This window comes from Chenopodium album, chromosome 24 (genome assembly GCF_948465745.1).
Source record: "Chenopodium album chromosome 24, dcCheAlbu1.1, whole genome shotgun sequence".
NCBI classification, from domain to species: Eukaryota; Viridiplantae; Streptophyta; class Magnoliopsida; order Caryophyllales; family Amaranthaceae; genus Chenopodium; species Chenopodium album.
Genome location: NC_137857.1, coordinates 22,733,228 through 22,858,570, shown reverse-complemented (window position 1 = coordinate 22,858,570; position 125,343 = coordinate 22,733,228). Strand labels below are relative to the sequence as shown.

General features: G+C 37.1%; 2 protein-coding genes across 4 annotated transcripts; both read left to right on the top strand.

Annotated features, from left to right (window-relative positions):
- The first annotated feature begins 8,595 nt into the window (after positions 1-8,595).
- Positions 8,596-34,924, top strand: LOC145611229 (origin of replication complex subunit 3-like). 3 transcript variants are annotated; one of them, XM_081666531.1, is made up of 19 exons: positions 8,596-8,720; positions 8,995-9,063; positions 9,165-9,332; positions 9,780-9,954; positions 10,363-10,532; positions 10,619-10,746; positions 13,051-13,324; positions 13,410-13,487; positions 17,346-17,419; positions 17,511-17,601; positions 18,224-18,414; positions 24,625-24,694; positions 27,210-27,283; positions 31,357-31,434; positions 31,692-31,767; positions 32,988-33,115; positions 33,688-33,846; positions 34,102-34,275; positions 34,488-34,924. In XM_081666531.1, the coding sequence occupies exons 2-18, from the start codon at positions 9,004-9,006 to the stop codon at positions 34,205-34,207; spliced, it is 2,100 nt and encodes a 699-aa protein (XP_081522657.1). In that variant the 5' UTR covers positions 8,596-8,720; positions 8,995-9,003; the 3' UTR covers positions 34,208-34,275; positions 34,488-34,924. The 3 variants fall into 3 exon arrangements, with proteins under 3 accessions (XP_081522657.1, XP_081522656.1, XP_081522655.1); XM_081666530.1 differs by having other exon boundaries at positions 27,210-27,295; positions 34,102-34,271; XM_081666529.1 differs by having other exon boundaries at positions 27,210-27,295.
- A 22,452-nt stretch (positions 34,925-57,376) lies between these two features.
- Positions 57,377-122,446, top strand: LOC145610661 (cationic amino acid transporter 1-like). The gene is made up of 7 exons (XM_081665964.1): positions 57,377-57,589; positions 68,264-68,506; positions 92,274-92,703; positions 92,786-92,952; positions 100,970-100,995; positions 105,425-105,843; positions 121,089-122,446. The coding sequence occupies exons 1-7, from the start codon at positions 57,377-57,379 to the stop codon at positions 122,444-122,446; spliced, it is 2,856 nt and encodes a 951-aa protein (XP_081522090.1).
- The last annotated feature ends 2,897 nt before the right edge of the window (positions 122,447-125,343 follow it).

Below are 125,343 nucleotides of genomic sequence, written 5' to 3'. Positions count from 1 at the left end.
TGTCTTTTAAGACTTGAATATTTCCTTTACTCATCCTATTTCATTAATCATGAATGAGTAATAAATAAATCATTTCACAATCACATACATTTGCCTCTAATCGCACCTTGCATAATTAGAGCATAACCAATAATTACAATAAGGAATAGTGCACATCAAATGAAATTCACAATGTATAACCAAACAATTTAACCCAGTCATCTCTAGACAAGATACTAAGTTCTCGATCCGTCCTTAAACATGCACCTAAAAACAAGGTTTTGTAACTTGTACGTACCTTGAGTAAACAATTCGATTGGCCACTTTAGAAACTAGAAGTCGCTTTCTACAAAGTCCTCTTCTAAACCAAACAATTAGAAATAAATCAATACCAAAGCAATTAAAATTACAGCAATACTAAAGCATTTTAAAACCTCTGCAAACCATTAAAATAAAGCCTTTAAATTGCTCCCATTAGTCAAAATTAGTAGTACAACATCCCAACTACAAGTTTAATTATGCGTTAGAATTATGAAAATATAGTGTTTTATATCAAATTACGGCAACTTTAAAGTGGTTAAATAAATCTGGAAGAATGTTTTAAGCATATAAAATAACCCCATAAGCATAATTATTTGAAATAGTCATTGTATAGCAAGTTAGTGTGTTAAAAAACCAAGAATATATCAATTCAATGCAATTAGAAGCTTCAAAATAAAAGGTATGAAATTTGAAAATTATTTTTAAAGTTAGAATATAAAGTTCAAAGCTTTTTCAATCACAAAATACCCACAATAATTATTTTATAGGTTTAAAAGCATAAAAACATGAAATTAACACTACTGTTCATAAAAATTGAAACTTTAATAAATCTGAAAATTAATATACAACCAAAATAATCATACTTTGACATACTTTGAACATAGAATAATTAAGTAACTTGTTTAGTACGTTATTAAGCCTTAAAACATGAAAAATCAACACTTTAAACCCTAAATTCATACATACCCAAATCTGAAAATTAATATAATAATTTAAACATGTTAAAACCCATAATTTATAATCTTTTGTAAATCATACATACTATTAAAGCCTAATAACAATAATTTTATAATTGAAATCAAATAAAAATTGAATCTTTAAATCAAAATAACAAGAAATAAAGGAAGAGAAATAAGAGGAAGGAGAAGGAGGCGAACGGGGCTGCAAATGGGGTGGTGGCCGACGGCCGGCAGTAGGGCGGCGTGCGTCAGGCTGGCGGCAACAGCTACCAGAATTTTTTTTTTCTTCTGTTGGAAACGTGAAGAGGGAGGAAGAAGAAAGTGAGGGGTTTTTTTTTTCCCCTTTAATCTCACGTGAAAGGGAAGTAAGGGAATAAGGTGGGTTTTTTTTTTAATAAAAATTGGGCCTAAATTCATAACCCAAGTAGAATTAGGAGTAGGAACTTGCAATTTGGGCTTGAACAAGAGGAACTAAGTGTTTGGGCCAGTAAGTTAAGAAGGCTTAGAATTTAAATCACAACTTAGTAGTTTTAGTTTGAAAATAATTAAAATCTTAATACTTTACATCAAATAAAATTCATACTTATAAAATAAAAAAAAAATATAGAAATGTTTGTAAAATAAATACTAAATAAATACATTATTATTAAATTGAAAATATGGGGGATTACACGGAACCGGAATTAGTTGAAACCAGGTCAATAAATCCGAAACCGGAATTGGAATTGGCTTAGCCGGGTCCTAAACTTTAGGACTTGGAATTGGAACCACCGGGTACCCACTTACGTAAATAATTACTAAAATATAATATAAATTATAATACTTATTTAAGTTTATTTTATATTTTAGCGTTTAATACTTGTGTTTAATGTGCATTATATTTATGTTAGGTATTAAAAATATTTTTTTTATTTTACTAACTAGATACATTTAACATAATTTTATATTAAAAAGTTTATCATGTGTTGGGTAACCGAGTACCTAACCGGTTCCGGGTCCCAGAAATCAAGAATTGGAATTGGAACCGGTTGATTCCCTCCATTTTGGGGGTACGTTCAATCATTTATTACCACCCCACATTCTCTAACAACATTGAACACCGGATCTCGGAATCCGAGAAGATCCCACCTAAATTTCCGCACTTTTTACATTCTCCTACGTATACTAACTTGACCGTCGGAGGCGGAGCTCCAACCACCCGGAGTGTCCGTTATTTTTCAGGTACAACTCGTGTCGGACCAGTCTTCGAGACGTAACTCTCCCGAGGGACAAAAACACCCAAAACATTTGGCGCCTTCTGTGGGGAGAGTACCTCAAAGATGGTTCAAGAGTCTGTACCACCTCCCGATCCCAACAACCTTCAACCGGTTATTCATCCGGGTAACTCAAACAATCCTTAGCCGAAAATATCAGCCGGATGTCTTCACTGACCATGAGGATGATGACCAAGTTGAAACGTATGTGGCCAAAGATGGGTCATTCTTTTCTAGATACATCCGTTCCAAGAGAACAACTGGAACGCCATACTACCCAGGTGGGTCCAAGCAGGCCCTGTGGGCAGCCAGAAGGGGAAACCCAGATGGAAAAAGGATCAGCCCCAGTCACCCGGGACGAACTCATGAAATTCATGACTTGTTTTAAGGGTGAAATCAAGGATCTGATCAACAAAAACAAGGCTGGCTCTAGTAAGGGTCAGTCGACAAAGAAGACCTCTTTTGCCGAGAGGAGAAAGCCGATCAAGGACAGGCAGCCGACTCCGCACCCCAAGGAGAAGGTAGCCGCAAAGCTTGACTGGACATCCTATTGCCTCGGAAGGGTCCAGTGAGAAATCAGCCTCTTGCCTCAGATTGGTCTAGTGGACTAAGATCCTCTTGCCTCAGAAGGGTCCAGTGAGAAATCAGTCAGGTGGAAGCAAGAAATCAGCCTCTGACGCTTGACACATCAGTATTTTGACGTATTCTTTTCTCATTCTAAGCATTGAGGACAATGCTTCATTTAAGCTTGGGGGAGAATCGTTTACGCTTTTTGACATATTCTTGTGAGTATAACCTTGAATAAGCTTGGGGGTGTAGTTGTTTTTGTTTAGTGATTTCTTGATCGTGATGTTGAGGATTGATCACCCTTTTGCTTCACTATTTGGAAAACCGCCAAATTTTAAATTTTAGACTACCTTCACCCTTTATGCCTTACGTTACAACCTCTAGGAAAGCCCTTTCGACCTAGAAGTTGAGTCACTATTCGGGGGAGGGAATCATGGGTCATTGCCTAAGGAAAGGGGGTGCATAGTCAACATTGTCGAGTAGCCTAAATAAATCTCTTTTTCCGGTTCCTTCGAGGAATCATTGGGATGCTCACTAAGGGGAGATTTGAGACTAGTGGGGAGAACGCAGTAAGATTGATTGGGATGAACGTGGTGTAATACCCCTCATGATTGCTTTAAAGGAGTTTGGTATACTACTCATATCAACAAGATGCATCTTCCTTTTAGGGAGTCCATATTCTAAGAATACTCCATTGTTAAGCGTGCTTGGCTGGGAGTAGTCTTGGGATGGGTAACCTCCTGGGAAGTTTTCTTAGGGTGCGCATGAGTGAGGACAAAATGCGCCGGAAGGACTTGTGTTGGTCTGTGGGGACAGTTGTTGGCCCTCGATGCGCATTTCGTGACAATAGGCCCCTCCCTAATTTTTTTGGGGTCAGGGTGTTACACGTGGATTGTGATGTCTAGTTCCTATGCTTAGCATACCTTATGTTTCAATCAACCTTGGATATCTTGGAACGTGCATACCTTGATTGCTTGAGAAAGATTTCATTCATTTGCAATGTAGTCTCTTTGTAAGTCCATTTCGCAAAGGTTTTGTTTTCCCTTTTTTTCTTTTCTTTTCTTTTTATGGTTTTGCCTCTCGGATGTTGGGAGAAAGTTATGGGTTAACTCTTAGAATACCCTTACGAGAGCATTACTCGTCCTCTAAGGCGATCTAGGGGTTTAAAATGGCTTGTTGTACCTAAAAACAACCGTGATTCCTACGACATTGAGTCTTAGTGTATATTCTCATCTTGAGTCTTTCTTTTTCTTTTGGAATTAGTCTTTCATCCTTATTCTTTCTTGCTTTGTTTTGCTCGAGGACGAGCAAAAGTTTAGTTTGGGGGAATTTGATGAGTGTCATTTATGGCACTCATTTGGCTTCTTTTAGGATGATTTTCATGCTATTTTATAGCTCTTTTATTAGTTTTGCTCTTTATTTCTTTAGTTTGTGCTTTCCTTAGTTAGTTTTCTTTCTTTATGCATTTATTTGTTTATTTGGTCTTTTTCCCTTTTATTTGCTTGTTTTCGTGTATTTTCAGGTATGATCGTGTTTCGAGGATTCTCGAGACTTCCTCTCATATTTCTCATCATTTTGGATGTCTCTTGCTTGTCATTTGGAGCTCGATTTTGAAGGAATGCAAGGAGCAAGTTCATGAGATCGGTGCATGCATGCGGTGGGGGCATCATCTTTGGCTTGAACCCACCAAAATAGCCATTTCAAGACTGCCTACCTTAGTGTTCATCATCATCACCAAGACGAGCGCACGAGGATGAGCTTGGATGAAGAAGAGGATTGCTCCCCTGCTGCCAGGTGCTCTTCTGGATCATCAAAAGACTTTAATAATGAGATATTAGTTACCCAGAAATTTAACATACAAGTAGCCTTTGTGAGCTTTCAGTCACCTAATATGGTGAGCTTCTACTCACCTAAAATTGTACAAAATATAAACTATCCTGGTGAACTTCTGGCCACCCATTGCATATGCCCATACAAAGTTGTTAGAAACTTATATATATAAATATGTACAATCTCTTGAAATTTATCGTCAAAATAAACTGTTAAATTCACAATTCAAATGAATCTCAATCTCAATGTTATGCCTTGCCATTCAATTCATTTCATATATCTAACTTTGAGAGAGCGTCAGCACATTATTTTTTTCGTATCAAAAGAAACTTCAGGTTCTCATAACAGGTTTTTATTAAACCCGGATGGCCTATTTAATTTTCACATTCAATCACCTTTTATTTAAACTATATATGGTCAGTTTCCAATTCTGTGATCACCTTATCAAATGTATTTTACGCATGGCCATGAATATAATGTGATATAAGAACACTAATATGCATATCTTTCTTCACTTGGCAAGACAATCAACTAATACTTGATCGATAATAATAACTTAATTACGCTCTGATGGAGTATTAAGTATAATTTTGATACATGCTAATCTTGTTGGACATTTCATACTCTTCTGGAGTCTTTTATATAAATATGGTAAATTTTAATTTTACTAAACATGATGCTTCTAGTGATCTAATAAAGATTATCACTTCATCAATCTGTCATTGTCAATAGTTGCTCCTTTCTTTTTTCGAAAATTCATATTATCTATAGGTATCCATTAATCTACCACGCTTCAGGCGTCTCCTTAGTTGATTAGTAACTGACATTGTCCTTCTGAGACATAAATTTTAATGGGAGCATTTACGACTAGTATATAGTCAATGACAGTACAATTGTTCATATATATCTCCAGGATGGTATCATACTAAAGATTTAATTGTCGTGTGGCCACCTCTATCAAATTAATGTTGAAATTTAAGTTAAATGTATGTATCAAACTGACCATCAAAGTATATTATTGTTTTTGTGCAAGGATTATATAAATTAACGGAATGAATAATAACTCCCCCTAATCCTTGCATATGGGGGCATAATATTAATTGTCCAACAACATTTAATTAATCTTATTGCATCTTTTAAGCCAGAAATTATTTTGGCAATGTCATGTATCAAGTCAAGTGTTCCTCTTGCATCCATTTTAAATTGGAGTATCTTATAAGTATGGACATAAACATATTTATCAAGTGAGTTGCTCGCAATGTCATGCATATTCAATCTCTTGCTCATAAAGATAATATGTATTCATGTTTGCAATTCTATCTTAAGAACTTTTCCATGAATTATATACAATCAAAAGAATATAATGCAAGCATGCTTATCTCTATTAAGTATGCAATTTCTCATTCACTTCAGGGAATGAATAAATCTAGTTATTTATCAATATTCAGCTAGAGTTCGGTATCTTGGACATCCAAACAAAAGACAATAATATATCAACTACACAAATTCTTTATATTTTCACATGACATTGTGTATATAAGAACACATTATTTATGTATACGGTGGATTATCCAAGCAACATACATTAGTACTATTAGAAATTTCTAGGTCATTTATAAGTCTTCATATTAAACCTGGGGCTTTCTGACCCTTCATAAATATTTAGGGAACTTCAGGTCCATATGGTTATATAATTATTTAATATTTAAATGACACATCAATCATTCAAAATACATTCGCATATTATCATATGCAATTGAAATAAATCACAGACTTATCAATCATCCATCGACATTAATTAAGGAATATGATATCATACAGTAAACATTGTCATTATTACTACTATTGCTCATAATCCCTAAATCAATTATTTTCACATAAAATAAAAGACGGCCCTCATATACACATTTAAATTCAAAATACGATCAGACTACATACATAACACCTTGTCAACTTATCAAAAGATAACAAAAGAAAAAGGTCGTTTGTATTTAGATGAATTTTAACATCTAGTACATAAGATAATTAATTCTTTCCGGTGACATCAAGAGCGTCAAATTCAAATTTTGCCAACTTCAACATAATTTACTATAAAAGAAAATATTATAAATTCAATTCAATATGATAAATTTGTGATAATTTGAAATCGCATAGCACAACAAAAAAAAATAAAAAAAGTAATGTTATTTATATAAAGCAAATCACGTGCTTCATATACAAATAAAAGAACTAATTGCCGATTGCCGATTGCCGAAGTAGTGGAATATAGTATTACTACCTTGCATATGGCTTAATCACGTATGTAATAGTATATTCATCAAGTTAATATTCTATTCATTTGTTATTGACTCATACTCCTACATATGGCACCGTGTAAAAGTAGAAATGGAATATTCTAGCCATGCAAGTATAAATATCAATTTGTAAAATTCAATTCAAATAACATTCAGTCTGTTAGAATAATATTGATAAGCATTCGGTTATGTATATTAGTTAATAGTATATGTTTGTATATTATCTTCCCTTAATTATAGGAAGATAGGTCCTCCTTTATAGCCTTAGCATACGTTGATCACAGTGTATATATTGCCTATTGATAGGCCTCAGTATAGTCAAGAAATTATCTTCTTTCACAATCATTTAATGTCACAAACACACAAGACTAGATAATAATTATTTGTTGACTATACCTTATGCAGGACCAAATACAAAGTAAACAATAAGAAGCAACCAAAACTAGATAATAATTAGAAATCGAACTAGATAAAATTCAATACTTCGTAACGTCTACTCCCTAACGCATGACAGTGTATCAAACACAATTCAAAAGGATCAATTGATAATATGAAGTAGTTATCAATTAGCAAAATTAAGATAACCAACAAGCCGCAATATCACAACAATATAAATTGTCAAATTATCATGAATTTATGACCAGTCATATAAACTCAATAGAATACAGATACCATGTAAGATGATGTAATTGCTTGAGGATTCTCATGAGCAGTATTACGGTTATATACAAAATACAATAGCAATCCTAGGCTATAATTAAGCTGACAGTAACAATCCTAGGCTATGATTAAGCTAACAAATTAGGAAAGGATAAATACCAAATATACACTTAACTAACTTTGTGATATAAACAAAATCAGAATATATTATGAATGTATTCTAACATATCGGTACAATATCGAAATAATAACACCGATCAATAACATAGAATGAGATTGTAGTGGGGGCAAGATCTATTACTATTCTTGTTTAAAAAATAATCAATCAATAAATTTATAAATTAGGCGTCAAGAATTAATTTATCGAGAAAATATATAGTTGACACCCGGTGAGAAGTGATGGAATTATGACATAAAGCTCCATACAGAAAATTATTCTAGCATAGATTGTGAATATGAGAGAATTTCATACGCAACAAACTTGTCGTTAAGATCTTAGTTAATCGGCCGCACAAAACTATGGTGCTTTAATTGCAATTGAAATTAATTTAGAGTTATGGTGAGAATTGAAGTATGTCGACAATATGTGAATCTGCTCAATTGGCTAGAGTTTGGTGCTGAAAACGTGTTATAAAATTAAAGAGAAAGAGAAGAAAGTAGGGGAGAAAATAGATCGATATTCTTATTCCATAATATGTGGGAGTATACATATATTTATACATGAGATACAACTAGGATTTTGGGGAATAATGGTATCTAGAATATTCCTGAATAATCCTAAGCATATAATGGACATCCACTAATACATATATTATATAACACTTGATATATTTTTTATCTTACATATTATTGTACACATGTCAAAAATTGGTCAAATCAGACTATCAGATCAGATCATCTCATATCAGACCAGACCAGACCAGATAGGTTAACCAAACAAGGGCTAAGTCGTCTGCCGTAGTCCAAGTGTTTGGGAATGTGATAAAAGACCGCCATTTTTGAAAAAGAAAACTTAGGTCTCCTTCTCTCAGTTATAGCGCGCACTCAACGTTCTCCATTGAAGCGCAGTTCACGCTCTCCATTAAAGCGCAGTTCATCGTCTGATACTTGTATCCCCCATTGAAGCAGATTCTGAGGTAATTTGTTTCTTCTTTTTGTAATCAATTTCACAATTTAGGTTTATCTTTCATCTAATCTTATTTAATTTAATTGTCACTGCATTAAGTGTAGGGTTTGAAAATCTCAACTATTGCTTCTAAATTCTAAGATTGTGAAACCATCATAACTAAAATAAAAGAAAATTATGAGCCTAATTTGATTATTGAATCAAATCTCCCTAAATTTATGAATTTTTCGAGATAATTGAATCAAATTTGGTTGCTAATGTATTGCACAACCCTTCAATCTTAGGATTCAACTATGAATTCAGACCTCGTTTTGGACGGGCCTGATTATAATAATCCAGAAAACAATATTCAGGTAATCCCAATTTTTTCTTCGTTGAATCATGTATTTTCAATATTCAAACTGGTTAAATTTAAGCGAGATACTGATTGGTATATTCCTTTCTATACGGATAGCCTTTCTTTGTTCTTCACAGGGGTTGTTCTTCTTCTTCTTTGTGGCGGCCGAAATCCAGGAGGAAATTAAATGAAGAATCTGTGCACGAGTTTGACGATAATTATCTATATAATTTGAGAATTAGTGCTTTTCATTATGTGTGGTCCAACATTGACACAACCATCAAGGTAATTATCACACCCCTTAAAATGAATGTGTATGTATAATTTATAGTTATTGTTTTAGAGAATTTGCTGGACATCTTAAACTTTCCTAAGGTGTTCGTTTGGGTTAAACTAGGATAGGAGACAGACAATGAATGTACTTGAATCTTACTGGAAATAAAATGGGGGAATGAAATGGTGTTAGTAAATAATGTGTCAAAGTTAATTTTGAATAGTTGAAATATCCAAATGTTACGATTAAGAAAGAACAGAGGAAGTATGTCTTTCATTTAAGTTGCACTATAAGAGTAAGCAGGTTGTAATTTTGAAATTTGGATTTCTTTGATTGTAATTTTATGAATAAATATTTTTAAATAATATATGCAACCTCTCTTCATGCAAAATTGGTATTCTTCCTTAACCTTTCTTTTGTTTTTTATGAAATTTTATTTTATTTTTAATTTTTTACAGGGTGTCCTCAAGGAAATTAATTTAAGCATATTTAATGAAGTGAGTTCTTGGGTTCACCAATCATTTAAAGCAGTGAGATCATTTGGGGAACCGGGCTATGCTGAAGCCACTCATCCATATCCTATAGCCATTGATGCCTTGTCGAAACAAATCTACACTGGGCTTGTATATACTAGTAATGATTCTACCCAAGTTTTTGTTTGTGCTAACATGTGTTACAGCTGGACAAGTTTCTGTAGTTCATAGAGGATACTACTGTTCTTAAATTATTAAGTAGCAAGTGGCCTGGAGAATAAGGAGAGAGTAGAGAGAATAAATTGGATGCGTGAGTGTAGGGGATTAATTTAGTATAAAATTAGAGAGGAAAAACCTGCTTATAGTAGATTGTATACTGTAAAATGGGAGGTCGTTATTGTTAGATGTATACTTGAATATTGCATTGTTTTCTCAAGAAGATATTGGTGTGGAGCTTTTGAGATTTCCAAACTCTTTCTATGAATTTTAATAAGATTATCAAATATAGTTATGCCTTTGTAATTATATACTACTATGAGTACAACGAAATTGTATATGTTGTCTGCAGAAAATATGGAGTTTGTTGATGATCAACTTACCTTTGAAGAACTTGGCAATCACTTGAAGTCTGGTGGCTGCCATGTAGCTAATATGTCATCACTGGACTTCTCAGCTAAGTATGGGATTGGTGGTTGTTTGACTCGCTTATTGAGAAAGTTTCTGAAGGTTACACTGGATGTAAGTCCTTTGTATTATATGCATGCTGCTAAGGTTTCTCTAGCCTCAATCTACCTTTAAGAGTTACTTTTGTATTTTTTGAGCAGGATGCTGATATGTCCATTCTGGCATCATGGTACTGTGGACAAAGGGAGTCTACACCAGTAGTCATAATCATTGAGGACATGGAGAGATGCTGTGCTTCTGTCTTGTCCAATTTCATTTTGATGTTAAGGTATCTAAGCTGTTGCCCCTTTGTTGGGAAGATAGAAGAAGATATAATTTCATTCACTTTTAACGAATCCGAGGAAATTTTATTTTTCACAGTTTTAAAAGCCAATCAATGCATAACATTTGCATTATGAAGTAATGTCTGCAGTCTATTATCATATCCTAGCTTTATACCAAAACATGTTTACTTTTAATCCATGATGCCCCCCAAATTTGTTGCTTAATAGTTATTGGCCAGTGGAGAATACCGGTCAAGTCCAGATATTATTTTCTTGTTAATCAAAACAAAGCAATCAAGCTGAAATATTTGTTGCTTCATGTTGGTGAGCTGCAAATGAACTGAGTGAGGCTCAATTTTGTTTGTTGGAGCTAAGGTTCATAAGAATTATTCCTTTGTTTTTTTCCGTAATAGTTTCATTTCTAAATGGTACGACTTTTAAGAAATGTCTTGTAGGTGTTGTAACTTGTAAATTACAAAAGAGCCATGGAACTAACAGAAATAGTTAGAGAGTCCATGTGGGGTTTAATTGAGGAGTTGACAACATGCCACCACTAGTTATTGCTGCCACCCTTGCTCTGACCGCCATGCACACCCACCACCTTTATAAATTCACTACTAAAGCTCACTTGACTCACAAAACAACCGCTGTTACTGCTTGAACTCACTTAAAACCACATCCACCATCCACTTAAACTTAATCACACAAAACAAAACCCACCACTGTCACAAATTGAGCCTACCCAAACTGATCATCATCACAAACCAAAACTCTTAACCCTAACAAATTGAGCTTAACGAATCTACTACTCCCTTCGTAATTTATTACTTGCTCCATTTCTCCATCCTTGGAGTTTTAGGAGGAATAGTGGAAAGTAATAAAATATTGTTAGAGTAAGCTGGAAAGTGTATGTAGAAAAAAAAGCAGGAAGATTGCTTATATTATTTTGATATGTACAAGAGTACTTTATATAGGGGTGAGAGATGCCTTCTACATTATTGTGATGCAATGAAGAGTCACAACTTTTTGGCATTTCAACTACTACTAATAACTTTAGTACATTCAAGTTTATTTACTGATTTGAATGTTAAATGTCTCATTTACTAACATTCCTCCTTGTGACTTTTGGCCATCATACTAAGCTTGAGTATGAGAATCTCAAATCTGCTTTTTGGTAAAGCCTTGGTCAAAATGTCAGCAAGTTGGAACTCAGTAGGACAATGAATCAACTTCACTTCTTTCTCTTGCTCAGCTTCTCGAAGTGCATAATACTTAATCTTCATGTGTTTTGTCTTGTTGAAAGAAACTGGATTTTTTGAAATAGCAATTGCTGATTTGTTGTCTACTAGAACTTCAGTAGCTTCTTCCTGCTTGTGTCTTCTGGAGCCACACAGCTTAATTAACAGTTGCCGATGCTGCAATGTACTCGGCTTCAGTAATGTATTGAGCTACTACTTCTTGCTTCTTCGAAATCCATGAAAACACTCCAGATCCAAGTGAAAAAGCATATCCCAAAGTACTTTTCATGTCGTCATTTGAACCACCCTAGTCACTGTCTGAATATGCAAACAATTTGGAGTTTGCATTGTGTTAAACATAACACCAAAATCTCATATGAACATCACTTGGCTGACTCATGAACCTTGAATGCAAACTTGCTGCGAACATCACATCTGGCCTTGTTGCTGTAAGGTAAAGTAGGCTTCCAACTAAGCTCCTGTACTGCCTAGTGTCAGCTTTCCTTTCCTTTGACCATCAATTCTGGACAGCTTCTCATTCACAACAAGAGGTGTACTAACTGGCTTGCAGTTTTGCATATGAAACTTTGTAAGAATATCATTTGCATATTTCCTTTGAGAGATATGAAACTTTTTTTTTATTCTTAAATACAAAATATGTAAGTATGTAAAAATAATTAATACTTCATGTACTTTGTTCGAGTTTGATTATCCTTTGAATAAGTTATAATTAGACATGAACATAGTCACATACGAACTAAACGAGCTATTCATGAACATTAATGAGTCGAAAAGAAGTTTTTCAAGCTTGACTTATTCACTTAACAAGCATAAGAGTTTTATTTTAAGTTTGTTTATTACCTTAATAATTGAGTTATGATCGAGTTTCGATTGAGATTGTTCACGACTAGTTCGTCAACGACACTCATTTGCCTTTTTTCTTTCTAGGAATTAATTATTTTTAGTCTTATGTAATTGATGAATTGATGCTTTTTCACTTTGGTATACAATTACTTAATTTTTTGCTTCCATTGGACCTAAATTTCTAAGTCTTGCTCATTTTTTTTCCAGCAAATGGGTGGTTAAAATACCAGTCATCCTAGTAATGGGGGTTGCAACGACGCTTCATTCGCCAGAAAATTTGCTATCTTCAAATGCATTATTGTGTCTACGCACTTGTAAATTTGTCTTGGGATCTCCAGCTCATAGAATGGATGCTATTGCTGAAGCTGTTCTCTTAAGGCCTTGTTCAAGGTTCAATGTTGGCCATAAGGTGGCTGTTTTTATGAAAGATTATTTTCTGAAACATGATGGTACCTTGACTTCTTTTATCAGATCTTTAAAGGTACAATACCTAAATCCAATGATGCTTATTAAGTTAAAGTTTTACATTGTGTGTTTAAATGATTGCCCTTTTTTCTCCTTCCCAGTTATCTTGTATGCTACTTTTCTCGTCCGAGCCTTTAAGCTTCTTGCTAGAAGACTTAGATGCTGTAGATGATTTTCAGGTTTGGTTTCTATCCACTCCAATAACCTAATTTTTTTTTCACCTCATATTACTGCATGTATGATGATATTGATGATATTGATAACTGTCTTGTTTATTTTCTTGTTTTGGTCCACATATGATCATATTATTGAAGAAATTCATGCAAGAGATCGTCTTGCAAAGTAACAAAATGTCATGTTTTGTCGTTGCTTTAATCACATAATATACAGTTTTTTCTTTGCCACTATTATTCAACTGGCTTATTTTGTGAAATTATATTTCTTTCATTTGTAATACATTCGATTACCACACTTAATTTAAAAGTGCCACTTAGACACCACCTAGGTGCAAGGTGCGAGAGCTGGAATCTTAGCTCTTCAAGGCGCAAAGATCTACGAAAGGCGGTGCCTACGTGCTTTTGTTTTTCCTTTGTGACTTGTGTTGTCAGTGTCATTTGTTGATGTAGATAATAAAAGAAAAACACCACGCGACTTTGGAATATTCAGATTTACTAAGGAGAGAACCCTTATCCCCCAATTCCATTTGTAAAACTCTAGGTATGTGTAATAGATCAACCTAAGGAGGGGTAGTATAGGTATTCTACTAATATTAGCTCACTTGGTTAATAGTCCTTAGTATAAATAGAGAGGGAAGGGAAGGTAAGGAAATAGGTAGGCATAATTTGGAGTAATTCCTTAGGAGAGTTGTGACCTTAAGTCACTATTAGGAGAGTTGTGACCTCAGGTCACTAATAGGAGGCTTGTAGGCTAAGCTTACTACTGTCATTTCTAAGAAACCCTTAATCTATAATCAAATTTCTGGGCCTTCTCCTTTATTATTAGCGTGAGTATTAACAGTCCATTACAAGTGGTATCAGAGCGGTGGTTTTGTGACTGCCGGCATCTAGAAATTGCCTCGTCAGCAAAAAAAAATGCAGTTTGCTGGAACAGTCTCATGAGGCAATGGATTCAAGAGGGATTCGAACACCTTTCACACATAAGGGAGCTAAGAACTTCAAATCTCAAGGACGAGGAGCTAACTGGAACTTCCATAGTTTAATGAAAGAAATTTGGAAGATTGGGACCTTCAGCTTGAGGATACCTTTCAATTATTCGGAATGAATGAGGAGACGAAGTTGAAGGCTGCCATCATTGGACTTGATGGCAAAGAGTTGCAGTGGTTCGAATGTGAACACCGATGGCAACCATTTCGTGATTGGAAAGAATTAAAGACTTGGCTGCTTCGACATTATGTGGCGGCCAAATGAGGATAGGAAAGAGGAATCTCAAACACTCTCAGAAAAGGTGGAAGAAATCACGAAGGAAATCATCAAAAACCTATAAAAAAAATCTAGGATTTTCTACCATTAATATGGAGAAAGAAGGTAGTCAAGTAGATTCGGAGGTGGTGGAGGAAGAGGTGGTGAAATCGACCCCACCGTTCTTTGACCTGGAGGAAGAGAACGACCAAAATGAACACCATGGATGGGCCGTCGACGGAGGAGATGACCATTCGAAGCAGCGAGAACTCACGGTACCGGTGTTTGTGGGAGATTTCGGAGACGGGTTTAAGAGGGGATGTAAAGGTGGACTTTCTGATGCAAGTGGTTTTGGTAGAGGGGCAAGCACTTCTGAAGGTTGTGCATCTGGTGGTGGGGCTCGTGAATTTAGCGTGTTTTCCGTGTTGTGCGATGGAGAGATGCTGGTGTTTTTGACGGTGGTGGGTCAAGAGGGTGTTTTGAAAAGGATGGCGCCAATGGTAGTGGATCCGGCGGTGGTCCCAGAGATTTGGTCGGAAAAGATGAGCGTGGTGGTGAGACCACCGCTAGCGGTGGCCTAAACAAAGAAGATTTAGTGAAAGGTGGGTCCGGAGCAAAAGAAAGAATCGGTGATGGTTCACCCTCCTTTGCAGGCGAAAAATTTGGTGGCGGTCCATGTGGTTGGTGTGGTGGTGAACATGGGTGGCTCGCCGGAGAAAAATGTGGTGAGGTGGTGTTGGTCGTGGTGGATTCACTCAGCGGAGGCATGGTGATTTCGGTGGAGGGTTTACCGACGGTGGTACAGCAGGCGAAAGGTTTCAAAAGGAGTGGTTACTTGTGGTAATCTGAAGGCAGACAAAGCAGCTTGACTAAAGTCTTTGGCTCGGAGAGGAAGCCAATAGTGGAAGGTACTAGTAAGGGTAGAAATGTAATTATCAGTTTTGATGACGTGGCAAGGGGTGAGGAGGAAATTGCTGAGCCTGCTGGTGTTTGCATAATGAGAGCACGTGATATCTACTCAGCCATTTCAAAATATAATATGTGGCACTGTTCCCTACTACATGTTCTAAAGTTTAACATCTCATGGTTTTCAGATTAGAAATTCCGGTTACCGAGCACAACGAAACCTCCACTTCCTCGTTTCCCGGCTCGTCCTCCTCGCGATGCTTTTGTTTGTTCTCCCTCTCAATTGCCGCCATCCGGTCGTGGTCAATCCGGAAATTGTCGATCTTCTCTTCCAGTGTTCTGGCTAAGGCCTTTTCTTTTCGCCTTCTCTCCGCCTCCAATACTCCGACCACCGCCGCTTGCACTACCCTTTCAATGGTGGCCTCCTGTGTCCCGAACTTCTTAGCAATACTTTTGAGATGAACCTCCTGTAAGACGAATTTCTCTTTGATGGTCTGCAGCCTAGAATCCACCTCTCCAAGTTTCTCATCCACCGCGTCAGCCCGTGTGTTAGCGTCGGCGTCACCATGATCGACCGCTCTGATATCACGTGCAATAGACTCGAGACTCAAAGAATCAAACAAATAGTAACTCACAAGAAACAGAGGAAGCTTGAGGATTTTTGATTGAAGATGATAATAACGACTACAAAGACTACTACTACTGCTACTACAAATAAAGGTGGTGTCTTGAAGTACTCTTCTGCTACTACTACACTAATAGAACATCAAAATTCACATGTATTGTAATAGATCAACCTAAGGAGGGGTAGTATAGGTATTCTACTAATATTAGCTCACTAGGTTAATAGTCCTTAGTATAAATAGAGAGGGAAGGGAAGGAAATAGGTAGGCAGAATTTGGAGTAATTCCTTAGGAGAGTTGTGACCTTAAGTCACTATTAGGAGAGTTGTGACCTCAATTCACTAATAGGAGCTTTGTAGGCTAAACCTACTACTATCATTTGTAAGAAACCCTTAATCTTTAATCAAATTTCTGAGCCTTCTCCTTTATTATTAGCGTGAGTATTAACAATCCATTACAGTATGGATCACATGGCCCTTTCACCTTCTCTCATAATTCTTGTAAATATTATTATATAAATAAAGTAGAGGCATGCCCCTTTGCCTTGTGCCCAGGCTCCAAGGATTTTTGCGGGTGCATCTTGTGCACTTTAAAACTTAGTTCCCTCATTATAAACTTGTAAACGTTGGTTAATGATTTGCCGAAGCTTGTTTTGTAAGCCTACCTTGTTTTTTATTTATTTATTTATTTATTTTGCTGAGATGTTTTGAAAAGAAGGGACTAGGAAGTATATTTCTAAGACCACCTTGTTTTTTATTAATAAACTAGTGATAATAAATAATAGGCATAGTAGAGCATTAGCATGATCGTTGGTATTATTTAACATGCATCATCATCTGGTTGACTTGTTCATCTTGTAAATGCAAAAATTGCATGTATTGCATGATACTCTATCTGTAAATCATGGTTGATCAAGGCTACAAGCATCCTTGACATCTTGTCTTGTCTATTGCAGAGGCCTATTATGTGGATCAAATATTCTAGACTGTGTTTAGGCTTAGTGTTGCCTGGAGTTGCCTTTCATTAATGCTATGTTAGGAATTTCGAAGCCCCTAACGTTGCATTTTCTCTTGAGTTCTCTCACGTGTAGGAAATATGGAAAGAGAAACATGCGTTTATTCGGGACATCATGTTGAAACATTCTTCACAACTTTCTTGCAGAGGGTATGTACTATGTAGGGATGCCATTATTTTAAATTTTTTTCTACATTTTTTATTTGCTCTTGATACTAAGAATTCATCCATCTTATTATAGTGATGATGTTGGTGAACTAACCAGTGAAAACTTGATCCATGCTATTGGCGAGCTAAAGAGACTCCACCAACGCTGGATCACAGTAGTCAAGGTGACCTGTCAAGCTTCTCCTTCTGTTTTCTTTCATTAGTTTTGTATATATTGTTTAAATCGAAAACATAGTCTTGTTTTCAATTGTGGCTGTTGAATAAAATTTTTACGCGAGTATACATTTGCTCTAGATTTTGTGGGCCCTCAATTTGTCATAAATATTAATTAATTATACTTTCTTGTGCCATCTTTTCACAATGATTTTATCCAATTCATTTTGGTATGTTTGATTGTCCTACAAAGCAATTTTAATTTCTGCATTAATATTAGGATTTACTCATATTTACCATCTATTAATCTTCATGCATTTAGATTTTGATGTTACTGATCTGATTGACTAAAATTTTTACGCGAGTATACATTTGCTCTAGATTTTGTAGGCCCTCAATTCGTCGTAAATATTAATTATACTTTCTACTTTCTAGTGCCTTCTTTTCACAATGATTATATCTAATTCATTTTGGTATGATTGATTGTCCTACAAATCAATTTTATTTCTGCATTAATAGTAGGATTTACTCATATTTACCATCTATTAATCTTCACTCATTTAAATTTTGATGTTACTGATCTGATTGGGGATTATGAAACCAACGATTTTGATGTTACTGATCTAATTGCAGTGCTTACATGAAGCTGGAAAGCACCAAAATGTGCAGCTGTTAGATTTGTATTGTGATGCCCTTGATCCGGATGTTCATAAATCTGGGACTTCTTATAAGCAAGGGAGATCTTTAAGGAATGGGTGTTTATCTAGTCAATATGATGGCTCTCCCAAAAGACCTTACATATTTAAAGCAGTGAATAAGGTGAGGTAGGTATCATATTTTTCTGAAAATTAATTTAAGTGGTAACCGATTAGCAAGATTTATGTGCATTATTTAGTCATCAGAAATGAGCCAAGAGAATGTAGAACTCATAGGTGAGTTTATATGAGCTCATGGGGCTATCTTTCATCAATCCTGAATTGTACCTTAGCTTAACAGAAGTGTTGTACTAAGAACCCAACTCATTAATATTTGATCATTTTTTTGTATGGGTACTGTTGCCATTATTTAAATATTGTTAGACATATGTAGGTGAGGCCTGGGGTTGAAAGATTTGGTTTCATAATTTATATCATATGTTTCTATTCTCAAGGTACTCTTTGAAACTATTATTCTACTTCTTTTTCTAGCACAGACTACACTGCAAAACCCACCTAATGCTGGTGTTATTCATTTTTTTCCTAATATCATTCTCTAATATGTATCTATACATATACAATTTGTGTTGAGGGTGGAGTGAGAAGAAGGGAGGGGGGATAAGAAAGTACCAAGTAAATTAAATCCTACGTATGATATAGGAAAGTAATGGTCAGTGTTACATATGTGTTGTTGTGAATGTGGTTTTCAATGGATTAAATCCTTTTTGATGCATTAAATGCTGATTTAGGGCAGGATGCTTATTGTTTTAATTCTAAGTGGCTTAAGTGTTATGCTGACCTGTGTCCTCTCCATCTGATGTGTGGGCTTTTTGTATTGTCCCTTTGTTTTATTTCTTTGTGACTTATTTATTTGATTAGCCTTCCTTTTAATCGTTAGTTGGAAATGAGTAAGGTGGCAAACTGCAATAATCTATACCAAACTCTGTTATTAGTGATATACATGCTGCTGTAGTAGCATTCGTTCTTTTCTGTATTGACTTAGTACATCTTATCCTTCCAAACATTTCATCACTGCTTATGGTGAGATCTATATTGTGTAATCATTGGTGGTAATTAGCCAGCAACTTTGGAACTCAAATAAACTCCTTTGTCTTAATGATTCATGACTCCTGAGCTTGAAAAATTGAATACTTGCCTGAACTTTAGGTGGACTTGGGTTGTATGACTTTATTTTCAAAATCAAGCTGTGGTAAACTGGCAATACTTATTTACTTCAGCATTGGCATTCCCTTAGCTAAGGGTTCAAGCCAGAAAAGTTGTTATACCAAGCAGCCAAAAGCTGATCTTTTCTTGATACGACTGATTTACACTTGGTCAAGAAGATTTCTCTTTCTGCAGATCCTACAAGTTAAGGGACTTGTCAGGATATTATTAATTAACTTCAAATCATATATTTTCATTTATGGTTAATTTGCAAGGTGTCTGAAAAAATAATACTCCCCCCGTCCCTTTATTACATGCCTATTTCTCATTTTGCACGGGAATAAAGAAAGTTAAAGATTCCTTAAACTAAAAATTGGGAGTACAAATATGCATGTGGGGTTAGAGAGAGATAGAGAGAAAGAAAAAGGTAGTTGAGAATTAGGAGAGAGAAAGTATTGGGAATTGATGTAAAGTACAAAAAAGAAAAAGAAAAATGATGACAAATCAACAAAACAAGAATAATATATGCAAAAAGTACAACCTATGAATAGAAACAGGCACTTAATTTTGGTCACCCTAAAAAGGAATACAGACATGTAATAAAGGTAATAAAGGGATGGAGGAAGTCTCCGTCTCTTATTACAAAACATGTATTCCTTATTGGGTAAACCAAAGTTAAAAGCCTATTTTTATTTAAAGGTTGTACTTTTTGACAATATTACCCTCTTTTTGATGAGTCGTCATTTTTTTGTGTACTAACAATGTCTTTTGACATTAATTCCCAACACTTTGTCTCTCCATCTCTTTAATAATTTTCAACTACTTTTTCTTTCTCACTATCTTTCTAACCCCACATGCACATATGTACTCCTAATCAATAGTTTTAAGGAATCAGCATCCTCCTTAATTTCCGTAAAAAAACCCAAATAGGCTTTGTAATATGAGATGGAGGGACTATTGATTTGGTTAATGATCATACTCTCTCCGTTAATTTAAGTATTACACTTGGAATGACACATAGTTTTTCGACAAATTATTTGACTTGAATTTAAAAGATGTAGTGTGGTAATTTGGAAATTAAAATAATTTTAAGAAATGATGGTGGGGTTATATTTTATTGAAAAAGTAAGTTATGTGAGAGGGAAATAAATAATAAAGAAGTAGAAGTGGTTTGTGTGCGGACCGTCAGAGTAGAAAAACTAATTCTCCATCCGTCCCTTAATACAAAGCCTCATTTCCTTTTTGGATAAACCAAAATACAATGCCTCTTTCTATTTAAAGATTGTATTTTTTTGACATTATTACCCTCTTTTTGATGAGTAGTCATATTTTTCTTTTACTTTTTTGTACTTTTAACATCAATTTCCAACACTTTCTCTCTCTATTTCTAAATTATTCTCAACTAGTTTTTCTTTCTCTCTATCTCTCTCTAACCCCACATTTAATATGTACTTTTAATCATTAGTTTTAAGGAATTTACAACTTTCATAATTTCCGCGTAAAAACCAAAAGAGGCTTTGTATTAAGGGACGGAGGAAGTATTTAAATTGTGTAGGTGCAAAAAAAAAAAAAAGAAAAAAGAGAAGGGTAACACTTAAAAAAAACGGCCACAAAAGGAAAGTGCAACACTTAAAGAAAATACGGAGGGAGTATATTGAAGTTGGAGTAAATATTTTGGGCATCTGCCTTTTTATTTTCTTATTATTTTTTTAGGAAAATTTGCCAAGAATAACACGACCTTTCTTTCAAGAATAGAACGACCTTTGGATTATTTCAAAATGGAATGACCTTTGATACACATCTTCCAAAAATGGAACAAAACACCATCACATGTGTGATTGGTTAAAACAATTTAATTTAAATTTAACATTTTTCTTTTTTTAATAATAATTTAAAAACAAATTAAATTAAAAAATCTTTTAAATTTTTTTTAACAAAAGAAAGAACTGAAAATTTTTAATAAACCCTTCCCCCGGTAGCTACCCCATCGTAGGGCCCTCCCTATAACTTGGTTTTAAAAAGCGCCCCTACGCACAAGGTTCACAAAGGCGCAGGTCAGTGAGCTTTAACCATTTCAGGCGTAAGCTCCTACCAAAAGCGCGCGCCTTGGTGCGCCTTAGACTGCCTTTGCCAAGGCGCAAGGCATTGCGCCTAGGTCGCTTAACAGTCAAACGCGAGAAAGAATGAAGATTTGAGTTAAATATACAGAAAAAGTCCAAAATTTTTGCAAATTAAAACTTATCCAGTCTTTATTTTACAATTTCGAACAAAATCCCTCAATTAATTGCATGAATTAACTTAAATTTTACCCCCAAATTAAAAGCCCTAAATATAAGAAACCCTAATTTGCGAATTCCAAAGTAACAAGGGAAATTACTATGATTGCAGTGGATTCCGGCACCGGAATCATCGCACTATTGCCGGCAAGCTCTCCCAGTTAGTCTTTCTCGATCTTTTTTTTTCTCCTTCAATCCCCTTCTGTCTTTCTCTCTCTTTTCACAGTTAAAAGTCTCACACACCCCCTTTCTGATGCTTCTGTCCACCCGTTTCCTTTTTTTTTTGTTTTCCTTTTAAAACTTATCACTCACCTCATTTTGGTTTTTTTAGAGTCCGTTTAAAAAAAATAAATAAAATTGAGCTTTTTATTTAAGCAGTTTAATTTATTTATTTATTTTTTTAACATTAATAATACTAAGAAATATATATGTATATACATATATATATATATATATATGTATACATATATATATATATGTATATATATATGTATATATGTATTAAAAATTCTGCACCTCATATACGAAAGGCGCGCGCCTGCTCCTAGGCTCGAGGGACCTTTTGCGCCTCGTGCCTTTTAAGACTATCGCCGGCAGCGAGCCAACGACACAAGAAATGGGACAAATTGAGAGATTTACAACTCTCTCCCAACCAATGTATAAAAAAGCTCAAGGCACGCTAAGCGAGAAGGGTCATGTAGTGCCTAGGTGTGCCTAAGGTGGGCCTCAATGTACAAGCAGTTAAAAAAAATTGGCAGAAATTTCTCCTAGTGTGCCTCACTTGCGCCCCAGGTGCGCTTTTGGTGCTCCTCATGCGTCTAGGCTGCGCCTTACCAAAAACGCCTCGCCCAAAGCAAGTTAAGCGCTTACCCCATTTCGCCTTGTGCATACGCTTTTTTAAACACTGCTCCCAACAAGCTCCTCCTTCTACCAAAGCTCACAACATGCCGTTATCGGATTTGAAAAGGATCAAATTATTGTGCAATTCTATAACAGCAGGAAACAATTCGTCACAAGAGAAGGCATTTTGGGGATGTTTTGTACAAATCAGGGCAATGTAAGCGTAGATTTGAAGATTGTGAAGATTTAATTATTTATTTATTTTTTTTATGTTGGGGGGTTGTTTGACTTGGATGGTTGAATTTCGAGAGGATCTTCTATGTTTTTTCAATGGCAGAGAAGGTGGAGTTTTGGAGTTTGATGGGATTTTGAACCCTAACGATTGAGGAATTTTAGAGTTTTCGGGTGGTGGTTTAAGGGGGAAGGGGATGGAGATGACCGCCCTGTGGGGCGAAATGGGTTTGCTGGCATAGTGGATGTGGTTTGGTGCCGACCGGTGGGGAGAGGAGGGTTTTCGAGGAGAGGGAGGAGGGTTGTAGGGCAGGAGGAAGGTGGTTCAGGGGAGCTGGGTGGTCGGGGTGTGGGTTTGGGTGTGCCGACGACACTGGTTAGGGGGGGGGGGGGGCTGGCCTTTTTTTTTAAACAAGTTGTTTAGTTTAAAAAAATAGACCAATGACATTGCGCCATGTGTCATTAGTAACCTATTAAATAGGTTACCAATTGCTTACATTTCATTTTTGGTAAATGTGTGTCAAAGATCGTTCCATTTTGAAATAATTTGAAGGTCATTCAATTTATGGAAGACTGGTGAAAGGTGGTGTTATTCTTGTAAAATTTTCGTTTTTTTTTATTACAAGCTTGTTAAGGTTGTTGGTAGCATGTAACATGACTACTATACAATAATTTCAATAAGGTTGGATAACTTCAATGTGCTAGAATTTTGTTGTTAATCTCTTCTTACAATAGGTGATACCATACCTTTAAGATAATTTGCTTTTTATTTGGATCTCATCATAGGTAGAAGCTACTACTTATGCATGTCAAAATAATGTTCTCAAAGGATTTTTGGGTAATTGCAAACAACTTGTATACAAAATAATGTTCCTAGAGGATTTTTGGGTAATTGCAAAAAACTTGTATACAAATGGTTGTTCTTGAATGTCCAAGTCACCCAATCTCATTAAAGTCACCCTTTCCCTTAAAGCTCACTATATAAAGGTAACCCTAATGTTAAAGTACACAATACATTCTCATGTAGGAATTTCTATTCAAATAATTATTTATCCAGTTGTGCCCATACTACTGTGTTGTGTATAATGTGGCCCAAATCCATAAGCCCAATTATCCATGTCTCAAGATTTCTAGAAATTCTAGTATATTGGCAGAAAATTGTGGAAGATACTAACATTGGTGAATTTTAATGAAACTTCTAGATTTATGTGGAAATATAAGGAGCATGCATGTGTAGATGTTTCTTCCCCTACAGACTTCTTCCACCACCATACGTCAATTAAAAATATGGTATGCTAGGCATCATTTGGGAGCATGCAATCCACCTACATCCTCTGATGTCCCTCTGGGGCTCCAATCCTCTATGAGTTTTCCCCAATATTTTGACTTGTAGAGATTATATATAGTCAATTGGCTCTCTAAGAGTTGTAAAGACCGGAGATACTCGTATACACACTGTCTCCTTATCTACTATCCCCTTCAGTCTGTGAGTCATAGTGAGAGTTATTATTATTATTGTATTAATCATCGTTTGGGTTTTTTTGGCCTTTTTGGAGGATTTTTGTACATGTTAAATATTGTTTCCCTCTTTATTTATTCATCTTGCCTTTACTATCTTCCTATTATCGCTTTACAATTTGTACATCTTTGCTTCCGCTACACACTCACAACCATAACATACTTTACTGGTTCTGAACTTTTTTTCTTTTCTTTTTGAGTAGCTACTTTTATTAATATATAATAATCTTTTGTTCTAATTATGCTATAGAGATACTTTTAAACTTCGATTTGGTTTTCTTACTGGATAAATAAACATGGGTTTGAACAGGGATCTTTCACCAGCAGCGTTATCTGAATTGCTTGATAACTGGGAGAGACATGCTGATGGCGTATGCGAGGTATAATTATGACTTATTATTGGCTATTGCTGATTGAGTATATAATGGGATACTGTGTGATGCACAAATGTGTTGGTTTACTTAGACTGCATATACTGTTTGTCATCTTTTGACCTTGTTGTATGCCCAGTTTTCGGATGTTTCCCTCCACACCTCTCAGAAAAGAAAGGGTGGGGTTTCTCTGATGATTGTCATCACGCTAATTTAATAAATAAACCAATGAGAAACGTATTAAGGTACAGAGTTTGCTAAAAATTAGTGTAATGTCATGTATTATAGTCATAATTTTACGATATAAACAACATTAGTAGCAATTTAAAATTTTCCGTTATGTTGCTTTTGGTCGCTCTTAAAATTTGTCCAAAGCTTCTGTTACTACATATTATTCTTAAGTTGGAAAAGTTATGGAAATGCGCATGTTAAGGTGGATGTGTGGGAACACTCTAAGAGATAGAATTAGAAATGAGGTTATTCGCAAGAAAGTAGGTGTGGCAGGCATAGCAGATAAACTAAGGGAAAATCGCTTGCGTTGGAATGGGCATGTAAGACGGAGACCCGAGGGTGCACCGGTTCAAAGAGTGGCAGAGTGGGACTATGGAGGGGTAAAACGAGGGAGAGGGAGACCGAAAATGACTTGGTTGGAAGGAGTTAGGAAGGATATGAAGTATATGGATTTGCATTAGGATGAAGCATTGGATTGTAAGGGATTGAGGAGGAAGATTTATGTCGATGACTACACGGAATAATCAAATTTGGTCATGTTAGCCAACCCCACTTATGGGATTAAGGCTTTGATTGATTGATTGAATTTTGCTTGAGACATCTTGATTATTATTTAAGCAGTTTAGCTTTAAGATATCAAATATGCGAAACTCTTATCTTTTGCTTGGAAGTTTGTTAAAGAGATTGGAGCTTAGGCAGAGAAAGTGTCATTTAGGTCTCATAAATTTCCATTCTCGTCTTTTTAATTCTCCTTTTGGCTTTAGGTATCCATTTAATATGTTGGAGTGACAATGTGATAAGATTATGTACATGAGTAAAATCTTTCTCCCTTTTGTCTTGCTGTGGTGTTGTTCCATTCTACATATATTCTTATTTTGGGTTTGTAAAGTTTAGAATGGATGATCTATGTGATCTTAAATAATTATTTGATGAAAATATTCCGAGGTTAGTTTATCAAAGGAATAAAATTCATGAACAAAAACTTGTTTAAAAACAGGAGAAAGACAAAGCCTCTGTATCCATGTTGATAGAATAAGTGTAAGATAATGTAACGAACTGCTACTAATTTCACTCAATAATTCACAACTAAATGGAAGAACAAATAAAAAAAGAAAGAACAATAAGAAAAGTGAGGGAAAATGGGCTGCTTTTTGATTGATAAAGATGGAAACTTTCTTACAAACGGTGGCTTGAGGTCACCGCTCTCCAAGGTGACTTCAGGTCACAACTGTCCAGGATTCAATTACCACAAAAAAATAGCTGACTACTTCCCCTTTTTATATATGTACACAGCTAATTACAATCAGCAAAAAGGCCAGCTAGGCTAGCACAAAAAGCCAAGGTCTGGCACAGGTACACTTAACCCCTGTAGCAGTCATTTGTTGCCAAGTGACTGCCCACTGAAATTGATGTGCTGCTGCTGCTCTACTCCTCTTGCCCCAACGGTCTGCCTTCCCTTATTTTTGCCTCCTTTCATAAGTGATGATACCTTGAGGCTGCACCTCATAGTTCGTTGCAGATAATGTCACAAAGTTGTGAATCAAAGTTGAATCATGTCTTTTTTTCTAGAGCTATTCACACTCATCAAAGCATCCAGTTTGCTAAAAAAATTGATTCTCTGGGCTTTAATTGACTGCAATTGTTGGTTCACTTTTTATACTTGTTAGGTTAACCAACTGTCTTTGTGCAGATTTAGCAATTGTCAGTTTGTGTATTTTCCTTCCTTCTCCTTACTAGATGTGTCTAATATTGACTTTGTAAATTACTCTTCACTTGGGACGGTCCAACTTTAGGCACTTTGCTGTGTGAAGATAGACTGAACTTACAAGGAAGAAAGGTTTCTCATTTTCCATAAAAGTATCAATCTTTTCTTGTAAAGAAGTATACCTTCAAACATCCATTCTAATCAAGCTGCCTGACAAGCATGACATGTTTTTCTTGCACTGCTTTAGTCAATTTCTTAAATATAATTTAGTAGGTGCAAAAGTCAAATAAAGTATAGGTGTTGTACGTAGCATACCATATTGTCATTTTTTCTGATATTAAGGCTTGAGATATGCTCAGATTCCAGTTATATATTGGATAGCCTTATATTGGATATGCTCAGATTTCAGCCTCTGTTTTTTAAATGTCTTTCTGTATAATGTTTTGACATGTGTATGACAATTCTTTGATGGTTGCTTTATATATGCTTTCTTACTTATAAAATATACTAAATGTTCACTTGCTATAATTTCGAGCTATAAAATTGAAGCTGATTCAGCCATCTCCATGAATCATTTTATTATCATAGATTGGCGATAAAGTCAAGGAGCTGCAAGTTATGATGAAGTCTGCAGATAGCAAGAGCTCAGGAAGCGATTTGATGTATGGTTCCTTGTAAGATTATGTCTTTAGTCTATACTGTTGTTAACTGAGCTTCTCCGCTCCTATTTTGCTGATAATGATCTACAGCTTTATTAGGTGGCTCAAACCTCTGATAGGTAGACTTTGCCAGTTGCTCAGCTGTACTGTTGTCAACATGGCCTGACCAGTTGTGGAAACCGAATATGGGACCTATTAGGGAGAAAATAATTCATCCAAGAGATAATTAGCAAACTGAATTGAAAAAAATATTCAACACTACAAGTCTACTAGATCTAGAGTTTCCATTCAAAAACCTTAGATCTCAAAAGCAAGGCAATGGCGTGGATGAAACTTTAAAGGGTATTACTTCCCCGAAGGGGGAAACCTTCCTTGTAATTCCATTGTTGTTTGTGCGTGGATGTTCATTGATTGCGAGAGAGAGAAAGAGGTCATTTGTTGATAAGTAGGAGGTTTGATGTGGTAGGACAGTATGCTTTAAACTTTTTAGGTGGGACCTTCCTTTTTTTTTTCCTTCTCCTTTTATTAAGTACCTTTCAAATTACCAACTGTGCGAGAACACAATTTTTTTATTTTATTTTTTATTTTTTATATTTACTGCCTCTTAAATACCACGCTTTGGCTTTTACTACCATGTAAATTGTTTTTGTTTTTCAACCACCTTAAGTTTATCAAGTCATTTGATTTCACTTCCTTAACTCGAATTTCTTCCAAATGTAGGACCTACTAACTGATTGTTTTTTTTTTTTACTAACTCTTTTTGAGTTGTTACATTCTCCCTCTTTATTTATCATTTTCATCCTCTTTAGTTGTCATTATCCTATTTTTGGTCGTCCTTAGATGGTTTGATGAGGCAATTCAACATATTAAGGCATCAATTTAGCCTACATTAGTTCAATATGAGGTAAGTGAACTTAATTTTGAAAATAACTCTTTTTCAAAATATTCTAATTTGCATATGAACCTTAAGTTTACATATTGAATATGATGAAAAATTAGTCATTTTAACCTAACAATATACATTGTGAAAATAAGTGCATATGAAGTTATTTACTAAAATATGGACTTAATTTTTATAAAAATTAAATTAAATTGAGAAATCCCCAATTTTTGTAAGAATCCTAACTAAATAAGTGTGATTTAGAAGCTTGTTTTTCTTCAGATGAACTAAATAACTAAATAAGTTTAATTAAAGCCACCCGTCAAACCTGTCAAAAATAACTTTTCCGAAGAGGCGAAGACATCACCATAAATTGTTTAAAATCCTAATTAAGATTCTGAATTAAGGAGTTGATAAACTTAAGGTTTTTTAAAAAAAATGAAGTAAAATATATTAATAACCAAAATTTGTTTTTTTTTTTAAAAAAATCTCATTCCTTTTGTGTGGTTTTTTATTACTAATTCACTATAGATGCGTAGATTAAGAAAGGTTTTTAAAAAGTTAGTGGTGTAAGATACCGGTGGATAAAGTAAGAGAGATGGAATACAAAGGTGGGTGAGTTGAATAAAAAAGATAGATAAAGTAAGAGAGGGTGGAAATGTGTAATTATTGTCGGGTAGGATCTATAAGATGAAGGGGCTTTGCCAAAATGGAATATAGTGGAACTGATTTGAAAAAAGTTTTTGATTGAAAAGTGACTAAAACAAAAATTAAAGGAATAGGTAGTAAGTACTCCATCCGTTTCCATAAGTGTTCCCTTTTCTTTTTTGTTTGTTTGGCCCTGGACAAAATGAAATGGATTCAATTTGGAAATAGGACCTAATTGTTAAGCGAGTTGAACAAAAATAAATAAGAGATATTATATACTCCATTCATCGCATAATAGTGTCCCCTTTTCTGTTTATATTTGTTTGGTTACGTGGGGAAAGACTAGGTCGTTGACTAATCCTCCCTAAGCCAAACAAAATTTATAATCACTTAACAAACCTAAATACAAGTATAGAGGTAAGTCAAGGGTCGAACCACTAGGAAAGGTTATGTTCAAGTGCTCTCAATCAATGCCTAAGCTAGGTCGAAGTCTAAGGATAAAAGGTAAACACTAACCAACTACCCAAACGAAGAACCAAACAAATAAATCACTAGGGAATGAGGATCAACGAGTAATCATGACAATTGTAGCAACTCGGTAACAACATGCAAATCAATGGTTGCAAAGACTAATGGTAAGAGCAATCAAAAGAGCTCAACAAGCTATCTCGTAGAGGTCTAGCTAGCGCCAACTACGAGAGACTATAACTAGGAACATCACTAACCAAGCTCAGTCGACAATTGCAATTTCTAAATCAATGGTCCGTATCATTAGAAACTACAATGCAATCTAGCATAATTCTCAAGGCTTAATCGAATTACACACATACAAACTTACATTAATCAATTTAATCTCAACAATAAATCAACGCAATCCCCAAATTAAGCACCATCAATCAATCATACAAGTTTCACCATATCTACTAGGCTTAATGTACCTATTTCATTATCATTGATGTGATAGAGTTTGTGGTAGTCACAAATCTACCACAATCCTCTATATGAGCTTGGAACCGGCAATGCTTAGAGCAAGATTAGCCTGTCTCGTCTTAAAATTTTTTCCCCATGCCACATCATATTTTAATAATATTTAATATTTTGTAATTATATTAAGACTCTTTAAGATTCAACTGTCCAAAGCAAGAGAGCCCCCGCCCGTTTGAAGTCGTTGCGAGCCGGAAAGCGTATTTATATCTTCATTTCTCAGACTCATTTAAGATTTCTTAAATATACGTACTTATTTTATTTTGTTTTTATATACTCCATTTAATGTTTTAATAGTATAATTTGTAATAGTGTCGTAAGTTACATATCTTATATAGCTGAAAAATAATATCAAACCACTAGATATAGAATTATAAATAATAATGAAATTACACACACACACAATACCATAGCCGTAAAATTTACATTTTTTTAAGTTAAATTTGTTGATGAAAATTATAGCAAATAATAGAATACTTTGGATTGAAATATAATAAAAAATACGAGTAGCAAATAAAGGAATATTTTTTTATATTAAAATACAACAAACAATTTTATAAAGAAAAATAAATAAAACCATCAATTGCATTTAAATTTACACTTTACATTTCAATAAAATTAAATTAAACTATTGTTTCAGGAAATTAAAAAGTTATGCTTTGATATACGTATATAGGCAAAATACAATGTATAAAGTATTAAATGAGTCTTAAGTTGGGTCTTGAGTTTTCAAGACTCCATTTAAGACTTTGTTAAGACTTTGCTTCATAAATGCAAAAATTTTGTGGAGTCTTGTCTTAAGACAATTTAAAAGTAATTTGCTGATGTCATGTATAGTCTTAAGACCTAGGGCTAATCTTGCTCTTATATTGAAATTGATTCCTGGGATGAGGGATAGATGTATAATCGTATATATTTAGGGAAAGTTGGATTTACGAATATCGATGATAAGATGAAGGAGAACCAATTACTTTGGTTTGGGCTTGTGACACGTCAACATAATTGATGGAAGGATGGGATGATAAGTATTTCAAAAGAAGTCAAAGGAGACCAAAGATTTGAAGAAAATGGATATGCAAGAGAATTAGTCTGGTTTAGGCTTGTGACATGCTGACATGAGGATGCACTGGCAATCTGTGGGTCGGAGGTTGGGCTAATATAGATTTCAAAAGAAGCCAAGGGAGACCAAAGATGATTAATGAAGGAAGTTAAAAATGCTTTGAAGAAGATGGATATGCAAGAGTATATAACAATAGATAGAAGTAATGAAGAGTATTTGTGGATGACTACATGAGATATATTCTTGGTTCATGCAGCCGATCCCATCTTTTTGTGAATAAGGCTTTGGTCGTTATATTTTAACTGTTCTTACTTTTTTGAGCAGTTGCTCATAGTTTATTACATTGTTTGTTTAGGTGGTTGTTTGCATCTAATCATTTTCATTTAAGATAATGGAGGCATTAGGCACTAGCATATTAAAGTATATTTATCTGGAACAGTAAAGCTGTTCCATTATCCTTTCCATTGTCACGAGCCATAATTTTCTGTATAATATATTTTTCAGGCCCCAAAAATCAGATGCAACTAAAGATCCAAAACTATGGAACAGTAAAGCTGTTGCATTGATTGAATGGATGCTTCGGTAATGATCATCATCCCTTTGTTAGATAACTTTTACTATTTTCTAGGGTTTATTTCCTTATCTTATATGTTTGCTTCTATATTAGTTGGTGAAGTTTAATCTGAAAAACTTAGCTTTTTAAAAGTGCTATTTGTTTAATAATCTTTCATTTACTCTTCTTCTCGCTGTCTTAATTGGTAATTGATTAACAGATATATCTTTGATAGGTTTTTGTGTAACTAAACTAACATTCCTAGAAAAAATGTTTGTTTGCACAGAGATCAAATGAAGCCCATTGAGAGTTTTCCGTTTCATGAAATCTTGTGCTTTAAGATAGTTGACAAGCTTCAAACAGTAAGTTTTTTTTTTAATTTTTAATTTTTATTTTTATATATGTATATACATATATGTATATATATATATGTATATACATATATGTATATATATATATATATATATGTATATACATATATATATACATACATATATGTATTTACATATATATATGTATATATATATACACATGTATATACACACACACACACATATATATACACATATATATATGTGCATATATGTATATACATATATATACATACATACATATATGTATTTACATATATATATGTATATATATATAGACATATATATATACACATGTATATATACACACACACACATATATATACACATATATATATGTGCATATATATATATATATATATATATATATATATATATATATATATATATATATATATATATATATATATCAGGTTCCCTGTAGGGAAATGTTGATTTTGTAAATGTATGATGCAAATATAGAAGTTGGGGCTATTCCCGGTTAATGAAGTCTTGTCATCCTAAGGACTCCTAAGTCTTATCTATTCCATCAAAGCTCATAACTTCACATCCTTAATACCCTTGGACATTTGTGCTTAACTATGCTTTTAATTTTTTAGCTCATATATTTGATGGAGAATAATCTCATGGAGGAAGTCATCAGGCACATGTTATGTTTTATTGTCTTCTTTTAACCTTTGATATATGTCACTCCGTCTCTCTTTCCATAACTTTCTCATGCCCATCTCTTCCATGAATTCTCTTTCATTGTGCAGAAGGTGACCCTTGGGTTCTTTTGTGGAGAAATATGATTGTTCAATTGAGGGTTTTTTGCTGTTAAGTAATGCTGTGATCAATGCCTGGTAGTTGTTCTGTGGGCAGGTCTGGGAAATTAGGAATATGAGAGCAACAGATATTCTAGAAAATATTATAAAAAAAAAGAAATAATTTCTAAATTAGACTTTTTTATACGATGACATTATTGTTGCTGTGATTAAAGAAGCAATACCCAACACGCCCTTCAAGTCAAGGGATTGGATAATGGATCTAGCTTGGGCATCTTTTCGTTCATAGTGGGATATAGCCTGTCCCCTTGAGTGGACAGGACTTCATTTGATCTTTTTCTAGACTGATAAAGAGATCAATGGCTGTTGACAATCGATAGGTGATTCTTTGTGTACAAATATTTGTTATGGTAGTTGCCTAAGCATTACAACTTTCATCTGTGTTAGGCCTTGCTGGGAGATCCTAGAAGAAGAATTCAAGCTGATCTGCTGGAGTTCCAAAAATATTTGCACTGCAACTGTTGCAGCACTAGGGGAAGCAGATTGCTGCCATCAGTTCATGACACTTCAATATTGTAAGTAGTTCTCACTTATATTCAGTACTGACATTAAGTTATTGTTTCTGTCTCGTTTTAATACTGGCGTGATAAATGAAATATTTTCTCTTATTTCCTTCCTCTCTGATTTCTGCTAGTAATCCAATTATTAGTGCTGCTATTGATCTTACTGCTTTTAGCGAGTATTTTCCTTGTCTATGCTATTTTCTTTTTTGCTTCTGTTCTTTTTTCTTTTTATTTATTTATTTATTTATTTAATGGGAAACAACCTTCTGTATGTCTGAGCCTCTGAGGTGAGGCATTGGCGAACCGCGAATCTGTTCAGATCCGCGGACCTGTATAAAGCTTTGCTAAGCTAGTTAAATTAGGTGAAGTTACAGTCTCTTGTGTTACCTCTTCGCGTCTCAAATTCTCAATAGAAGAACTCCTAATAGAGCTCTGCCTCCTCTCTCTCTTTTTTATGTACATCATTTTAGAGTGTGAACTTGGTCTTGATGACAATAACGATTGTTCTTGTCATTTCCAAGAGTGTGAAAGTTTCTTTATTTACTAATAACATTAAATGAAATATGTTATTTTCTCTTGTGAAGATATGTTCTGGCTCAAGAGCATGGTGATATCATTAATGTTCACGATTGGTTCCAATCTTTCAAGGCAATTCTTGTAAATCCACCAACAAAAGCTAGGAGTAAGTCTTCAACTCCAAAGAAAAAGAAGGATATATATAACCTCAGTGAAGCAGCAATTCAGTATCCTTTGATTTCTTTATTTGTAATTTAATTATCTTTATTATTACTTATGTTGATGGTGCTTTAAGATGGAATACTCAAGTCTTTTGTGCTTTGGGTGCTTTGGTGAACTATAATGTGATATTGCTTATGATGTAGTTTCAAACTTCAATTCCTTCAAGTCGTATTTCTTCTTCTAGCCTGGTATTGGATTCCATTTCATTTTAATTAATCTCAATGTCGTGTGCTTGATATCCTTAACCTTGTTTTCAAAAGAGCGCGTTTCTGCAAGGCTGTTTCAGAGCTCCAGGTCACTGGACTACTACGAATGCCTACAAAGAGGCGTCCAGATTTTGTGCAGAGAGTTGCCTTTGGACTGTAACAAGAATCATGAAGGCTTTACTATATGTGCATCATCTTGCATCTTTGGCATGAATTCCAAACTTGTAGGTATTTTACTCAATGTCTCTATTTTCTCCATAGTGACAAATTGTGGTACCCTATAAACTGGCAACTTCCTTTATATCGTATGGTTTATAACGATTCATGTTAGCTGATCTCAAATCATTTTGGGACTAAGGCTTTGCTGCTGTTGTACCTATTTTCTCCATGCTTTGTTTATCCTCTCCTTTTCGTAATGTTTCATCAATCAAAATCTGCAGGCACACTGATGCTTTTGTTTGTACTTCACTTATAATTAAGAGAAAGAGATGTGCGAAGAAGACCTTCCTGCCATAGCTAAACTATCAAGTGAAGCTCGTCTTAGTTAGAGGGTGAACCTTGTTTGTTCATCTATTATTGCTTGTAAGAAAGTTAACTCTTCACAATGCTATGATATGTATGTATTTTTATTTACTAATGGACAAATTAACATCTTTTTGAAACCACTAGAGCGTTATGCTTAGTTCTCTTCAATTTTCATTTTTTATTTTTATTTTTTATATATTGTTTTTATTACTTATTACTTAACAACAATGACTAGCAAAATGAAACACTTTTTTAAGAGAACAATGAAGCTTTGGGGCTCGCCTGCATTCAGGGTAGCTAATAGAGGGTAGATTTTATCAGAGAAAACATTTACAGGAGCCTAATTCATGAAGGGCAGTATATTAGGACTATTTTTTCATTTATTTGGCATGACAGTAACAGATTTCCCTCTACTCCCGTTGCTCAAAAATATTGAAGAAATTGTTCGCCTTTTCAATTTGGAACTAGTTTTTGGCTCGGACGATGTCCCGGATCGGATTATTACATGGAACTGATTATTAATATACGGTGTAATTTATGATACAATTTTCTTAATATAAAATTTGTTGTTCATATTGTCATTTGCTACATATTAATATTTCGTATTAAAAAAATTGTATAAAAAATCACATATCTTGATGGTAAGACACTTAATTCTAGAATAAGAAGTTGTGAGTTTTAATCTTGTGCAGAGCTTCTTTTGTTTTTTTTTTTTTACAAAAAAAAAAAAAAAATATTATTTTTTATATTATCTACTACCCTTGAAAAGCCAGAAGATCAAATTGCTTAGGAAGCGTGAACAGTGATTCTTGAAAGGAATAGTGCACTGACCATAATTTTCCTGCCTATTGTTGCTATTTGCAAAATTGCCATTGCCTTTATGTATTTTTTTGGTTTAAAATTCTGGTTAATATACATTAAGAATCATTAGGTGTTTTTGCATGAGAAATTATCTTTGTTTTCCTTGTTTTAAGGCATGTGTTTTTTGCGTGGTTTAGATATATTTGTAGCTTCACTGTGATCTCAAATATATACATTCTTTGTTTGTTCGAGTGGAGAAGGTATTCTGTTTTTCGAAGTTGTTCATCCAAGTTTACTTTTCTTTGAGCTCGAAGGTAATTTGCAATTACTTATCTATTTGTAAACTAATTTCCAAAAATTTATTTATCATAATTTTCGAGTTAGTTTTGTAATGGTTGATATTGATTTCGAATTTTGTATTTGGTTAAGTTTTTGTTGACTGTTTGTTTTTATATTTTGGAATTATTATAAGGGTGGTTGGGAATTTCCATGTTTATTACATGCACTTTGTGATATTTAGGGAGTTCAATTTTTTATTTTTTTATTTTTTTTTATTTTTTTTTGTTTTTGTTTTTTGCATGTATTCTGAGACAATTAAGGAGTTCAAGGATGAAAGTGAATTTTGTATTTTCGTTCAGTGTGACTTGATTGTTTTATATGCATGAAAGTTTTTGCATTAATTTTTTTTTTGTGATAGTGTCTTGAATTTTCATTCTGATGTTAAAAATTTGATATGCATGGATATTTAAAGTAGTTGATTGCATTGTTTAGTACATTCATATGTGAACTTGATTAGTGTTAATTATTTATTTAAGATTTTGTTATTATGGTTTGAGAGTTGGCATGCATGTATGTGTTTTAATTTTTTTTTAATTTTTTTTTGACAACAGCAAAATCAAACTTTTACAAACTACATAAAACACTTAAATGAGCTAAACTAGCTCTTACACACCAACATAAGCAATAACAAAAACATAAAAACTTCTTGTTTGAAGGGTCTCGGTTGCTTGAAACCAAATTCACTTGTCTTGGAACATACATCTGAAGAGTCGTCACAAGAACTAATAAAGTAGTTGAGAGTAGAACGAAGTAATTTTTGTTGTTGAGGAGCAAACCACAAAGGACTAGGAACATCACACACGAGTCATGTACATTGAGTCATGTCGTGTCATATCACATCGAGTTGAGTATAACACATGTGTCAAAACACATTAAGTCACACGAGTCATGAGTCACACATATCAACACATTGAGTCAACCTGAAGATAGTCAATCACCTTAGGTCAACCCTTAGAAACACATCAAGCCTTAGGTCAACCCTAGGAAAAACATCGGCAAAGTCTTTTGGCAATTCTTTTGATTTTTACAGGATATAACCATTCAGCAAAGCTCCTGTTCGCAGCCAATCGAACGATCTCAACAAACATTCAAGGATCCATTCAAAGGTCTTTTGCTCGGAGATGCGTGGGCATCCTATCAAAGCTCTTTTGTTCAGAGACGCATGGACATATCATCAAAGCTCTTTTGTTCAGAGACGTGTGGACATATCATCAAAGCTCTTTTGTTTAGAGATGCGTGGACACATTATCAAGCTCTTTTGTTCAGAGACACGTGGACATATTATCAAGCTCCTTTGTTTAGAGACGCGTGGACATATTATCAAGATCTTTTGTTCAGAAACGCGTGGACATCTCATTATCAAGATCTTTGTTCAGAGACGAGTGAACATTCCTCAAAAAAGCTTCATTGTTCAGAGACGAGTGAGCATTCCTCAAAAAAGGCTCCATTGTTCAGAGCCGAGTGAACATTCCTAAAAAAGAAGCTCCATTGTTCAGAGACTAGTGAACATCAACAACAACAGCAGCGAAAAATGAAGAAGAAAGGGAGGGTATTTAAAAAACTCGACCCTGTCGCCAAACGACAAGTTTGTCGTGTGGCGACAAAGCCTGTTGCTTGGCGACAAGTAGAAATAGCGGCGACAAGCAGTTCCGGCTAGCGCTGGAGCGGCGACAGAGTATAGGACTCCATATTATGATTATGTGAACCTCGTGCAGCGGTTTGGGTTCCTTGGTACGCCAGTTAGCCCCTCTAAGCAATTTGACATGATTTAATGATCAGCTCGATTACGATTAAATCAAGTGATCGACCTAGTAAAAAGATCGTCTCACTTCGCTTAAAGCGCCTAAACATTGGCTCATTACAAAGGCACCAACGTAGTGGTTCATAAACAGCAAAAGCACCGACATAATGGTTCACAAGCAGCAAAACCATCGACGTACTGGCATAGTGGAAGCAAAGTTCAAGCGAACTTTAAAAGATCGACAAGCGTTGGTCTTCGATAATTTTATTCGGAATATTATCACGACAACTGAAGGTGATTTCAAGCGGGGTTATCTTCGATCGTGTTCCCTAAGATGTGGAAGATGGTCACAAAGTGGAAGAGGGTCGTTTCAAGCGAAGCAATCTTCGATAGTGTTCCTTGGCTTGCGGAAGATTATCACAGCAAAAATTGGAGGCAGTTTACAAGCGTAGCTGTCTTCAGGCGGGATGGCATTCTCTAGCTTGTGGAAGGTCGTCAAAACAAAATGTAACAAATCGGTTACCTCAGAGACGTGTGCTCGACGGTGCAAGATACGCATTTCTTAACTCTTCTATCTGTTTTAACTAACGCTAGTTTGCAGGTATCGGCGTTACAAGAATGATTTAGGATCGCGGAACGTTCTGAATCATTCTCTGTCCCTATCGATACTTTGACTTTTGTTTTCGAAACATAAGTTTCTCCAAACTCAGTCAAAGTGGGGGCTTCTGCAGACACCCATTTGTGTCTCCCCAAAACCAAACCCAGTGATGAATACCTTTCGCGTCAAACCATAATCGAATGAAGTGAAAGTGTGGAAAGTCTAGTGTTGTGGTTGGTTTTATTAAAATTCTTTCTTTCTGTTTTCGAAAACCCACTCTATTTTATTAAAATATCCAATCAAGTTTAGTTTGGTTCATGATAAGGGTCCAATAATGGTGTAGTTGGATAGGGCTCGAAAAGACCTTTCCAACGATATATTATAAGCCCAATTCTGATGAATAATGAGGAAGTTATGACCAAAATACTAAATTGGGCCCAAACCGGATTTTACCTACGACCCAATGATCATGTGGAGGGTCCAAAGGTTTTATCCTATTCCTAAACTAATTAGGATTGATTAGAATCTTCTATAAGATTCTAAAAGATCTTAATTATCCTTTTTTGAAAATATAAGATTAAGGAATTTGATTTAAATATAAACTTTCCTTTTATAAAAACTTTCCTTTTTTAAGTCCTACTTCTATTCGAATTTAATGATGTTCAAAGATAGTCAGATATTGTTTTTGTGCCTCATATTTTTTATCCAAATTTTATATGGTTGGACAGATCTTGAAATTATCTTTCCATTGATATATTATAATATTAATTCCGAGCTATAACGAAAAATATATGAAAGAAATACAAAATTCTATCCAAAACTGACACCCTTCCACTATTTCGGTCATATATTTTTATATACAAATGATTTAAATCTGATTCTAATTGGGTTGGAAAGTAGACTTCAAGAGCTTTCCAGCGACATATTATATGACTTATTTGGACTTTTGTATTAAAAGATATGATAAAAACAAAATACGTAAAAACTGCTATCTACGAGTCTTATTTCGATTCGAATTCGGATTCTTTTCTTAATTCTTCGATCCTCTTTTTTTCTATAAATAGAGGTCATATCCCCCCTTTATCAATCATCAACTCTCATCAAGGATTCCTTGATTCTCTCTCTCTTTCTAGCTAGCTTTTACAAAACACAATTCCGCACTCATTAGATCTAGAAACACCTAGCCAAGTTCGAAGTTGCCTTCGCCTAGACGTGAAAGGCTTATACTTTTCTCAGGGTTTGGTCCCAAATCCAGTCTAAACTTTTTAACTCTTACTTTCAATTATTTAATTTAATTCTTTAATTTTATCATTTCATTGAAGTTTACTAACGCGTGTAGTTTATTATTAGAAAGAGGTACGAGCCTTTAAAGTAAGTAATTAGCTAACTCCCTATTTTATTTCAATGTAGAAAGCATGTTTAGATTTGTTTAATTCCTAGTATCATGTTAGGATGATTTTATTGCTTTCTAGAGTCATGCTTAGGGTGCCTTTTACTCTTTATTAATATCATAATAGCGTGTTAGTATCATGTTAGGTTTAAAGCTTTGATCTTTGATGCTTAGTGACATGCTAGGATTTGTTATAAATCTTGTTTATCATGCCTAGGATCTTGCTATTATATTTAAGCTTTATTTTTAACATGGTTATTATGACGGTTATTATTATGTTGCTTGATTTATATATTTATTGTTATTGCTTGATCACGCCTTTTATGCATGTTTAAATGGAATTTGTACTTGAAATCACGCTTAATAAGATAATTAATGATTTGGTTTAGGCTAATATTATTTTAATTCAAGTGATCGCCAATAATAGTTTTATTTGTGCATTAATATTCAACCAACATAGATAAACAGGTTTAGGGTTAATATAATGTTTGCATGTTAGTCAGAAAGCGCACATGAATACGAGTAGAATAAAGTAGAGGCCTAATTTATAGGGCGGGTCCTTTCTTTTGTAGATTGGTTTCTTATTCTCATCCCCGAACCTTATTTGGTTCAAGACCTTATGGAGTTGACGATCTCATGGATCGTTTAGGGGTGTAACCTTCACCTCATGAACGGTTTACAAGTTCCTAAAACTTGTTGGCGACTCTTTTGCTCTCTTTTCTTTCCCTTTGGACACCACCATACTTTAGTGTATGATCACAGTGGGGTTCAAGCTTGGGGTTATGATGCTTGAAATATTCCCTATAGCGCCCTTCCTTCTATTGAGCGACAACGGAAACTACATTCCCTAATGGGGGAGGTAGTAAAAAAGGAGATTACCAAGCTTTTAGATTTGGGAATTATATTCCCCATCTGAAGTTCTAGGTAGGTCTCTCCCGTTCATGTCGCTCCAAAGAAGGAGAACATGACCGTTGTCAAGAATGAGAAAGGCGAGCTCATTCCGACAAGGACGGTCACGGGTTGACGAATGTGTATAGACTATAAACGTCTAAACACATCCACCAAGAAAGATAAATTTCCCCTTCCTTTCATTGATCAAATGCTTGAGAGACTAACGAGGCACAAGTTCTACTGTTTTCTCGATGGTTATTCGGGGTTTTTCCAAATCCTTGTCCACCTCGATGATCAAGAGAAGACTACTTTCACTTGTCCCTATGGAACATTTGCTTATAGGAGGATGTCGTTTGGACTTTGCAATGCTCCGGTAACATTTCAACGGTGTAAGATGAGTATATTTGGGGATATGTTGGAGGAGGAGATGGAAGTGTTTATGGACGACTTCTTCGTAGGTGGAGTTTCATTTGAGGCTTGCCTTGAAAATCTTGAAAAGTGTTTGGCTAGGTGTGAGAAGGTGAACTTGGTGTTGAATTGGGAGAAGTGCCATTTTATGGTTGAAGAGGGCATAGTTCTTGGGCTCAAGATTTCTCACAAAGGTATAGAGGTTGACAAGGCAAAGATTGAGGTTTTTGAGAAGTTGCCACCTTCAGTTAATGTGAAAGGTGTGAGATCATTCTTGGGACATGTCGGGTTCTATAGAAGGTTTATCAAGGATTTTTACCTCATAGCTAAGCCCCTCAACGATCTTCTTCAAAAGGATGTTGAGTTTGTGTTTGATGATAAGTGTTTGGAAGCATTCAATAAATTGAAGAAAGCTTTGATCTCCACTCCCATTGTCCAAGCCCTAAGGTGGGATTTTCCTTTTGAATTGATGTGTGATACTAGTGACACGTCCATTGGGGGTTTATTGGGTCAAAGAGTTGACAAGAAGCTTCATGTCATCTATTACATGTCAAAGACTCTTAATGGTGCTCAAGGAAATTACACAACAGCGGAAAAAAGTTCTTGGCAATTGTTCATTCCTTTGAAAAATTTCGTTGCTATTTGTTAGGGTCCAAGACAATTGTTTTTACCAATAATGCGACCCTTAAGTATCTCTTTGGGAAGAAGGTATCAAAGCAAAGGCTATTTCGTTGGGTGCTTGAGTTTCAAACTTTTGATCTTGAAATTAGAGACAAGAAAGGAGCGAAAAATGTGGTTGCTGATCATTTGTCTCAAGATTTTCAAGTTCAATATGATGGGTTTCTCATTCAAGATAGAATGTTATATGATTCATTGTATGCTATCGATGTGAAGGAGCTCCCATGGTTTGCCGAATTGGTCAATTATCTTGCTTGTGGGGAGTTCCCTCCTTCATTTACTAAGAATCGAAGGAAGAAGCTTAAAAGGGAGGCTAGGCATTATGTGTGCGATGATCCAATCTTGTACAAAAGGGGGGTTGATGGTTTGTTACGTCGATGTGTTCCAAATGAGGAAGTTCCTAGTGTGTTGAAAATGTGCCACTCGGATAATAGTGGTGATCACATGGGTGTTCCTAACGGCTTCCAAAGTGCTTCAATGTGGATTGTGGTGGCCGAATCTCATCAAGAATACTTGGGAATTTGTCAAGAGTTGTGACCGGTGCCAAAGAACCGGGAAAATTTCAAAAAGGAATGAGATGTCCCAACAACCCATCCTAGAGTTGGAAGTTTTTGATGTATGGGGAATTGACTTCATGGGTCCTTTTCCTTCCTCATATGGGAATCAATATATTCTTGTTTTCGTTGATTATGTGTCGAAATGGGTTGAAGCCATTACCTCCCCAAAAAATGATCATAAGGCGGCAATGAAGATGTTTAAGAAGATTATTTTCCCAAGATTTGGCATTCCCAAGGCGGTTATACACTACCACAAAATTGGGAATACATAACGCATAATAGAGAGCTGTTAAGTTAGATAGGCGATCTCTAGCATTCTATAGAATGCTTATGTAAGATTGGTGCTTTGTATGTTAAAATTTATAGAGTGCCTCACCTAGTTAACCGTTCCATATGATTTATATAAACATATGACTAAAGATGTAGATCGCCTTTCTTAGTTAGGCGATCTATACGATTTTAGCATAATAAAAAAAATAATAAAAAAATAGATTTCTTACCTTTATCAAATAAAAATCTACTCCTCCTCTCCTTAATCTGCACGCCACCCTCTCCTTTCTCTCTCCTGATCTCTTTCAAACCCCTTGTTTTTCAGTTTCAAAATCAAGAACTTCTTGTTTTTATCACTTCCCTCAAATTTGCCAAATATAAATTCGGTTGCATTTAATCTAGAGGTGCGTTGAAATGTAGTGTTGCTGCTACGGTAATACTATGCAGCAACGTCACCATCAATAGATCCAAATTAGCCGCCGTCGTTGGATCTGGGTGCGTTGAAATGCAGTGTTGCTGCTATGAAACGAATTGTAAAGTCTAAAGATGCAAAGATGTATATGAAGGGTAATCTCATTTACTTTCGAGTTTCTATGTTTAGATATGTTTTTTTTTTAAAGTGGTTGATATGATCATTTTTGGTTTTTTTTTTCGATCTATAATTCACGATTTAATCCTTAGAGCAACTCCAATGGTTGTAGCTAGGGACTTGCTTGCAATTTATAAAATTTTCTAGCTATTAGCTTAACCATTGGAGCTAAAAAATTAAATTAGCTTGGTCAAGCAAATTAGCTTAGCTAAGCTAATTTGCTTAAGAAATAAACTTGCCAAAAAGATAGGTTGATGCATTAATAAAATAAAATGTAAAAAGCTAATTAACAAATTGAGGCACTATTAAATCACAAGCTACTAGCTAACCATTAGAGCACAAATTAGCTACAAAAGAGATTAGCTTATAATCTTATGTGGCATAACAAGCTAATTTGTTAATTAGCTTACCATTGGAGTTGCTCTTATTCAAAAGTTAGACTTTCGGTATGCTTCTCTATTTTTTGTAAATTTTTGGGTGTTTGGTTTTAATGTCATAAGTTTTTATTTTCATCTTCTATCAATTGATTTTCAAGTTTTACAATTAATGACTTTCATTATTTTTATCAATTGATTTTCATGTCATAATTCTGATTTTGCATCTCTTATAAATAGATTTTCATGCAATAATTTCTGGTTTTACCTTTTATCAATTGATTTATAGGTTACAATTTGGATTAATTACTGATTTTTCATCTTTTGATTTGCGGGTTTTTGGTGTAGGTTATCTACATACTTTTGTGCTCTATTAATTAAAGGCGGTTGATGCTGGTGAAGGCGCTGCTGGTGGTGTGGTTAGTGGAAACGCTACGATTGGATGCTTGTGGACTTTGCGCTGGTTTCAACTTTTTTTTTTTGAAATAAAATTGATTCATAAATAAGTCATACGACATCTACAAAGAGATTTAGATCTAACAAATACATAATAATTGAATCAAATAAAAACATTTCGTAAGCAAAGCTGCGATCGTTGTCGCAAATCGTACATTCTTCATACCCTCTTTCATATTGCTGTGATTTACAGCCTTCTTCGGCGAAGGGGTCTATCGATATGTTGTAGCCGTGCAGAAAATTTCCGTCTGACTCGTTCGATTGTTGTCGAAATATTAATCTCTTCTTCAATCCCGCACAAAATTTTACCCATGAAACAACTCTATAGTAATCCATGAAATAAAAAAAAAAACAAATCCTCCCTTAAAAGAGAGAAGAAAAACCCGGTCTTTTGAAGGATCCAAATCCTCCTAAAGAGGAAGAAAAACCCTGTCTTTCGAGGGAGAAATATTCCTCCTAGAAGAGAAAGAATTATAATAAACCTAAAGCAAGAGAAAAAGCACAAAAGAAACAACGATTGGGGCTTTCCACCGGTAAATCCGATAGAAGCCCCTTCAAAATCAACAATGGAGGCTAGGGTTTTAGAGAGAGAAGAGAGGAAAGAGAGGCTTGCGGTGGTTTCAACTTGTAATGTACTACGTTGTAATGTACTGCGTACTACGTATTTTTATTTTGTTTTGTTAGAAATTTAGTCATCAACATTGAATTCTTGTATTTTTATTTTTTTATAAATAAAATGTTATTGTTAAGATGTTTTATTTATAACGTTAGATTATTATTATTGTTATGGTTATAATAATAATAATAATAATAATAATAATAATAATAATAATAATAATAATAATAATAATAATAATAATAATAATAATAATAATAATAATAATAATAAAAATAAAATTTTTTCTACTGAGTAATAAAAAAGCAGGGAAAAGAGATCGCCTTTATGTGATAGGCGCTCTTTTTTTTATAGTTATAGAGCACCTATCCTAAGATGGCTGCTCTCTTTTCCTTGTTTTTTATTTACTTTGTACCTTGAATACAAAGTGGCTATCTCAGATAGGCGATCTGTATTATGTTAGATATAGAACGCCTTGAAGAGGCGTTCTGTAGACTTTATAAAGCACCCCACCAGAAGAACGCATGTGAGGCGTTCTATATTGCTTGTTTTAGGCGTTCTGTATTCCCATTTTTGTAGTAGTGATAAGTGATAATGGATCTCATTTTGTGCATAGTGCCTTCCGCAAGATGTTGAGGGAACATGGATTTAATCAACGTTTTAGACACCCTTATCACCCTCAAACTAGTGGACAAGTTGAGGTGTATAATCGTCAAATTAAGTTGATCTTGAGAAGACGGTTGCAAGATAAAGGAAAGATTGGTCGGATAAGCTTGATGATGCCTTATGGGCATATAGAACGGCCTTTAAAACTCCTATTGGCACCATTCCTTACCGCTTGGTTTATGGGAAGACTTGTCACCTTCCAGTTGAGCTTGAACAACGTACTCATTGGGCTATTAAGAAGATCAATTTTGATTTGTCAAGTGCGGGTGAGCAACATTGGCTTGATCTCCATGAGTTAGAAGAACTTCGTTTGGATGCATATGATTAAACTAGTATGTACATATCTAGTTCCAAAGAGGTGCATGACAAGCTTTTTGAGAAGAAGGAGTTCAATGTTGGTGATAAAGTGCTTCTTTACAACTTAAGGATGAAGTTATTTCCCGGAAAATTAATGTCTCGTTGGAGTGGTCCTTTTGTAGTTCAAGAGGTTTTCTCCAATGGTGCTATTGAAATTTCTGCTTTGGACTCCTCAAAATCTTTCAAAGTCAATGGCCATAAATTAACTCAAGCGTTATTATGATGGTTTTTTTTGTCTGCGTCATTCATGTCATGACCCTCTATGATCCACCTTGAAGGGTGGAGAAAGTCAAGCTAATGATGTTAAACAAGCGCTTTTCGGGAGGCAGCCCGAATTTCTAACTTTCTTTTCTTTGTTCTTTGATTTTATTTTTCTTCTTTAATGCTTATAATCTAATTGATTTCTTTCTTGTTTGTGATTTAGGGCAACTTTGATTGGATGGAAGTAAAGTTATCAACAATTTTGGTACCAATTTTGAGGATGGAATGTTCAAATTGAATATTTGGAAGCATGAGTAAGAATTGAAGCTTGGTGGGTTCAATATGTTGGGTTCATGAAAAAGTGATGTCGAACCCACCTTCAAGGGGTTTAGAATTTGCCTAGTCTTATGTTCATCATGGGCATGTGGTTAGTGCCCGCCGTTGAGCGCACATGAAGATTTTTAGAGGAGTTAAGACCCGGGGGGGGGGGGGGGGGCGCGGGTGCGCGCGTGTCTGGCACGGGCGTACATCACCCTGGCGCGAGCGGGCAAGGTGGTTGCGCGGGTGGGCACCCCCGACCTGCTGCACCCCTCTTTAAGCGCACGAGCTTCTTTTCTCTCTCTTCCTCCACATCTTAATTTCATTCCTATTGTTGTGTTCTAGCATCATCATCATCTTTGCTGCTATTTTATCATTATATTATCGTCATTTTTCACATCATTTAGTTGATTTTTACTCTAAAATTTGAAATTTTACACTTTCTTTGTGATTTTCTCTCTCTAAAAGTTGGGATTTTTGGGTATTATTTGTTTTGGGTTTTGAACTTGCATACTTGGATTGATAGCTTGTGATTGTGCTCTTAGTTCTATTTCTTTTAAATTTCTCACTAGTTCAAGGTATGATTTCTATGTTTCTTTTGATTTTCATGATAAATTTCCTACCTTGGTTCTTCATGAGAAATTTTAATTGTTTTGGTACTTGCTTTAATGGTGTCTCCATGTTGCTTACTTCATGACCACAATTTTTGTGTTGATGATGATTATTGATGTTTATTTAAACTTATGATGCATTGATTTTGCATGAACATCTACTATTTTGGTACCACCACGGCTGGTCATGTTGTTTAGTCATGCTGTTTTAGTAACTATGATGTTCACATTGATTTGTCATAGATGATTGTTTGGAATGATGTTCATATTGATTTGTCATATTGTGGTTCAAGAATTCCAGCTAGGATTGTTGATTTAGTGCTTTCGTACACTTGTGGTGTGATAACTTGCCTATTCCATGTCATTGTTGGCCTTGAATTTATTTACTCTTACTTTGCACCATCTTTGAACATCATCCCTTTCATGATTTTGAACCTAGTTCTTGTTTGCTTGATGGCACCATTTCGCCGGGCCAGGAGGGCACGGAGCTCTTCTTCTAGGGAGGTAGTGCCACCTCCCTCCAATGTCAACGAGACTTATGGTATCGAGTTTACCAAACTAGAGCATTGGGATAATTTCATTCGTCTTTCATCTAGGAAACTCCTTTCGACAAGGTTTTATGATGCCACAACGACGACATTACTAGGGATCGATGAAGATGTACGGAATTTAGCTTGAAATTTGGGTTTGGAGGACTTCATAGGACTTAATGCACCGACCTATGCCCGCATCACTTTTAAATTTTTTTCATCTCTTGAAGTTCACGAGGAGATCCTGGATGGTGTTTTTACCCAAATCCTAACTTTTCAAGTGTTTAACAATGACCATTCGGTTCCTCTCTCCTACTTTAATGAAGTTTTCAAGTTTCCTTTACCAATGGAAGATGTTCTCTACATCTACCTGGCTTTGAGGTTTTGCAACGGGATCATAAATATAGATAGGGTAGTTGGTGGAGGCACATATCGATTGAAGATAGCTATCGTCCTCAATATTCCAAGGTGGCTTCCATCATCCACCCGGCCTTGAGGTACTTTAATCGACTCCTCACCCATGCGTTCTTCTCTAAAGAATCTCTTGGAGCCATTTCTAAGGAGGAGTTAAGTTGGCTTTGGTTGGCGGATCATCCTCATGGAGATGTCGAGGTCATTAATTTTGGGGCACATTTACTTGATCGCTTTATTGATATTTGTGAGGGTGTTTTCCTCTTCGGGAGCATTCAATTGGGAGGTTTGATCACTATTTTGGTTCTTTATCTCAACAAGAAGTATGGGAAGATGGTTGAGTCCCTTGCGCCTATTCGTGATCGACGAGAGAGGACTCCATCCCAACTACTCAATGTCTATGCTTTAATCAATAAAATGTTTTTGGAGCGTACTTCTCAAGAGGATATGTTCATTTGGAAAGTGTCAAGGACTACCGATAGGTGTCCCATTCATCATCCGGAAGCCATCGCTCGGTGTTTGGACACCGATCTTCCTTGGCGCCTCAACAAGTGGCCAATTGACCTATCTCTCAAGAAGCCTCCTTTGCAAAATCTTCGCCCTAATCTGCATGCCCCCGATCATACTCTTGCTCTCTCTACCCCCGAGGTCTCGAGGAGGTACTCTTATTCCCTTGTCCTCTTCTTCTTCTTCTTCTACTTCTTCACAAGATTTGTCTAGTTTACATGCTAAACTTGATTCTATTACTCATGCTTTGTCTACTTCTTCCTTTGGACATGACTTTGTAATGGGTTATGATTATCATGCTAGGAAAATCTATGACCTTCATGTGAGTGGGGGGAGATAGAACCTTATTTGAATTACCCCTACCTCCCGGTGCACAAGGGCCCGTACCCCATTGGACCCTTTTCGACCGACACCGTGGACCCTCCTTGTGCTACCCATATTGGGAAAGGCCTCATGTGGCCCCTGGTGCTAGTAGTGGGACCTCCTCAGCCTCCTATGATTACAAGAGGCCCGATGGATGTGACTTCACCTATGACCTGGCCAACCCTAACCCTTTCCCTAACCCCGAGACTAATGGTAGGTGGGGGCTTTTTGGTCCTCCTATTTTAGATGATTGGTCCCATTTCTTTGCCTTAGACAAGGAGAAGAGAAAGAGTATATTGAGGGGTAAGGTGCCCATGGTAGTGGATGATGTTGTTAGTCATGTCTACTTAGAGGTTGGTGAGGGAGTAACCATTCTACCCCTTACCATAGTGTCGAGTGATACCTTTTGGCTACCCCTCTTTATTTGCTTGTTTTACATTTGTCGTGCTTATTATGGCTTGTTGCTAGGTTTTTCTTGGGGGGAGAGGGTAACTCATTTCAAGCTTGGGAAAATTTTATTGTATTTGTTTGTGCTTCATTTCCCCTTTGCTTATGAGGATCATTGTGGCTGTGTATTTGGATTTCTATTTTGAGGATGATTTTTGATGATGATGTTTGATATTGATTTTCTGATGTTGTTTCATGATGTTCTACTAATATTATTATGTTGATGATGATGTTCTGATTATGCTGTTTTCATGATGTTTCTTTGATGATGCTTTGCTGATAATGACTTGTTGTTGTTGGCTATTTTTCATGCTGTTGATTGTTTCTGTCTGATGATTGTCTTTTCTACCCTCTGCTCTATAATCATCTATTCCATGATTTTTATTCTTAGTATTTTGTTCTCCTATTGTTTTGTTTTGTTTTGAAGTTACTAACAATTTTGTTTGTATATAGTTTCCTTTTCTATTTTTGTTCTCATCCGGTTCTTCCATTCTTGCTAATGCTTACGGAGCTCCATATGGTGATACTTTTCCCCATTTCTTTTTATTGACTTAGCATGGATTGCCCGGTGAGACCTTTCTAATTTCTTCTTCTTGAAAGGTTCGAGATTGTTTGCATTTAACACCTTAGAGTGTTTGGGATCATTGACGATGTTGTCATTTGATCACTTGTTTGACGATTGGGTATTTTGTGTTATGCTTACATCTTTGTTCTTTTCTCACTTTCCCTATTCTTTCTTTATCTTTGGCTTTCCTCTTTTCTTTTCTTTCTTTTTGTTTTTGGTTTGTACAATGATTTTGAGGCTTTATTTTTACTTTGTTCTTTTACTTATGAATTGGACATAATACCAACCGACTTTTGCTTTTGAATGAACAACTTCCTATGTGGTAATGGTGTGTACAGTTTGAGAATATGCTGGGTTGATTCTAGGATGGCGTATACTAAGGTAGTTGTCTAGAACTATGGGGACCATGAAACCCGATTCTATTTGTTTGTGGCATGTTGGTAGTTGATTCCTATAGTCAATTTGACACCAATAGTGAGTTTTTTGCTACATCCATGTGAGGTCTTCACTTTTTCAAGCTTTCAACATATACTTGCATGAGCGGTATGGATCCTTGACTATTGCGGACCTTATCCAGAATCTTGACTCATAGTTCCCAAGACCGAGACCGAACCATTTAGGGAGGACAAAGGCTTCTTTTCGGGGTGGTAATTTTACTTTTTCTAGGATAGTTTTCATCATCTTTTGTTTTTGGGTTTACATTTGCTTACTTGCTAACCATTTCAGCCTTATATCTTCTTTTCAAGCCACATATTTAGAATTTTGAGCCTTTAATTTCATTTTTGTTCCCATTTTCGGTTTTGTAAAGCAAATGATCATTATTGTTGGAGATTGTGGTGAAGAGTTTGAATTTTGGTTCCTTTTGTAAGCAATCTTGTGTTATGTGTATTTTGTGAATAATGGCAACTGAATAAATGAAAGAGCCGTCCAAAGTTAAAGAAGGCAAAGACATTACAACTGCAAAGTTGAAATAGTCGTCTAAAGTTAGAAGAGGCTAGGACAAGTGTTATGCATTTGAAAAATACAAAAGTGAAAAATGAAAGATGCAAAAAATATTTTGATGTAAGTTACTTCTCCCTATTTAGAGCATTGAGGACAATGCTCCATTTAAGCTTTGGAGGAAGTGTTCTTACGCTTTTTGTACATTTATTTGTGATTTTGGCTTTGAATAAGCTTGGGGGTGTTGGTGTTTTTGTTTGGTGATTACTTGGTTTTGGTGTTAAGATTTGGCCAATCTTTACTTCACAATTTAGGTATACCACCAAATTTTAAATTTAGCCTACCTTCATCCTTTTCGCCCTTACATTATATTACAACCTAAGAAAGTCCTTTTGACGTAGAGGTTGAGTCACATATCGGGGGAGAAAAATATGAGTCATAGCCTATAGAGAGGGGATGCACAGTGAAGACGTCGAGTAGCCTAAAATTATCTTTTTTTTCGGTTCCTTTGAGGAACTATTGAGATGCTCACTAGGGGAAGATTTGAGACTAGTAGGGAGAACACAGTAAGATTGAATGGGATGAAGGTGGATTGTGATTACTAGTTCTCTACGCTTAGCATATTCTATGTTTCAATCAACCTCGGATATCTTGGAACGTGCATACCCTTATTTGCTTAAGAAAGTTGTTTATTCCTCCGTTATTTTTTACTTAACCTACTTTGACTTTTACATTATTTATCACCCCTTCTTTGAACGTATAATGTGTACGGAAAAACATATTCATGTGTGATATTATTAAATTCGTCTCAATAAGTACTATCACAATATATATCTTTTATAATTTTTACTTATGGAGAAATAAAATTATCGATCGTTCAAGTTTTGCATCGGCAAGCGTGATAAAAAAATAGGTCAAGTAAAAAAGAACAGAGGAATATACAAATTTATGAACTTACATGGAGCATTTGATTATTAAAAGAATAAAAAAAAAACTTATAAGGAGAGAGAAAAAATGACTCTAAGAACTATAAGTAGAAGAAATTTCTTTAACCGTAAAAAAATTACACTAGGGGGTCGCCTAGATTGGGGGGAATGGGGAGAAAAAAATTATAAGAGCAAAATTCTAGAAATAAAAATGGGTTTGGAATTGGGGAAATATATAAGGAGGGTAAATAATTTCCCTCAAAGTGGCGCTAAACCTAGCCCCCCCCCTCCACTAGTGTAACGTTTTCCTCCCTAAAAAATTTCCCATCCTAGTTCTCTCACTTGCTTCCTTCCCATCTCCCTCCTTTGATCCTTTCTCTTATTCATCCTTTTCACCTCCAATTTTGCACATAGCTTCTTCTACTCTCTTCTCTGTTTTAATTTCTCCCCTCTACTTCTACTTGTTGCTTATTTTAAATTTCTACTTCCATAATTATTATAGCAGTATTGTTGCCAAACTATGGAAAATAAAATATTATCCCCTTAGTAATCTTTACCCCATTAAATATTATTTTCTTAATCTTTTCATGGAATCAAGGCATACCCTAGGGGGTGGGTAATGTATTAGTGATAAATGTTGTTTATGTCACTAATTTTAAGGAGTTTCTAGTTGTTTTTAATAGTTTTTATATCTTTTTACTTGGTTTAAATAACGCTTAACTACATTTGTCCTGTTTGCGAGTGAAATGTCATTATTGCTCAATTTTAGTTTTTCTTGCATATTTTGGTTGCTTCTTGCATTAGATTAAACTTTATTGGCTTATTCCTATGTTTAGGAACACTTATATAAGTTCATTGCTCAAGATTGAAGAAATATTGAACATAATTGAACAAGTAATGACGAAATGTAAACTTGATTTGCAAAGATCGAACTTCAAACGCCTATATTTTTTGATCCACAAAACATTTCTAAGTGATTCCAATTGGAGATGAAAGCTTATCTCACGAGCTTTTCAAAGGGTAGATCATATACTTAATTTTGATGTAAAATGAGGGAGTTATGTTTTTTTGAAGTTGAGAAGTTTTGTCCAGTGCGATAGGAGTGGGCGCGCAGTCTAAGAGGAGCACGCGCTCCAAACTTTCTAGAACGATTCCGCCTCTCACTGCTGCAGATAAGAGCGCCCGTGCACTGATTTTGGAGTGCCCACTCTTATACGTGCTGCTCGACTTTTTGCGGAGCTTCCTAGGAAATTTAGTAAAGGGTATAAATAGACTTTTTGCTCATTTTAGTGAGAGAAAATCATTTTTTAGTAGTTTTTAGGTTAGTTCTAGAGAGAGAAACTCTCAAATTTTGGAGAGAGAAAGTATGAAACACAATGGTCTTCATGGATTTTTTATAATCAAAGGAGGAATTTGATGATTTGAAGATCTCCATCTTATATCAGTGAGCTTTCTTACTCTCTTTTCTCTTTATGCTTTCTTTAATTGCTTTGTTAATCATGCTTCAGTAGATTTCCTTCTACTAGGTGTTGAGTAAAGCTTTGTAATGGTTAATTGAGTTATTTGAGATAATTTGATGATAATCGTGTGATTAAATTGAGATTATTGACAACAGGTTGTAAAAAACAATTTTTAATTTTTTATTTGGTGGTAAAATAAAACTTTTAAAATACATGGTGGTAAAAAACAATTTCATGAACTTTTTTTGTGGTAAAAGTCAAAGTTTCGTAAAAATTAAGGATTATTTAAAGTAAACTTGTCAAAGTTGAGATTATATCAGTGAATTTTTCCTTAGTGAAAAAGTAGAAATAATAATGAAATTTAGATTTCTATAATGAAGCCTTATTCAACTTTGGATATTAAAATTTAAAAATATATATGTTGTTACTTTTAAAAAAAAAAATTAATGGGATGTTGTGGGTAATTTACTTATACTAGAGTGTACCCGTGCAAAATGCACGGGATATATAAGAAAAAATATATTTAACATACGGAAAGTTGATTTTGATGAGGTAACTTAGAATTGACCTGCAATGGTCGGTTTTAGACTGATCAGCTCTATTGAAGAACCCTGTTTTGCTCTACTCTACTCTGCTATATAGAGTATTAATAATCTGCTGATACTTGTTCTGTCCTGCTGAGACCTACTCTGGTGTGCTGAAATATGATATTCTCTGTAATCCCCCATATTTTCAATTTAATAATAATGTATTTATTTAGTATTTATTTTACAAATATTTCTATATTTTTTTTTTATTTTATAAGTATGAATTTTATTTGAGGCAAAGTATTAAGATTTTAATTATTTTAAATTCTAAGCCTTCTTAACTTACTAGCCCAAACACTTAGTTCCTCTTATTCAAGCCCAAATTGCAAGTTCCTACTCCTAATTCTACTTGGGTTAGGAATTTAGGCTCAACTTTTATAAAAACAAAAAAAAACCCACCTTAATTCCCTTACTCCTCTATTCTTCTTTCACGTAAGATAAAAAAAAAAAACCTTCACTTTCTTCTTCCTCCCTCTTCACGTTTCCAGCAGAGAAAATAAATAAATAAATAAAAAAAAATTTCTCTCGTAGCTGCTGCCGCCCAGCCCTGCTGCCACCGCCGGCCACCACCCCCTTGCAGCCCCGTTCGCCTTTTTCTCCTTCCTCTTATTTCTCTTCCTTTATTTCTTGTTATTTTGATTTAAAGATTCAATTTTTATTTGATTTCAATTGTAAAATTATTGTTATTAGGCTTTACTAGTATGTATAAATTACAAAAGATTATAAATTTATGGGTTTTAACATGCTTAAATTATTATATTAATTTTCAGATTTTGGTATGTATGAATTTAGGGTTTAATTTAAAGTGTTGATTTTTCATGTTTTAAGGCTTAATAACGTACTAAACAAGTTACTTAATTATTCTATGTTCAAAGTATGTCAAAGTATGATTATTTTGGTTGTATATTAATTTTCAGATTTATTAAAGTTTCAATTTTTATGAACAAGTGTTAATTTCATGTTTTTATGCTTCTAAACCTATAAAATAATTATTGTGAGTATTTTGTGATTGAAAAAGCTTTGAACTTTATATTCTAACTTTAAAAATAATTTTCAGATTTCATACCTTTTATTTTGAAGCCTCTAATTGCATTGAATTGATATATTCTTGGGTTTTTAACACACTAACTTGCTATATTGAATATTTCAAGTAATTATGCTTATGGGGTTATTTTATATACTTAAAACAAATTTTCAGATTTATTTACCCACTTCAAAGTTGCTGTAATTTGATATAAAATACTATATTTTCATAAATCTAACACATAAACTTGTAGTTGGGATGTTGTACTACTAATTTTGACTAATGGGAGCAATTTAAAGGCTTTATTTTAATGGTTTGAGAGGTTATAAAATGCTTTAGTATTGCTGTAATTTTAATTGCTTTGGTATTGATTTATTTCTAATTGTTTGGTTTACGAGAGGACTTTGTAGAAAGTGACTTCTAGTTTCTAAAGTGGCCAACCGAATTGTTTAATCAAGGTACGTACAAGTTACAAAACCTTGCTTTTAGGTGCATGTTTAAGGATGGATCGAGAACTTAGTATCATATCTAGGGATGACTGGATTAAATTGTTTGGTTATACATTGTGAATTTCATTTGATGTGCACAATTCCTTATTGTAATTATTGGTTATGCTCTAATTATGCAAGGTGCGCTTAGAGGCAAAGGTATGTGATTATGAAATGATTTATTTATTACTCATTCATGATTAATGAAATAGGATGAGTAAAGGAAAGATTCAAGTCTTTAAAGACAAGGTTAAGAGTTTGGGGTGTCTTATGCACTCAAGGTGTTTATACATCGAGGTAGTAAAGGAATGAATAATAAATGTTGTTTTGTCACTAATAAATCAAGAATTGAAATCTGAAACTTGCCTTGCTTGATTTAATTGTGTTTGGAATGTTTGTATTGTTATGCATATGAGTCATCACCAAGTTTAAACCTGTAAATCACGTAAAGTGCAAGATGGATGAGCAATAAAACTCTGGATTGGTGCACATCTGGAGTAATGACAATCAGGGGTTGGGGTACATGGGGTATTAGTCGTGTACTTTTCTCGAGGCCGTCTGATCTACGAGTCTCTTATTTCAAATATTTTTCTTAAAACTAGGAGTTAGGTGAGATCTCATACTAACTACGGTCACGGAGTCGCGCCCGTGGTCGTTGGATGTTTATTGATGTTTCCGAAAGGAGGCATGAGGTTTTTCTTTTTGATGTTCCAAATGGAACATGGGTTGGACAACCTTGTCTATAGCTAAATCCAATGAATAAATTGAAATGAGTTAGCTACTTTTAACTAGTGAAGTCTTAATAATTTTGATAGTTGAGTCATGTGTGGAGTTTATTATTTAATGATGCATATGTGTGATTATTAGTAGCATATTAGGTATTTTTTAATTATTTCGCAGCTTGTATGTACTCAGCTTTGCAGATTGCGTGCTTTTGTGTGTGTCCTCTTTGGTCATGGCCTTCCCCTTTCAATGACCCTGTGACGATCCAATTTTTACACTTGTAATATTGGGGAGCAGAATAACCGCAAGTTCTTACACATGCAGCATTCATTTCCTTTCCTTTGCAAGTTTGAATTTAATTTAATTCGATTTTATTTGACACTAATTCTTTTGGGTTTGAATTTATTTGAACACTGAATTTAATCACTTACTAATTCTATTGGGTTTTGAATAAGTGCCTTAATGGTTCCAACTTGTAATACTTATTTTGATTTAATTCCTCTGTTTTGAGGTTTATTTATAACTGTTTTGGTTTTCCGCTGCTAATTTCTGAGATAGCCTTAACGTTTGAACACGTGGCGGTAGCACACCAGTAATTCTCTTGAATTTGTTCAGGTTATATACAGGTTTTTAAGAGAGAATTATTGGGGTGTTACAAAGTGGTATCTAGGAGCTTTGGTTTGATTTAATTACCACTAAAGCCAATTAGCTTAGTATGTCTTAGGCGCCTAATTAACATTGAGGATTTAAGTTCAAAGGCTAAAGTGATTTTTCGAAACTTAGTATGTTTGAAACGTTTTATCTAAAATAATTTTGAAGTTCATTTTGTCTACTTGGTGAGCTTTGGGTAGACTTAAGAAGGGAATGCATGCATATTTCATACATATCTTTGCATTTAATTGTTACATGAAGTGTTATTTTTCTTATTTATTTAACATGTTTTAATTAATGTCTTAATTGATGTGTTTTATGATGTGCTTGTGTTATGCTTTTGTATGTTCGTTGCATTGGGATGACGTAGAAAGGAGATGAGTGACTCAGTAAGCACGTCTGAAAGCACGAATAATGGTACTAGGATCGGAACAACCCCGTTGTTGTGTCTGAGGATGAGAATGATGCGCGAAGTGAAGAAACCTTAGAGAGGTTTGAAAAGACTATGACGCCAGCTAATCCTGATGAGGAAGATTACCAGCATATACATGAGTTTAAGACTGCAAAGAACAAAAAGCATAAGATTAAAACCTACAAAAGAATGTTTCATGACTATACTCTTATTGAATTTCCAGATGAAAATAACCTTGAATGGCTACAACCACCACTGGAAAATTCAAATGTTGGAAAGAGAGCTACTAGGAATCCTAATCCGCTTCACAAATATATAACTATTGAAGACTCAGATGATGAGAAGGATCCCAATTTTTATGTTAATAATTATGATGAGAAGAAAGATAAAAACAGCAATGTGATACCTTGAGATTTATTTTTGTTAGGGTAGAGTTAGCATGAATAAGGCAATTTGCCATTAATAATGGTTATTAAAACTTCATTATAGTATGCTTTAGATGATTGATTTAAATAAGTAGCTAGAGCTACAGAGTTATTATTCTTTGGGATTCATACTTTCATTTAAGTTATAATAAAGTTATTATTTTATTTTAGAAGTTTCATTTTACTAATATTTGTGAGCCAAAGAAAGTTAAAGTTTGTGAAATGCAAGATTTTAAGATATTTCCTTTGGTTATGATTAAGTTAGTAAGAGTGACGTGGGATGGGGATTATTTTCTTAACTTTATTTTATTTTGCGTGTGAATTGTGTTTATATTTGTATGATTCTACTTGGAACAAAGGGGTGCAAAGCAAGGTTCCCTTTTGAACCAATATATGTGATATGTATTATGGTGATTCTGTGAATATATGCGAATGGTATTTGAACTATAGTATGATGTCCATATATTTTCAGGTGTAGAACTACCATGGCCAATAACGCCGCCCTTACCGAGGCCATCCGAATGTTGGCCGAAAATCTGAACCAAAACCGAGGAGATCAGCTCGACCCCCAGGCAGAGATGTTCAAGAAGCTAGCACAAGTAAGGCCCCCAGTGTTCAAGGGAGGTGCTGACCCCACCTTCTTAGAGAACTGGATACGCGAGTTTGACAAATTGTTCGTGGCACTGAATGAAGGAATTGTGTCTTCGATAAGTGCAATTACTAGATATATCAAGGATCACTATTATGGAGATAATAAGTTCATTCTATTGGGGCGTCATCCTCTGTTGGTAGACTATGAGAGATGATCTTTGGGCTAGTCAAATAGCCCAAAGCCCTTTAGAATGGATCCTATATTGGTCACACACAAGGGTAATGGGTTAAGCAAGTTAGAGGCCCATTAATGGGCCTCATGAGCAATTAATTAGTCATAAGTATAATTGGGCTAAGTGTAGTTTGAGTGGGATTAGGAATTGGGCTTGGATTTGGACTATTATTTAGAGATATGATCTATAAATAATAGTCAAGCCTAGGGTTGATGATTAAGTCACAATTAACATACAGTGAATTGTGAATCTAATCAACCAACATCCAAAAAGGCCCTCACCCTCTCTCTCTCACACGCACGCCCCTCACTCTCCCCTCTCACCCACGGCCGGCCACCCCTAGTGGCCCACGTGGTTTTGCGCGGTGGTTCTTGGCTAGTTGATCGTTCGTTCATCTCCGTAGAAGGTCGATAGAAGGGTTCTTTCGTGACTAACTAGCATTAGTGGAGGTCTTAATCTGTGCCCGTGGACCAAGTAGAGGAATCACGTTTGAGGTTCTTTATCTCCTCATTGTTCTTGCTCGATCACCGTGGAATCACGCTTCAAAGGTATAATTCTTACTTCTTTATGTGTTATGCATGAAATCCTTGTTTTGGTGCTATGTGAATATGATTCATGTTATTTCCGCATTTAGTACCTATAATCTCCTACAGTGGTATCAGTTAGCCTCTTGCATTTACATATATTGAGTAATAATTCTTTGATAATCCACAATTTTAATTCAATTAGGAGGGAGAATATTTAATTATGGGTCAATTGTTATTTTAAATGTGATTTAACAATATAGAATCATTAAAGGTGTTTAATTTTCTCCATATTAGCCATATTTTGATCCGAATTTTGCCCCAAAATAATCGAAAAATTCGAACCCCTAAACCCTAATTTCGAAAATTTCGAAATTTTAAACCCTAATTTGTGAAATTTTGTGTTTAATTTATTTCGATGGTAATATGTTTAAGGAATTTAATCTATTTGATTACATGTTAAAATTATGAATTTTTCATGATCAAATTATTTAATTTAAGTGTTAAATTAAATTGGGGATTAATTTCATCAAGAACCCTAATTTCAAAATTGAATATGATTTAGTTTTGGAATTAATTGGACCACATAAAGTTTAATTTATTTTTACAAAATCTGTTTTGTTTTAATTAATTAAAATAATAAAAAAAATAAAAGGAAAAAGGTGAAATTACAGCAGCAACCACCGCGGCTGGGTGGCGCTGCCACGGCGGTGCTGCTGCTGGTGGTCCAGGAGGGAGGAGTGGGGCTGGGATCAGGCAGCAAAAGGGGCAGCGCAGCAGTGCACCACCCCGTTGCGTGTGCTGCTGCTGCTGCTGCTGTTCCTGCATCACTGCAGGGGCAGCGCACACCGCAAGGTGTGCGGCCACCGTGGCTGGCTTCGGCTGGCCACACCACGGTGGCTGACGCAACTTTTTCAAAATTTTTTATTTTTATTTTTATTTTATTTTATTTTAAATAAAATCAGATTTCAATTTTTTAAAAAAGGATAAGTTTAAATTTTGAAAAGATAATTAACAAAATTAAAGTTGTTATTTTTGTTAAGTTTGGATAATTATGGAGTAAAAGATTCTATTTGGATAATGATTGATTAAATAATGTTATTATCCCATGATTATTTATGGATAATAATAATTGATTTAAAATATGTGATTGGTTAGTAATTAGGATAGAATTTCCTAAATTAATTAGGATAATCATGGAAAATAAATATGATTTATCTTCCATAATTCAAATAAGATTTGATTCTATCTCATACCTAAATTAAAATATATGATATTTTATGGTTGGTCATGAATAATATATGATATTATCTAATTACAGTAATTAATTAATTAAAATATGAGATATTTATAGCCATGTTTCCTTTATTATGATCATTTGATATTATAGTTTAGGAAAGCATGATGAGTGATTTATTATATGGCACTTTATAATATATGATATTGTTTATTGCTATATATATAGACTAGTATTGCCCATAGATTCTAAATACGATCTGCGCATCGTGAAGTATTTTTGTAATCTAAATACGGTCTGCGTACCGTTAAGTATTTTTGTAATTTATTTTATTTTATTTAAGTAGTAGATAGAGTAGAATAAAATTACAGGTTGCAGTTGATCCAAAAGCCAATGAAGTGAAGGCCCAATGGAGCAAGATGGATGATATCCATGAAGGTTCAAGTGGGAGCATTTTGCTTTATTAGTTTTCTAAGGATTAAGGGGCCATACTATGTCATGTTTTATTGCATTAGTAGATTATGCATGTTTAGGTTTATTTATGTTGCTTGATGATGCGCTAGAGTTCACTATATAATCATAACATAATAAATCTAGATCCCAGTAATATTGATACAGCTTTTCCAATTAAAAACCCGACGAAAACCTTGATCGTTTGTGATGGGTCGGCCTCAACAGAGCGTCATAATATATCTTGGGGAAGTGGGGGTAGATCACGTTCTACACTTTTAATTGGTTATATTCAACAAGGTTACCTAAAGATCAGTTTAGAACCTTGAAGCTAAGGGTAATAATTAAACATGTGATGGTTAATTATTCAACCAAGAATTACAAGAGTTGTAATCATTAAAGAGTTTACTCACCTTGAAAATGTAATGGTTGATGGCAGGGCCTCAGTCCGGTTAATTATTGCACAAATAAAGGATCTTGGAATCATTTTATTCAATAGGGATCATTTAAAATTGAATAAAGTGCTTTAAAGTTACCAATAATTACTAATATTGTTTGTGGTACTTTAAATTTGTTAAACATAATTATTGAATTTTGCCTCGTTTTGTTTTTGTTTGTAGATGAATAACTTATATGACAACACAAATTTACCATTGAAACTCAATTTAAGGCTAAATCTCAGAAACTACAGGCAATGGGAGGGCGAATTGAGAAATGCTCTCACAAGCAACAAGCTTGAAGCTCGTCTGTATGCACCCATTGAGAACAAGTGTGCTCTTGGTCAGGACCCTGAAATGCATGCAAAATTAGTTTTGGATGCACAAAAGGTCAAGTACCTAATACTGGAATCTATTCCAAACTGTTGGTATAATAGGTTCAGACGGTATGAGGTGACCAACTTGTATCAATGTCTTCGTGCAATCTGTAGAGGTGGCATGGGGGCATTGGGTAGTGGAGGTGTCAACGATCCAAATGTAAGAGAGATTGGTAACTCGATCCCTCAGATTTACTATTCCTGGGCTGACAGTTTAAGGTATGAGACTTACAGGATTCATGGTAAGATAATGGCAAAGAAACTCTTACCTGGTCAGTCAGTGAGGAACCATGTCAATGAATTGGTTGATATGATCAATCAAATGGATATCCTTGGGAAACCGATCGATGATGATTCCGCGCGTGACATTATCTTGTTCTCGCTCCATGCTGGTTTTGACATTGTAAGACTTTCTCATAATGATGAGGGGTCATCAGCAAATTTGATCAACATCTTAACCATGCTGAGGAGTACCTGATAAGGAGAGATTGCCAGTGCTTCTTTTGTGGTGGATGGCAAGCCCATACACCAGGGTGTCCCCATTACACACCAGTGAAAACAGAAGTTAAGGAGTTACTTGATGTTTTTGTTGTAGAGATTAATCTTACTTCATCTTCCACTTGGGTATTCGATACCGGTTGTGGTGCTCATATCGTCAATGACGTGCAGGGCTTGAAAGGAAGTAGGAAGCTAGATCCAGGAGAAGTAACACTTCGAGTAGGAAATGGAGCAAAAGTTGTTGCACTTGCTATTGGGAGTTATCATTTAAGACTTCCTTCTGGACTTATTTTAGTACTTAATAGCTGTTATTTCGTACCTAGCATTACTAAAAACATTATTTCAGTTCCAGTTTTAGATACTGAAGGTTTTTCATTTGAAATAAGAGATAAACGTTGTTTTATTTCGAAAGAAAGTATGTTATATGCTAATGCTTAGTTAATTAATGGCTTGTATGTTTTAGAATATGCAACTCATGTCTACAACATAGATCATAAAAAGCAGAAAACAGATGGTTCAAACCCAACTTACCTATGGCATTGTAGGCTTGGACATATTAACCTAAAGCGCGTCCAGAAATTACATAAGGATGGACTCCTTTCTTCTTTTGATTATGAATCATTTGAAAACTGTGAGTCATGCTTGCTTGGGAAAATGACTAAGTCACCCTTTACGGGTATAGGTGAAAGAGCTAGTGACCTTTTGGGACTCATACATACAGATGAGTGTGGACCAATGAGTTCAAAAGCTAGGGGTGGGTTTAGTTACTTCATTACTTTTACTGATGATTTAAGTAGATATGGTTACATTTACTTAATGAAGAAAAAGTCGGAAGCCTTTGAAAAGTTCAAAGAATTCTAGAATGAAGTACAAAACCAGCTTGGGAAAACAATTAAGGCATTACGATCTGATCGTGGTGGCGAATATTTAACCCAAGAATTTGATGAACATCTGATTAATTGTGGAATACTTTCACAATTAACCCCTCCAGGGACACCTCAATTAAATGGAGTGTCAGAAAGGAGAAATAGGACTCTACTAGATATGGTTAGGTCCATGATGAGCTTTACTGATCTTCACATATATTTTTGGGGATATGCATTAGGAGCAGCTGCAAGAATACTAAACAGAAGCCCATCCAAAGCTGTAGAAAAGACTCCATATGAGATGTGGAATGGAAGAGCTCCAAAGTTGTCTTTTCTCAAGATTTGTTGATGTGAAGCCTATGTAAAACGTTTACAAGGCGATAAACTAAGCCCTAAATCAGACAAGTGTTTCTTTGTGGGCTATCCCAAAGAAACAAAAGGGTATTACTTCTACAATCGCCAAGATAACAAAGTGTTTGTTGCTCACGATGGTGTCTTTCTAGAGAAGGAATTTCTATCTAGAAAGCCAAGTGGGAGTAAAGTGGTTCTCGAAGAAATTCGAGACGAGCAACAAATGGATGTGGATAGCACCACGTCAGAGGCGAATGCGCATGAAACAATTAATCATGCGTCGGAGCAAGCTAATTCCACTAGCGAGACTCCTATCGTCCCACTTGAATCTAATTCATGCGAAAATGTTCAAGGAGTTGGAGAGAAAATTTCTACTGTTGCTCCTACCCCAGGTAGGTCTACCAGAATCAGAAACAAACAGTTTGTCGAGGTCTGGTTAACTGAGGATTCTGAAATCTTCTTATTGGAGAATGAGGAACCCACAACCTACAAGCAAGCTTTGGTGAGCCCCAACTCAGATAAATGGCTTGAGGCCATGAAATCCGAAATGGAGTCGATGTCTGAAAATAAAGTGTGGACCCTAGTAGACTTGCCTAATGGGGTAAAACCCATTGGTTGCAAATGGGTCTACAAGATTAAAATAGACAAGGATGGAAATGCCTACATCCATAAAGCAAGACCTGTTGCAAACGGGTACATACAGATTCATGGTATTAACTATGATGAAACTTTTTCCCCAGTAGCAATGCTTAAGTCCATTTGGATTCTTCTAGCGATTGCCGCATTTTTCGATTACGAAATTTGGCAGATGGATGTCAAAACCGCCTTCTTGAATGGGTTCTTGACGGAGGAAGTGTACATGACACAACCTGAGGGTTTTGAAGATCCAGAAAATCCTAGAAAGGTATGCAAGCTTGAGAAATCCATTTATGGATTGAAGCAGGCATCTAGGAGTTGGAATCTTCGTTTTGATGAAGCAATCAAAAGGTTTGATTTTGTCAAGAGCGAAGAGGAACCTTGTGTGTACAAGAAGTCTAGTGGGAGCAGCGTGGTTTTCTTAGTCTTGTATGTGGATGACATACTTCTCATGGGAAATGACATACCAATGCTTGAGTCAGTCAAGGAATGGTTGAAGAGTTGTTTTTCCATGAAAGACTTAGGTGAAACCGAGTACATTTTGGGAATCAAGATCCATAGAGACAGGTCTCGAAGGATGATTGGACTAAGTCAAGAGACTTATATTGATAAGGTTCTTGACAGTTTTGAGATGACAAACTCCAAGAGAGGTTTTCTCCCCATGTCCCATGGCATTACGCTCAGTAAATCTCAATGCCCGGTTATGCCAGATGAGATGAGACGTATGGCTATCATTCCTTATGCTTCTGAAATAGGATCGATTATGTATGCCATGATTTGTACAAGGCCGGATGTTGCATATGCTCTAAGCATGTGCAGCAGGTTTCAAGCAAATCCAGGTGAAGCACACTGGACAGCTGCCAAGAACATCCTTAAGTACTTGAGAAGGACGAAAGGAATGTTTCTAGTATATGGTGGCGAAGATGAGTTGGTTGTCAAAGGTTATACGGATGCGAGTTTCCAAACAGACAGGGATGACTTCAGATCTCAATCTGGATACATTTTCTGTCTGAATGGAGGAGCAGTGAGCTGGAAGAGTTCGAAGCAAAGCACTGTCGCAGACTCTACGACAGAATCAGAGTATTTGGCTGCTGTTGAAGCAGCTAAGGAAGCTGTTTGGATAAAGAAGTTCCTAACTGAGCTGGATATCATACCAAGTGCTCAAAAGGGAATCGAGGTATACTGTGACAATAATGGAGCCATTGCTCAATCGAAGGACGCTAGGTCACACTTCAAATCCAAACATGTTGAGAGGAAGTTTCACCTCATTCGAGAGATCGTTGACAGAGGAGATGTCAAGATGAGCAAAATTCACACGGATGAGAACATCGCTGATCCGCTTACTAAACCCCTTCCAATGCCTAAGCATGAGAAGCATACTAGTGCAACTGGATTGAAGCGAATGGTGTAATTAGAAGTTGTTATTTGTTTTGAGAAAATAAATTACATATGTAATACATTCATTTGCAGAATTATGTTTAATCAGAAATTATCTTTTCTCTTATTTAATTGTGGTTTCAATATTAAATAAAATGTCCAAAATAATTATGAATTGATGGGCTCACTAGGTTAATGACCTTTTGAATGAAACCCCACAGGTGAACAAAATTCATATATTATTAAGTTCCTAGTTCGGAATCATTAAAGTGGATATAAATGATTTCTTAAACTTGACTAGCATGTTAAGATTGATTGGATAGCGCAGTTTCATGGGCTATAGGAGCATAGTGATGCTCGGTCAATCACATGGATATGCATAAATGATGCATGATCGAACTATAGACCAACTTTGAAGTTCAAGTATAGAGCTTCCGGATATATTAGTGGATTCCTTTGACATGAGTGGAACATTGGTCTCATTCAATGGATGATATAACTGTGGTACATTCAAACGTCTTCCCGTAACTGGAGATTATAAAGGGTGTTTCCTAGTTATTTCAGAAGTTGAGTGGGAGCTTTGGTTGCCACAAGATTGGATAGAGTCTTCCTATTTAGGAGTGTGTCATGTTTTGGCCTCTTGAAGAGGGAGAATTCAGAAAATGCATAGCCATGCTCAAATGTGTTACATAGTAATCATTTGTTTTGTAATTCTAACTCTGATTTCAAGAAATGATTTGTAGATTAATATTGATTACATAAGATGCAATCATATTATCAAATCGACACAAAATGACTTAAGGAATTTGGATATTGCGCACTTGTCTCAAACAAGTGGGAGATTGAAGGAATTGTGTCTTCGATAAGTGCAATTACTAGATATATCAAGGATCACTATTATGGAGATAATAAGTTCATTCTATTGGGGCGTCATCCTCTGTTGCTAGACTATGAGAAATGATCTTTGGGTTAGTCAAATAGCCCAAAGTCCTTTAGAATGGATCCTATATTGGTCACACACAAGGGTAATGGGTTAAGCAAGTTAGAGGCCCATTAATGGGCCTCATGAGCAATTAATTAGTCATAAGTGACGTAGGGAAAACTAGGTCGTTGGGCTAATCTTCCCTAAGCCAAACAAAATTTATATACACTCAACAAACCTAAATACAAGTATAGAGGTAAGTCAAGGGTCGAACCCAAAGGAACGGTAATGCCTAAGTGCTTCCAATTTTATGCCTAAGCTAGGTCGAAGACAAGAGATAAAAGGTGACTCTAACAGCTACTAAAACGAAGAAACCAAACAAATATAAGAGCTAGGGATTAGGATTCACTTATAATAGCAATGAACAATGCAAATTGGAATGGAAAGTCGACTAAGTCAAGCAATGTGAGGGAAAATCAATCATGCAACCAAAAGAGCATGTCAAGCTATTCTCCTAGAGGTCTAACTAGCGTCAACTACGATAAACTCTAGCTAGGAAACATCACAAGGCACCTCAATCGTGTAAATGCAAGCCACAAATCAATGGTCCGTATCAATGTGAACTTACAATGCAATCTAGTGCAATAATCAAAGTTAGCTACTCTCTAATTAATCACACACATGCACATGATCAATCAACCAAGTTGAATCACATCATCAACTCCATCAATTATCCCCAATTTACATCAATTCATTACATCAAAGCTTCACCAAATCCCTAACCAAACAACTACTCAAACATTATCATCAATTCTACCAATACAAACATGAATATCCAAAATCAATCATCAAATCATCAAATTCTAATCAAAATCAACAATCCAAACAATGAATATTAAACAAAGCAATAAATGAGATAGAGTTTAGAAATGCTCTTTGATATTAGAGTAGATCTCCAATACAATTGTCACCATTGGATCTTCAATCTCTCAATCACCATTGAAATTCTTCACTTTCTCTCTCTAAAATCTACTCCTAAAACTAACCCCTAAATCTAGAGAGAGAAGTTCTCAACTAAGCTAAGAATATGATCTAATTATCTACTTGTTTCTCTCTCTACCCAAAAATGGGTATTTATAAATACAAGGAGTAAAAGAAAATAAAAGAGAAAAGAAAATAAAAGAAAAGGAAAAGAAAATAAAATAAATAACAAAACAAAAAGAAAGTAAAAGGAAAATAGAAAATAAAATGGGAATAAAATAAAGCAAAAATCCCCAAAAATAGAAGTCAGGGGCTACGAAATGCTGCTCTAAGACTCATGGGAAATCATCCCCTGCTTCGCATCTTCAAACCCACGTACGTGCGACCGCAAAGAAGGTAAGTGCGGTCGCACCTGTTGAGGTGTGGAAGCTTGCTGCTGCGGTGGTTCAAACGGCTGGAGCAAGGGAGAAGGTGGCTGGATTGGAGGCGCAAATGGAGGTAGCAGGTGGCGCAAATGGAGGCCTGACTTGATGTTGCTGCAATTGTTGTTGCGTGAGGTAGAAGGTGGAATTGGTGGCTGTTGGTTGATGTTTGCGTGGTGGAAATGGTGGTGTTAATTGGGGCTGGTTAATTGCTGTTGGTGAAGAAATAAGGAGGAGCTACGGTGGTGGATTGGGGGAAATAAGGATGGCTGGAATTAGTTGCGGGTTGCGGGAATTAATGCTGCTGCAATTGGTGGCTGTTGCTGCTGTTTGTGTTGCGTGGCTGCACTTGGAGTTGTTGCGTGAAGTCGGGGAACAGGGGAAGTAAGGAAAGAGTTCCTGCCTGCTGAGTTCACCATCACCATCATCACCATGATGGTGATGAAGACATAAGTATGCAGTAGCTACTCTTGCGAGCACCTCAACTTGGACTTGGAACAAAACACCTACAAAACACACATAAAACCGAGAAATAAAATAAAGTAAAATAAAACTAAAACCAACAAATAAAATTAAAAGAAATAAAATGAAAATGAAAATAATAAAAGAAAGAAAATATAATAAAACGAAAATAAAATAAAGTAAAGGAAATGAAAATAAAATCAAATAAACTAAAATAAAATAGAACTAAATCTATAAAATCTAAAATAAAGAGAAACAACTAAAATAACGAAAATAAAAGAAATAAAGGAGAAAATACTATAAAACCATAGAAAGGTAGAAAAGAGAGAGAAAGCATAAAATCGAGCATTTATTGAGCAAGAAAGCAATGAAAAGAGGACAAAAAGGACCTAAATGCTCATCAAATGTGTGCCATTTATGACACACATCAATAAGTATAATTGGGCTAAGTGTAGTTTGAGTGGGATTAGGAATTGGGCTTGGATTTGGACTTGGCCTATTATTTAGAGATATGATCTATAAATAATAGTCATGCCTAGGGTTGATGATTAAATCACAATTAACATACAGTGAATTGTGAATCTAAGCAACCAACATAAAAAAAGGCCCTCACCCTATCTCTCTCACACGCACGCCCCTCACTTTCCCCTCTCACCCATGGCCGGCCACCCCTAGTGGCCCACTTGGTTTTGCGCGGTGGTTCTTGGCTAGTTGATCGTTCGTTCATCTCCGTAGAAGGTCGATAGAAGGGTTCTTTCGCGACTAACTAGCATTAGTGGAGGTCTTAATCTGTGCCCGTGGACCAAGTAGAGGAATCACGTTTGAGGTTCTTTATCTCCCCATTGTTCTTGCTCGATCACCGTGGAATCACGCTTCAAAGGTATAATTCTTACTTCTTTATGTGTTATGCATGAGATCCTTGTTTTGGTGCTATGTGAATATGATTCATTTTATTTCCGCATTCAGTACCTATAATCTCCTACACTGAACTGCCCTGATAATCTGAAGGTGTATCAGGCAGCCATGTACCTTAAGGACGAAGTTGACATATGGTGGAGAGATAACTCTGAGCTAGTGAAAGCCAAGCCTAACTTTGGGTGGGAAGTGTTTAAAACCGCTTTGAGAGACAAATTTTACCCTCCTTTCCTAAAGAAACAAAAAGCTCAGAAGTTCATAAACCTGGAAATGGGGCAGATGACAATCTCTGAGTATTACAATAAGTTTATAGCCCTTGCTAGGTTTGCTCCTAAGGTGGTACCAATTGAAGAACTGAAGGCTCTGATGAGCGTCATTTATGACACTCATAGGGTAGTCTTTTAGGGTTATTTCTTTCCCTTTTTTATGCTTTCTTCTCTTATTTTTGGTCCTTTTTCCTTTAGTTTCTCTTTTTCCTCTTTTCTTTATGATTCTCGTGTTTTTCTCGTGTTTTCCTTTTATTTGGCTCTTTTTCCCTTTTATTTCCTTTCTTTGTTTGCTTGTGTAGGTACTTGGAGAATCGCCTTTGCAAAGGAATCAAGTTGGGACCTAAATGATTAAGCAAGGAAGAAGCATTTGGCTAGTGAGGGCTTGGAGAGGCCTCGGAGAGGTCTCCAATGTATCACTAGCAGGCCAAGGGCGCGGGTCAGCAAGCCACGGGCGCGGGCTCAAGATGCACAAAACTGCCAGATTTTGGCAGGAACTACCCGCGGTTGCCCCGCGGGCTCTCCGTGGGCGCGGGAAATCTGGAGAGGCCTCTTCATTTCAGAGAGACCGCGGCCCCCTGATCAAGCTTTGGGAACAGGGGACTTGCCACGGGCGCGGGTTCATCAGGAGCGGGCGCGGGTATTCATTGCTGCGGGCACGAGATTTGCCCAGACAGCCCGCGGAGTGTTCCGTACCCATTTCTCCGCGGGCGCGGGTTTCTCGGGAGAGGGCGCGGGATTGGCCGATTTCTTCTTGCTTATAAATAGAATTGTATTTCCTTTTTGAAACCAACTTTTTGATAATATTTCATTAGCTTAGTTTTAGAGAGAGAATTTAGAGAGAAGTTAGAGAGAAGTTCTTGGTTTTGGATTTGTAACTCAACATTTGCTCAATCAAGTTTGGATTTCTTCATTTTCAATCATCAATATTAGTGAGAATCTCTTCCTTCTTTCATCTTTTACTTACTTGCTATTTGATTTATGCTTGTTGCTTGTTTTTCTTTGGATTTGAGTTTGATATTGTTGAATATTTTGATTTCTCTTAGATTTTGATATAGAATGATGATCAATGCAATTTCTAGTTATTTGTTCTTGAATTTCACCATGATTAGTGAGTATATTAGTTGCTAGGGAAAGGGGGAAGCATGTTTGATTAATGAAATTGCTAGTTGATGCTCTTTTATGTCTTTAGTTGCTAAAATTGACCGTGATTCCTACGAAAGTGAGTTAGTGTATATTCCCATCTTCTCTAGTTTTCTTGTTTCTTTCTTTGCTTGAATAATGTCATCATTTTTCCCTTGGGTTGGATTTTGTTTTGCTCGAGGACGAGCAAAAGTTTAGCTTGGGGGAATTTGATTCGTGCCATTTATGACACCTTTAGACTATGTTTTCTTTATATTTCTATGCTCGTTTTCAGTCGTTTATGTCGTGTTTTTAGAGAACAATGCTCGATTTGCGTGATTTTGTGTTAGTTTAGAGAAATGCATGCTTTTAATGGTTTCTTATCATTTTCTTCATTTCTCAGCTATTTCCCTCGCTTCTCCGTTTCTTTGTGTTGTTTTGAAGGTCCGTTGCGGGCTATATGCATTGAAATTGAAAATAGCACCCACTAGCATCAATATGCACTTTTCGGAATTGAATTTGAGTTTGAAACAAAGGAAAACGAAGGATTGCAAAGTATCAAATAGGATCTTTGTGCATTGTTTCAGCCATATCTCAAGTTCTACAGATCGGATTGATGTGATTCAAGTTGGGTTGGAAACTAGACTTGAAGAGCTTTCCAATGATAGGTCGCAAGCCTTCATACAATTCATAGATTGAGAGTTACAACCTTCCAAAGTTAGCCCTGAAATTCTGCCGCGGGCGCGGGGTTGCTGCAGCTTCAAATCCGCCAAATTTGGGCAGTAAGCACCCGCGGTTGTCCCGAGGTTTCCCCGCGGGCGCGGGCATTGACCTTGCGGGCGCGGGTTTTGGGCGCGGGTGCGGCCTCGGGCTGTTATGTTCTCCTCCGCGGGCGCGGGTTTCTGGGTCTTTTACGATTTTAAACTTCTTTTCTCCTTTTTTTTATATAGTTTTTGGTTTCCTTTATTCTTCATTCATGTAATTCTTTAGTTTTAGAATAGTTTTTTCTCTCTCTAGATTAAGGTAGTTTAGGAGTAGTTTTAGAGAGAGAAAGTGAAGAATTTCAATGGTGATTGAGAGATTGAAGATTCAATGGTGACAATTGTGTTGGAGATCTTCTCTATTATCAATGAGCATTTCTAAAATCTATCTCATTCAATTACTTTGTTTAATTTGATGTTTGTTCGGTTTGATTTTGATATTTGATGTTTGATTAGAGTAATTGTTCTTGATATTTTGTTGATTCTTGTTCTCTATAGTTGATAGTTAATTTGATGATATTGTTTGAGCAGTTGTTGGCTAGGAATTGGGTGAAACTTGTATGATGGATTAATTGTGATTAATTTTAAAATTGTGTTGATTAATTGTTGAGATTAAAGTGATTAATGAAGGTTTGCATGTGTGTAATTCAATTAGGCCTTGAGAATTATGCTAGATTGCATTGTAATTGCTAATGACATGAACAATTGATTTAGGGATTGCATTTGTCGATTGGCTTTGATTGTGATTCTCTTGATTTGTGATTCATAGTGAACCCTAGCTTAACAATTCGAAGATAGCTCTTTGATTCCAATTGATTGCTCTTTTCATTAGTCCTCACAACCTTTAATTGGCATACTCTTCCAAGTTGTTGCAATTGACATTGATTACTTGTTGATCCCTATTCCTAGTGTTTTATTTCCTTAGTTACTTGTTTTGTTAGTTGTTAGTATTCTCTCTTACCTTCGTTTTCGACCTAGCTTAGGCACAATAATTAGAAATACTTGAACATAATCGTTCCTAGTGGTTCAACCCTTGACTTACCTTTATACTTGTATTTAGGTAGTTGAGTGATTATAAATTTGTTTGACCGTAGGGAGGATTAGTTTAACGACCTAGTTTTCCCCATGTCAAAATGGCGTCGTTGCCGGGGAGTGCTATTGTTGCTTAGCTTTTGTTGTTGAGTCTACTTCATTTTAATTGAAAAATACAAAAAGATTTGTTTCTTTAGGCTACACTTGTAGCCGTGCTACTAATATTTTCTTTGAGTTTTGCATGCATAGAGCTCGTGATCGATCCATTGTGCCTTTTGACCCGAAAATCGAAAGGACTCTCTCAAGGAGAAGAATAGCTAATCGATCCTTGAGTTATAGTTTTTCAAGTGAAGAAGGGATTGAAGAAGAGCAAGACATGAGAGAAAATCCGAGAGTGGCCTTGAAAGAGCAAGGAATACCCAGTGCATATAGGTTTGAGAGCGGGATAGCTCCACCTACAACACAAGAAAATGATTTCGAAATTCGGCCGGCCATGATCACCTTAATTGAGAGGAGGCAATATAGAGGAGCTAAGAATGAGAGCCCGTTGAACCATCTTAAAGAATTTGAGAAATATTGCAACACCATCAAAGTCAACGGAGTTTCTCAAGAGTTAATCCGCCTCAAGTTGTTCCCCTTCTCTCTCATAGGAAGATCTTTAGAGTGGCTAGATAAAGAGGTGAAGCCCAACTCCTTGAGAACATGGGATGATGTTACAAAGGCCTTCTTGTCCCGCTTCTACCCTCAAAAGAGGACGGCGGAGGCAAGAGCTTTGATTCAAGGGTTCAAGCAAAGGCCAAATGAAAGCCTTTACGAAGCATGGGAAAGATATAAAGAGTATCAAAGGGAGTGCCCTCACCACGGAATCCCAACATACCCTGTGGTCCAAATCTTCTATGGTGGTTTAAGTCCCCAAGGCAAGTCATGCCTTGATGGGGGGGCCGGGGGTCCTATCATGAACAAGACTAAAGAAGAAGTGGTGGACATTATTGAGGACGTGGTGACGTACTATAGAGATTGGCAAGATGGGGAGAGGGACTCTTCTAGCAAGCAGTCTTCATTGTACTCGGTGGACCATCTAAATGCGATCAACAACCTTTCCTCCTAAATGACAAACTTGGGAAAGGAGGTGACCGCAATCAAAGCCAAGTTGGAGAGCGCTTCTTCTTCTCCTCAAGCTTCGAATCTTCCCTCCCAATTTAAGGGGAGAGGTACTCTTTCTAACTCTCAACCCCCTCCCTCTCTTCACATAATATGCCTATGGGTTATTTGTTTTGTGATGCGTGTGGATCATATGACCATGACTCTAGTAATTGTCCTAATGAATGTGTTGATGAGTTTGATAACAATGAGAGTGAGCATGTGAATTATGTGTCAAATAACAATGTTTAAAGGTTTGATAATCAAAGAGGTCAATGGAATAGGAATTACCAAAGCCAAGGCAATTTTGACAACTATAACCAAGGTGGTGGTTATAGAAACCAAGGGAACCAAGGTTCTCGTGGTAGCTATAATAACCAAGGTTATAGTGGATAAATCAAAACCAAAATTATGGTAATCAAAACCAAGGTTATGGAAATCATAACCAAGGTTATGGAAATCATAACCAAGGTAGTGGTAATCATAATCAAGGTGGTGGTAACCATAATCAAGGTTATGGTCAAAGTCAAAATAGGGGTACTTGCAACAATCAAGGGAGGGGCAATTTTCAAAATATTGCTCAAAGAGGTCCCCCACCCAGATTTGTTCCACAGACTCAAGGTGAAAATTCCTATTCACAACCTTCTTCACCTAGGACCAATTTGGAAGAAATATTTGAGAATCAAACCAAGTTGTTGAACACATACATAGCCGTTAGTGATAAAAAGTTCAATGAAATGATGACCCACAATAAAATGCTTGAAAACCAAATTTCTCAACTTGCTAATGCTTTGAAAGATCATGCAAGCCCTTCTTCTTTACCTTCCCAAGGTCTTGATCCCAAGAAAACCTGTGAATGCTATTGTTATAAGGAGTGGTAAGGTTCTTGAGGAGAGACTGCCTAGGAAGGGGGAAGATAAGGAGATTCCTAAGGAAGCCTTGGTTGAGAATGAGGGGGATAGGGCATCATTGGATGAGGTTGTGGTTGAGACACCTAGAGAGGTGAGAGTAGAGAAAGAATTTGTGAAACCCAAACTCCCTTACCCACAAAAATTCATGAGACACAAATTAAATGAACAATTTGGGAGATTCATTGATATGCTAAAACAACTTCATCTTTCTCTACCTTTTACCGATGTGATCAACCAAATGCCAAATTATGCCAAATTCCTCAAGGACATTTTTAGTGGGAAAAGAACTTGTGAGGTTGTGGAGACTATCAACTTGACCGAAAATTGTAGTGCTATCATCATGAACAAAATGCCACCCAAGTTGAAAGACCTTGGAAACTTCTCCATCCCTTGTGCCATTAACAAGATGCAAATTGATAATGCCTTATGTGACTTGGGAGCTAGTGTGAGACTAATGCCATATTCGGTTTATCAAAGACTTGAACTGGGGGAACTCTTACCTTCTAACATTACCTTGCAATTAGCCGATAGGTCAATCAAGTTTCCGAAAGGTAAGGGAGAAGATGTTCCGTTGAGGGTTGGGAAGTTTGTGTTCCCGGTGGATTTTGTTGTTCTTGAAATGGATGAATATGCTACCATTCCAATCATTTTAGGTAGACCCTTCCTTGCTACCTCGGGTGCTATAATTAATGTGAGGAGTGCAAAGATTTCCCTTAAGGTAGGAGATGAGGTCATTGAATTTGATTTGAATGAAAGCATGAAGTATCCATGTTCTTCTTTAGAAAATTGCATGATGATTGATTCACTTGATCATGTTGTGTCTTCCATGCATGAGCACTTGCTCACCTCTAACGATGCTCTTGAGAATGTTTTGTTGAACAAGGACAAAGTAGGTACACCATGCAAGGAAATGGCATTCTATGAGGAATTGGTTAATGGAAGCATGGAGGAAGTGGATGAGCAAATGTGCTTGAAAATCTCAAGCCAAGAAGCTTTGCAAGCGGCCACATCAAAGGAAGGTAATGGTGTGCCTATGGTAGAGCTCAAACCTCTACCATCACACCTTAGGTATGAGTTCTTGGGCCCTCATTCCACTTACCCCGTGATAGTTAGTGCATCCTTAAGCGTGAGCCAAGCTCAAGCGTTATGTGGTGTTTTGAGAAAGCACCAAGGTGCTTTGGGGTACACAATTGATGATCTTAAAGGTAAAAGCCCCGCCTTGTGCCAACACCACATAACACTTGAGGAAGGCGCCCTTCCTTCTATCGAACGAAAAAGAAAACTACATTCCCAAATGGGAGAGGTAGTAAATAAAGAGATCACCAAGCTATTGGATGCGGGAATCATATTCCCCATCTCTAGCTCAAGGTGGGTCTCCCCCGTGCATGTCATTCCAAAGAAGGGGGGCATGACCGTGGTTGAGAATGAGAAGGGTGAGCTCATTCCAACTAGGACGGTCACGGGTTGGCGGATGTGTATAGACTATAGACGTCTAAACACATCTACCAAGAAGGATCACTTCCCTCTTCCATTTATTGATCAAATGCTTGAAAGACTAACAAGGAACAAGTTTTATTGTTTCCTCGATGGATATTAGGGATTCTTCCAAATGCCCGTCCACCCCGATGATCAAGGGAAGACCACCTTCACATGTCCTTATGGGACCTTTGCCTATCGAAGAATGCCCTTTGAGTTATGCAATGCACCCGCTACATTTCAAAGGTGCATGATGAGTATTTTCGGGGATAAGTTGGACGAGGAAATGGAGGTCTTCATGGATGACTTTTCAGTGGGGGGTGTTTCATTTGAGGAGTGCCTTGTAAACCTTGAGAAGTGTTTGGAAAGATGTGTGAAAGTCAATCTTGTTTTGAATTGGGAGAAATTCCACTTCATGGTGGAGGAAGGTATAGTGCTTGGGCACAAGATTTCAAATAGAGGCATTGAGGTGGATGAGGCAAAGATAGAAGTGATTGAGAAACTTCCACCTCCGGTGAATGTCAAGGGAGTGAGGTCGTTCCTTGGTCATGCAGGTTTCTATAGGAGGTTCATCAAGGATTTTTTACTTATTGTCAAGCCCCTAAATGACCTTTTTCAAAAGGATGTTGAGTTCAATTTTGATGACAAATGCTTTAAGGCATTTGATAGATTGAAGAAGGCCCTAATCTCTACTCCTATTGTTCAAGCCCCAAGGTGGGATCTTCCTTTTGATTTAATGTCTGATGCGAGTGATTGGGCGATTGGAGGTGTTTTGGGACAACGTGTAGACAAGAAGCTTCATGTGATTTAATATATGTCCAAGACACTGAATGGGGCTCAAAAGAAGTATACAACAACGGAAAAGGAATTTTTAGCAATTGTGCATTCTTTTGAGAAATTCCGTCGTTACTTGTTGGGTTCCAAGACCATAGTTTTCACGGATCACACAGCCCTCAAGTATCTCTTTGCCGAGAAAGAGTCCAAGCCTAGGTTGATTCTATGGGTGCTTGAATTGCAAACTTTTGAGATTGAGATTAGGCACAAGAAGGGTGCGGAGAATGTTGTGGCGGACCATCTTTCTCGCCTTGAGGGAGATCAAATTCATGATGATGGTTCACCAATTGAGGATAGAATGCTTGATGACTTCTTATATGCCATAGAGGTGAAGGAACTCCCATGGTATGCCGACTTGGTGAATTTTCTAGCATGTGGGGAGTTTCCACCCTCTTTCTCAAAGAACCAAAGGAAGAAAATCAAAAGGGAGGCAAGACATTACTTGTTGGATGATCCCATCTTATACAAACGAGGGGTTGATGGCTTACTTAGGCGTTGTGTTCCAAATGTAGAGGTGCCTAGTGTTTTAAGGAGGTGCCACTCAGACCCTAGTGGTGGGCATATGGGTGTTTCCAAGACCGCTACCAAGGTTCTTCTAAGCGGTTTATGGTGGCCACATCTCTTCAAGGACTCATGGGGCTTTGTTAAGTCATGTGACCGATGTCAAAGAGTTGGGAACATTTCCAAGCGGAATGAGATGCCTCAACAACCTATTCTTGAATTGGAGGTGTTCAATGTATGGGGAATTGACTTCATGGGACCATTCCACTCTTCATACAGGAATCAATATATCCTTGTGGCGGTGGACTATGTTTCTAAGTGGGTTGAGGCGATATTGCTTCTCCAACAAATGATCACAAGGTTGTATTGAAATTGTTTAAGAAAATCATCTTCCCAAGGTTTGGTGTCCCAAAAGCGGTGATAAGTGATAATGGTTCCCATTTTGTCCATAATGTCTTTCAAAAGATGTTGAGGAAACATGGTGTGCATCAACGATTTGGCCTTCCCTATCATCCTCAAACGAGTGGCCAAGTTGAGGTTTCAAATCGTCAAATCAAGCTTATTCTTGAGAACACGGCTGCTCGCAATAGAAAGGATTGGTCGGACAAATTGGATGATGCTCTTTGGGCTTATAGGACGGCTTTTACGACACCTATTGTTACCACTCCATATCGCCTTGCCTATGGCAAATCTTGCCGTCTCCCGGTAGAGCTTGAATTGAACATCGTGCCTTGTGGGCCATCAAGAAGATAAACTTTGACTTAGCTAGTGCGGGGGAGAAGAGGTGGTTGGATCTTCATGAGCCACCACAACTCTACCACCAGCTTCCACCTCCACTCCAAACACCTCTAATCAAATACCGCAGCTTCCACCAAACACCAGTCAGCCACCTCACGCAGTCCCTGCTGCCCGCAATTAACCACCTCACGCAGCCCCTGCTGCCCCTTTATTTCCGCCATCAAGTCACCCACCATCCACCACACAAAGCACTCTAATTGCTGCACACAATTGCACTCCAATTGCTGCACTCCAATCGCAGCCACCTCCGCAAACAACCACCAACATCCCGCAGCAACCACAGCTCCGCAAACAACCACCAAAATCCCACCAGTTCAGCCCATCAGGGCCGCAACAACCACCCACAACCAAGTAGCAGCGCCATCAACACGAACCTCCCTATTTCTCCACGCAAACATCAATCATTCCCCCAATTCAATTGAAATTCCCCGAGGACGCGGGTGTGAGAGGAGCGGACGCGGGCTCGATGTCACAAATCAGGCAGTAAGTAGCCGCGGTTGTCCCGAGGTCGTCCCGCGGACGCGGTGGCTCTAGAGAGGGCGCGGCTTTCTGGGTTCAATTTGAACCCGTGTCACAAGCTTCTCACGTGATTTTAATGAAATCCAACGGCCTCGATTGATGCTTGATGATAGATGATGAAGATGAGTAGCGTTGATGATGGTCGATGGACGGTGGTGATGTGATGAGCTTCAATGAGGACGAGCAGCCAATTAATCGAGGAAGAAGGGGATAGTTGAGGGGGTCTGATCTTTTGGTTTTGGGTGGGATTTATTTTCATTTTCTTTTCCTTTTATTTATTTATTTTCTTTTCCTTTTCCTTTTTATTTTATTTCTCTGTTTCTTATTTCTTTTCTTAACTTATTTTTCCTTTCTTAATTTCTATTTTCCTTTTCCTAGTTTACTTATTTTATTTTCCTTCTTTTATTATTTTCTTAGCTTAGTTTAAATACCCATTTTTGGGGATAATTAGAAACCAACTATTATTCTATTTTTCTTATTTTAGCTTAGCTTAGTTTTTCTCTCTCTTAGGTTGAGAGCTTCTCTCTCTAGATTAGGCTATTTTAGGAGTAGTTTTAGAGAGAGAAAGTGAGAGATTTCAATGGTGATTGAGATATTGAAGATGCAAGTGTGACAATTGTGTTTGAGATTTTCTCTATTATCAATGAGCATTTCTTAACTCTATCTCATTTAATTGCTTTGTTTAATTTGATGTTTGTTTGGTTTGATTTTGTTATTTGATGTTTGATTAGAGTAATTGTTCTTGGTATTTTGTTCTCTATAGTTGATAGTAGATTTGATCATGTTTCTTGAGTAGTTTACTTGCTAGGGTTTGGGTAAACATGTGTGATTGACGGATTGAGATTGATTTGGGAATTTGAGTAGTTCTTGTATTGTGATTAAATTGATTGATAGAGGTTTGCATGTTGCATAAGTTTGATTGGAGTAGCTAACCATGATTACTAGCATTGATTGCATGATTGAATTGATTGACATGACCACTTGATATCGATTTGATCATAATTAGTTGAGTATTTGATTATGTTTCTTCATATTGTTTAGCACTAGAGAAATCTATGTTAGAGAGTGTGAGGATGATTAGTTGAATGCCCCTAATTGCTCCTACTATTTGTCTTTGCATTGCTTGGATTGCTTGACTCCCTAATTACCTTGGTTATCATGAATGCATGTTGATCCCCATTCCCTAGCGTTTCAAATGTTTGGTTCTTGATTTAGGAAGTATAATAGCGTTAACTTTCACCTTGGACTTTGACCTAGCTTAGGCGTTAATTAGAAATACTTGAACATAACCGTTCCTAGTGGTTCGACCCTTGACTTAACTCTATACTTGTATTTAGGTAGTTGAGTGATTATAAATTTGTTTGACCGTAGGGAGGATTAGTTCAACGACATAGTTTTTCCCACGTCAAAATGGCGCCGTTGCCGGGGAACGGTGTCTATGTTTGAGTGTTTTTGATTGCTTGAGTCTAGGTCTTTGTGTATACTTTTCTTTTATTTCTTTTTGTTTGCATTGGAAAAAAATGGCATGTCTCTCATTTCCTCAATTTGACAATGAGCCTTTTTGTGAATATTTTAATAGACTAGAGGGATTTCTTTATTGTAATTGTTGTAATATTTGGGAGGCTTGTGAGATTTGTTATTTTGGTTTGAATGAGCAAACTAGGGAAGAAGTTGAATGCATGTATAATGGTGAATTTAGAGCATTGTCAATTGATGATGCTTGGGATTTCTATGTTTGGTTTGCTAGGGATGTTTATAATAGGGGTAATCATGATCTTAGTATTGATATGCAATGTGTTGATTCTTCTAATATTAGCATGATTTCCCATGATTTGTCACGTGATCCCATTAGTGAACCTAGAACACATGATTTCAACTCTATTTCCCCTTTTGTTCATAATGATGAAGTACATGCTCAAGTTGATGCTAATGGTGTGTTTCAATATTCTTCATTATTTACCATGCCTTCTTGTGATGTGCTTCGTTCCCTTGATGATGAATCTCATGTGTTTGATTGTGCCCCCACTCCCCAATGTGATGTATATGCTCATGATCTTAATGTTGATTCTTCCAATCTTGGTTGTATTTCTTCTCCTCTTGTTGAACCTCAACCTTCTACATCTTTTGAATCTCTTGTTGATATATTTGAATCTCAAATTAGGCACATTGAGCTTGATAATGAATTTGGGCCTAGTAAGGAGATGATTCTTAAATCTATGAGAGGTCAATTAGAGATAATGAAAAAGAATGAGGAGCGTCTTGAGGAGGGAAAGAGAAGAAAAGAAGAGTTAGAAGGCTAATTGTCATCCTTGATGCTTATTTGTGAAAAATCCCAATTTAGTGTGTGTGTTGAGGATGATGAAGATCATTTTGAACAACCAAGAGTGTGTGAGGATCCTATTGTTGAGCATAGGAGTGAAGGAAAGGGAGTTGAGAGTGATGATGATTATGATGATTTTGTGAATCTAAACTCCTCTTCCTTGGTTGATTATGATGAGCCTCAAGTGTATGAATGTGACTCTGCTATCCATGAGTGTTTGGACTTGTTTGAGGTTATGTCCAATGTGTTTATTGAGAGTCAAATGAAAACCCATAGCCTTCTAAGTGAGTTCATTGATGATGCTTCATGGGAGAGAGATGATTTTGAGTTATATTTGCATCCATTCATGCACGGTTTTGAGGACTTGGGTTTTGAGTTTGTGGAAGGAAAAGTTGTTTATTGTGGTGCAAAGAAGGATGAGGTTGATTCCTTTGGAGTGTTTGAGCTTGAGGGAGATGTCGATTGTGAGAGGACTTCATTTGAGGACTCTATGATTGATTTTCATGCCCTCATTGGCAATGTGAGACCTTGTGTTGAGGGAGTCGCGAACCCTTTGCCTATTTCTCATACCCCTTTTTCTCAAAGGTTTGACCACATCCCCTATTTCCCTATTTTTCTCCCTTCCTTTGTTGATAAGCCTATTGGGGACTCCCTTGTCTATGATGATCTTAATGTCCCTCATTCGTCTATTGTTGAGGAAAAGGGTGATGGTGCTACCCAAAAATATTTTAGTGAGGAGAATTTGCCTTTTTCTTTTTCTTTCCATTCTTTTATTCCCCCTTCTTCTTCTTCTTCTTCTTCTTATTTTCTTGTTTTTCCTTTTGATCCTTCTTCTTCTTTCTTTTGGCACCTCCCTTCTCACTTGCGTGCAACGATCTTGTTGCACGTTCTTATCCCGTCATTTTCCTACCTTCTATCTTATGAAATGTGTAGTAGTGCATTTGACAAGCTCTTGCGTGCGTTGAATTATTATTTTCTAGAGCGGTCAAGCTTGGACCTTAAGCAAACTTTTCTCGGGATGTAACCCGTGGTTTATTGCTTTCATTTTATTTATTATTTTAGAATAGATTTTATCTCATGGAAATGTTTGTGTGCCTTTTGCTAGGTACATGACTTGATATACTTTGGTGCTTCAATATGGATCAAGAATCAAGGAAGGTTGACTCCTTTTTTTGCTAGCATAAGGAAGGCAAATTTGATACTAGAGGTTGTTGGCCTTGAAAGGGGAAAATTGGGTCATTTGCGGGTATTTACACCCACCTAATATCCGGTAATATCCTTCCTTGCTCTTTCTCTAGTGGATGATGACTTGTTCGACATATGTTGGTTTGATTGGATTGATCTCCTTGTTTTCCCCTCCCTTGAATTGTTTGATTTATGTTTGAGTGTAATGTCTCATTCAAGCTTGGGGGAGGGTATTCTATCATGTTTGGTGGGATGTTGATTCATATATGCTACGCAACTTTGTATATGCGTTTCCATGTTTCTTATATTTTGAAAAACTCCAAAAAGATTTTTGTTTTTATCAAGGCAAATTTGCAATGTGTTTTGTTTTGTTCTTGCTTTGGACATAATAACATTTGGACTTGTATAATTGAATGCTTTTCTTCCTAAATGGTAGTGGTGTGCACGGTTTGAGATTACGTTTGGTTGATTCTAGGATAAAGCATGCTAAGGTAGTTGTCTAGAACTAGGGGGATCATGAAGCCGGATTCTACTTGTTTGTGGCATGTTTGGTAGTTGCTCCCTATCTTCGATTTGACAACCTTAGTGAGTTTTTGCTACAACCATGTGAGATTTATATTTGTTCAAGCTTTCATCATATTCTTGCATGAGCGGCATGGATCCTTGACTTTGCAAGCCTAATCTATAAAGCTTAATGTATTATTCTCAAACCCGAGACCGAGCTATCTAGGGAAGACAAAGGCACCTTTTTCGGGGTGGTATTTTTCATTTTTAGGTTAGTTTGTTTTATATTTGTTTTTGAGTTTCCATATGCCTTCTTGCAACCATTTGAGCCTATTTCCGTTTTTTCAAGCCACATCTTTAGTTCTTTGGCCTTTTGTTTCATTTTCTTTCTATTCTTGGTTTTTTGTGAAGCAAATTGATCATGTATGATGGAGTTTGTGGTGGATAAGTTGGAAATTTGGTTTTTATGAGTGCAAGATTGTGTTAAGTTTTCTTTGAGAATAATGGCAAGTGTTTGAGTAAAAGCCGTCCTTAATCATAAAAGGCATGGACTAATAAATTGCATTATAGAAAAAGCCGTCCGAATTTAGCAAAAGGCGAGGACATTGCAAGTTTAAGTAAAAAAAAAGAAAAAAAATTGAAAAAAGTAAAAATTCAAAAATATTTTGATGTATTCTTTTCTCCTTCTAAGCATTGAGGACAATGCTTCATTTAAGCTTGGGGGAGAAGCGTTTACGCTTTTTGTATATATTTCTTGTGAGTATAGCTTCAAATAAGCTTGGGGGTGTTGCTTTTGTTTGGTGATTTCTTGATCGTGTTGTTAAGGATTGATCACCCTTTTGCTTCACTTTTTAGGAAAACCGCCAAATTTTAAAAATTTTAGCCTACCTTCACCCTTTATGCCTTACGTTACAACCTTGGGGAAAGACCTTTCGACCTAGAAAGTTGAGTCACTATTCGGGGGAGGGAATCATGGGTCATTGCCTAAGGAAAGGGGATGCGAAGTCAAGATGTCGAGTAGCCAAAAATTTGATCTTTTTCCGGTTCCTTCGCGGAATCTATGAGATGCTCACTAAGGGGAGATATGAGATTAGTAGGGGGAACGCGGTAAGTCCGTTTGGGATGAAAGTGGAGTGTGATAACTAGTTCCTATGCTTAGCATATTTATGTTTTAATCAACCTTAGGTATCTTATAGCGTGCACTCCCTTACTTGTTTAGAAAGATTTGCATCCTCTTGTGCTTGTGCATTTGCAAAATTCCTCTCATGAACATTTGTTTGCTTTTCTTGTATTTTGTTTTCTTTTTCATGATTTGCCTTGTTTGTATTATTATGAGAGTTATGGGTAAACTCTTAGGATACCCTTACGAGAGCATCACTCGTCCTCTAGGGCGATCTAGGGGTTTAAATGGCTTGTCTTTAGTTGCTAAAATTAACCGTGATTCCTACGAAAGTGAGTTAGTGTATATTCCCATCTTCTCTAGTTTTTCTTGTTTCTTTCCTTGCTTGAATAATTTCATCATTTTTCCTTGGGTTGGATTTTATTTTGCTCGAGGACGAGCAAAAGTTTAGCTTGGGGGAATTTGATGAGCGTCATTTATGGCGCTCAAAAGAATAAGATTTAGGTTCTTTTTCTCTATTTTCTTTCATTATTTTCCTATATTTTTCTTAGTTTTATTTGGTTTTCCATTTTAATAACTCATTTTGAGTTTTGTTTAGTATTTATGTGTTTTTCATCATTTTGGTCCATAATTCGTAGTTTTAGTTTTATTTCCTTTATATTCTATTTTACTTTATTTATTTTTATTTTATTTATTTTTATTTTATTATGTCCCGATCCTTTCCTCGTATTGTGTGTAGGTGTGAGTTCGACCTTCGGTTTCAAGTCAAGCAAGTCCGACTTTCGGGTTAGAGTCAAGTGCCAACTTTCATAAAGCGTAGCTACCTCCTAGTCTTCTGCACATCACCCTTGCTGCCATTTTACCCTTCACCCCACCATTTCTTATCCTTCACCACACCGAGCCTCCCCTGCTGCCCCTTCACCTCTGTTACAGCAGCTTTGCCCAACTAAAGCTCAATCCCCTTTCACGCACACTCCACCACCAGCCAACACCGAATCCGCCACCACAACTCTACCACCAGCTTCCACCTCCACTCCAAACACCTCTAATCAAATACCGCAGCTTCCACCAAACACCAGTCAGCCACCTCACGCAGTCCCTGCTGCCCGCAATTAACCACCTCACGCAGCCCCTGCTGCCCCTTTATTTCCGCCATCAAGTCACCCACCATCCACCACACAAAGCACTCTAATTGCTGCACACAATTGCACTCCAATTGCTGCACTCCAATCGCAGCCACCTCCGCAAACAACCACCAACATCCCGCAGCAACCACAGCTCCGCAAACAACCACCAAAATCCCACCAGTTCAGCCCATCAGGGCCGCAACAACCACCCACAACCAAGTAGCAGCGCCATCAACACGAACCTCCCTATTTCTCCACGCAAACATCAATCATTCCCCCAATTCAATTGAAATTCCCCGAGGACGCGGGTGTGAGAGGAGCGGACGCGGGCTCGATGTCACAAATCAGGCAGTAAGTAGCCGCGGTTGTCCCGAGGTCGTCCCGCGGACGCGGTGGCTCTAGAGAGGGCGCGGCTTTCTGGGTTCAATTTGAACCCGTGTCACAAGCTTCTCACGTGAATTTTAATGAAATCCAACGGCCTCGATTGATGCTTGATGATAGATGATGAAGATGAGTGGCGTTGATGATGGTCGATGGACGGTGGTGATGTGATGAGCTTCAATGAGGACGAGCAGCCAATTAATCGAGGAAGAAGGGGATAGTTGAGGGGGTCTGATCTTTTGGTTTTGGGTGGGATTTATTTTCATTTTCTTTTCCTTTTATTTATTTATTTTCTTTTCCTTTTCCTTTTTATTTTATTTCTCTGTTTCTTATTTCTTTTCTTAACTTATTTTTCCTTTCTTAATTTCTATTTTCCTTTTCCTAGTTTACTTATTTTATTTTCCTTCTTTTATTATTTTCTTAGCTTAGTTTAAATACCCATTTTTGGGGATAATTAGAAACCAACTATTATTCTATTTTTCTTATTTTAGCTTAGCTTAGTTTTTCTCTCTCTTAGGTTGAGAGCTTCTCTCTCTAGATTAGGCTATTTTAGGAGTAGTTTTAGAGAGAGAAAGTGAGAGATTTCAATGGTGATTGAGATATTGAAGATGCAAGTGTGACAATTGTGTTTGAGATTTTCTCTATTATCAATGAGCATTTCTTAACTCTATCTCATTTAATTGCTTTGTTTAATTTGATGTTTGTTTGGTTTGATTTTGTTATTTGATGTTTGATTAGAGTAATTGTTCTTGGTATTTTGTTCTCTATAGTTGATAGTAGATTTGATCATGTTTCTTGAGTAGTTTACTTGCTAGGGTTTGGGTAAACATGTGTGATTGACGGATTGAGATTGATTTGGGAATTTGAGTAGTTCTTGTATTGTGATTAAATTGATTGATAGAGGTTTGCATGTTGCATAAGTTTGATTGGAGTAGCTAACCATGATTACTAGCATTGATTGCATGATTGAATTGATTGACATGACCACTTGATATCGATTTGATCATAATTAGTTGAGTATTTGATTATGTTTCTTCATATTGTTTAGCACTAGAGAAATCTATGTTAGAGAGTGTGAGGATGATTAGTTGAATGCCCCTAATTGCTCCTACTATTTGTCTTTGCATTGCTTGGATTGCTTGACTCCCTAATTACCTTGGTTATCATGAATGCATGTTGATCCCCATTCCCTAGCGTTTCAAATGTTTGGTTCTTGATTTAGGAAGTATAATAGAGTTAACTTTCACCTTGGACTTTGACCTAGCTTAGGCGTTAATTAGAAATACTTGAACATAACCGTTCCTAGTGGTTCGACCCTTGACTTAACTCTATACTTGTATTTAGGTAGTTGAGTGATTATAAATTTGTTTGACCGTAGGGAGGATTAGTTCAACGACATAGTTTTTCCCACGTCAGTTATACATTGTGAATTTCGTATGACGTGCACTATTTTATATTGCAAGTATTATTTGTGCTCTAATTATGCAAGGTGCTCTTAGAGGCAAAGGTATATGATTGGTGTAATGATTAATTTATTACTCATTCAGTCATTTATGATTATGCAAGCAGGATGAGTAAAGGAAGAATTTAAGTCTTCTAAGACGAGGTTGAGGTTTTGGGGTGCCTTATGCACTCAAGGTGTTTATACACCGAGGTAGTAAAGGAATAAATAATAAATGTTGCTTGCCACTAATAAATCAAGAATTGAAATTGAAAAGTTGTTTTACTTGATTGAATTGATATTGGATTGATTGAATTGTTATGCATATGAGTCATCACCAAGTCTAAACCTGTAAATCACGTAAAGTGGAAGATGGATGAGCAATAAAACTCTGGATTGGTGCACTTCTGGAGTAATGCAATCAGGGGTTGGGGTACATGGGGTATTAGCCGTGTACTTTTCTCGAGGCCGTCTGATCTACGAGTCTCTTGTTTCAAATATTTTTCAAAACTAGGAGTTAGGTGAGATCTCATACAAACTACGGTCACGGAGTCGCGCCCGTGGTCGTTGGATGTTTATTGATGTTTCCGAAAGGAGGCATGGGGTTTTTCTTTTATTGATGTTCCAAATGGAGCATGGGTTGGACAACCTTGTCTATTGCGTAATCCAATGAATAAAAATAATGATTTACCTAATATTAATTAATGGAGTCTTAGTAATATAAATAGTTGAGTCGTGTGTTGAGTCTATAATTTAATGATGCATGATGATTGATTATTAGTAGCATGTTATGGATTTCTTAATTTATTTTGCAGCTTGTATGTACTCAGCTTTGCTGATTGCGTGCTTTGTGTTTTTTTTGGTCATGGCCTTCGCCTTTCAATAACCCTGTGACGATCCAATTTTTACACTTGTAATATTAGGGAGCAGAATTACCACAGGTTCTTACACATGCAACATTCATCAGGGTTGTGGGATCTTGAGTAGAGAGTTGGTTGTTTGCATTTTATTTCCTTTGCAAGTTTGAATTCATTTTAATTCGATTTTATTCGACACTATTTCTTTTGGGTTTGAATTTATTAGAACACTGAATTTAATCACTTACTACTTTTATTGGGTTTTGAATAAGGGCCTTAATGGTTCCAAGTTGTATGACTTAATTTGGTTTCATTCGTTGGTTTTGAAACTTATTTATAACCGATTTAGTTTTCCGCTGCTATTTTCTGATGAAGCCTTAACGTTTGAACACGTGGCGGTAGCACGCCAGTAATTCTCTTGAATATTGTTTAGGGTCCTCACAGGTTTAAAGAGAGAATTATTGGGGTGTTACACTTGACTACCAAAAGAAAACCCTTCCCATAACAATATAATACAGTTCTTGCGGAAAATTAAGTACGGTGTTCAATCATACAATCTTGATAGCTCACATATAATATTTCACATATTGCATCCTTTCATCAATAAACATTTAGTCATACAACATGCTTGAACACCTCATAAAAAAAATATGCACATAGGGAAGAAATTGAATTCTAGCCTATATGCCTTTTCTTCTCCTACCCAAGCTCACCAACATGCTAATAAAAGCTTTTAACACATAATTCTTACCTCAATCCTTGCTTTCCTGCAAAAAGCACAAAGTAAAAATATTTTTGACTCCTCTTTTTAAAATAAAATTTAAAAATAAGCTTCGAAAAAAGGCCAAAATATTCGGCCATCACAAAAAAAAATTCGGACATACCATAAAAATTTCGGATGTCCAAACTAAAAATTTTGGACCTCATAAAAAAAATAAATAAATATTTTTGTCCTCTTAAAATCAAAATAAAATAAAATAACTCGCTTTTAAAACTATTATTCTATTAAATAAGTACTTGGCCAAGTTTTAAAATAAAACACTTTAAAACACGTTTTTGGCTTTAGTGGTAATAAAAATCTCCCCTAAGCTCCCAGATACCACTTTGTAACACCTTAGAAATTCCTTTCCTTTAAAAATACCTACTTTACTCTTTTAAAATACGATTAGGAATATCTAAGACATTACCGCCACCGTGAAAACGGCTAAGGCAATCATCAAAGATACACAGCGGAAGACTTAGAATTACAATCCGTTCAAAACAAGTCAACTTAAAGACAACCAAACGTAAGTAAAGTTTAAAACCAAAACAAACGAAATCAAATAAAATCAAACTACAACTTGGAACCGTTAAAAGGCACTTATTCAATACCGTTCCAAAACAAACCTTTGCGTTAGTCCACACAAAATGTATCATAAATAAAAAAAATGCATTAAACACATCTTAAACTAGCATGATTCACTCTTCACTCATGCCCCGTCATGAATATGCTTTAACCTGAAAAATTTATCTCTACTTGTCCCCACTACTCTCCATTAAAAATGGGTCATCATAGGGCCAAGATAAAGACATGGCCAAACACACAAACACACACAATCAGCAAAGCTGAGTACATAAGCGTAATTAAACACACTAACATGCTTTTACCTACCAACACACACTTACCTCAATGTACCTGTTTACAAGCACACACAACAATCAACAAGACACTTTAACTAGACACTAAATAATTCATTTAGCGTTGATTACGCATCGAACGGTTTTCCTCCTATACCTCCCCCAAATAAATTAAGGTTAACTGACACGGGAGCTAACCGTGCCAGCGACAAAACCACTCAAAGGTGGCGGAATTCCTGCGCATAATAATAAATAAAAAGGAATATACAGCGTCCTGTACTCCATTGGAAGTTATGGTTAAATATAAAACCCCATAACTCCCCCCATTGTTCATACTCAAGGTATATACGTTCCAAGAGTTTTGGTGCGTAATCTCTTTCACTTTACGTTATTTACATGTTATTGGACTTGGTGATGACTCTCAAAGCATAATAAATCAATCAACAATAATTGTTCAATCAACCAAACATACCAATTTCATTCTTGAATAATTAGTGACCACACATTGTTTCGGGGTTTATTGTGATTCCCTCGGATACTGGTCACGCTCTGCTGACAATGAGACTTGGACACCTGCAAAACAACGAATATTCCGGTGATCGGAATATTCGCCTCCGACGATCAAGTTAGTGATCGGAACCGGAAAAGGCTAGAGAGAGAAAGTAGAGAGAAGTTGGAGCTTTTTGTGCTCTATATTATGTTATGTCATAAGCCACCCCTCCCATCATAAATGATTGGGGTATTTATAAGGGTGGGAACATGTGCCCCTCTAGGGTTTATGCCATAGAATTTCGTGACATGATTGGCTGCACAATCAGAGGTCGCCACGTGTCATGGGGGGCGCCGTTTTACGGCTTTCAAGGGTTTCTCGGGATTTGGGCTTGATGTAATCAGGGCCTTTTTCTCTTTCTGATGTTGTATTTGGGTATTTAAAGATGGTTGACATGTGTCACCCTGTCAGGTGGACACGTGTCACACCCTCATAGGGCCACGTGTCGCCTTCTTACTGGGCCACGTGTCACCATGAGATTGGGCCACGTAGCTGGGGTATTTTTACCCTAAACATTTGCCCCTCAGAGGGGGTGGCTCGTACACTTACTGGCCGCCTCCTCTGATCTTGCGTTCTGGACGTCCTGGTACTCTGGGTTGGGTTTACCTCCCACCTGCCCTGGACGTCCATATACTTTGGACTTAAGGCTCTTTTTGCTACCTGGACGTCCATATATTTTGGTCTGGACGTCCTTGTAGTCTGGAGTGAGCTTGTCTTCTTGCTCATTTGGACGTCCATACTTTGTACTGGACGTTCTCGTATTCTGAGAGAGGCTTAATCCCTGGTTCATTTGGACGTCCACACACTTTGGACTGGACGTCCTCATACCTTGGGAGGAGCTTATCTCCTAGCTTATCGGGACGTCCACATATTTTGGACTGGACGTTCTCATACTTTGGGAGGAGCGTATCTCCTAACTACCCAGAGCGGCCACAGCAATGGGGCTGGACGTTCTGATACTCTGGGAGGAGCTTATCTCCTAAAGAGCGGCCACATATTTTTGAGATGGATTGGGATTCTATAATTTCAGGCGTACTCTCTGGCTCTTTAATCATGCTGCGTACGTCTGAACTTTTCCCTTTGGACTAAACGTCTGAGAACTGGGCGGACGCATTTTACTCTTAGATATTCTCAAGGTTTGGAGACTAAGTGTTGAAGGTGTAAAACTCTTGAATTTGTCACTTAACTCATCTCAACTTACTTTGACGTGCCGTCAATTGTCCGTCTGATTTTTTCACAAGTTAACAGAACCCTAACGTCGTTCTGTCCCTTTCTTCGAGTAATTTCTCAAGAAATTACCGTTTGAATGTTTAGGCGGGAAAGATGGTTTTACTATTTTGCCCCCATGAGTTCATTCTATAAATATGGGAAGTGAATTCTCATTTTCACACTTTACCCAATTGCGAATTCTAGAGAGAAGTCAGAGCATTCTAGTGAGAGAAAGTGATTTTTTCTTTAATCTTCAAGAGCGCCGCCGTGAGTTTGAGTTTTCCGGGCATTTTTGAGTTTTCCGGTCAATCTTCAAGAACTTCACCACCACCTTCAGAATTTTCAGAACGTACAATGGTAGGCCGTCTACATCTTTCTCTTTTTCTTTTACTTGTTTTCTTTTTCTTTACTTCAATTCTGGATCCATACTCGGCTTCGTCCGACTCTCCTCATGAGGCTGGCCGTTCGCCTGGGACTGAGGAGTCTAGAGTGGACGGAGAAGAGTTGTCTCCTCCTTGGAAAGAGTCTATGTCTGATGCATACATACTCACCCCCACTTATTCTTCTCTGTCCCAACAGGCAATGGCAAGAACTATGCGTACACGCGAGCGTCATGCGGCCAGGAACCCAGACGGCAGTCTGGTTCACCCTAGGGTCCCCTATGACCCTAGCAACCCAAGTACAATGGAGGTGGAGACTACCTCCACCACCCAAACTACGACCGCCTCCACTGGCTCTCATCACTTGGCCGTGGAGGTCACTTCTTCCTTCGAGGAACGCCTACAAGCTGAAGGCGCCTCGCCCACTCTTGCTCCGGAACTTAGGTTCCCACACTTCGCCAGTTCAGTCATGGATGGGGCCGAACTGGTAGCCTGCAAAGACCATCTTACCGATCTTGGGGCAGACGATGCTGGTTCGTCCGTCCCCTCTTCCTCTCAAACTCTACTTCAACTGGGCGGGGCGGACAGACCTTTGACGGGAATCTCAATCAGGAAACCGTCCGACATGCCTATTCGCAACGTCCCTACTTCGGGAAATAAGGCGAACGCTGCCAAAGATAAGGGCAAGCGTCCGATGGTTGAGGAGGACGTTCCTTCTTCCATGGGCGTTCCTAGCTCGAGGGGCCGAAGCTCGGCTGAAGCAGCAGATTTGGACAGGGTGCTGTCTTCGGAATTTGGGAGTGCTCCTTCTCACCAAGTGGAAGAAGAAGAAGTTGAGAAAGAGGCCGTGGGTGAGACGGCCGAAGGTGAGGTGGCGGTCGAAGAAAACGTCGCCAACATCGACAACTTCAGGGATCCGTACACCTGTACGGTTGGGGAGACGGCCCCGAAGTTCTTAAAAAAGGACTTTGAGAAGTACAAGGAGTCCCTCCATTTGGGGGAGGGATTCGAAATAGAATTGCCTAGGAAAGCCATTGCTGTGGCTACCTGGGATGAGGAGAAGCCGCGCAAACGGGCGTTTTGCGTTTACAGGGCCGCCTTGGATGTAGGCCTTCGCTTCCCTCTTCATCCATTTGTCCGGACAGTTCTGGACGAATACGACATTGGCCTTTTCCAACTGACGCCAAACAGTTGGTTAAATATTTTTGGGTACTTAGTGACGTGCATCTGCAAGGGTTTCACGCCAGACTTTGCGGTCTTCTGTGAGATGCACTCACTCACTCGGCTGGAGAAGGATGTGGATGGTTGGCTCGTCTTGAGTGCGACCAGGGATTACATGGTCGTGGTCGACCGTGTCAACAAATGGAGGGACTGGAAGCACCGATTCTACAGCATCACAACCCAAGATGCGGAGTTCAACCTCCGCATGAACAAGTGCCGTCCGGATCCCATTCAGCTTGGACGCGGGGACCATAAACCTGACAAGCCGCCCATCCATCCAAGCCACGAGCACCAGCTTGAATATTTCAAGGTCAACCGAGTCAAGCGGGGTAACAAAACCGAACGTGTCCCTAGCCATTGGGTTCCTCTTGCCAATTGGCTTAGGGACACTACTTTCATGTCTGCGTACGGCCTGTACCAGAACATGCCCCAAGGTGGACACTTAGATATATAAACTTTTTGTACGCACGTAGAGTTTTTAGAAAAATATTCTAACACTTTTGCTTTTTTCTCTTTCCAGTGGAGGCGTACGCTATGCTTGACTCGGCCCAGAAAGGGGAGGTGGAGATGTCCGAGGTGGACTTGGCTCGATACAAAGCTCATTTTAAGATGTACGAGCAACTCAAGGAGGTAAACACTTAGTTTAGTTTTGGAGTTTCTCTTTCCCCATTGTCCGTTCTGCTATATTGGGAGGAGCCTTCTTCCCGAGTTTTCACGAACGCATTTCGTCCGTTCTGGCATGCTGGAAGGGAGCTCCTTCCCCAATTTACACGGACGCTGACACATTCCTTATCTTGAAAAAATTTTCTAACTTTGATTGTGTTTTTTCAGTCCTCTACTCCGAAGGCGAGAAGGAAGCAGCCGGCCACATCCACTCCTGATGCGAACGCATCTAAAAGGAGGAAGACGGTTGCGACCAAGACGCCCTCAAAATCCGCGGCCAAGGCGAAGTCGCAGACTGCTACGACGCAGTCTCAAGGAGTACAGCCCCGGCTGACACAAAGCGGGGTCTCCAAGCCCGTGGCACCTGTTGCTAATCAGGTCCACGATGCGTCCGTCCCTTTGGACGGTGGGGATAAGTCAACCCCAGAAAAAATGACCGGCTCCCTCTCAATTCCGGGAATCGAGATAGTCAAAAAATCTGACTGGCTACATGTCAGTCAGTCGGCCAGTGATGCTGATGCTGGTCGTACAGGAAACGAGGGGGAGGCCTCTTTGCCGCCTCCTCCCATAGCTCTCTCTCCTCCAAGCTTCTCCACTGGTTAGCCTGTTTACTTTATTCTTGTACGTTTAGATTTGTACTTGTAAATTTTAACTAACTCTTTTTGAATGGCCGTATGCAGAAATCTCAGAGGAGTTGCAGATGAGACTGCCCGACCAGTCACTGACTGGTGCGGACAGAAAAGCGATGCGCGAGGCCATGGTCCGCGCAGTTCCTCAAGCGCAGCGTGACAAGCTGCGGGGAATAAATGAGGGCTTCCTCGGCCCTATGCTCAACTGTAGTGCTAAGGTACGCCTCCTTTTCTCTATAATTTTTCTTTCCAACACTTAGCTAATTTTCATATATTTGACTAAATTTTCTTCTTTTGTCCGCAACTCTTCCTCCGCCTGAACGCCTTCCTAGACTGGAAGGACAAGGAAAACGAGCGGCTGAAGCAAGCTTGGCTCGAAATCAGGAAGGCCGAGGATGCAGTGACGGGGACGGCCGCCGTCCAACGGGTGCACCTGGAGACCCAAATAACCGCGCTGGCCGACAAGGCGGCGCGGCAAACTGAAGACCTGGTCAAACTGGGCAAGGCGCTCGAAGAGGAGTCCTTGGCCAGGGATGCCATGCGGGTTGAGAGGGACGAGGCCGTCCTGGAGAAGGAAAAATGGAGGCTGGGCTTCGAGGCGTCTGAGGCCTTGAAGAGTGAGTTGAAGTTGGCCCAGGCCAACCTTAAGTCTGCTTTGGACGAAGCGGACGCGCTGAAGGTCGAGGCAGAGACCTTGAAGAAGTCCGTTGCGGACTATGAGGAGCAACTAAAGACTCCTCGACCACCCAGCGCTGAAGAAATTGTCCGCATTGAGCAGAACGCCGAAGATCGTCTTAAGGCATACTTCTTCGATGCCTTTGACCTGATGGTGGACGAGGGTGAGGCCGCCTATTATGAAGAACGCTTCAAGAAGCGGCTGAACTATGTCTGCCTCAGGGAAGAGGCAAAGAGGGCCGGCCAGCCTCCTCCCGAGCTAGTAGTTACTTCTCCTGAGTACGGAGAGGACGAGGAAGAAGAAGATGAGGAGGAGGAGGCGGACGACAAGGCTGCCCCGGTCGCGGACGCCAAAAGTGCATAGGAGCCTGCCAAAGATAATACGGCTAAGTAGAGCTCAGGTCCTCCAGCAGCCGTCTGCTCAACTTTCCAGCATTCTTTCTCTTTTCAGCTTTACTTGGTTTTTGTTGTAACTTTTCTTTTTTTTGTTCTTATTTTGAGGCCGCCTGTTTGAGCGGTTTTGTACACATTTCAGCCGCCTTTGTGCGGTCTAATTAATGAAAAATTTGTCCGCCTTCTGAGCAGTTCTTTCACCTCTGTTTCATACTTTGCAATTTTTGCATACTTAGAATTTTTGCAATTTCGTGCTTTTTGAATGTTTTTTGTACGTCTAAATATTATGCTTTTTCGTACGTTCCTAGGGGTATGCCCCTTTATTCGGTGTTCACCTAGTCCATTCTCTAAGTGGTTTGATTAACTTGGTAGTTTTTATGCCTTAAAGGGTATGACGACTAGCAAGTTAATCAAATCATAGTAATGATTGCCCTTGGACCAGGTGAAGCACCGAATCAACTTAATCGGCCGTTCGGCTATCTTTGTACGAGTAGTCCGTTGAATCTATCGCTCGGACGTACCCTAGAAATCCCAAGTATTATCTCAACTTAGAGATTCTTGGCTCAGCCGGGCTAAACGCCTAGGTATGCCCTTGCCCTATTTGTAAAGGACACTTGCTTTCTACACAAGTTCAGAATACCTTGCCTCAATCGTCCGCCTTGAATGGGGCGGACGCATTTTTTTTTTTTATGTCTGGCCGAATTTCTATGTTGGGAGCAATCTTGCTTCCTTTTCACCTCGGCCACTCAGAAAGGCTGATCAGCCGTGTTGCTATATTGGAAGCAACTTAGTAAATCATTTCATTCGGCCTTTAATCACAAATCTTGATATGCAAATAAATACAAGTAAAACAGTAAATAGTTCAACAATGCCTGACTTTTCATTAATATTGTCAAAAGTACATTGTTGTGGCCGTATGGCTTTAATTACAAGGCTCGGTCAGTAGACCTAGCCTTTTGGCTAAGTACTTAAAGAAATAAAAACTTAAACATGATATTTCTTCAAATTGTCAGTGTTCCATGTCTGTGGGATCTGACGGCCATCAATTGCCTCAAGGCGATATGTGCCGTCACGGACTTCTTCCCTGATTCGTTACGGCCCCTCCCAGTTTGGGGTCAACTTGCCGTCCTCATTGGCACGGCCAACAGCTTCCATTTTCCTCAACACTAGATCCCCCATTTTGAGCGGCCGCTTAGACACTCGGCGATTATATGCCCTTGTCATCCTTAAGCGATAAATCTCATGTTTAAGCGCCTCATTGCCCTTAGCTTCTGGAAGAAAGTCTAGAGCGGTCTTCATGGCCTCCCAATTGGCCGATTCATCATAGAGCATTACCCGTAAAGTGGGCTCGTACATTTCAATTGGGAGTACAGCCTCAGCTCCATAGACCAGAAAGAATGGAGTCTCCCCTGTAGAACTCTTTGCTGTTGTCCGTATGGACCATAGCACATTAACCAACTCGTCCGCCCATAGGCCGCCTGCCTTTTCAAGCTTGAACTTGATCCCATTTGAAATCAACTTATTATAGGCCTCAACTTGGCCATTGGCTTGTGGTCGGCCGACTGAGGCAAAACAATGAGTTATGCCTTGATCCCCCAACCAGTCTTTGAGCTCACGCGTCTCAAACTGAGGTCCATTGTCGAACACCATTGACTGAGGTACCCCATACCGAGTGATTATGCTCTTCCAAATGAAGGCTGACACATTCGTCCATTTGATGCCCCGGACGGCCTCAGCTTCAACCCATTTAGTGAAGTAGTCTACTGCCACTAGTACATATCGTCTCTGGCCGGATGCAGGAGTATACGGCCCCAAAATGTCCATGCCCCTTTTAGCAGAAGGAAGCGGACTACTGATGGCTGATAGACTATTTGCTGGACGATGAATAAGGGTTGAAAATCTCTGGCACTTGTCACATTTTTTACCATTTTCATGGCATCCGAATTCAAGCTCGGCCAATAATAACCCAAATGAGTCGCTTTTTCAGCTAAGGCTCATCCTCCAATATGTGAGCCACAATGTCCCTGGTGAAGGTCGTCCAACACATCATGCCCTCTTTCAGGGGTTATACACTTAAGGTAAGGCTTCACAAAGGCTTTTTTGAATAACTCCCCATCCTTCATCTCAAACCAGGCCGCTCTCCTCTTCATTAGCCAACTCTCTTTTGGATCGTCCGGAAGTATTCCAACCCTTAAATAGGAAATAATTCCGTCCATCCAGGTTGAACTTCTATCTATTATCTGAACGAGCTCGGCATCAATACTCCTTTTCTCCTTTACTTCCCAAAACACTGACCTTGGAGTATCACATGATGCCGAGGAAGCCAATTTGGAGAGCGCGTCCGCTTGATGATTTTCTGAACGAGGAACTTGTTTGAGAGAGAAATGTTCTAGGCCCTCGGCCTCATCCTTTACTAGCTGCATGTACTTCATCATGGCCGACTCCCTAGCTTCGAAGCCACCATTGACTTGGTGAACTATTAGCCGGGAGTCCGAGCATACTTCAACTTTGGTTGCCCCGGCCGCTTTACACATCCTCAGGCCGGCCAACAATGCTTCATACTCAGCTTCATTGTTTGACGCTTGGAACTGAAATCTCAATGCGTACTCATACTTGTCTCCCTCAGGAGATTCACATATAATACCAGCGCCACACCCGGTCGCTGTTGCACTACCATCCACAAACACCTTCCAGACTTGGTCCCCGGCCGGCTGAAGATCAGGCCGCGTCATTTCAGCCAAAAAATCCGCAAAAGCTTGCACCTTGATTGCCTTCCTTGGTTCAAACACAAGGTCAAAACCTCTGAGCTCCAAGGCCCACTTGAGCATGCGGCCACTTGCCTCTAATGTTGAGAAAGGCTTCTTCAAGGGTTGGTCTGTATATACCACAATTGAATGTGCCAAAAAGTATGGCCGCAGCTTCTTTGATGCCATGTACAAGGCTAGGCCAAATTTTTCAATTGGGGGGTACTTAAGCTCAGCATTATGAAGTACGTGGCTGATAAAATACATTGGGACCTGATGGCCGTCCCTCTCAGCAAGAAGGACGGTACTTAGAGAATGCTCAGAGATGGCAAGATAGATATATAGCTTCTCATTCCTGAGCGGACTGACGAGGCGAGGCATTGTATGCAAGTGACTTTTCAACTGTACGAATGCTTCCTCGGCCTCCTCTGTCCACTCGAACATGGCTTTCTTCTTGATAGTTTGAAAAAAGTAACGGCACTTATCCCCTGACCTTGACAAAAATCTTCCAAGGGCTGCTAAACAGCCGGTCAGTCTTTGGACCTCTTTAATTGTTCTAGGAGACTTCATGTCATGGACGGCTTGAATTTTTTCAGGGTTGGCCTCAATTCCACGTTGATCAATCAAAAATCCGAGAAACTTGTCGTACTTAACACCAAATACACACTTCCTTGGATTTAACATCATCTTATGCCGCCTGAGTTCGGTGAACGTTTCTCGTAGATCCTTGAGATGGGAGGCCGGCTCTTTTGACTTGACAATCATGTCATCAATGTATGCCTCCATGTTCCGGCCGAGCTGGTCTCTAAAGACTATATTAACAAGCCTCTGAAATGTAGCAGGGGCGCTCTTGAGGCCGAATGGCATAACTTTGTAACAGTACAACCCCTGCTCGGTCACAAACGCTGTTTTCTCTTGATCTTCTTCCCACAAAGGAATTTGGTGGAATCCGGAGTATGCGTCCATGAAACTCATTAGGGCGTGTCCGGCCGTAGAGTCAACCAAACGGTCAATCTTAGGCAAGGGGAAGCTATCCTTAGGACACTCCTTGTTCAAGTCCGTGTAATCCACGCACATTCTCCAAGTCCCATTTGGCTTCTTCACAAGAACTACATTGGCCACCCAATCTGGGTAGAAGCATTGCCGAATGAAACCGGCGTCCGGCAGCTTTTTCACCTCTGATGCGGCCGTCTGATTCCTCTCTTCTCCGTGATTCCTCTTCTTCTGGCGGACAGGCTTTATCAGAGGGTTCACGGCCAACTTGTGCACGGCCAGATCAGGACTTATTCCTGGCATTTCACCAACTTCAAATGCAAACACATTTTTGAATTCACTTAACAGCTGAACTAACTCATCCCCAAGCAATCCCAAGGCTATAGTGCCAACAATAACTGTCCGTTCTGGGTGATTGGAGTCAAGCACTATATCCTGGTGGCTGCCGGCCGGCTGGGGCCTCAACTCATCTGGCCGGCCGGCAGTCATTAATTGCTAGGCTTCTTCTGCCCTGGCCGCCTTACGCTTCTGGCCGACCTGGTATGCTGGGAGTGAGGTTCCTTCTTCTTTAGGCTCGGACAATTTTGGGCCGCGCGCTGTTGGCTTCAAGGCCAGCTGATTACATTCCTTAGCCATTTTCTGACTTCCTTGAATTGTTCCAATTTTTCCATCCGACCTTTCAAACTTCAGCAACATTAAGTGTGGCACTATGACCGCCTTGGCTGCATTTAGAGTGGGGCGGCCAAGGATGACATTGTACCCGGTCAACTCTTTGATCACAAGGAAGCGGACGACCATATCTCTTCCCTCTCCCTTCTGTCCGAAACGTATGGGAAGGTCAATCCGTCCGACCGGATGAATGATATTCCCCCCAAATCCTACTAAGGGGTGAGTGATATCCTGGAGAGCATCTTCTGGGAAACTTAAGTTCCTTAGGGCAGACAGGCTGATGATATCGGCCGAACTCCCTGTATCAATCAATATCCGTCCTACCTTCAAATTTGCTATCTTCATGACAAAGACCATGGGATCATTGTGCAAAGCCCTGACCTCTCCACGGTCAGCCTCACTTATGATCACTTCAGGAAATGGCTCGGCCTTAACGGCGTCCGTTTGCATCACATTTGACAAATTTCGAGCGTCCTGCTTGATTCCTTTCATGGTAGGGCCGCCTGAAATAAAGCCTCCTGATATCACGGCCACAAAACCTGAATCTGTGCTATTCCCATCATCTTCCTTGTCATTTTTCTTATCACTTTGTTGCTTTTTCTCGGACGTGTTGTCTGTCCGTTTGAAGGTGAATTTGGACTTGGTCACATAGGGTTTCAGCAGACCCTTGTCGGCCAACTTATCCAACAGCCTCTTCAGATTGATACACTCGTTCGTGTCATGACCTACATCCTTGTGGTAATGACAATACTTGTTCTTGTTTCTGTACTGGGCCGAGCCTCTCATAGGCTGAGGCTTCTCAAACTCAAACTTGTCTTTTATCTCCATCAAAATGGAGTAGTCATACTTGTTGAACTCATACTGAGGCTCGTACGTCTTTCTTTTCTTTGACTTGGGTTGCTTGTCATCGGCCACCCAGATTTCTTTTCTTTTGTTTCCTTCTCTCTTTCGGCCGGCCGAGTCTTGCTGAGAAGATTGGTTTTTCTCAGCCCCCTTGGCCGGCTGTTCTGATTTGGTGAGCGAATAAAAGTCCGCGGCCTCAATATAGGCTTCGGCTTCCCGCAATACACCTGCGTATGACCGAATCTTTTTTCTTACCAAATCGAACTTAAAACCATTATGCCTTAATCCCCGGAGAAATTCTGAGTATACCATTTTGTCCGGAAGATTATGAATTTGGGCTTTTTCTTGGTTAAATCTTTGGACGTACGAACGTAGTCCTTCATAATTTCCTTGGACAATTGTAGCCAAGTTGAGACTTGTCTTTCTTGGTGGGATGTTGTATGAGAAGTTTCCCAAAAACAACAAACTGAGGGTCGTAAAACAATTGATGCATCCGGCTGGAAGGTTGTTAAACCAATCCTGGGCCACCCCTTTGAGAGTGGACGGGAAACATCTACACCATGTAGCATCATCTACACTTTGCAAGTACATCAAGTTCCTGTACGAGGTAATGTGCTCTTCTGGGTTGCCCGCACCATCATAGGCACCCACTAGTACACTATTCACCTTTGCTGGTTGAGGGGACGCTAGTATGTCTTGCGAAAACGGAGGCGGCTTATCTCCCAAATTCAACAAACGCATTTGCCAATCAATGGGCTGAGGCTGAGCGGACGTTCCAGCCAGGTAGGGAGCCTGGCCGAACATCTGACCATACGGCCCATATTGCCCAAAGACTTAGGGAGTTGGCTGTATCAACCCATTGAGTACTTGAGGGGGTTGATATTGTGATGGCTGAAGTAATAGTATGAGCAGCTTGGCTTCTGCTGGAAACGGCCGTGTTGGTGTATTGAGAGAAAGATTGGTTGGAGACTTCATCCGGCATGGTTGGGGTAGAGGCCGTGTCAGAGTATGCGGCCCTCTCCCTTTGCTTGTGCCGAATGTAATCCCTTGCGTCCTTAAAACGCTGTGACGACTCAGTCTCCACTCTTTTCGGCTGTCTGCCCCTCCCCCCAGCCGACTGTGTTTTCGTCAGCAGGCTAGAGAAGTTGGTCCGTGGGACTCGGGGAGACCTTCCGTGCGGACGACGGAATGGGGTGTTACCAGCATCAGTTGAATTGGTCTTGTTGTTGGCTTTCTTGGAAGTACCTCCTCCCCCCTTTTGCTGGGTAGCAGCCAACTCTTTGCGGAGCTTAGTCAGCTCGGCCATTAGGGTAGCTGGGGTAACAGGAGGTTGTTCGGCCTCTTCAAATGAGGCAGTCAAAGGATTGCTTGAATGTATGGTAGTACGTATGTCTTCTACATATCCGTCCTCACCTGGACGAGGACCAGTATTAGGTGTCTGACCATCTATTGCCATAACGGACGAGTATCCCCACAGACGGCGCCAAATGTTTCGGGGTTTTTTGTGATTCCCTCGGATACTGGTCACGCTCTGTTGATAATGAGACTTGGACACCTGCAAAACAACGAATATTCCGGTGATCGGAATATTCGCCTCCGACGATCAAGTTAGTGATCGGAACCGGAAAAGGCTAGAGAGAGAAAGTAGAGAGAAGTTGGAGCTTTTTGTGCTCTATATTTATGTTATGTCATAATCGACCCCTCCCATCATAAATGATTGGGGTATTTATAGGGGTGGGAAAATGTGCCCCTCTAGGGTTTATGCCCTAGAATTTCGTGACATGATTGGCTGCGCAATCAGAGGTCGCCACGTGTCATGGGGGGCGCCGTTTTACGGCTTTCAAGGGTTTCTCGGGATTTGGGCCTGATGTAATCAGGGCCTTTTTCTCTTTCTGATGTTGTATTTGGGTATTTAAAGATGGCTGACATGTGTCACCCTGTCAGGTAGACACGTGTCACACCCTCATAGGGCCACGTGTCGCCTTCTTACTGGGCCACGTGTCACCATGAGATTGGGCCACGTACCTGGGGTATTTTTACCCTAAACACATATTAATTAATGTTGAACCCTTTTTAATTCTACCTCAGTGTCAAAGACACCTTAAACGCATAAAGCGCCAAAAATCCTATCCCTCGGTGTTAAAAACACCTTAAGTGCACAAAGGCACCAACATACTATTTATTCCTTGTGTACATAGACACGTATATAGCTCCTTCCTCATGCTTAAAGCATCAATAAAAATTATATGAACCATAATAAAATTCCTTTTCAATATTCCAAACATAATTAAATAATTAGTTTAATTGAACATGTTCTCTATCATGCCATAAATAAACATGTGGTTCATAAATAATATTCCAAACTATAAATTTCCATTCAATAATTCATCACAAGTAAATCATGCTTTTCAATTCAATCACGAATAACATCCAAATCACCAATTTCAAATCCAAACCTAGCATGATACTATTTTTAATTAATCAAACACATTTAGCATGCTACTACATCAACATAACTATGCTAAGTACGCGAACGTACCTCAATTAAGCCCATAAAGTGGCCGAAAATACTGCAACGATTCCCGAATCAAGTCTCCTACAATAAGGGACAATAATACTAAATTAATTACTCTTGTATACACAATTTCCAGCAACTTAAACTCAATTTAAACTATTTAGAATAATCTGAAAATTATTTAAAAACCCGTAATTAAACTCCTTTTTAATAAGTAATCACACCCTTTTGTTAAAATCACAATTATACTACTTTAAATAAAATTCCAGCATATTAAACTAATAAAAAACCACTTCAAAACTTCATCAAAATACATCTTTATACTTAATTATCCATAGAAAAATTAAATTATCTCTTACCCTTTAAACTCAAGGATAAAATTTTAAAAAAACTTCGTTAAAAACCAAAAAATGCCCGAAAATCATACTTAGAGGCTAAATTTGGCCTCGAAAGGGTGGTGATCACTACCATTGGTAGTGTGTCTTTCTTAAAACGTTGTTTCCACATGGAAAACACTACTTTTTTGTCAAAATCGGATGAGTTTAAAACCTGGTCGGAATTAAAACGGGATTAATATTAACGAACGGCAATCTAAAAATTAAAACACGAATTTATCTGTTCAAAATAATATGGAATTAAGTTAAACTAATTAGTAGTTATAATCACCAAAATTTCCAAAATATCATTACTATAAAAGCCCTAAATCAATTGTTCATAAAATCCCTAAAAATCAAGTCTTTAATAATTTTTAAACCCTAACTTATAATTTTATGAAATTTGAAAATAAAACACTTTATTATTTAAAATTTACAATTTTTAATCATCAAAACATAATTATGATACTAATCAAACATACTTTGAATAATTAAAACCAAAACCCATAAATAAAATCATCAAAATAGCTAGAATGAAAAGAGGAGAGAAAAGGGAAGAAAATAAGACTAACCTTTTTGTGTGGGAAATTTTTTGGGATAAATGGAGTATTTATAGTGTAGAGTAGGTTAGGGTAGGTTTGGGCTTCATAAAATAATGGATTTTAAATGATGAAATAGGTGGCCCAAAAGTAAAAATAGGATGATTGGGTTCATAAGAAAGATGGGCTACATTTGGATTAAATACTTGTTGACCCAAATATAAATACTTGTTTTATCTATAATCCAATAATTAAAATGGTTTGACCCAAAATATATTTTATATTTTAATAAATAATTTATAAAATACATTAAAAATACGGGGTATTACAGGGGTGTCTTATGCACTCAAGGTGTTTATACACTGAGGTGGTAAAAGAATAAATAACAAATGTTGTTTTGTCACTAATAAATCAAGAATTGAAATCGGAAACTTGCCTTGCTTGATTTGATTGTGTTTGGAATGTTTGTATTGTTATGCATATGAGTCATCACCAAGTTTAAACCTGTAAATAATGTGAAGTGCAAGATGGATGAGCAATAAAACTCTGGATTGGTGCACATCTGGAGTAATGACAATCAGGGGTTGGGGTACATGGGGTATTAGCCGTGTACTTTTCTCGAGTCTCTTATTTCAAATATTTTTTTAATACTAGGAGTTAGGTAAGATCTCATACTAACTACGGTCACGGAGTCGCGCCCGTGGTCGTTAGATGTTTATTGATGTTTTCGAAAGAAGGCATGGGGTTTTTCTTTATTGATGTTCCAAATGGAACATGGGTTGGACAACCTTGTCTATTGCTAAATCCAATGAATAAATTGAAATGAGTTAGCTACCGTTAACTAGTGAAGTCTTAATAAATTGGATAGTTGAGTCATGTGTGGAGTTTATTATTTAATGATGCATATGTGTGATTTTTAGTAGCATGTTAGGTATTTCTTAATTATTTCGCAGCTTGAATGTACTCAGCTTTGCTTATTGCGTGCTTTTGTGTGTATCCTTCTTTGGTCATGGCCTTCGCCTTTCAATGACCCTGTGACGATCCAATTTTTACACTTGTAATATTGGGGAGCAGAATGACCGCAGGTTCTTACACATGCAGCATTCATCAGGGTTGTGGGATCTTGAGTAGAGAGTTGGTTACTTGCATTTCATTTCCTTTGCAAATTTGAATTTATTTTAATTCGATTTTATTTGACACTAATTCTTTTGGGTTTGAATTTATTTGAACACTGAATTTAATCACTTACTATTTCTATTGGGTTTTGAATAAGGGCCTTAATGGTTCCAACTTGTAATACTTATTTTGATTTAATTCATCTGTTTTGAGGTTTATTTATAACTGTTTTGGTTTTCCGCTGCTAATTTATGAGATAGCCTTAATGTTTGAACACGTGGCGGTAGCACACTAGTAATTCTCTTGAATTTGTTCAGGTTATATACAGGTTTCTCACAGGTTTTTAAGAGAGAATTATTGGGGTGTTACATTCTCTGTTTTGCTTAGAAGCTCAAAAAAATGGGTCTTACTCTTTTATGTCAGTGGACATGAAATGTAGCCATCTATTATGGGGTTTACTTTGTCAAAGTTATAGAGGTTACCCGTTCAGTGTTATAAGGGTTACTCGGTTAGTGTCATATGGGTTAGTGTCTTGCTCTAGGAGTTACATACTTTGTTCTGTTACACGTAGTTATTCTATGAGAGTAGTTGTGCAAAAATCACAATATTAGCAGCAGTCGTTTGAAAAAAAAACAAAAAGGAAATAGTGTGTGGGTAACTATTGATTTTTTTAACAAAATGATAAAAATAATAAAAATAAATTAGTGGGATGGTAGTTATTTTTGTTCTTGTTTTTTTAAATAAAATTAATAAAATAAAATAAAATTAAAAAAAAAAAAAAAAAAAAAAAAAAAAAAAATAAAATAAAACTAAATGCATGAGAGTTGAGCATTGGGGTTTTGGAGCACTCTCATCAAAACGACTCTTAAATTATATATAGTATAAGATGTGTGTTTTATATGTAATATTTGAAAATAGAAATATTTAATAAGCTAAATTTTCGGAGATTGTATCGAAGACAAAAAATTAGGATACCCATGCAATAAATAGATTTTCTAAATAACAATAACCTTGTAAAAGATTTTTTTTTTAATTTTCTTTTCATTTTACCAAATATTTTTTAGAATTACTTTCACCCTTCATATCATATATGATCATCAAGGTTAACAATTTTCAAATTATTCTCTTGTGTTATTGAAAAATTGAAACAAAAATTTGTTCGTTTAATTTTTATTTTATTCATATAATAAATTTGTGATTTTGTTGAATATATATTACTCTTACACGATTTATTTGTTGATGAACAATAAAATTTGTTCAAAATCGAAAAAAAGGAGATATACCAACACAAGTCATCAAATTCAAAACTTCGTCATCCATGTAAGTTGATTAATTACGTCATTGTTCTTATTCGATTCAATTTAAGATTGAATAAAGTTTATATATAAAATTTGAGGTAAAATAGCTAATTATGATAAAATTGTGTATAGGAACTTTTTTTTTTATTTTTTGAAAACATGTCTGTAATAACTTAACTCAGTAGAAAATAATATTAATATGAAAATTATTGTTAATGATGTATTCTAATAAATTAGTGGTATAAGTTTATAAATTTCTGTTGTGAATATGATATTCACTACCATTATTCGTACTTTTATAGAATTAAAAATTTATAATTTAATACAAAGTATAAGTTATTTATTTAATGAGTCATAATGCATACCATTTGGGTGGTTATTAAGAATTGTCAAATTAATATGACAATTGATAATTGCACTTAATTATATTAGTAGAGTTAAATGTATATTTTATTTATTAATGTTCGACTTATACAGTGCAATTAAGTCTATAAACAATTTTTCATTTGTGTTTTTATTCATTTTTTTCAGCAGTTGGAAAGACATTAAAGTACAAAAGGTTAGGATGATAAAACATAGAGGTTGTTCATGTACAAAAGATGATTTCCTACCAGAATACTCCTTCAAAAGCTGGACTAATTATTTAAATGCTCTAAAGGAAATACCAACTAGACTAGTGGATCGTATTGTTGCTCGATCACAAGATCAAATAGAGATAAATGAAGTAAAGTCTCGAAGCCAAAATGAGATGAATAAGATTCTCACAGGGTGGGACCTTATATGGTTTGGTGTAGGCACTCTTATTGGGGCTGGAATTTTTGTGCTTACTGGACTTGAAGCTAAGGAACATGCTGGTCCAGCTGTCGTCTTGTCATATTTGATTGCTGGTGCATCTGCCATGCTTTCGGCATTGTGTTACACTGAGTTTGCAATTGAAATTCCCGTTGCAGGTAATTATTAGTAACAAAACTATTTGTTATGTTGTTGTAACTTTCTATATGAACTATTCCTGAAATTAGAAGAAAAAAAAACTAATATATAAGCTTAAATTTATTTATTATTATTTTTTTTTGAATAGAGCTTAGATTAGCATAGTCAAATGATTTACTAGGTCCAAATTGATAATTATTTAATTATTTAGATTAAAGTACTTTTAATTAAAAATTTATGGTTATATTTCCTTATTTTGTATATTATATCTTATAATTTGAACTTAACCTTCTTAGAAAAACTTGATTTAATTAGGAGTAAAAACAATAATTTTTTTAAAAAAGTACTATCGACTTCCAAATTTATTAAATCGGGATTAGCTAGGATATATAAAATAAAATAAAAAAATTCAACCACTAGTAGAAAAAAATGATATTTGTAACTGCCCCAAAATTGACTTTTTTGTAACTGGCATTGTTGGTTGTGAATGCCACCGTTACAATTAGTGAAACTTTTTCGTAACTGACTAATGTTAGTTACAAATAATGTACTATAAAAACTATGAAAAAATTTTGATGTATGGAAATTATAACCTTGGTGACAAAAGATAAATCATTTTGTGATTATCATGATAATTCTTCTATTTTTGAAGTATACCAATTATATCAAAACTTTATAACTCACAAGTACTGTCAAACTCTACTTTGCAATCTTATCCTCCTAACTTTACCACTACCTTGATATCGAGTGGTTCTAAGATCATCATACAGAACAAGAATATCCTTCTTCCCCTCCTCTCCCCCATCTTATTATACTACTTATCCCCTCCATCAGCAATCCTCAATCATCATTATTTTTAACTTAATTTCTTTTCTAGCTAGCTTGTATTTTTTAACTTAACAACACTTACCCACAAGGAATTCTAAAAAGTACTCAACTCGGTTCACTTGACCTAATACCTTGGTTCAAAGTAGTTAGAAAATTAGTTAGTTGGTTTATTTAAATTCTTGGGCCGGGAAGCAATTTACCGTATCCATCAATTAGCACCAGAAAAAGTAGAAAACATTTAGGTCAAGTCATGGGCATACTTGTGTAGTTACAAAATATATGATATACATAATAATAATAATAATAATAATAATAATAATAATAATAATAATAATAATAACAACAATAACAATAACAATAATATTAATAATAATAATAATAATGATAACAATAATAATAATAACAATAATTATAAATTATTATTATTGTTATTATTATTATTATTATTATTATTATTATTATTATTATTATATCTCAAAAACAAAAGTCATACAACCTACAACAAATTAGTGGGAAGCCGAGATACAATCTGGGCCCCCACTCCTCTAGCTATTGCAAATTATTATTATTATTATTATTATTATTATTATTGTTATTATTATTATTATTATTATTATTATTTATAAACAAAAGTCATACAACCCACAAAAATTAGTGGGTAGCCGAGATATAATCTGGGCCCCTACTCCTCTAGTTATAGAAAAACATATCCTAGTGAAAATATGAGCAAAAGCACGAGCCCCGATGTCCTGAGCCGTCAAGAACATCTGAACCCGCTTCAATAACGCAACAACCTCAGCTCCTTGTCTAATTCCCTAAGTGAAGAAAAGGAGAAGGAAGGAACTCATATCCAATTGAGCGACAACTAGAATCATACTTGACCCACTTCTGATGAGCCGCATCAACCACAACCCGTCCAGGAACAAAGTCAAATAGCCCAAATTCTGTCAAAGGAGAAGACCCTGTCAGATCAACGTAGACATCACAACCACTATCCCAGGAATAAGGTAATACATCTGCACGTCTAAGGGCCCCGTTGTTCCCTCTAGATAACCCAATGTCCACCTCTTTTCTGGCTAAAATCCCAGATCAATAACAAACATCAACAAGAGTATCCCGAACAACATTGTGTCGATATTTAATACCCGCCATACCAGCACACGATATCGCGTGATCATCGAAAATATTCGTAGTGAAAACCCTTGAGCAAGCAGTGCACGACGTCAAAACAGAGAATAAAGGCACCTAAGCGTTAACACAACACACCTCGATAAGTCTTTACATTCATTGTATAAGCCAATCATGAAATTGGTACTGCCCGAAGCTAAGCAGAGGTGTGATCTCCTTGCTGTGATTTCCACAATGCTGATTGATGAGGAGATAAAAAGAAGGTTGATTCCGTAGATGTAATAACCTTGGTGAAATATATATATATATATATATATATATATATATATATATATATATATATATATATATATATATATATATATATATATATATATATATATATATATATATATATGCAAATTTCTTCATGAGTTTAGGGGCAGCGACCTCACTAGAATTACTCAAAATGTCAGAGTCAAGCGTTCCATGAAACAAATGCAACGCATCCGCGAAGGCTTGACCATGGCCAGCTACATTAGCATGTGGAGAGCCGAGATACAATCTAGGCCCCCACTTCTCTAGTTATAGCAAACCCGATTCTGTTGAAGATGTGAACAGCTGCACAAGCACCTATATCATGAGTCCTTGCGAACGCCTTAACCCACTTTAGCAACGAAACAACATCATTTTCTAATTCCCCCAAGGAAAAAAAGGAGAAAGTAAGAAAATCGTAACCAATAGTCTTACAATGCGCCCCATACTTGTTCCGTTTGCGCTGTGCAGCAACCGACACAACACGACGAGGAACAAAGTCGGACAACTCTAATAATGTCAAAGGAGAAGATCCCGTCAAGTAAACACACACATCAAGGCCTTTATCCCAAGAGTAAAGGAACGTATTTGCAGCTCGTAGAGCCCCATTGTTGCCTCCAGTCAACCCAAAGGTTAACCTCCTTTCTCGCAGAAATCCCAGACTGAAAACAAATAGTAACAAGGGTGTTGCGAACAACATTATTCTGATTTTTAATACCTCCTATATCAGAACAAGACACTGCATGATCTTCAATTATAACCCCATCAAAAACCCTAGAGCAAGCGAAACACGGCGCCAAAATCGAGAACAATATGAAACCCCCAATGTGTAGTAAAGAACATAATGGTAAGCCTTACCATTCATATTCTGACCTAACCCCAATATTGGGACCGCTCGCAACCAGGCAGAAGAGTTATTTGACAAGGGAATAAACGTGTCGTCAATTGTCTATCCCTAGATCAAATACAATTTATACAACCTAAACAAACCTAATACGAGTATAAGGCAAGCATAGGGGTCGAACCACAGAGAACGGATAAACACCACCAAATGTTATCGACAATTAAGCTAGTCCGGAATAGGAGATAAATAAACTAAAGTCTAAAAATGCTAAAACAAGAAATAAAACATTAAGGGAAATGGTTTAGGTATAGCATTCACTTGAACATAAACAAAGGCATAGAAATTGAATTAATTATGAACTAAACATGCTCAAATATCGAAATAAAGGGTCCAATCTAGCCGCCTTCCGGGGTCAATTGGCTTCTCCTAACATAGCCTCTATGTTTCCACATTAGAACCATATACTAGGAGGTACTATTAAATAACAATCGATAATAATGAACCTTAACTAAGTCAACTTCCGTTCCTTGTTAGCAAAGATTCACTCTCAATCAACTAACAACATGCATTTTGCAAGTAGATTAAAGAATATCAAGCATATAAAGACTTTAATCACAAATAAAGCAACTCTAAACCTAGAACATGCTCAAGATCCAACTACACCACAACCATCCCCTTAATGGGGAAATTACTCACTAATCATGATAATAACAAGATTAATTAACAAATAACCAAGAATCAACATGATTAACAAGCAATACCAACAACTAAAATAATAATAAAAATAAAGCAATAAAAATAGAGGAGAGAGAGTTAGAGATTCTCATTGATTGAAGATGTAAATCAATAGAAAAGATGATCAATTTCTTCTTCAAAATCCAAGTTCAACAATGGTGAAACCCTCACTTTCTCTCTCTAAACTATCCTAACCCTAAGCTAAACCTAGAGAGAGAAGCTCTCCTAAAAACTAAAATTAGAGAGTAGAATAATAGCTAAGATGTTCTCCTTCTAATTACCCCAAAAATGGGTATTTATACTAACTTCATAAAACTAGGAAAAATAGAAAAATAAATAAAGAAAATAAATAAAGAAAGAAAAGGAAATAAAAAGAAAATAAAAGAGAAAAGAAATAAAAGAGAAAAGAAAATCAGAAAAGGAAAAGGAAAACAAATAAAAATAAAAATAAAAGAAAAAGAAAAATAAACCCACAAAAACATCCCCAATTCCAACCCACGAAACAAATCAGAGCATCAGACCCCTCCAAACTCTTTCTTCACTTCGAATTCCTTGGCTGCTCTGTTCTCCATCCAACACCACGCAAGAAACCATCATCACCGTTCATACTTCATCGTCATCAATCAAGCATCAATCGTGGATGTCCAATCTTCATAAAAATCACGTGAAAAGCTCGTGATTGACCCACAATTGCGCGCCCGCACAGACATCGCACAGAAGTCGCGCAAACCTTCTGCCTCGACTCTAATTTTGGAGTCCAATTGGTGCGCCTTCTGATAGACCTGCGCGGCCGCGTGGTTTTGGTTGGGAAATCGCTGCTGATTTGCGCGGTGAAGGGGGCAGCAATGGTGGAGTGCGTGGTTGTTGTTGATGGTTGTTTTGTTGTTGTTGCGGTGGTGGAAGAGAGCAGGGGAGGTATGAATTTTGGGGTGAATTGAGGTTGGTGGCTGGTGGTGTGTTGTTGCTGCAGTTGCTGTTGATGTGTGTTGTGAAGATTGATGGTGAATGGAGGTGGTTGTGGGGTTTGCTGGTGATTTTGGTGGTAATTGCTGGTGATGATTGGAGGTGGTTGATGCTGTAGTGTGTTGTCGCTGCAGTTGCTGTTGGTGTGTGTTGCGGTGGTGTTGTGTTTGTTGTTGTTTGTGTGAGCAGAGAGTTGGAGTGTCGTGAGTTGCTGCGATTGAAGGTGGCTGAAATTGAGTGGGTTGCGATGGCTGGTGGTTGAAATTGGTTGCGGTGCTGTGAGTGTGGTGATGTGTGGTGGTTTGTGGGAGGTTGTAACTGCTGGTGTTGTTGGTGTGAGGCTGTTAGTGTGTGTGATTGCGTGAGGAGCAGGGGAGTGAGGAGAGTTAGAGCAGGGGAATTGAGCAGGGGAGAAGGAGAGTTGGTGTGTGTGTGGTGTAGGATAAGGTGATGGTGTGATGAAGGTTTATGGGCAGCAGCTTGACTTGATTGACTCGGGTCTCGAACATCCAATGCAAACCACTTGACTTTGAAATCCGTGCTTCAACCCGAAAACATACCTACACAACCAAAAATACACATTGGAGAATCGGGACATAAAATAAGATAAACAAAATAGAAATAAATAAAAATGAAAATAAATAAAGGACGAAATAAAATAAAACCAAGACAAATAAAATAAATAAAAATAGAAATAAAATAGAAAATAAGGGACATAAAACTAAACTAAAAATAATTAAAACTACGCAAGCAAATAGAATAAAATAAAATACGAAAATAGACTAAAACTAATAAAATAAAGAAAATAAATTAAAACACACCAAAATTACCAAAATAAACTAGGAACTTTATTAAAAAGAAAACAAGAGAATAAAAGGAAAAATAAGGGAAAAATAAACACGAAAATAACCTAAACATTACCCCTACGAGTGACATAAATATCACTTATCATTATTCCCCTGTTGGGATTTTCATAAGGTAACCTAACGCAGAGATAAGGAGAAAGTGGATTCTGCAAAAGCAGTAACCTTCGTGAGATATATATCTGCCAATTTCTTCATGAGTTTGGGGGCAGAGATCTCACTAGGGTAACGCATATGGTCAGTCTCCACAGTCCTATGAAAAAGACTAAGAGCATCATCGAAGGCCGGTCCCGGACCAACAATACTAGAATTGCGAAGAAGCGTACACTGAAGACTAGTAGACTACAAACGTGGCTTAAGGAAAGCATAGTGTCGAACATCACTTGCTGAATAAACACTCAGTCGGCCATAAGAAAAAGTCAAGGTGGTGAGACGCCATTGCCTATCACCAAATCCAGGCCTCGAAACAGTAACAATGCGCTCCAAAGATGCTCGAAGGGCCACTTCAAAAAGACAAGGGGGACAAGTGCGCATAGCAAAGTAACAACTCACATTGTATATCATTAAGCTTAGAAACAAACATTCGTTAGCACAATAGTCTTCGACACTCTCTACAAAACCAGTTCACCATAGAAAGAGGAATCCGCACTGACACCACCCAGCGACATAACACCATGCATAGGACGACTAATATCTAGAGGAAATACACCAACAAGACGGCTACGAGGGTCTTCTGAGGGCCTGAAAACTTCTATTTTCTCAACGTTGACATGGAGGCCGAGTCGAGGCGCCTCCGCCAAAATCAACACCAAAACCTTTCCTACCACTAAGATTTCACCAATAATAGTGCCGTCATATAAATACCTAGCTTGCTAACATAAGCAAAAGAATCCCTAATTGGCACACCAACGAATAAAGAACAAAAGCAAAAAGCAAAGGGCCTAGAGGATCACCTTGTTGCACCCCCTAACATGACAATGAGGTATGCTCCCTGTAAAACAGCCTGACTGAATTAAAGTAATATAATTCAACCCAACGCGAGAGTGCTAGATAACAAAGACGAACCTCACGCAACAAAGCCAAACAGTAAACCAAATTAAAGGCATTCTTGAAATCCACCAATAAAATAGAGAGTCCGACATCACCACCACGAGCCTCAACCAAATTAAACCATTAACAACATGAAGAATAGCTTCACCACCCACCAACACCCCAACACCAAACCGAAGACCTCCTAAATTACTTCCCAAACGCGGACCAATTAAAGTAGCCCCAACTTTAGAAACCAGACACCTCCAAACGGTACCCACAACAATAGGCAGAATACTACCACCAGGCTTAACAAGAAGCGTAAGAGGAGCACTAGCAATGTATTTTCCCAACTCAGCAAGACAATTCCCAGCAACAAAAAGATTATCTACCTGCGTAATAGAGTACACCAACTCATCCGAAATAGCAACTAGAACACCACTCAAACAATCCATAAGGTGTTGAGCACACAAGCCGTCTCTACCGCATGACGTACCTCACGAAAAACCCCTTATATGATCCAAAACAACAGCAAAAGTATTGTTATTATTATTATTGTTATTATTATTATTATTATTATTATTACTATTATTATTATTATTATTATTTTAAGTTGTCATTTGAGGACTTCTTTTTTTTTCATCATCTTGCAAACTTTCCTCTTTTTATTTATTGATGGATTTTTATCAATCATACATTACATTGCTCTTACAAAATTACATAATCATTTAGAATAAGATGTACGACTTGCCTTCAGCACAATATACTATTGTTTATTTTTTTGCCAAACAAATCATATTTAGGCCATGTTCAACAAAATTTAGTGGTAGCGTATAGCGATTCAGTAGCGCGTAATTGTTAGAGTAGTAAGTAGCTGTCAATTAGTTGTGGGTGGAGGTTAGATGTTAAAGTAACGATTTATGTTGTAAGTGTTTAAAAAAATTAGTGAATGAATACTAGAATACCACATATTGTTTAAAAAAGATTCGACCAACCGCTACCCGCTACCTTTGAAACGGTTCTATTTTGAACGTTTGAGAAAAGCTACCCAAACGCTACTTCTACCCTAACCTCTACCTGCTAAAAAATTTGGGGAAAAGGAGGGCGGCAGTTTCAAGGGTTTGTGAAAGGGAAGGGGAAGGAGGCATTTTAGGACCAGGGAATGTGGGATGTTTCGGGGGTATAGGAAGAGGGGTCATGCGTTTTCAACGCAGGAAAAGAGGTTTTGGGATGGGGAAGGGGATGGGGTGGGGTTGGGGTTTACAGTGGGGGGGATGGGGTGGGTGATGGGTCGATGGTTTTTCTTTGTTTTTATTTAAATTTTTAAAAATTTTAGACTAATAACAAACACGTAGCAAGGAACTTGAAATAACATCTTTATGACTTTGTTAATTAGTTGAGAATATTAAAAGAAAATGCAATCTAAAGTTGGAATTATTCCACAATAATCAAAAGTTAAGATTATTTTAATAAGAAAATCAGTTAAATTTTGATTTATTAAGACTAAATTATCTTAAGATTTATAGAAAAAAGTGATACATTATAATTTGGTATAGTAGGATTTTTGATAGGGAGCGTGAAGTGTCATAAATGGTGAAGGTCTACTGAAGGATCGATGTTCCATGTTAATGATGAAGGAATGAATGTATGGGATTTAGTTGTTATTAATCAAAGACGAATGCAAGGAATAGTGGATGCAAATAGAAATAAAGATATGGAATTGAATGTGAATAATATGTGTTGATGATATAAGTGATAAATGAATGGTTATGGTTGTGATATAATACACATGTTCCATTTCTTTCTAGATAAGTTATAGGGTGGTTGATGGCTAAAAATGGTCAAATTGTGGTGTAAATATATATAAGACTGGGATTAATTGTAGACACATTGATGAGCTACTAAACGCTAGATGTTGGCAAAATATGGGTGCTAGTATATTATATAAAATTTATTATGAAGTTGACTACCATGATTCTTCCTCTTATGAAATACTACCTCCGTTAATAGTTTTCTGCAACATTTACCAAAAAAAGGGTGCTACATATTATTTAATTTGCAACAAAACTTTTTCTTTCCTAATATAGTAACAATTTTTTGATAAAATGACCAATATATCCTTATTTAAAAATTATTAACACATAATACTCTACATAATTACAAATTATTATAATTCTAATCTAACTCTAATCTAACTTAATCATCTAAACTTTTCCCCTAAACTAATCAGATTCATCCCTAATTTCATCTCCCCACCACCTCTCTCCTCCATCTCCATCTCTCAGTTCATCATCATCACTCATCTTCTTTGATCTTCATTTCACAGTTCATCATCATCATCTCTCATTTTCTTCCTTCTTCATCGACATCTCTCATCTCAATTCGTGGTATATCTCATCTTCTTCCTTCTTTATCTCTCATCAACTTCTTCATCGTCATCTCTCATCTTAATTCATGGGTGGATGTTGGTGGTTTTTGGGTGGGTTAGGTAGATTTGGTGGTAGTTGTTTGTGGGTGGTTTTTGTGGTTCGTAGGTGGGTGTTGGTGGTTGTGGTAAAGGAATCATATTTAATTGGGTGGTTTGTGGTTTTGGGTTTCTGATCTGGTGGTTCTAGGGTGGTTTTCGTGGCTATTGTGTGGATTTCGGTGGTGGTTCATCGGTTTTGGATGTATTAGCAGGTTTGTGGGGGTGGTTCATGGGTGGGTTTGGCTGGGTTTCGGTGGTGGTTAGGTTCGCGGTTGGGTTCCTAGGTGGTTTGCTGGGTTTAGCTTGGTTCGTGGGTGGTTTGCTGGGTTCATGGTTGGGTTTCGGGTTTCGAGTGTCGGTGGGTTTAGTGGTTCTGGTGGTTGTCGGTTGGTGGTTCTGGGTGTGGTTGGTTATGGGTTGTTGTTTAATTGTTTTTTTTTTCAGGTAGGAATTATACTTAACCAAGTAGTGCCTTTATTTTCTTTTAATCATGCTTTAAAATTTTTGCCGAGGAGTCCATGCTACCCCCCTTTGTTGCCAATAACTGTGAACGGAGATAGTATACAAAAATTCCTCCTCTTTAACAATATACTCAATTGGTTTTTTCATCTTCAATAAGTTCTTTTCTCAATCTTTTTAATTTTTGGTAGAACATTCATATTTTAAGGATCCACCATAATATCAAAGAATATTCAAAGGTATCCCGTTTTAAAACCTTGAGTAACATAGTTATAGTTTTATTTAACGAACTAATAGACCTATGGATGACATAACTAGAAAGCGCATCTCAAGCCATTGGTAAATTAACGAAACATAATTAGTAACCATGTTTCTTACGGTGTGTCTTTAATAATTTTCTATTTACCTACAACATAAGTATTTTTCGTCAACTTACTTATTTTCATTAACCATAACTTTCGATTAACCAACAATAAAAAGAACGAACCACATCTCGTGTAACAAAACCCTCCCAAAATTCGCACACAAATTAAAGTAACTAACAAGCATAATAATTAATAACCACATAATTAATTAAGTAAGAGAGAGATCGAAAGAGGAAAGACAATTATACCTTTGGCATAGAGCTTGGCAAACACGCAAGCCTCCAATGGCTCTCACCCTCGAGACCCGACCCGAACGGCCCCTACCCCGAAGCTTAGTCCTTAGAGTATTAGAACGAAAGTGTTCTCCCTTGTGGAGATCCTTTCAAGTTCAAAACTCAAGTGCCCTTTCCCAGTGCCACGTGGTTGGTATTTATAAGGAAAGGAGCCCCTTGAATTTCAATCTTCCATCAATGTGGAAGAGTTGGTAAAAGGAATTTTAAAATTTAAATTTAATTCAAAAATCAAATGAATCAACAAACAACAAAAGTCAAGTGGTGAGCAAGGGGTTAGGTGAGGACCACAATGATGCTTAAGTGCCTAGCATCAAGCCCCAAGGCTCGATGTGATAGGCGCAAAGGTGCGGCTGTCTTGCTTGCGTGCTGCCCTCGCACGCCCCTTGTTGCACCAAGCACGTGGGGGTGGCTATAAGCATCGCTTACGCATTATGCTGGCCACATCAGCGTGCATACGCACACATAAGTCACTGCCTCAAAGGCCCTAGGCGTGCGAGCCTATGCTGCCTACTGTCGCACACTGCAGCACCCCGTACACCGCACCACCTTCGCACCAAGCATGCACCCAGCTCCCTCACACACACATCCTCACACGCACGTCGACGCACCAGCCCAGCATCCCTATGTTGCCACATGCGAGCTGTGCAAGCAGCCCAGCTGGCCGAGGGTATGCTCGGGGTTTTGTGCCTTAATTTACGGGCTTTTGCTTTTGGGTTTTTGTCCCGATTTTTGTGTTCCATAGATAATTAATTCTAAATTGATTTTAGAACCAACATTTGAGCAAAATGAAAATAAACAAGTCTGACTTAATTAAAGGAAAATTTCACATTTGCTACCAGCGAAAGGACCCTAAATCACATTTGATACCGCTTTAATTTTTTATTTTATATTACTACCACCTAAATCACCGTTTTTTAAAAATCACTACCACTTAACGGAATCCATTAGGATTTCCGTTAAGTTTATTAAAAAAAATAATAAAAAATTAATTAAAATATAAAAAATTAATTAAAAAATTAAAAAAATATATATAAACCAACCTCCCCCATACCCTGCCACCCCTCCCCTCAACTACCACCACCCTGCCCTCCCCCCTGCCGGCGGCCGGCGCCCAGAGCTTCGGTCGGCGCCGGCGCGTACCCACCCCATCCCTTTCCCCTACCCCTACGCAGCCAAAACGAACCGCCCTTTCCCTTTAATTTCCCCGTTCTCGTTGCCCGACCCCCACCCCGAACCAAAACCACCCCTTTCCCCTTCCCCCCACCGGAATCCGTCCCCGCCAGCCCCGTTCCCCCCACCGAATCAACCCCCCTCCCCTTCCCCTACCGTTCTCGGCCTTCACAAACCTTAAACCACTCGTCCACCACCCCAAAACCACCCAAATTGAAGTTAGGGTTTTGTCTCCTTTCTCGATTCAGGTTGGGGTGGGGGAAATCGGTTGTTTTAGCTTCAATTCAGGTTGGGGAAAAGGGGAAATCAGCCGTTTCCGGCTCGATTCCGGTTGGGTTGATGTCAGGGTTGGTGTTTATGGGTTGGGGGTGGTTGTTTTAGCTGTTTTGGGTGGGGGAAGGGTGGTGGCAACAAAGAAAAAACTGTTTCGTATCTATCCTAAGCCTCTGAACTCAACGAACGATCAATCGATCACATCTTTCGGGAAAAATAAAAGAGGAGAGAGAAAAAGTAGTTTTAGTTTCAGCCCGATTGAACTGTACTTAGAAAACCCCAAAATTAGTTGTTGTTGTTGATAAATCTGATTGAAGTTAGTGAGATTATTGATCAAATTATCTTAGAATTGAAAAAGCATGGTGAAGGAAACCGAATTTTATGATGTTCTTGAGGTTAGCCCTACTACTACTGAAGCATGGATGTTTTGGGTGGGGGAAGGGTGGTGTCGGGGCTGGTGTTTAAGGGTGGGGGTGGGGGCAACGAGGAAGGGATAAGGGAAGGTGGTGGGGCTGTCACCGGCGCCGACGGGTGGAAGGGAGGTTGCTGGGTTTTAAAAAAAAGCCATGGCGGTCGAAGGTGGCAAACGGGGAGGTAGGGAGGGTGTCCGAGGAGTGAGGGTGGTTGATGTCACTAACGGAAATTGTAACGGAAAGTGTTAAGTGGTAGTGATTTTTAAAAAAATGGTGATTTAGGTGGTAGTAATATAAAATAAAAAATTAAACCGGTAGCAAATATGATTTAGGGTCCTTTCGCTGGTAGCAAATGTAAAATTTTCCTTAATGAAATTCAATTTTTTAGTGCACAAACCAAAATTAATTCAATTACCATTCTTTAAATTATTTTTGGTTCAACTTGATGCTACAAAAATTAAAGGGCAATTTTCACAATTATATAACCAAACATAAATTAATAATGAGACTTGACAAAATTAAAAGGGGTTGAAAAAAAAAATCATCCAATGAAAAATTTCAAACACAAACTTGTGTAAACTTGAAATATAACATCTTCCAATATGAAGATAAATTAAATTCCAATCACAACTTTGAACTTTTAAGACTTTAATCAACTCCAAAATGATTAGTATCAAAAATTAGTTCAACTTGCAATCTAGAAAGTCAAGATCCAACAAATTAAACGATTAAAGATTGGATCTTTAACATTTTAGGGGTTTCAAAAATACCATAAACATTCACACTTGAAACAATTAATTTGCAGAAATGTGAAATTGCAAGTTTATGTGAAAAATGAGCCAACTAAATTAAGCACCTATTATAATTTTATAATCATGCTTAAAAGGGCTTATAATTGCAGTAGATTAATGATGTAACCATACACATAATCTAACATTAACATGCCACAATTAGAATGAAAGAAGAAAGTCGATTATACTTTTGAAGTGTGCTTCGCTCTTTCTTAGAGCTCTTACTTTAAAGCATAAAGTTTCGCAAACGCGCAAGCCTCCAACGGCTCTCACCCTCGAGACCCAACCCAAAAGGCTCCTACCCCAAATATTAGTCTGGGATAGACCAAAAGTACTTAGAGTATTAGAACGAAATTGTTCTCCCTTGTGGAGATCAGAACCTTTCAATTTCACAATTCAAGTGCCCAATTCCAAGTGATTGATATGTATAGGGAAAGGAGCCCCTTGAATTTCAATCTCCCATCAATGTGGGAGAGTTGATAAAAGGCATTTTACAATTTAATTTAATTCAAAAATCAAATCAAAAAGAAAATGAATCAACAAACAACAAGTGTTAAGTGGTGATCAAGGGGTTAGGTGAGCACCACAAGGGGGTGACCACCCACCCCATACTCCCCAAGCAACCCACACACAAACCGACTCCCCACATACGCGGCTAATACCCGCACGCCAGCTAGCGTTGCCAGCATTGGGTGAACTTCCTCGTTGACGGCCTAGCCCCTTGGCTGGGCCTTCTAGCTAGCCCATGCGTAGGCCACGCACCAGTCCGCAATAGCAAGCCTTGCTGACGTGGGCTGCTATGCGTTGTTGGGTACTGCTTGCTAGCAAGCATGCCCCGCTGGTGCGACCATGCGCGAAGCCCAGCGAGCTCTCGCATTCTACTGGCCTTACGATGGTATGGTTGGTGTTGCTACCTCGCCAAGCATACGCGGCAAACCATGCTAGCCTTGCGATGCGCTTAAGGCATGCTCGGCCATGCTAGGCATGCTGAGCTTACGACTGAGCCTTGCCTTATGGCCTTGGCTACGGCTGCCTATATTGCCCTAGCCTTTGGATTGCTCGAGTATTCTTAGGCTAGGGATATATTTGCTACTTGTTGTTTGCTTGATTTCTTATCTCGTTGATTCCTAAATTTGAATCGACTTGCGACGCTAGGTTTTATCGCCATAAGCTCGGAATTCGACGTATTTGTTCATAATACTTCCCTCCGTGTTTTAATAAGTGTTACACTTCCTTTTTTTGCAAAAAAAACTACATTTAAATATTAAATCTCTCGGTCCCCACCCAAACCCACTATTACTTTTTTTATTATATCTTTCCTCTCACATTCATTACTTTTCAATAAACTATTAACCCCACTATCTTTCTTTTATAATTTTTTTAATACATCAACTACCCCACTTAACTCTTATTTTATTTAAGTCAATTAAATTGCCTAAAACAATGTGTCACTCAAATTGTAACACTTATTAAAACACGGAGGAAGTATATGACTCTTTTAATCCTTCAGATTAATTCGTCGCTTCAGTTCGGTTACTCGATTGGGTGTGACCCGAAGGGTCAGTCAAGACTAAGCTATAAATAATAATTATGCAGTAATATTAATGATTAGGAGCGCCCTCCAGCTAGGCATTCCGATCACTTGACCTCATTGAATAATTAGCTTTCAAATAATTCTGAACCCTCTATTATCTGAATAATACACTTGTTCAAAGGACATCATTCCTTTCATACTTGAGCATAATCAGACTTATGAATTTTTTAAAGAAAATCGTTATGAGATTATTGAAAGTAATTTTTCCTTTTATATATTAGATATTTAAGCCATATCGGTACAAATCTGATTATTTTTGAAAAATTAGTTGGATATTGAAGCTCTAATTATTTAGAAAAAAAAACATTATTTTCTTATTGACAGACATAAACCGTTTGTATAATATATACCCACAGTTTGGTCATTGGTACAACTTGTATTTCGTAGGAATTTAGTGAAATAACTTCCTCTTAATTAAATGCAAGTTCCTACGGGAATCTAATTCTCCTGTCAACTAAACAAGCCCTTATTAATAATCATGTTTCAAACCTATACCATCATAGTTTCATTCTTAATTCCAACCCCGACCCATACTAGTATGTGAGTGTCTGATGGAGCCTTAAAAATTTGAGATGAAAGATATTTTAAGGAATAAACTTTAATTTAAATTATCCTTTGTAATTTGTATTGATTAATTTGCATTATTTTAAAACTAACCAATAAAAATTTATTGTATTTGTGCTACATGAGCTTTTTTCATAACTTTCAGTAGAAAATTAACTAACAGGTAATTAAAATGCAACTACATTTCATCAGGTGGTTCATTCGCATATCTAAGGGTTGAATTGGGAGAGTTTGTGGCTTTTCTAGCAGGAGGAAATATATTATTGGAGTATATCCTTAGTGGGGCTGCCTTAGCTAGAGCTTGGACATCATATTTTGCCACATTATGTGATCATGATCCTGAAGAATTTCGTGTCATAGCAACTAAACTTGGCAAAAATTATAATCATCTAGATCCTATTGCTGTGGTTGTTATTGCAGTCATTTGTGTCTTAGCTGTAACAAGCACAAAGTTATCTTCTCGTATTAACTTGCTAGCATCCATCATACATATGACAGTAATCATTTTCATCATTATTGCTGGTCTAACAAAAGCAGATGTTTCAAACTATAAGCCATTTACACCTTATGGTTTTCATGGTGTATTTCGGGCTTCTGCTGTATTATTTTTTGCATTTGTTGGATTTGATGCAATTTCAACAATGGCTGAGGAGACAAAGAATCCGAGTAAAGATATTCCATTTGGTTTGATTGGTTCTATGCTTATTGCCATAGTTACTTATTGTTTGTTGGCAATCATTCTTTGTCTGATGCAACCATACTCAGAACTTGATCCTGATGCTCCTTTCTCAATGGCGTTTCAAAAAACTGGGGTAGGATGGGCTAAGTATATTGTGGATATTGGTGCACTTAAAGGAATGACAACAGTTTTACTTGTTAACGCGATTGGTCAAGCTCGTTATCTAACCCATATTGCTCGAACCCACTTGTTGCCTCCATGGTTTGCACAAGTTAACAGTACATTTGGAACTCCAGTTAATGCCACAGTTATGATGCTCACCATTACAGCTACCATTGCCCTATTTACAGATCTTGCCGTCCTTTCTAACTTATTATCTCTATCAACATTAATTATGTTCATGATGGTTCCTGTGGCTCTTCTAGTAAGAAGGTACTATAACACTGACGTAACTTCACACACGAATCGCATTAAGTTAATTTTGTGCATAACACTTATAATTAGCTCTGCAATTGGAAGTGCAATTTATTGGGGAATTAGCAATTCAAATTGGATTGGATATGTTATAACAACATCTATTTGGTTTTTATCAACATTCATGTTAAGTATATTTGTTCCACAAGCTAGATATCCTAAATTTTGGGGTGTACCATTCATGCCATGGGTGGCTTCAGCTTCAATCTACATTAACATCTTTCTTCTAGGCTCAATCGACACGGATTCTTTTGTAAGATTTGGTATATGGACTGCCATTCTCCTATCATACTATCTGTTATTTGGATTGCATGCATCATATGACATCGCTAAGACTATGGTTGAGAATAGCATTCAAGATTTTCGAAACATAGAAATAATAGACCAAGGTGATTAGAATTTGAAAACTAACAATATAGTTAATCTTGTCTTAGCAAATTTAGATAGATAAAAATTTGTATTCTTTTCTCAAATTAGATGTTATTTTTTATTATTTATAAACATTCAATTTGTATTTTGAAATTAGATTTTATAATGCTAAAGTTAAAACAAAAATTTATTATTAAAATCTTCAACAATAAAATAAATGGCACACCCTAAATTGATTTTGGCACACCCCGGCCCTATGTGAGAAGAGCATAGAAATATGTGCTCTCACATAGGGGTGTGCCAAAATTAATTTAGGGTGTGCCAAAATCAGTTTATCTTTTCATGGCCCTAAACTTTTAAGTGAGTTTAATATCATTGCTTATAGGTATAAAGTGAAACAAAGTAGAGTATGATTAGAAGGTTTGGTTAATTAAAAGTGAATAAAAAAATAAAAGATTTGCCAAGAATAGAACGACCTTCCGGCGGTTTTCTAAGAATGGAACAACCTTTGGATTAATTCAAAATAAAATGGCCTTTGATACACATTTGCCAAAAATGGAACAAAAAACATGTAAACTGTTTTACAGGTTATATTTGACACGTGTTACATGTGTATTGGTTAAAATATTTGACATCTATTTGGCAATCATAGGAAATTTGATTTGAAATATAATGATAGAGACAAAAAAGTTGGGAGCCACCAACAAGTTTTTAAATAGTTGTAAACCGTTCATGGTCTGATCATTTTAGGCAACCACTAAAAGCGACAAACCGAAAGGCAAAAATGATTTGATCCATGAAGGTTAAAACACTCCATTCATAATCCATGATATTACAAACTCCATAATAGTCATGAACTATGACATAATATTCGTGTAACACCCCCGATTTACTTACTAATAATAAACAAGAATTAAAGGAAAAATAAACAACTTTGAATAAAACTGCGGAAGCATACACCTAAATCAGAGGTATTACCGCCACACTCGACAACCTGTCAAGTGTTAAGGCTTACAAAATCCCAATAATTACAACCTAATAATCTAAGTGAGCTATTTATACAACTTTACAAACTCGATATAAAAACACTAATCGATCGCTTGAGCTCCTTTAGCTACGATCACTTGATCAACATGCTTAAACAAACTTGACTGCTCACCATTAAGGACAAATTCCAAAACAGATCGTCGCAGGGCCACCATAAGAAAAAGACATGGCCACAAACACAAATAGCACAGCAAAACAAGACACACGTCAGCAAAAAGCTGAGTAATCATCACATATCATAGTACAGAGAATAATAGATTAATTAACATAATTAGCTCACTTAAACAATGTAGTTCAAAACTACATTACACATTGTACTCTAGAAAATAACCTTTGTCAACTCAACCTTGAATATTAATACGAACTTTACTCAATTAACTCATATAACACATAAGTGTGTCATGCTGGCTGTTCTAAACCTAGCCTTGGACATGGGTAATTCGAATAACAAACCAACAAGTATAAAAACTTGAATACTACAAATAATCAGAAAACACCTTGAACCAGACCACATACGGGCCAATTCCCACTGAAGGGGACCATAGAAAAATAAATAATAAAGATTGTACTTCATTCTTAACTCATGATTATCATCTCCTTACCAACATGCCAAGGACTAAGGTCTATAACGCCGAGCCTCAAACCAAGAACAAAATAATAATGTTTACCCTTTTGATCTCATGGATCAAATAATCATTCACAAACTAATAAATAGTATCTCAATAATGGCACATGTTCTCAAATAACATAATATTTCAATTTATAAATATCTCAACTCCTAGGGTAATCAAACTAAGCTAGTACCCAAAAGTTATTAAATCTCAGCCCAAAAATAATATATGAAACCCTAAAACCTTAAGAACAATACTCCCTACAACAAAAACATTAAAACCCTAGTATAGTTGTATAATCAATTATGTACAACAAAAAAAAATAATACGATACTCAAATCTAATTAAATCATATAATACCATAATAATTAATCATATATACAAAGAGTACAAATAATAAATCATATCACACATAACAATACAAAAATACAAACATCTCAAAAATATAGTGTGATTACCTTCTGGCTAAATAGCTTTAACTACGGCAAGAAATAGTCTGGGCAACACTGAAGTCCGCAGGCTTTGATTTTACAAAAAAAAAAAAAAATCTTGAGGCTTCTCTATTGATCTCAACATGATGTAATCATCATATGAAACATTGGACATGATGATGGAGATTATTGAACGGAAAACAAATTAAAGAGAACAAAAGTTAGTTTTAGTATATGAATGAAACACATAAAAATAAAATTGGCCGGCTGCTTTCTTTCTTTTTTAAAAAATACACTATTAGAATAATTAAAGAGAATATTAGGATTTAACATAGTTTATATAGGACAAAATAAATAAAGTCATATTTAAGCATAGTTAGAGCTATTATACTCGTAATATAAATTTTTATCTAAGCAAAACTTAGTTTAGCTATAAAATATATTAGATAAAATAATGGAATTTTCGGGTATTACAATTTGGGGATGATGGTGTGGATTGAGTCATGAAGTCAATTTCACCTGTATTGACTTCTACTTAATTCTTATAGCGACATGTATTAATTGCAACCTAAAAGACATACAAACAAGATCCAATTCGCTCCATACTAATTGTTCTAAGTTAGTTGAATATTAAATACATCTATAAACTTAATTATTTGTGATCACTTATATTAAACATTAAGATTACTAGGAACCAATTAAAGTATGTAAAATATATAACATTGTTTTTAGCTATTTAGTTTTTAGCTATATATATATATATGGGAAATTCTACATGGCGTCTTCTAGGTTTCAAGTTTTCTACATGGAAGACAAACTTTTTTCAAACTCTATTT

Bases quoted from the DNA above. Each gene is read 5' to 3' on its own strand.
- LOC145611229 (XM_081666530.1), top strand. From the start codon at position 9,004: ATGAATTCAGACCTCGTTTTGGACGGGCCTGATTATAATAATCCAGAA. The intron at 31,768-32,987 runs GTAAGTTTTTTT...CATCTGTGTTAG, and splicing joins TAGTTGACAAGCTTCAAACA to GCCTTGCTGGGAGATCCTAG. The intron at 33,116-33,687 runs GTAAGTAGTTCT...TCTCTTGTGAAG, and splicing joins GTTCATGACACTTCAATATT to ATATGTTCTGGCTCAAGAGC.
- LOC145610661 (XM_081665964.1), top strand. From the start codon at position 57,377: ATGGCCAATAACGCCGCCCTTACCGAGGCCATCCGAATGTTGGCCGAA. The intron at 92,704-92,785 runs GTTAGCCTGTTT...GGCCGTATGCAG, and splicing joins TCCTCCAAGCTTCTCCACTG to AAATCTCAGAGGAGTTGCAG. The intron at 105,844-121,088 runs GTAATTATTAGT...ACATTTCATCAG, and splicing joins AATTGAAATTCCCGTTGCAG to GTGGTTCATTCGCATATCTA.